A 135,415-nucleotide genomic window follows, 5' to 3' on the forward strand; every position below is an offset into this window, starting at 1 on the left:
TTTTCTGCTATAGTAGATAGAAATTTTCTGCACTTGTAATCTACTGCCGGTGGTGCAGCTACTGGCGGTAGATAATGTTTTAAGTATTTGCATCACTGAGCACATTTTACAGACATTTTGAGCTATCCTACCATGCATTTGAAGGAAACATTGTGTCTCTTTTGACCACAAATTGAATTTACTTGCAGGTCTCCATTTTATAAAATATAAAAGGATGTTCGGTTTCTGCTAAATTCAGTTTTGTGTTTTAAAGTCTCTCTTCTTAAGATAAGCTGAAAGGCATTTTGAATCAGGAAAATTCTTCTTGCTTTTCTGTCAAAAAAAGAGGTGAAATATGGGAGATTAATATTTGGGGGGGACAAGGAGGACACAACAGGGAAGGAGCTGGAGAAGTTTTTAAGTAAAAACCATGATACGCTGTAAAAACTAAGAAATCAACTTAGTTTATGCAAGCATCTGAAAACAATAATTTATAGTGCAATGGAATGTCCACCTCTGCATACATACAGAAGGTCATATGTGTATCAAATTCCCTGCATGTATTGGTGTAGCCAGGTCTTTAGTCTACTGGGATCAACATTCTTGTTGATTCTAGTTTCTAAATTTGCCAGCAGTGATTAGCAAGATTTTCAGAAACTAGAAGCTTATTGGACTGCTGAGCAATAAATTCATGTTCATAATTTTGATCTATACGGAGTTTAACAAGATTCAAATCTTTAAACTGTTCTGTAATCTTCCTAAGATTTCACTCATCTAGTTTACCCTTCAATAGTTGTGTTCCATTTCTGTACAGTTAATTCTGAAATGTGTAGTGAATGAATCTTTCAGTTTCACCAGCAGTAGTCTGTGTTCACAAATAGGTGGAATTCAAACCTAGAAGTTGGTGGGAATCAAATATTGCTTCTGTTTTGCAAGATAATTTTGTCTCCCCCCCCCCCCTTTTTTTTTTTTTCCTAATTAAATTATTCAAACTAACTCTTTTCTACTGTCCCATTAGCTGCTATGTCATGAATAGTGAAGTTCTGGCTGGTCCAGTGCTGAGTGCCATTCACCACCTTCTCCCATTAAAACCAACAAGGAACAAATATACTGAGAAGGAGGAGTTTAAGGATATGTAGAAGTGATGCAGCTCATGATGTGCTTCAGCAGAGTAAGTTAATTCTGGTTTATTTTCAGAGGCTATCACTAATAACTTCTTTTTTTACAGAGACTTTTTAAACTGTGTGCAAGCAGCACTTGTTCAGGTCTAAGAAACAGAAAAAAGGGAATGTTAGCTTGGAGAGGAGGAATTGGGCACATTGGAATTCTATGAATTCCTGGAATATGTTAAAATTTAGGCAGTGATTTTTGTCTTGTATTAGAATGCTGCAGAATGCTTTGGTTTTTTAACTATCCTTGTCAGACAAATCTGTATGCAAAATGGTGCTTTTTGTTCATGATGATTTATTCTTTGAAAAAAAACAATACATTGTTTTCAGCATTGATTTGTTTTTCACTGTAAAAAAGGCCTAGCTGCCCTTTCAGTAAGTCAGCAGACAGAACATGTTTCCTGTGGGTACTGATATGTATGTAAAATCTTAAAAAGGTTGGCTGTATATTCATGCAAATAAAACAGAGGGAAAAGGCACTTACCCTGGAGGAGGTCAAGTATATAAGCAGTCAGAAAATTTCATGAAGAAACTGTTCTCCTTTTTAATATTGAGTTCATTTAAATACATTGAGTGAATAGATCTTGTGAACCTATTTACTGTGGGTAAGCATCCTTCTTTCAGGAGACAGAATTTAGATATAACAAGGATGAAACACTGGTGTCAGTATAGCTTTGTTCTATTTGATGCACTAGAATAACTAACTAGAAAGTTAAAGGCATACCAGGACAATACAAATTGTAAGGACTTTTCAACATTTAATTATATTAATTTCTTTCCTTGTTAGTTCAATTATTTTGTAGATGATGTCATATGAAAACATTTCAGATGATAGGTTATTGTTTAATTCAGTAATTTAACTAAATGTTTTCTTGCTATAAATTACTAAATTTGCTGACACTCCCAAAAGGGTTATCTGTTCCTTAAAGAGAAGTAGCATTTTTTGATTCACAAAATCATGAACATAAAAATTCAGAATAAGAATGTATCAGAAAATTTTATTTTTGCAGATGTCCCCACAGCAAACTAAAATTTAAATATTTTTTAAAAGCACTCAAATTTATGCCCACAAAATTCTGAAAATGCATCTTAAACAGTGGCCAAATAACATAAAGATTTTATAAATATCAGAAGTACTGTAAAGTTATATTTGATGATAATATAGACATTATATGTTACAGAAAGTGCATTGTTTGTGTTGAAGTCGGGGAGAAGATAATTAGATTTGAAATCTCTGTAGAACTTCCGTACTAACTAAATTCAAATTTTTTTAAGGCCACAGAGTATCAACATAGATTTTGAGTTGTGTATTGATTTTAACTTTTTTTTCCTCATCTTCCAATGAAGTAATTTAACCTAACTGGAAAATAAGGGATTTTTTTTTCTCCTGTGTGATTTAGGAATATTGGGAGGAACTATGAAAACTTTCTTCACAGCTTAATTAACTTCGTTTTTGTCTTTATAATTCAGAGATGCAATAATAGTAAGAAACATAGCTTTTTAAAGTCTTGTTGATTCAGAATTTTTTTTCATAATATTAAGGTATTCTATAATAGCAAGTCAGTCAGATTCCTCACATATTTTCCCTGTAGTGCTAAACCATGGATGATTAGAGGGAGAAATCCTTCAAATTTTCTTTGTAGTTCTCCATTTCAGGAGAGAATATTATTTATTCCAGCTCCTTCCTGGTAGCAAAGGAGAATATACTTCTAATAAGCTTATGATATGATTACAGCTCACTTAGTTAGGGACTTTTACTCAGATCTTGCAAAACTTTAGTCTTTTTGTAGATTTTTTCCACCATATTTACAACAGTCTGCATCTAACTCAACTCAGGTTCAGATATATCAGTGCGACTCAAGGACATACCTTGCCAAACATGTTGCATCATGTGTGTATCTAAAGTGGTTTTCAAGGGAAACTTACAAAAAATACTCTCTTAAGCTGAATGAAAATCAATAAATGATAAGACCAAAAGCCCTGGACAGACAAATGAGTCTTCCTTTCAAGACTTCTCTCTTTTGGGAGCCATAGGTAATTTTTAGCTATATCCTCCATCTGTTTGTTTAGTTGATACCTTTTCAGAACTGTTCTATAAATCATTAAAAATAAATATATATCAAATGTTTTACAGCTCTGATGCTGGTGTTATATATATTGTGCAGTCGGTTTTGTTGTCATTTTTTAATCCCTTTACCAGTGTGCTTTGGCTAACACTGATTTCTATGTTTATAAATCTGAGGCATCCTTCCTGTTTTGAATAATTACTGTCCTACAGACTTTGAAAAGAAATGCTTAATCACTTTCCCTTTTAAATGTTCCCTATCTATTTAGTGATTTCTACCTTATTGTCCAGGACACTGGGTGAAAGAGAGGCAAATTTTCAGCATCACTCTTATTATCACTGAAAACATGCTGATAAGAATTATTTCCATTCTCTGTTATGATTATCTGAAGAAATTTTTTTCTTGTCTCTTAGAAATTTCACAAGCTAGTAGGTTATTTAAATTGTTAATAATGATAGGAGAAGGGTATTTGAAATGGGTGATATTTGAATTGTTTCTATTGCAACTTCAGGTTCTTGAATTAGGAAAAAAAAAGTCTGTTTAAAGTATCGTTTAAAGGCACAAGATACGTTTGATCAATGTTGATACCATAAAGAATTATTTGTATAGTCTAATTTCTTATTTATATGCTAAAAAAAAAATACTGGATATTTGGACTCCAGAGAAAGAATATTTTGTTTCTGCTTCTTCGGGTATTTTTCTTCTTTATCAGGTTCATTACAGGTACTAGTCAAATCTAAAATATGGGTATTAGAATCAGTTCCGATGTACTTTGAAATTATTCAGCAAAAATGTTATAGTAGTAAGCACCCTGGAAGCTGGGGAATGTGACCAAATAGTTATTAAGCCTTAGAGGTACTTAATGTTTATTTCTACATGTAAATTTTCCAGCTTGACATTTTTAAAGAAGCACATCACATCAACATTAAAAAAAAGTGCAAGCTGTTTCTGAGAGAAGCAACAGCAAAAAAGCAGTGGACAGAGCTCAAAGATAAAAGTATAGCTGGTGGTGGTTGAGGGCAAAGAAGGGACAATTCAGAGCTAAATATCCTATCAGCTTTTACCTTTATGACGTGTCCTGATAATTTAGAAATAATACAATCATGATGCAAAACTTAGGGTTTTTTCTTGAATATTAAAACACAATCACAGTTTAGTGAGTTTTAGTAAACAGCGACTAAACAAATGGCTTTCCATGTTTTTGTGTGCCACATAATGTAGTCTAGTGGCATCAGAAGTTTATGGGTCCATGTCTTAGAGTGGTTAGTGATTGCTTTCCCCGCTTCGTAGAATACTAGTGGTCTATTTTTATCCTGCTAACCCTGTATCTAAGCCTGTCCTCCTTCTCTGCATATCGTGTAGGACTTGTAAGGTTCCATTCCTAGGAAGATTTATTTGTGTAATGCTACATAAAAGTAAGTTTTTTTCATGTGTTGTACAGTTGAGCAAGCTCAAGATTAACTTGCTTAAAATTTATGCAGCTGCCAAGCATCAGAAACATTTATAACATATCCTTTTTTATAGCTAGATAGAACTTTTGGATCTGACTCTTGCAATCCTGAAGTTACTTAAGTCAGTTGTTTTCTTTAAAAAGGTGCATTTCCTTTTGGAAATTCTGAGTTTAAAATTCTTTAGGTTATAGAATTTAACTGCTTGTCACTGAAGTTCAAAAAGAGGTCTGATTTAATTTTTTTTTATGGAGCAAGATATGTTCACCTCCTCATAAGTGTTTTTTTCAATACCTTAAGAAATCTTTACAAAATCTTTGGCTTTCCTTGATAAATAGCATCTGTATGTGAAATTAATATGTATCATGTGACTTGTGATGCCTTTTTTCTCAGGACCTTCTAATTTTTTGTCAAACTGAGTTTTGCAGTGTAGATTTTTAATACACGTGCTTAACTTCTATACTCTGAAAATGAAACTAGTAGTAAAGTTAACTCCATGCGGTGTCTCCAGACTGTAGCAGAAAGTGAGTGTTCACCTGCTAAAGTACCCAGCTCTAATGTAAGGAGAATAGGGAGAAAATAAAAGGATCATGTCAACAATCTGTCAGCTAACCCAGTAAACAGAGATGGAAATGTCAGCAGCTTATTTGCCAGGAGGGATGAATCACTTGTCTCCCTGTCTGGGGAGAATCAGGATGGAGCAAACTGGCTTGCCAGACCATCTGCCCAGAGGTGCTGTCCTCGAAGGGAAACAGTCTGCTGGCTAATAGGTTCCAGGATGCTAACCTGTAATATTTTCTCAGATGGTACTGTAATAAATGAATTACATAAGAGAATGAGGGAACAGTAGAAAGAAGAAATCCAAACATAAGTCACATTAAGGCAGAATTCTTCAATAACAAGATGTATGTGATTTAAAGAAATATCTTTTAAGATACAAAGCTGTACTAATGGTGAAAAGGATATTGGAATTGGGCAATTTGAATTCCAATGTGTGTAGTTTCAGGTGGTGATAATACAGTGAATCTGAGGGTAAGTTTGTATTAATCTTTTTTTAAACTTCTAATTCTTGTTAGTTCCTGTTCCTTGAAGGGTTTTTGATTCTAGTATTTTATCTAGCATTCTAGTAATAATTCTAATAACTCCTCCTCATGAGATTAAAAGATGTTATATATATATCATACTTAAAGCAAAGAGGAGATTTTATAGAGCTGTAGCTCAAACTTTTTGTATGCAAGTATTCTACAAGAATTTCTAGATTCTATATTAGGCTTTACATCTATTGCTAGATTGTGATATTGAAGAGAATAGTATGCAAACTGTATTATAACACTTCACGTCTTAAAAATGTAAAAGGCATCTCTTTTGCATGTAAGAATATGGAGATGATGATCCCATTGCTTCAGTATTCAGTTTGATAAAGTAATTAGTACGTGAAGTACAGTTTTCACTCTTCATTATTTAAGATCTAAAATTGTTCCTTGGCTCTTTTTTTTTTTCTGATAACTTTCAGTTTGTCAACTTTTTTTCTTTTCTTCTCAAGTAACTATGCCAGAATGTGATGCAAGACCATGTTCCAGTCTATGATAAAGATGCCTATGTTACTGTTGGCCAAAACCAGCCACATAGGATCTGAATGGGAATGCTCCCTTGTATTAGTAGCATCTCACTTACATTTACCTTTGGATACCTGTGATTTATGTAGATATAATCGATTTCAGACCCTATACAGATTTTTTTTTTTATAGTAATGTGTTTTTTTTTTTTGTCTGAGAATGTCATATAAGCCTATTAAAAGGCTTCTCTGCAAGGCATTTGAAGTCAACACAGTTACTTTGATCAAATAAACCTGTATTCAGAAAAAAGTGGTGTTTGGCAAGACTTAGTTCTCCTAAAGCTGTTCTGATGCTCATCAGTTATTCTAGCATCTCTCATTCTAAAATGATTGCAGTCTTTACCTTCCATTCTGTGATTTTACCCAGGATCAGTGTCAAAGTAATTAGCGTATATGTACATTTACTCTTCCAGCCTTTGAGAATACTTTATATTAGTAAGAGAAAAAGGTCAAAGAAGGTTGTAATTAAAAATAAAGTAATCAGGGCAATTTGAAGAGTGAATTCAAGAGAAATAAAATGATCAGAAAGTACATAAATGTACAGTGATGAAATACTATTACTGACATTTCCGCACTAGTGGCAACCCCAGCCTCTATTCTTATATGTTCTTTTAATGCACCTGAGATCAGATATTTATATAGTCAGATAATTTATTTGTATATTGAATAATCTTTGAGCTTTTAAATGTAAGTTCGCAAAGAATGGCAACATATACTTTATTTTAGAGGAGATTTAATTTCCTGTGACCAGTCTATTTCTCATCCTTCATCTTTAATTTATCAGTTATTTCTTTTATGAATGCCATAGTCTATGGAAGCAGAAGTTTTAAGCATTCATAGTATCATGCGCATGTCTTTAGGATGCCAGATTTTGTCATCAAAATAGTTTGTATGCCTTACATAAAGTAGTTTTATGGGAAAAGTCTAAAACACTTCTTTATGTGGATGTTACAGTGCATTTTTGTAAGTGGTGACATTTGCACTCTTACTGCAGAATGAAGTAAAGAAAATATGTACCAGTCTTGGCCAAAAGTGTGAAGTTCTGCAGAAGAGCTGGTAACAGAATACAGTCCTTTTGACTTCAGCGTTTGGGCTTGTCATGGTTTAAGCCCAGCTGGCAACTAAGCACCACACAGCCACTTGCTCACTCCCCCCCTGCCCCAGTGGGATAGAGGAGAGAACCGGAAAAGTAAAAGTGAGAAAACTCGTGGGTTGAGAAAAGAACAGTTTAATAAATGAAATGAAATAAAATAATAATAATAATTATAATAATAACAAAAATTGTAATGAAAATAACAATAACAACCAGAACAACAACAACAAACAATAAAGGCAAGTGATGCAAATGAAAACAATTGCTCACCACCCTCCGACTGATGCCCAGCCCAAGCAGCGGTCTCCCAGCCAGCTTTTCCCCTAGTTTATATGCTGAGCATGACGTCATATGGTATGGAATATCCCTTTGGTCAGTTGGGGTCAGCTGTCCCAGCTGTGTCCCCTCCCAACTTCTTGGGCACCCCCAGCCTACTTGCTGGGGTGGTGTGAGAAACAGAAAAGGCCTTGACTCTGTGTAAGCACTGCTCAACAGTAACTAAAACATCCCTCTGTTATCAACACTGTTTTCAGCACAAATCCAAAACATAGCCCCATACTAGCTACTATGAAGAAAATTAACTCTATCCCAGCCAAAACCAGCACAGTGCTTTAACCAAAAAGCCATCCTTTGGAGCAGTGACAGGGATGGAGCTGAATTTACTCAGAATAGTTTGTTAGTATAACATACAATAAGTTCTGGTACCTGTGTCTTCCAGAACATTTTTCAGGTCACTGAGAGGTATAAATTACTTGGGTTCTTTAGCTTCTGTGAAAAATGGATGCTGTAATGTCCCTTGGTCCTTTGACAGATTTTCCTGTTTCCATGTGTTTGCCTGGTTTACAAGTTCTTTGGAACAGAAATTGTTTTGGTTTGTGTATCACTTTTCAGCTTGTAATAAATAACACGTTCAATAAATAACAGTAAATCCATCCTGAAATGCGTAGTTAAATAATAACAGGTGCAAATGCAATGAAAAAAATTATGAATATAAGAAAACAGGAATAAGTTTGCCTATGTAAATACTTATTGATGTTTAAAAGTCACCTTTCACATGAAGTGTTTCTCTGTTGCAAGTTGAGTGCCTGGATTTTTAATGAATTCCATACAAAAGTATACAGGTCATTTTGTTCATCAGCTCAGAGCTTATTTCTTACTTGAAGAATGTTCTGTGGAATTACACTTCCTTTACATGGTTTATGATTTGAAAGGAATTACCCACCCAAGCCTCCCAAAATGTTTACCTCTACTGTTCTTGTATATTTCTGCATACATTTTGGTATCTGTCTGTGATTTGTTTTATTCTCAGAGAATATGACTGTTAATTATCCTCTGTTATCTTGAATTCTGATGTGACTTCGTATTGAGTATTAGTTAATGCATAACTGTTATTTTCCTTGAATTTCTGTGAAAAAAGAGTTTGTTCTTTCACACTTGTTTAAATTTTAATTGCCTTTTCAAGTAACAAACAAGCTTCAAGCTAAGACTTGCAGATGTTGAAAACTAGGTCATCTTGTTTATGCACAAACTCTGCTTGCTGTACTGCAATGTGATAGTCTTTAAAAACAAATTAGAAGGGTTTGCCTAGGAATAGGCAAGTCAACAAGAATGTTAGAGTATCCTTATTGCATCCTGCCATGAACTACCCATTATTTTTTACTAGTTATTCACCTATTATAATTGTATTTTTTACTTACTTTGGTTTACTTTAACTATCAGACTCTGGATAAGTAATTTTTAAGGAGATTCTTCACTGAAAATGTAACCCATGCAGTCCAAATAAGACTGGGATTTAACCAGGATTGATCCAGTGCTTTCCATAATTTGGTCTCCTTTGTAGGGTAACTTTTCACAGGATGGGTCACCATGAAGAGAACAGGATTGTGTCTGATTACATAATCATACCATCTTTTTAACCATGAGATTAATCTGAAATGTGGTGACATAAAGCTGTTTCCTTCCTTCACCTCATGTTTGTCATACCATATCTCCAGTAAGCCATTCAGTTTGCTAAAGCGAAGATAAACAGGCTAGTAGTTCTTGTCTTCGCTGCAAAACCATATTATTTAACCATTAGTCAGAAGTATGAGGGTAAGTGGTAAAGTGTTGACATCACAACTGGTTATATGGAGACTAAACATGAAAATTATGTTTAGTGTCATGGCAGAAGTTTATACTTAGCCGGTACTGTTTTTTAGATTGGAGCTGTCTCATGTGTTGAGAGAAAGTAAAAAATTTCAGGATCACATGTGATAAACTAGGGTAAACACTCAAAAGGCATGGTGAGATTTTTTGAAAATTTTGCTCCCCCCTATCTATGCTGCCTGTTCACAGCCAGTATCATCAGTGAATTAATTCTAGGGAGTTAAAATGCAACCTGGTTTCCTAATGAAGACCTGCTTGCAATTCAGGTTTTTTTTCATTTTCTGAATCTCTTGCCTCTTTATGGCAGTAATAAGAAAGATATTAAGAAAATTTTATCAGATTTCAGTGCTTTTTATGTCAGCTTGGTAAATAGCACAAGAATAGTGCTTCATTTACCCCTGCTATTTTCCAGTCTTGTTCAGAACAAAAATGCAAAGCTTCATGGGAACTGGATGAGAGAAAATTGCTCATGTTTTATTTGTCTTAAGTTTTCCATACTATTTATCTCAAACTCTGTAAATGAGTGGAGTGCTCATGCTAAAATCCGTATTAATGCCAACCTAAGAGACTGAGCATTTGTCTCTGTGACATACCTTTCTTTTGCATTTGTCACCGGTTTATTACTCAGAAATAGTATAGGAATAGATATGCTAGAATTTTACTGCAGTGCTTGGTAGGTTGAGTGTATTGTCCACAGGAAAGGCTTATTATCTCTTTCTGTTTCCCTGCCTCCTCCAGTTCTGCCTGCTAACTTCCCATTTGCTTCTATTTTAGAAACACATGAATATATGTAAATAGATGATCTTGTACAATTTGTGATTTATTTAGTGATTCCTTCACTTTCTGATAGCGTGTGGGGTTTACTCAAAACATTAGCACTTTAAACTCAGTGGGGTGATAGAACAGAAATGAAAGAAGTTGGCTTTGTTATTTAGAACATTGCTTCACTTGGAACATTTATTTTATTATTTAAGATTAAATTTGCAAAAATGACTAGACTAGGTTGATAGTGTTTTGGTTTTCACTGGATGACTGGGTTTTTAACAAAACCTTTTCTTTATGGCAAATGGCTAGCTCCTTTAAAACTAAATAACTAAAAACAGAAAAAAGTCCTGTTATCATCTGAAATGTTCAATGTTTCAATGTGAGTAATACTGTAGTAAGTAAATAATTAGCATTTTTGATGCCACTGCTTTCACTTTTCTTTGTACACTGGGTTCTTTGACTTCACTACATAGTCTGCTGTGCATACTGAATCTTACTCTCCCTTCTTTCCCCCACTTCACCATGAGGGAAGAAATAACATTTCCTAGTTATTTTATTCATCACTCCTTTAAAGATCAAGACATATTACAAAGAAAAGCTTAAGGCTTGAGGCAAAGAGCACACTCAATAGCAGCCATGTGTTCAGCTGTCCAAGGATTAAAACAGAATTTAACCCTTGCTAGCATTTTATCAAAGTTTTAACCTGTGATATCTTTTATTCATTTATGCACAAATCTCAGTTGCATCACTTGAGTAACTATGCAATGCAGTCTGTACAAATGCCATAAAGTAATTGGATAGGATGTCTAAAGTGGGGCAATAATCTCTTCATCTCATTGTCCTATTCTAAATTACTAAAACAACTACACAGAAGTTGTTGATAATACTGACTGTGTATGTCTTTCCTACAAGATGCTAGATTGGAATTGTAGGTACAGGTGATATCTTTTCTTGGTACAATTAGTACAGTTGGCAAAGTGGCATTTGGTCACAGAAGCCCCTTTTTTGGATCTGAAATACAAACAATAAAATTCAAAATTAAATACCATTGAGAATAATTGGTCTCAGATTATATGAGAAAGGAGATAGCTGGTTCCTATGGAGTAAAGCAGGGAGGGATGACATAAGCAGGGAAGAGAGGTGCCAAGGTGATCATTTACTTGGGGAGAGTGATAGGTAAATTATAGCCTGTGGGACAAGAACATGTTTCAATCAGAGTCAGTAGAGAAGCCAGAAATAACAGCTTGACCTTCAAATTCTGTTTCTGGAATTTGAATTTGGAAGGGAAGGGAAACAAACAGAACAACACAACTTAGCGAATGATTTACTTAAGTTTACTTGATTTGAAATCTGAGTAAATATACCTGAGAAGCACTGAAGCAACAATACTATTTTAGTGCAATTTTAAAGACATTTTCTTCAGGGGAGGTTTGGAGTTGTTCAAGTTGATCTGAAACATCTTTTCATATATTGTGTGTTAATTTTTTGCAAATAAAATATAAGACTTGAATAGGCTGGGCTTTTTTGTTTGTTTCTTTGTTTTTTGCTGTTCTGGCAGAAATATTCTTGATGGCATTTGTCCTCTTATAATACAGTTGACTTGCTTTAGAGACTATGTATCTTGAGTATGTGTATCACACACAGACCCCCTGAAGTCCTTTGAAATCAAAGTAGTTAATAGTTAATGACAGTGTATTACACTTTGTACTGTAATTCTTACTGCTGATTCTATTTGCAGGGTATCTGGGTTTTGGGCTAAAACTAGCTAACTGCATGAACCATCTTGGTTTTTCCTTTCCAGCTGTAGTGGTATTATTTATTCATTTTCTCCGATATTCATGATGTGTTGTAAATGGCATTAAATTAGAAAAGTCATTTACGCTGTTCTGTTTTGATACTGCTGTTCAGATTTTATTAGTGTTGTTATACTTGCTTGTTCATGGCTGATTTTGTTTCAAATTTTTTTCGGCATCAGTTTTATGCCTTTTCTCCTTTTTTTAAAAAAAAAAGAATTATTTTTTTCTAAATAGTTTGCCAATTCTGTGTGCCAGATATTGTCAAGTACATTGTCTCTAGTATATGTCTACAATATTTAAGAAAAGTGTTTGGGAGAAGGTTCTGGTATTTTTGTAGCTCATCAGTATTAGAACTTACTGAAACTGCAGTATCTTTTGATCAAAATGCATCTATGAGGTATACCGTATGACTCCATGATTTGTATAGCACTAGCTCAATAGTATTTGCAGAAGAAAAAAACCACATAGTGTATTGAAGATAGTGCCTAGCTATTTTGGAGGTTATTTCTCTTCTTTTGATTCATACAAAACTGAACTCACTACCTGCTTGCCGTGGCAACTATCTCTTGACAAACCTGTTGCCTTATCTAGATGAGTCACTCTTGACAGGTGTGATCTGACTTGTCCTAAACAGTGTAGAAACATCGTTATGCCCTCTGATGGGTAGCCATGAGGCATGCTCACATGTAGGTGGCAAGGAGAACAGAATCCCTACACTCAGGTTACAGATTCAGATTTAATGTCTGTTTTGACTATGGGAAGATATCCATATAATCTCTAGTACCTGTAAATAAGACCTTGTTGTCACCTTTGTCTGTGTAACACTGCTGAATATGAATATGAAATTTTCTGAACTGCATTTTGTGAATGTGTGTGTAATACATGTCCATAATAAGGAAAGACAAAGTTATAGATAACTGAAGAAATTAATTTCATTTGCTATTCAGTGTCATTTTGTGAAACATTTTTAGAATATATTTATGTTTAGATATCACACCAAAATCAGTGTAGGATGCCATGACTGGTACAGAGATATGGTAAGAATTCAAAATCACATCCCATACCTAGAATTTGGTTTTAATTTTAAAGTGAACTGAAACAAAGTCTTGGCAATAATTCCCCTGAAAGATTAGTAGCTCAAAATCCATGTCTTAGTTTTGTGGCAGACTTCCATTTCTGATGAAATTTAACTGAAATTAAACAATGCTCCATGATGCAACTGACACAACACTCATAAAGTGTAGCAGGAAACAATCCAGGTGGATTGTACAAATAAACTACAGAATTATACATTTTTTGCTGTATCTGTGTCTTATCTGAATTTGTATATCTCTTACAGTACTTTCTTTTTAAAAGTGGAAAAAGACATTGTCGTCTTTGGCCTGATGGGTATAATAATTTTTTGCGTGGGTAAGACAGGCTACCAAGCTAGTCTGCCATGAAAATATTTAACGTCATCATTAAATCCAGCATAATATTATATTGGCCTATCCCACCCCCTCCTCCAAATCAGCTACACTGGAGGTGAGAGCTGACCCAATAGAGGTCTTCTGCTGACCTTGTTTTCCCTGTGGCAGTTTTTATACCCAGCCGGATTCATTCAAGGACTCAAAACCAGCAGCATATCTGCAATGTGTTCTTGTCTATCTACTGCTAGGATTGTTATCTTTGTCTGGGTAAACAGCGAAAAGCTCTGTAGACTTTTTTTCTCAGTCTGAAAATACATTTCAAATGTTCATTACAATTTTTTTTCTTTTTTTTTTTTTTCCTTTTTTGAATAGCATTTTTTTGTTTGGAGGGACGTAATACACTATCAAGCCATAATTTCTATTGCTGTTTCTTCAGCCTTTTTCTCACTTTCTTGAGTGAAGCTGGTTATTTTGCTTTAGCTAGCCCATAAAGATTCCAGGTTTCTAACCCAAGAATGAAGGTAATTCCTCAATCCTGCTTAAGAAAAAGGTGAATCTCTTCCACAATACTTATACAAGTGACACACATCCTGGCTCCAACAATGATGGTTTAAAACGCTATTTGCCCATACTTTGAGTTCATTTCATTGTTTTTATTAAAGCAGCCTAACTACTTTTTGCTAAGACGTAACCATAGTTTTGACTTCTAATTGTCCAAAAAGTGAAATGTATTAGACACGTGACATCTCCATACTAGAGCATTACTCCTATCTATTAGAAATAGTCCTAGGAAAGCACCACAGAAGACATAGCTTTGCAAATAGTCATTATGATCAGAGATGAGGAAAAGTGTCTTAATGAAGGATTATATTGAAATAAATTATCTGTATATAAAGTAGAATCAATGTTTTACTGTTAATTTTATAAAGAGTTTCCACAAGTCATGACTCGAGAGAGATTTTTCATTAGAATGAAAACAAATAATAAAGCACGTGAAGTGCGATAGCAGTTTGGGAGTTCCTGCCAGGGACCAAGATTTCATGACACTGTTGAAATTAGTCACCAATTTCATGACATTGTTTTGTAGTAATGTAACAATATTCTACACAGGAAGGAAAGAAGGGCTGTTTGCATTTTACAGCAGTATTTAAACACATTTGAGAATTCATTTTTTTTCTTTGATGGTCATAATTTGCTGACAGTTATATATATGGGCAAACCCTTTTGATGTTTATACTGTTGTGGATGCCATTTGGACTTTACCTTTGCATTGATGCTTGCTCTATGCCGCATCCAATTTAACTGGCAGCCAAAGCAGTGACGAAATTGTTACGTATGAAAGTGTAACAGTAGTTGCAGTAGTAGTTCCATGTGGATTTAATTTATTAATAGGTAAGTTTATTAGCCAAAAATAAAACCCGAGTCTTGTTGTACAGCTAGATAAAATTCACTGTTAGGTTTTGGTTCCATTTCACATTGAAGAGATGACAAGTTTCCTTGACTGATCTTTCTTCCTGTCTTTGGAAGAAAGAGTCTGACTCGTTTTTTTCTTTTTTTGAATTACACTAATTTATGTTGTTGTTAAATCATTGTTTATAACTATATTGTTAATCTTTCAGAGTGACCAAGAGTCTAGCCTAGAGTGTCTGCCTAACTAGAATTACTACTATATCTTGGGCAATATTGCTCTGTGGTTACTTCTTTAGGACGTACAATACTCGTGTATGTCTTACCTACCAGATGGTAGATTGTATTTGTATCTCCTATTTTTTATTCAGAAATCTTTTACTGTCTACTCTTAGGCAGTTGATGTACAAATACAAGATACTAATTTGTCTGTAATAAATTGTATAGTAGATATTAAAAAACAGTGTATTGTGATATATACCCACAAGATGGCAGATTAACTTTAGCCTATGTGATGTTCAACATTTGCTGAATTTTGTTCTTAGACATGAAGCCTTAATGTTTTATTGATGCCGGAAAGCTTCTGCCTGCCTGTTAAATGGGTATATGTTGGAAAGAGAGTGACTGTAGGCAGAATGCATAAGCACCTCTCCTTTGTGCGGTGGTAAGGATTAGTCAAAATTGAACCAATAACATACCTGAGAGCACTGAACCATTCTTTTCATTCTTCCTAACTTCATCAAAACTCTGTCTTCTCTGCTAATCATTTGAAAGATAAAATGTTTACTGTTTAAAAATGGTGTAGTAAAGGATGGAAGAACACCTAACCTGATCTCCTTCTATGACAAGGTGACCCGCTTAGTGGATGAGGGAGAGCCTGTGGATGTTGTCTACCTAGACTTTACTAAAGCCTTTGACGTGTTTCCCACAGCATTCCTCTGGAGAAACTGGCTGCTCGTGGCCTGGATGGGTGTATGCTTCGCTGGGTAAAAAAATGGCTGGACGGCTGGGCCCAAAGAGTTGTGGTGAATGGGGTTAAAACCAGTTGGTGACCGGTCACAAGTGGTGTTCCCCAGGGCTCAGTATTGGGGCCAGTTCTGTTTAATATCTTTATCAATGATCTGGATGAGGGGATCGAATGCACCCTCAGTAAGTTTGTAGACGACACCAAGTTGGGCAGGTGTGTTGATCTGCTTGAGGGTAGGAAGGCTCTGCAGAGGGATCTGGACAGGCTGGATCGATGGGCTGAGGCCAATTGTATGAGTTTTAACAAGGCCAAGTGCCGGATCCTGCGCTTGGGTCACAGCAACCCCATGCAACGCTACAGGCTTGGGGAAGAGTGGCTGGAAAGCTGCCTGGTGGAAAAGGACCTGGGGGTGTTGGTCGACAGCCGGCTGAAGATGAGCCAGCAGTGTGCCCAGGTGGCCAAGAAGGCCAACAGTGTCCTGGCCTGTATCAGAAATAGTGTGGCCAGCAGGACTAGGGAAGCGATTGTCCCTCTGTACTCGTCGCTGGTGAGGCTGCGCCTCAAATACTGCGGTCAGTTTTGGGCCTCTCACTACAAGAAAAACATTGAGATGCTGGCGCATGTCCAAAGATCAATGAAGCTGGTGAAGGGTCTGGAGCACAAGTCTTATGAGGAGCGGTTGAGAGAGATGGGGTTGTTTAGCCTGGAAAAGAGGAGGCTGAGGGGAGACTTTATGGCTCTCTACAACTACCTGAAAGGGGGTTGTAGCGAGGTGGGTGTTGGCCTCTTCTCCCAAGTGACAAGTGATAGGGCCAGAGGAAATGACCTCAAGTTGCACCAAGGGAGGTTTGGATTGGATATTATGAAAAATTTCTTCACTGAAAGGGTTGTCACACATTGGAACAGGCTGCCCAGGGAAGTGGTTGAGTCACTGTCCCTGAAAGTATTTAAGAGAGGTGTGGATGAGGTGCTTAGGGACATGGTTTAGTAGTGGACTTATCAGTGTTAGGTTAACGGTTGGACTTGATGATCTGAAAGGTCTTTTCCAACCTAAATGATTCTATGATCTTTCACAGTCTTCCACGCTGAAAGAAGTCATCCGCAGTATTGGGAAAGCCAGGGCATGTGAATGGATCCATAGGAGCTCTAGGTTTCCAGTACCTCCTGCCCATTTAGGGAAATAGAAGTCCATCCCAATTCAGCAGCGCAACTTCTGAAAAATCTATTTATGGTCTCTGATGGTAAATCTAAACCATAAGACGGAGAATTCTGCAGCTTGCCTTTTAGTCCTTGCCCTCCAGTCACCCATTTCAGGGAACATGTTGAACACTGATAATCCCTACCAGCCTGCATTTCTTTCCTGGGGAAACCCAGCGTGCTGGGAAGAGAAGAGAAAGGAGGTACTCGCTGTGTCTTGCCCAGTGTAAGGTCAAGCTAAGGTAGGGACATGCACCCACATCTGAGAGGTGTGAGGTGCTGCCTAATTCCATCGATGTATGCATAACCTGAGGGATAGACTAGATATATGTGATAAGAAGGAGGAGTTCCTCTGCTCTTGTTCTGTTTAGGCTGTCTCCTGTCTGTGCCAGGATGCATTTCGCCTGCTTATTTCATTATTTATACTGTTTACTTCTTCCCTTCACTGACTGGTACCATGATAGTAGTTTAGCCAGTTTCTCTGTGATTTTTGGTCAGCTGATATTTAGAGTCTCATAAACTGGCAAAATGCTGCAAGTTGGACACTGTTAACTGCAGGCAAACAATACATAATAATCTGTGTGCATTTCCCCTAGAAAAAAAGCAATGTGTAGTAACAATCGCAGCCCATTATAAAATGCCTGCATTTTAGACTTTTGGACATAAAGCATCCCTTTTATGATTTTATGCTCAAAATTGCATTTTGAAGAATGTGAAATATGTCAATTCATGTAAATTTTCAAACCACTGTTTGTTTTATTGATTCATTTTCATAACCCTTTATTAATAAATCTGGAATTTTCTTCAGATTTTATATTTTGGAAACTGTTTTCATTTTCTTTGGTTTCCTTTGGGATCAGGTTATTTGGAAATGTGCTGTAAGCATTCAGCATCAGCAAAACAAAGCTTTGTATTCTGGCTCATCCGCCTCCTTTGCAGGGGCAGACAGGTGGTGGTGTCCTGTCACCATGACTACATACAGCCCTTAGGGAGGGCTCCTGTAAGATGATAGTAATTCCTGAATGGGGGGAAGGGCATCAAGTTATACTCCTAGCTGTGGGTTCTTTTTACGGGTTGGACTTGATTATATGTCTACCCTGTCGCATGTGATGTGCTCCCTGAAATGCAGGACTTGGAAAGAATACATCACTGCAGACAGTGGGACAGGGGCTGCTCCCAATTACCGTTTAAAGTCTTTACATGGATTAGGAAGGCAAAAGGATGATTACAGTCAGACTGCCTGAGTTTTTGCATTGTGTTGACCATAGCTTTTCCCAGAGTTAGGCACTTCAGAAGGAAAGGTATACCTGTGCTGTGGTGAAAGCAGGTTAATGTGGCAATGGCTTACGGCATTGGTCTGAATGGGAAGGGAGGGCTCTGTGGCTGTGACCACATCTAGTGACAGAAAGTAGACATGCCATGGTGGGAAATGTTAATGAGAGTAAATGGAAAAAGTCCTTCAGCTCTGTCTTCCTTCAGTATGTCCCAGCAATTTAGGTAAGTAAAATTAAGAAGCTGGACTGTGCCTAGCAGACACAGACCACCAGCTTTTGCTTGTGAAAGAGATCTAATAGCATTGGAGTAATGAAATGTGGTTTGACTTTGTTGATGTCATAGCTGAAAAATGGGATTGCATCATCTTTGTCTTTGGATTTGAGTGGCTCAAAAAGTGTCACCTAGTGAATTGCCAGTATTTTCCCTCTACATGCTTTCCTGTGGCCTGACCTGGCACCGCCTTGTTTAAAATTCTGAGATCTGCCAAGACCGCAGCTGGAGTTGGCGTTGCTGTAGAATACTTGTTTCAATTCCATTCCTCCTTTGTAGCAGCACAGGTAAATGTCTCTGCTACTGGAGGAAGTAATGTGTCTGAGTAAGGAGAGAGGAACTTGAGAGGGATGTAAGAGAGTTAAATAACATAAACTGAAAAATGGTAAAGGACTGTCAGACTTGAAGGGACAGAACAAGCTAAATGAAAGCTGGCCTTGTGGTTCAGAAGGGATTTTTTTGTTGTTTACGTGACTGAAATTTTACTTTAAGGACTATCCAGCTATCACTCCGTATGTCTACATGTAATACCTGGTGAAGATGAGTTGTGGAAGAGTTTATAATCTGTGATATTACTAATATTATTCAGTGTTGGAATTTTCAGTCTGAAGTTCAGCCAGGTATCCTGTACACAGACAACAGGAAGGTCTCCCTGATTCAAATTTAATGTGGGCTGACAGAAAGAAGAGTATAGTACATGAGGAGAGTAAAGATGGGAAGAAACCCTGCCTTTTTAATGGGGAATTGATTATAGAGAATTGGCTAAATGGAAGAAAAGACTCCAGCTAGTACTTCCTTGAAGTGTGTAAGTCCCTGTGGTGAGTGAATGAGAGTTACCACCTGGATCTCAGTGTCCCAAGGAAAGACACTCTCTGTATGTTTTCAGTGCTGTGGAGGAATGCGGGAGCAGTGGTGAGCTGCGGAGAAAGATTGGTTTCCTTTGTACTCCATCTTCAGATGCAGCAGTTCCTTCAGTCTGATGTTTGCTCCTAATGATTTGGGAACAGAAAGAAGCAGTGACCTAGAAAATACAGAAATATCATTTTACTGTAAAATATTTACAATCTCTAGCTTCAGCCAGACAAATTCTGCAGAATGATGAATTGGGAGCAGCCATGCTAGTAAACTGCATTGTCTTCCAAAATTGTCAGTTACATATTTTAATCTGAAGTACAAGGAGCATTCTTGTATATACATACAATCTGTAAAATAGAAGTAGAATAGTTAGAACAAGAAATACAGGCTTGCAAAATCACTTTGAAAATTTACTAGCCCAGCCATCAAATTGCCTTGCCTGCTCCATTGACAAGTAAATAGCATAAATCACCTAGCTAAAAAACATCACTTGTTCTGGGCAAGTATTCTGAGACTAATAAAACAATGGGGTCTTTGAATTTTAGTTATCTGCTAAGTTTTAGGACTTGTTCTTGCATGTCAATCATGAAGACATACAAGTTGTCAACATCAGAGTTCTGATGAACTCAGATCACGGTATGCAAAAAGGCTATAATCATGCTGGGTCTGGGAACTGAGAATTCCCCTATAGGGCTGCCCACTGGAGGCCAAGTACCCCTTAAGGCTCTTTGCACTCAGTATATATTTCCATCTATATGGCCAGCAAGTGGGATGTTGCTTCCTGTCCCCATTTGGAACTCTTGAAATTTTTCTGCTGTGTATCAGAAACCCAGAGGCCATGGGCAGAGGATGCAAGTAATTCAAATACCACTGCTGCCTTTCCACATTTCCTGTTGCACAACTTGGATGAACCAGATAATTTGTTCTCATTCTTTGGAAGAAAAGAAAAAAAAAAAGTGTGCTAAACGGAGCAGTTACAGGTTTTTATGTTTAAAACATATAATTGAAAATACACATGCAAATTAAGCATTTAAAAATATAGACTCTGTGTTAAAATGCTGCATTGTGAAAAGAAGGTAACAGTAAAATAAAAATCATTGCTTGTCCTCATTTCTGCACAAACTCTGCAACACATGAATTAAGGATGTGCTTGGTGCAGATGGGAGATGTTAGTAACATCCTTTCTACAAAGCACACATTCATGGAAGTAGCATATGCTCTGCCAGTTCTGTCCCTTGTCACTTTCAGAGTTTGAAAAGAATGTACTGTTCCTTGGTGCCTAGAGTTGCAGTAGCAAAATCCCACCCAAAGAATAAATGATACCTATGATATGTGTCCCACATGTTAGGGTCTGACTATGCCAGTTAATCTTTTTGTGTTTATGTATTTCATTTAATGTTTCTTAGCTGAGAGAGAGAATTTATACAGCTTTCCCATTGCATACTTTCACATGCTTCTCAGATCTTTCTCTGCTTATTTGCATGAAGAGGTAGGATAAGGCCTTTGGTATTCAGCAGAGACAAAAAGCTGCTATTTTTTCTGGGTCAATCAATTTTCTTCCTTAGATCAGAGCTGGGATCTCTGAAGTGTACAGCAGAACTGAGCTTCCTGCAAAGACGTAAAATTAGACCCATCACTGTCATCCCCCATGTAATAGCTACAAGAGAAAAAACGTGAAGAAGTGTAAACTTTCGTGGCTGTTGAACTCGGTCAATCAGTTCCAGTTCCCTGGGAAAGAAACTCATAACACAACCAGTTACAGTGTTTGTATGACATAATTAAAAAACCTGTGCAAGTTATCTTTGAATACAGCTGCTGTTATATGGCACGTTGTTAAATGCTTCTTTTGGTTTGCTGGATTAGATATCACTGCATTAGACTGAGGGAAAAAATGGCATGACCCACTTTGATTTAGGATGGCCGATTTCACTCATTAAGGCTGTACTTCACTTGTACTTTGCTGTGAGCACATACCTGGGGCTATGCCTTCCAAAATCAAACCCAACATTTCTACATTAAGCGACTGGTGGGGCAGAGTGTTTGTGATCCATGTACACACTATAAGGGTTTTAGAATAAAGACTAAATAACCCTCTGATACTGAAATTCTCATAAGACACTTACAGTTTTATAAAAAAACCAGGAATGCCATGTAAGGTCTGGTAAATACTTTTTGTATTTTTTACATGTATTTCCTGTAAGAATGAAGAATTGTTTAGGGCTGATACCATTTTTCCCCTTGCCCCTCAATGTAGGTTATGAGAAAAAACATTAAATGGCTTTTATTATACAGGAAATGTATTTGAAGTGTAGAATGCTTGGGAACGGATGCCTGCTTTACTGCTATAAATTGTTCATGATATGTCTTTTCTTATATGCATCAAACATAGCACTTGCTGCAGAGATGCATGTGATTTGTCTTCTCTCCTGGGAGATGGTAATAGGCTTCAGTTTACTTAGGCTACTGCAGTACAATTTATTTTCTTAGCTTAGCTGAGGTTCATGTTGCAGCATGTTTTCTTCTATGAGGTTGAAGTATTTAATTTGTAAAGTGGTGGAGACTATGCGTTGCATCACAAAGGCAAAGCACATCCCTGCTCTGTGGCGTTCAGTGGAAACAGATCACAGCACTCCACCATCCCCCTTTACCTCATCCTGTCTTGTTATTAAATTGTACATGAACTAATCATGATCTTTTAGAAAACATCCATTGTAACTACCTCAGTAATTTGAACACATGACTAATGAACTGTGGTTACTATTTGCTTTGTCTATTTATAATGAATTATTTCTGTGGTTTTCAGCCTCAGTCACATGGTTTTATTTCTTTTTTCTGAGTCTCATCTTTGTCTGGATAACCAAATATTCTTCAAACAGACAAGAAATAGAAAATAATGAAAACTTATTTTAAGTATAAGGGTTTTTTGTTAGTTCAGTGTTCTTTTTTCCTGCTCAGATTTCTTTATGGTTTTTCAAATTTATCTATGTAAATGAAGAACTAAAGAGATAAACATGACAATCACAACAAATGGCACTTCAAGAGAGTTAAGCTCTTCAGTGTAAAAATACTCACACTATTGTATCAATTTATGTAGCAATAATAATCATGTTACATGTAAGTCATATACTGGAGATGAACCCTCTGAGTGAGGGCTTTCTTGATTTTATTAATTCCCATCATAATCTTACCTTCTAAATTATTGACTTTTTTCCAAATAAGTACAGTATACAATTCATAATGGACTAAGAAATGCTGAGTACTCACAATTTCCTTTAACAGATTAATGACTTTCACAGAAAATACATTTGACTACTGCGGATCCTAACTTGCCATAACGGCAGTCCCGCTTATCGTTACTGTGGCCAGTTTGCTCCTTCTTGGAGGAAATGGGGGGTTTTTTTGCCATCACACACTGAGCTTTACTCCTTTGTTAATATTACTTCAGTGCTGACTTAGCTTCAGTTAATTCTGCAAGTTCATTACTCTTTTATGACTGTGCAGATGCTAATACTGCTGCATTAGCTCATGTGAGGCACTAGGACTTCTGGGAACACTTGCTTGGGAACAGCATTAAGCTGTGCTGCCCTATGAATTAATTTGCAGTGTACTGAACAGGAATATACTCCTTTCTGGGCATCCATGTGGAAATTTTTTAATTTAAAAACTCATTAAATAAAAGCAACAAGTAATGAACTTATACTATGAGAGTGACCTAGCTCTACTGTCAGCATTACTAATACTCTCATTTTGGCAATACGTGACAGACAAGAGATTTAATACATAGTGGAAGTCATTTTGTCTGTGGTTGGACATGTTGAAAATTCACCTGTTCATGGACATGGATCAGTATAGTCATACAATGAGGATTTTAGTAGCCCATAAGGGATCCTCCTTTACTGATTGAAAACTGTGGAGAGGGACTATAAGCACAATGTGGTAGGAATATAAAACCATACTTGACTGGGGTAACCATCACTCGCTCTTTCAAGTGGCATTTCTATTCAAATGCTCTGGAAGCATAGGAGTGTGTAACATGAGATTTAAATTATATAAATTCGATTGATTTCTGTGGAAAAAGGAATAGGTAGAAGGGAAGAGGAAGTTCACAGAAGCAGCAAAGGGTAATTAGGAGGACATACGTGCCCTCAAAGCAGTGAGCCTATTTCCAGTCCAGGTTAAACCAAGACCCTCAGCCATTCCTGCTGGTCCAGGCTGAAAGCATTGTCAATATTTTCCCACATACAGTGCTTGGTAATGAAGCTGGGTACAGTAATCTTACTTTTACAGAGTACCGTAAGAGACTCCAGGTTTTCGTGAAAATGAATGATGAACTGTCATTCCTCATCAGAACACTTGCCAATGTGTTCACAGAGCAGAGGTTCAGCACATTTTAGGTGCTGTTTTGAATGGGTAATATGAATAGGTATGAGTAAAATGCAATTGTTAGATGTGAAGTCAGGGACCAAAGAAGCAGAAGAGCTCTAAAAGTCTCAGGAAGTAAATTGAATAATTTATGAGGTTAGATAAGGTAGTCAGAGGAGTGGTGGAATAAATAATGTACATAACTTTGACTTCAAGGATTTACATATTGACATTAACACAACATTGTTAGAGGATTCTCTAATTTGGGCCTGGAGACCAGGTACTTGTAAGGATGCGCAGGCAACTGTGGAAGGCCATGTCTTGAGCTGTTCTAAGAGGGCCAGGGACCAGCTCCAGGAACTAATGGTATGAGCAGGCTAGACAATTCTGTGTGTTCTTGGTAAGGCATTTTTTCTGATGTAGGTAAAGCCATTCCTGTAAGCAAATGTTACTTCCCTATTGCATGGTATACCAGCTCAGAGACTCTGCTGCAGAGATTGCTGATGCTCATCATATTAGAGATCTTAATAGATCTCTAATGTTGAAATATTCCATCAGTTATTTCATGACTATCCAAGCAATTTAATATTTGGCCAAAATATGGCTAATATGGCATAATATCCACAGATGAAGAAAACACTGAAAACATGCCAGTAAGCAAACTCCAGGAATATTTCACTTAATGCTAATTTTGAAATATAATATTTTAAATTCAGTAAGATAATATTGTGTTTCAACATACTATATCTTTCTGCCCTTGAACAGCATGAAGTCATCCATTATAAGTCAAAAACTACTGTGTAACATCTGGATATTATGACTAGGAACACAACACAGCTGAGTTTCAGTGCGGTCCCTTTCTTGTGAGATCAAGTGAAGTGGTATTTATTACTTTTGAGAATTACTGGAATAAAAAGAATCACTGTACAATTAACTTCTATCTGTTTGCGATGAACCCTTTGGCTGAATGCTATACAGGACCAAACAGAGGAACTTTGTTGGAGAGCTTGTTTGCATATTTAAGACTCAGGAAGTGTGGGCAGCTTTGCTAGCAGCAATGTGGCAAACTAAAACAATACCTTAGATGCTGAGCAGTGCTTTTATGGTTTGGAAGGGCTCTTGAGGGTTGACAGAAAGGCTGTTGGGGCAGAATTTGTAGGTGTCTTGTATTATCCCCAGACAGTATGCTGGTGACAAAGAAACAGAAATCAATGGGGTGTCGTCAAAGTTCTCAGATTTTTTAAAAAATTGTTTTACATAAAAAAGTTAAAATGTGAAGAATAAGGTATTTAGCTCTAGTGGTAAAGAAAGCATTCTTTATTTATACCAAAGCCAGTTTTTATCTTGCTTTAACCAACAGGACAGAGACAAAGAAAAATAAATACAATAAAAAATGAAATCTTTATTTTTTTGGCTCGTTTGTAATATTGTTTACATTTTTTATGATAATAACAATTTCCTGCATGCATTTCACCAACACATTACAAGTCAAAAGCATTTGAAAAAAAAGATTCTACATGTAATGTTAGCTTGTGTATGAAACACAAAATGTCTTGATGTCCTTAATTATACAAATGTGCCATTTTGTTCTTGGGAAATATTGTGGATCCTATTTGTACAAGTCTAGTGCAGTGTGATTCAAAAAGAATAAGAATAGGCTATGTAAACAGACATTGCAAGATAGCAAGGATTTCATGAACAATGAGACTATCTTGGAACTTCTGATGCAAACAGCGCTAGAAATTCGCACATTCCCCTAATACTTTCCTTGCTATGTCCTGTTACCAGATATAACTATTTTGAAACAAGCTGGGTTCCAGATTTACACAATTTACTTCACATTGAAATATATGCAAATATAATATTAAAACAAGATAGTCTACAAATACTCACTTTTTTCCTCTTAGTGTGATGATGCCAGTTTGAAATTACTGTGGTTAGAAAGTAAGCCAAGTGAATGAGGAAAGAAATATAAGAAACAGTGATCTAAACTTGAAAACACTTTTCTTATATACAAAACTGTTGCCAGATGATATTTCTTTACATTATTTATATGCTAACCACATTTCCAACAGGTTAAACAGTTTGCAATACGGCCTGTACAGTCTGATTCTACACCATATAGTAGCCACTGCAAATTTAAAATGCAGAACTGAAGAAGCTCATAAATAGCTGCAAACTATTGCTTAATGATTTAAAAGAATGAGGTCTGGTTGGACAATTTGATTCACTTCACCACTGACACATGGCTTCCTAGAGTGGAGACTGTGGACAGTGGAAGGAGCAAGATACAGCAGCAAAAGCATTGACATGCATCAGTGATGCTCTCCAAACTATAATGACAGAGAATACAACATCTCCTGTTGAGCTCTTGCAAATTATCCATACTGTGGTACATATCTGATGCAATTCCATGTGGCAAAGCCGTTTAATTCTATGCTCAAATATGCATGATAGTATGCCATTAATATTTACATGGAAAAGGGTATTTTATTGATTCACTGGATGTTGGCCGTAATGAGAGAAGAGAGTAACTAAAGAACAATCTATGAAAAATGTTGAGCTGTTTAAAAAAAACCAAAACAAAAGAACTCTCAAGTATATTTTGGTGAAGCTATTTTTCCAGTGCAGAAACCACACAATATTTTTTAAGCTGTGAATATTGTGAACTTGATCATGCTTAATGATTTACATAAAAATAAGTCATTGCAGATTCTTGTAAATCAGAGGACACTTTCCAGGCACATTAATCTGGATGCACATAATCTGGATGCAGCCAGACAAGTAGTTAGAACACCTCAAATTTAAGAGCAACCCTGAAACATGGAAGTTCTTAAAATCTTTAGCTTTGTGCAATGTCATATTTTTATTTATGCATGATTGACAAGTGCAGCATGCCTATGCAAATCACTTCTATCTGTACATTATAGAGAATCTGAGAGTAGAACACCTGGTCCTCATACCTCTTTCCCCAACATAAAACCTGTTACAAAAATAGTCACGTGTAATAGTAAACAACTTGTGAATTAAAAAAAAGATAAATAAACTAATACTGATTTTGTAAAAATATGACAAATGTAGCAGTTGCATTACAAACAGTGAAGAGAATTACTGTTCTAAGTGTTTTGCAGTATGTGAAACACAAAAAAGTGTCGCTTTGCACTCATTTCATGCTCCGTGTTCTCTGTGGAGCCACTTTTTCCCTCATTCTTCGCAGTGTCAGCTGTAGTGAAAACAGTAACTTCTTGTCAAGTTTGTTACCCTGATTCACAGAGTCACAGTTTGATGATGAAAGTTCACTGTTTTGTTATAGGCACTGACCTTAAGTATATATATAATGTATATATACACACACACGCGCGCGCGCACACACACACACATATATATATGTGTAAAAACTGTCAGTTTGGCATAAACCTCCTGCAGGAGTCCAGTTGATGCTTCATTCTGAAAGACTGTAAACAAGTTGTCCCACAAGCAGAATTCTTAGATCTTTATTTTTTATTTCCCCTGACATCTTTACCTTTGTAATTCTTTTCTGCTTTATCTTTTTCATATTTTTCTTTGTCTGGCTTTGTTACGCTGTCATAAGAAGGTGGGGAAGTTGTGGAGGAACTCTCATCTGTTTTTTCTGGAGTGGAGTTCCCATTTAGTTTATCAATAATTATCTCTTTTATAACTGGTCCATCTCCTTTGTTTTTATTTCTGTTGTATATACTAGACACCTTTTTAACTTTTTGCCTTAAAAGGTAATGCCTGTAAGCACGCTGAATAATGACAGCAGATACTTCCTCCTGTTTCCGTTTTAATGTGGTTGTAATTGGTTCATAGGAGACTTTAGAAGGATTAGCTGCCATAAACCGATCTTCCATCTGTATTCTGAGGGCGTCCATCTCCCCACTTTCCCCCAAAACACGCTTTGTGAAAGCAAACAAAATGTCAAGGCAGTGAATTCTGTCGCCGCTTACCATGGGCAGATCCATTGCAATAAGCTGGACTTTGTTTGGTTTTGCTATAAGAAGAGGAGGATCTAACGAAGCTGCAAAATCTGATAGTTTACTGTATTCTATGAATTGTGTTGCATCGGGATCAAACTTCTCCCAAACTTCATAGAACATCTCAAAATCGTCCTCACTCAAGGGTTCAGCGCTTTCTTCAGTAGCAACGCTGAAGTTCTCCAAAATCACAGCAATGTACATGTTCACCACTACCAGAAATGATATGATAATGTAGCTGACAAAGAAGAAAATCCCAACGGAAGGGTTGCCGCAGTCGCCTTTCACAGAGCTCCCCGGATGATCTTTATGGGGGTCACAGTCTGGCTCCCCACTGTTAAGAATTGGGGCTAGCAAGCCATCCCAGCCAGCAGATGTGGTAATTTGAAATAGGCAGATCATGCTGTTGCCAAATGTTTCAAAGTTGAACATGTCATCAATCCCAACTTCCCGCTTAACATAGGCAAAGTTGGACATGCCAAATATCGCATAGATAAACATGACCAGGAACAGCAGCAGACCAATGTTGAACAAAGCAGGAAGAGACATCATCAAAGCAAAAAGCAGAGTGCGGATTCCCTTAGCGCCTTTAATGAGACGCAGGATTCGACCGATTCTGGCAAGTCGGATGACTCTGAATAGTGTCGGGGACACAAAGTATTTCTCAATCATCTCAGCTAAGAACATACCTGTTGAAACACAAGTTAAATTAGTAAAGAATATTATTACATTTAAAAACCACTGCTAAAGATTTATCCTACAAACATTGTAGAACTTTAAGAAGAAGAAGATATTTGAACAGATTTTAAAAATTAGCCATTCTGTTTTTTTTACAAAACCTTTACATTTTGCTATGCTTTGGAAACCCATAAATCCCAACAGAAATTCTGAATTTGCAGGATAATGAAAAACTGTGTCAATGCTCTAAGTATTAATTGTATGACTATGTATGCAAACATATACACAAATATACAACATCAATCTTTTTTAGAACAAACTGGTAACTAGTGTATGTAGACTAGCAAATGCTGAGACCAGAAGAATAGCTTTCTATTTAACTGTAACAAAAATAATCTCAGTTAATCTGAAGAAGGATCATATTTATAGTAGTATTAAAATGCCATGTAATCAAGTTACGGTATTCAATCATCTCAGCTAAGAACATACCTAGAAAAAAAGTGACTATTTAAAATATAATTTACATTTATTCATTCATTACCTATAGAAAGATTTATTTATTGCTCTCTCCAAAACAATCCGTATAGGAAGTCTATGTTATAACAAAACATCATACGAGTTACTACATTTTATGGGAAGTTGTTGTTAAGGTGAAAGCACCTTTCTTATGTTGAAATGCTATCTAGGAGAAGGGAAATAAGTAAAAGAAAGAAGACTGCTTGTGGCAAGGTAGCTAGTATCTGTCTAAGCTTTCAGTTATTCCTAAAGCAGCCTGGAAAGAGAAGTTTCTGTCTTAGATGTAATTAGTTCTTGAAGCTAAGCCTATTACCACTGTCTTTTATGAAGGACTATATTGGCTTAATTTCTGCAAATTAATGATTTTTTTAACCTGAGGATCTACACTGTATCACTCTTTAAGACTTAAGTTTTGTCACACAACTAATTTGCACCTTGGAGGGTCATTAGCTTTTAAGTTGACCGAAATCTAAATATTCACCAAGACCTTAGTTAACAAAAACAATTAAAAATCTCACCCCCTTCACATACTTATCAGTTTTAGTACTGAAAGCAAATTTGTGGTTAGCTTGCATATACCACTAAACATTCCTTTTTATATTTTGTACATGTTAATCTAATGTGCCAAATAGTTCTTTTATATCTTTTGATGTGGAAGATGACAGTAAATCTAATGGGAGAGTAAAAATCTTATATGCAATGTTTCATATATTGTATGCTATAAAGTATGAAGTTCTGAATCAACATGTAAGTCATATAGGAAACAGAAAATTTCATATTCAGTATCATAACATTCTTGAAACAAATGTTCCCTTTTACTTCCACTAGTTCTTTCTTGAAAGGGAACTGCTCTTACCTACTATGGAGAGAATCACAACCACAAAATCAAAAATATTCCAGCCTATAGTGAAGTAGTAATGGCGAAGTGAAATCAATTTCAGGACACATTCTCCAGTGAAAAGGATAATGAACACAAGGTTAATCCGGGATAAAATTGTTTCCATTTCTTTACTCTGGTCATCTGTTTCTACCATCATTGTGACCATGTTAAGGCAGATGAGTATCATGATGCTGATGTCAAATACTTGTTTGGTTACAAAATCAAAGACCATGCCTTGGAATTTGTTCTGCAAAAACAAAGATGGAATACAGTTTATACTCTGAAAATATTTGCCTTTACAAATGCCAAATGGGAAAGCAAGTCCCTACAAGATTTCGGAGTTTAGAGCAACACTCATAATACTTCTGCTAACATATACCAAACCCATGCTGGTTTGTGTCTCATCCTGTTAGAGCAGATCAAGAATTGTACCACTGTTGGCTGAAGAGATGGGAAGGGCAACAATGCAATAATAATAGTAATAACATTGACAATTTATATTATTGGTATAAAAAAGGTGGTATAACTTGATAACCAGCAAGAGTACCAAACAAATAGAAACTAATGTTCTTATCTTTATTTTTAGCTGGTTTTAGAATACTAACCCCCAGAGATGTCTCTCTCTTCCTTAAACTAATTGTGCTTGGTGAGATTGTTGTGGCTGCTGAAGTTGTACATCTCAAACACACCATGACTGCAATATACTAGTTTCCTTTAGTACTTAGCTAAATGCCATATGTCGCTCCTTAAAAAGACTATTTTTAACCACTCAGTGCATAAGTTGCAAGAAGTATTTTATTTTTTCCAAACAATGTAGGAGTTCAGTAAATAACAGAGTCGTTTCTTATCTTAGAGACAAATTTATCCTAGTTTATGCTTTAGTCCCTAGGCCATTCTTTATTCTGTAAGATTATCTGCTTCTGTCTTTCTCTTTCACATTAGGTGACCACTGCCCCCTTCTGTCTTCAGCAGCAAGGGCCAGTGCATCCCCATTTCCTACGAATTCTCTGGGAGGAGAAAAAACAGAAAATGAAGTTTATCCGTGGGTAACACGAACCAATAAATGATCCAATCAACTGTACTTTTCTAGGACTTAGGCAGGGAATTATGAAATTTATCACATTAACCTTATTCAATCCTACAGTTCATACTTCAGAGTGTATGTTTTTAAATGAAACGTGAATGATCTAGTCTGATGAATTTAAAAAGGGGGACAAATTCTACCTTTACAAGAAAGTAAATGGAAAAAATATTTTCTTTCCAAACATGTAACTTTCTCTTGTTGGTGAAAATTTTATTCCGAAATAAGTATTTAATATTAGGGATATTAAAATCCAATCACTCTTACCACTGGCCTCGGTATAGGTTTCTGTGGCTTTTTGGATCCCAGTTTTTTCATTGCATTGTAATATTTCTTCTGTTCTTCCGTCATAAATATATCCTGACCTCCAAAGTAAAGAAATAATACCAAAACTATTTACTATCATGTCCACACATACAACACAACTACAGTATGTCTCTCTGTAATATAATATTACATTTATATGTGATTTATATAACAAAAGTGGTTTTTTCAGGTATTTATAGTGTGGATGCTCATATGCATTCCTAACACACAAAAAAACCCCTTACTGGTGCCTTGTCAGGCTGACGGTTAAGTTTTTCCAGTGTCTTCATGCTCACTTTTGCTGATATGGTGAAAATGGTTCTTAATATTCTGATGGATTAGGATATGTTCAGTGCATAGGAGCTTGACTGGTGCCTTACATGTCCTAAATTCTAGATAGACTTTTAGGATTACAGCTAGCCTGGTCTAAAAGTGGGGTAACTTTGAGGGACAAGTTGTGTCAGGGCAGAGTATTTGGGTCTAATCTGAGGGTTTTAATGACAGAAAAAAAATCACCTTTGACATAAACTTAAGAAAAGTAATCCAAATCATGCCATAGCAAATTATTAATTAAAACACCACTGGAACCTTGACTAACTCAAATTAGCCTTTGTTTGCAGATGCAAATGCTGCCAGTCAGATGTGCAAATGACTGAATGAATTTCAGTATAAAGTAAATTGTGCTTATTGATGAGTCTGAGCTAAGTCAGATGGAAACACAATTTCAAAGTCACTGTCTGCTAAACAGGATATCGAAGCCCAAAGCATGGCATAATTGATAGAAACTGAGGAAGTAGCCCCAGATGTGTTTATAGCTCTTTTAAAAAGCTAAAGAATATTTTCACAAGGAAACATTTCTATAGTTCACAATTGACTTTTACCATAGATTCTCTTTGGTACTGCTGCTTTATATTTGATGATCAGATAAAACCAAATCATATGAAACTGCTTTTTCACAGCATACAAATATTTAGATTTAGATGATCCTGAGGTTCTAGTTCTTTTTGGCAGTTGAAGGCTAAGAATCGTGAGGCTTCAAAATATTTTGCATGTGATTATTTGTATTTTTAAAGTTATTTTAAATAAAACTATATGCATTATCAACATAATTATTTTAAACATACTTGTGTGTCAAATGTATACAGAAAAAAAATCCTTCTTTTTATACCTTTTCTTTATTATTACTAATAAATTATAGATTGTATTTGTGTCTAAGCAGTTAATCTCATTTCTCACAGAAGCGTTAGAAAAATAGAGCTCTTTTATACATATTTTTACTTGTATCTTTAAGCCTATTTGTGTGAGGTCTGTTGGACTTACTCTTAACCCACTGTTTAATCAGTTTGCAGAACTATTATCTACTGTATGAACACAGCGCCATATATTATCTCCATTAAGTGTCAACAGTTTATAAGATTAATTAAAATTAATTTATCTTAATTCTTTAAAGTTAATTAAAAAAGAAACTCTTCCATGGCAGATAATATTACATCTAATCAAAAGAATAATGCACATTCCCTTTTTGTGTCTTCATTTTAGCTCTTACACTATTTGCAAATTATTATGAACCGACTCATGATTTGTTCCTCTTCACTTGTCAAAATGCTGAAATGCAAAGGTCATATCACATCCACAGATTTAACAGAGATTATGTTAAAAAAAGAGAAATTTTTGTTCAAGGACTTGAAATAACTTAATTTTTATTAGCTTTACATAAATAAGTTATTAATTCATTACAGCTAATAATTATAGCACTATGGAAACATTTTAAATACTTATCTTCTTTTTTTGTTGGTTGAAGTTGTCTATAATGACACCAATGAAAAGGTTCAAGGTAAAGAATGATCCAAATATGATAAAGATGACAAAATAAAGATACATATACAAGTTGTCCTCATACTTAGGTTGATCTTCTACCTACAAAATATTTAAAATTTTATTATACATGAGAATATTAGATGTAAAAAACAATGTATATAATTTATGAATAGGTATATGCTATCTCAGCTAGAAAAGCTATAAACTGCACTCAGTTATTAAAAAGACCCAACATGTCCATTCCAATCAATATTTGGAGAACTGGAAGTTGGCAGAATGATTACTCATATGGACTTTTAAAGTAAATGTGCACACAGATATGTTTATGTGTGTACATATACACAAAGTTCCTCATATAGGAGGAAGATGCAATGTGGGACTGAAAGCAGTCATTAGTACTTAAAATTTTAACAGCACAAATCTAAATATTTTATATTGTGTTCAGTATATTTTCATGCAACAGAATCAATCAATTTTACTATCGCCTAAATCTCCCTGGAACTCTTTGGTTTTTACTTGAGTGTTCTTACATCCAGCTAAGAACAGATGCTTTCAATAAATTTCTAGTGAGTATATGTTTTGTGAAATCCATTAAATTGAGGCAAATTTCTAAGGAGGATTTTCTTATTGTCGCAATTCTTCCGGATTCCACATCTCAACGCCTGCACCTCTACTGCACAATGTGCTAAAATGTAGAAATGCTTAAGTTAATGAAACAGGATATATTACTCTGGGAGACAAATAACACTGTCTGATGACAGAGTCACTATAACCTAAGTTGTACAAGAACTAGTTCAGGCATCTGTGTTGCAATTTTTTGTACAAGGTAAACATAGTTTTAGTTTTGTAGCCAATATAAAATTCTAATCCCTAGAAAACAGATGACCTTCAACCTCAAAATCTAATTGCACTTAAATAGCTAGATAACATAAGTGCTCAACCTAAAGAAACAATGAAATGCACAGTTACAAATTATAAAAAAGAATGATATATTCAATATGTAATAATTACATTATATAATCTTAAATTAATTCATAATCATGATTACCAAAGGAAGTGGTTAAAAAATATCCTTTTTTTTTTCATTAACATTAGCTTTTCCAAAAAAAAATCCAGTTAACTTATTTGTCTAAACAGAAGGAAGTGGGATTAATTCTTTCCACTACAAATTCTAAGGTTCATGAAGTTACATAAAAGTTCCTTTCTAGACTAAATATATCTGGAAAAAATATGTATTGGTGCTGATTATAATTCTTAATGTTATTATATGTGTAGCTGTTTAAATTCTATACTCTGTAAGTATATCAGAATATAACTAACGGATGATCTTTGAAAGTCTTACACTTACATCTCGTGAATCAACGGCAGCATACATAATATCCATCCATCCTTTGAAAGTAGCCTAGAAATAAAAGAGTTGTTTATCTTCCCTATAAAAATTCATAATGTGGAAAATAACTAGGTCACAGCTTTTGAACCTTAACTTTTAATAAAATAATATATAAATTTATAAACCACGTTTAATAACACAGGCATAATAAAATATTTTTCATAGTAATACTAGTTTTTTTGAGAAATTATTTTTTAGGCATTCCAAAAATATGAAAAATCAGGCTCTGAAGGTCTCAGCAAGGGCACAGTGTGTTTGGAGCTGCAGATGCTTACTTTGCAGGTGAAGAATGGTAGACTCAGATAGACATTAATGCTGGTGATACTCAGGTAGAATCTACTAGAATCTCTCATGGTGACAGCCATTTTATCAAGTTTACAGCATGAATTGATGGAGTCAGCAATAAAATTTATGGACAGATACCAACATACATACGAATGTTTTTGCTGCCATGGTATTTTTAGAAATGTTTTAATCCCGCATAACTAAAAGGAATAGACTCTGTTCATAAACAAAATATACATTGGTGCTTGGGGGATAAGATTTACAGAAAACCAAGAATTGAACCGTGAAAGAGCTGTGATTAAGTTTTACAAAACTTCGGGCTGAGTTCCTACAGAGACTTTGTTTAGGCAGAATAAAATGAGTAAAAAATGTCTGCCATCATTGCTCTAAGGAGGTGATTTTCATGGACATGGAATGTCAGCTTTCTGAGGAACACCAAAGGGTTGGTGTGACATGCTAATTGAAGGTGTGAGTGCCTGCTCATTCGTCATATTTTCCAAGCTTATTCACAATAAAGAAAAAAAAAGAGCTAAAAAGCCTGTGAAATGAACAAGTAAAGTCCATCTCGCCTGAGGAGATTCAGGAGAGGAACCATCCCAAGGAGTGTATTTGCATCTGTGCTTGCCAGAAGTGAGCTCTGGTGCTTTGGTACAGCTGTTTGAGTTTTCACGGCAGAAAACTTGCACTCCGGGAGTGTTCATATCCTCTTGAATCTTGCAGTGCAATACAAATTTACTAAGAAGCTATGCTTGGAGCCAGGCTTCATAGCTCTTTCTGGCTCAGCTGACAACTGGCAGCGATTTGTTGCACTTTGCATAGCACCATTAGAAGAGGAGCAGAGTTTGATAAAAGCAATAAATACAGAAGAGTGGAGGCAGAATGTTAATGTAGACAATCAGCTGAAGAGGTGACATGATACATACTCAAGGATCCTTTAATCTCTGCAGGAAAAGTAAAGGGCAGAAGGGAATATTTGAAAAGGAAAATAATCAAAAATCAGAACAAAAAGAAATGAAGAGAAGAAGAACAAAAGGTCCACAGTAGTGATATAGTAATTAAAGACCAACACTGTCTGGATGGGTAACATGGATGACATTCATACACAGCTTCAAGAGACTAGAAGTTTTCCTTATACATCTTTAAAGGCAAATATAATTAATAAGATGGTTCACTTTAATCTCTAGTTCAAGGATAGCAATAAGATGTGAAGTCAGAGAATTAGAATCATCATTCAGTACTACTACTCAGCACATGAGAGTCACATTGCCTTTAGAGGCAAAACATTTTAAGCCAGGTAGTTAATTTGGGAATCAAGGTCAGCTAGGGATACTGACCTGCTCCAGGGTAGAAGGGACAAGCATATCTTTCTTAGATAACTTGGTGATACCAGAACAGTAACAATCCCATGACATTTCTGACATCTTTTCATACGATGAAGCTGTATGTCAGGTTATAGACAAGTGATTCTACAGAGCTCAATCATCTAAGCATAATTGTTTGCTTTCTTGCTTGTGTTTTGGGTCAGATATCAGCTATCAGAGCTCCATTCAAAGCCAAGGAGCCTGTAAAGAGCTAAGGTCTTTATTCCTTTGGCATAAATAAAAGGTATGCTCAGTACCTAGAACAAAGATATTTCTGTATCACAGTGCATAGGAAAAGGACTTGAAGGGGAAATGCAATTTACAGACTTTGTAAAAGTAGCAGTGATTAATAGAATTAATACGTCATGCAATACAATAACATCTATTACTTCACAAGTATAATACTGTAAGTAACATAATATTTATTTAGTATATTATAATGACTCTTTAACAAGCATTAATGGAATATAATAGTTATAAATCATGAGTATTTTTTTGTGATAAAAGTATTTTACATTTTCCTATTTTACCCACAGTTTAATGTCTTTGTAGTTTCATGTACTTCTTAATGGAATATATTTATTTTAGTAGCAAGTGCTGTTTATCTGCAAACATCAAGAGAAACTGTTATATGACTAATCAGAACTAATACTCAATTAGGATCTGTCTGTCAGTAACTATCCATATTCTTCCCATCAGCAGCTCCTACTTCTCTCAGAGGATTTCAGACTTCTTACAGAAGTATTATGATAATAAAGGATTGGCCCCATGCTGCATGAAACATTGGGTGCCCCAGTCTCAGATCTTGCGCTATTTATGATTCCTTTCCCTAAACCCACTTCCATGTCTGGAAAATCAAGCTCTTATTAAACAAATATCTGCACTGGAGACACCAGGTTGAAATACTTTTATTATTTTTACCTTCTAACTTAAAAAACTGGTTCCTTAAATGAGTATAGACGTAAAGAAAAATCCACTCTACCTTGGCCAGACTGTTGACAAAAGAAAAATTATTTCACAGTGCCAAAAGTGCCTACGTTAATGAATTTTGACTGTGAAAGATGTTGCTGTGGATGTGTAATGATACTTAGGAACAGATTATGTGGAAAGCATTGGCGATAGTTGCTCACTTCAGACAGACAGTCAGTTAGGATGTCTGCCCTCTTTTAAGCTGCTGTCTGCCCTCCTGTCTTACAAGATAACTGAGCTTACAAAGGAGAGGAGAGATCTCTTTAATAATTAGAGGGACCTCTGAGCCTTGTCCACCATGGCAAGACTCATGAAATGCATTCCTGAAGTTTATATTGTGCACCACTAAAAAGATTCTTGTACCTTTTTCACTTACTATTTTCATATTATTATCATCCTGATGAGACTGTATTCCTTAGCTTTGGAATGGAAACTTATTCTGCTATCATTAATACAAAAATTACAGGTAACAATGCAATAGAGTTGTCTAAGCTGTACATCATTGCTGTGAAGAAATTATTCCACTACTTAACAGTCTTAACTTGCCCATTTTTCCTAGACTTCTTTAAAAAGAGCAAAAAGAAAATGTATAAATTTACTTACTACTTGAAGCAGAGCAAGATATCCAGCTCCTACATTATCAAAGTTTACTTTCACATTTTTCCATCGGGCACTTTGATTGTTTTGTATGAGTTCCTCACACTGAGTATAATTGTTGACATCACTGACATCAAACATCTCACCAGTTGTGGTGTTGACACAGTGATAGAATTTGCCAGCAAACAGATTTACTCCCATGATGCTGAAGATGAGCCAGAATATAAGACAAACCAGCAATACATTCATGATAGATGGAATTGCTCCTACAAGGGCATTTACAACGACCTAGTGTACAAATTAGACAAAAGAGACACTTAGTTTATGAATAGAAAAATAAAAATACTTTAAAAATGTTAAAACAGTATTAGTATGGAATGGACAGTTAAAATATTATATTAAAAATTTAAGGGGGAAACATTATTTAAGGTTCAATAAAAACACTGAGATTCAAAAAAGCAAGAAATAAAATTATATGGAAACCAAGACAATGCGAAAGACTGAAAAAAACTCCAAAAGCAAAAGAAAACCTGTTAGTAGCAAGATGGATTCTTAGAATTTGTGTGCTCTAGAGAAAAAGAGAGAAATAAATGTTAAATTCCAACAATACAAATCAAAATCTATAAATAGAAAATAAACCAGAAAACGATCAAAGAATGATGATGTGGAAGACTGAATAAAAATGTTTGCATGTAAAACTATTAATACTAATAATTTTATTCTCAGAATCTTTATCTATATATCGGCACCAGTGTATTTTACATCTATATACAACGTAACATAATTAAGTATATCTTATTTAGTTTTCATTAACAGCATCTGCTGTAAGTATTTAAATTGCCTGGCTCACTACAGTTGCTCTTACACTTATCTGTTAGGGTTTTTTTTTCAATTGGCTGCATTTAATACAAATGAACTATTCTATATAGGCAAGTGGCAGTAAAGGATCAGAATAAATTCCTTAAGAAAAAATTTCTTTTACTTACTTGTTGTGATTGAACTAAAAGAAAGCTGCAGATATTCAAACAATTTACTACAAAATCAGTAGGGACTGCAGTAGTTTTTTTGTGTACGGTTTTGAAAATAGTAGTATTTTTCAGTTCACTAATTTGACTGAAAGTAGTCTAAGATCAATAGAGGTTTTGCCCATTTATTAGATAGGGACTTACATGTTTGCAATGTAAATCATGTAAAACATAGTGTTGATGACAATGTGCCACAGGACACACTCCCCTACACTGGCTAGTGTGGCCGCCTCTAGAATATCAGCAGCCTCAACCCAGACAGGAACCACACTATTTGTTTGGAAACTTAAGACCTATGACCAAATTATAAACATGTATTGCAGCATCTGGGTATTTTGAGGTGAAAGATTAAAAGATTTCTCAATAACATTACATTGTTAATTTTTTATTTATCAGTTTTTCAAGGAAATAGCATAGTCTGTGTTTTCAGCAGACAGCTTGTAATAGTTGGGGTGTTTGGGGTTCTTTTTTGTCAGATTGGCAGAATATGAAAATAATAATTTCCTCAACAGAAAGGATTTAGCTGTGTAGGAGGAGAGGTAAGATGGCAGCAGATGCATTCACAGGAAGTAAAGGACACTAGCTGAGAAAATTATTTCCCATCTCTCCCCTTCTGTACTTCCAACCCCATCCTTACTTAAGGTATCTGTTCAGACAACTTTTCCCTAATACTACAGCATTTATTGTGGGATTTTTTTCCCCAGGCTGGTAGACAGGGAGCCACAGGGAGGCTTTAGTTTGTGGTGTGTCACTGTTGTCAGCTTCTTCACCTGTTTTTTTATTTTGTTTTGGTTTGTTTTCTGGCTAATCCTGTTCCATCCTGAACCACTGACAAACTAACAGAGAATAAAAGTTAGCTACAGAAATTTATAAAATAAAGTTCCCAGCTAAACTGGAGAAAAAACCCCCAACCCTCTGTTCTAAAATTTCTGATGTCCTTTTACTTTTCTATATAGGTCCACAAATAAATGGAAATTTTAACAGTCAAGGGCCTGGAATAACACAACTATGCAGCAGTGAGCAGAAAATTTAATGACCTCAATGTCTAATCTCCAAATGTAAGCTGTACACGACTTGCGTATAAGGACATGTTGGAAGGCCTTTTTTCCCCACATTTTTGCATGCGTTCCCATTCTGGAGTTCTTTGCAGAAGGATGAGTGTCACACTTCTACATTAATTTTTGTATGCATACATTCATTCAGACTCATTCATTTTATCTCACCCTCATTCCTTCAAATCGTGACAAGGCTCTTAAAGGTCTTAAAGCTCTTAATGTCCGAAGCGATTTAATGGCACCAAGTTCGGAATAGCCCAAAGCATTGGCTATCAAACTAACCAATGAGACCTATAAAAAGACAGAAAAAATATTATTATAAAAATTGTTCTACAGCCTTTATTTAAAAAGAGTACAGATTCAATCAACAGAAAGATCAACAGTGACAAATGGAAGAACACCATTCTTGCTTATAGTGTCATTGAAGGCCTGATCCCGCAATTATCATACTTGCTGGAAAGGCAAGAGGTCATATGAAGGGATGTTTGAAAAAGGAATATATGCTATTAAATGTCTATTATAGCTGGATAGGGTTTAACAGTCAGATGGAAGCACACTGTTGGTGAAGGATAAAATTTTCAGAAATATTTAAAGACAAAAATAGCAATACTTTCAGTAACTTCATTAAGGTTCAACCTTCCAAGCAATTTAAAATTCTGAATACATTAGGATAGTTTATTAACTACTTACAATATTATTAATATCTATAATCACTAATAATATGCTAAATAATGTCGTGCTTAATTAGCTTTTGTTATAAATATTACTTCTAAGTCAAACACTCAGTTTATAGCAGCAATAGGCAGGGTATCCATAAAATATATATTGACAGAGGTGGTACTTTGTTACTTGCCTGACAACTCTCTCAGTAATTTTTTTTTCTTCTAAGTACAGGAAAATATTATGGGATAGATATTAACAGATGCTAGCATTATAACAGTAAGTGCTTTATTATCTACAACAGTAGTGAGCTCCTGATTCACATTACCAGGATTTTATTATAAGCCAATCCACTTCAGGAAGGAGCAATTAATTAACTTCTCAAATGGAACTGAGTTTTAAACCATGGTAACGTGAAAAGAATTTAATTTACTTACTTTGAGCAGTTTTGGAGACAGTAGTGGGGAAATATCATACCTTACTCGTATATTATTCAGTTCTACCACCAAAAGCATAGAAGACACATAAATGAACATAGGCGTATTTCAGTTCTTGAAAAAAATCCCTCAAATGTTCATTTCTGTACCTCAGTGTAGAGAGTTCTTCAAATAATTAGCTGTACAGAAATAGGCATTCACTGGTAATAGTGGTAAGATTTTGCCCATTATATGAAAAGGTGGTTTCCTATGTTACTTGTATCCATAAGGAACAATTAGATAAATCACAAACACAGGAGTTACAACATCACGTCTCAAAAGGACAATCTGAGAGCAGATAGAAATCAATTATTCATTACTATGATGCTATGTAAATTAATCTAACAGAAAATAGTATTTTAGTGAATTCATATCACTGAACCTTTCAACCGGATTACATGTCAGGATGCAATACTTTTTTCAAAGGAAAGGCTTATTTTATTGCTGTAATGGATAATTTTGTACAGGAACTTGCTGTGATTTATAAGCATATTAAGAAGAAAATCTTATTGATTTTCTGTCATCTGTAACTGAAGCCTGTTCACTTACAAGAGACAACATTATTGTTTCTGCCATTATGTTAATTATTGTTATTAATACAATTTATTTGTCCTGTGATTCTACAGTGAAAGAGGGGTTTTTTTATCCTTAGCCACTCAATATATTACAGAGATAACAAGGCATGGAATTGTCTGTATTTTTAATAGAATATTAATTGATTCACTCACATCAACAAGATACCTAGACATGACAGTAAACTTTAGTGTAAAGACAGCACAATTTACAGATTAAAAATAAAGTATGAAATATATACTAAAAAAAAATGTCTCTCACTGAGAGAGCAAGACATCTCTTTTAAAATTGAACTCACATTAATGGCTCCTTCATTTTATACTTTTCTCCCCAAACTAGCACTGTGCCTTATCTATCTTTCGCAAACAAGACTCCATACAAGCTAGTTACATAGCTGTAGCTCCTGTAACTTCAGTGGCACTGTGAATATTGGCAGTTTTTAGGTTCTGATCATAAGTCATTCTCCAGCCTAGTTTGTGCTTTCCATTTCAATCTATTTGCAGCTTTCTTACCATGGTGCTAATGCTCTTACATCATAAACCTGAAGTTGTTTCACAGAGAAATACTGCATCTGTTGTAAACAACACATTTTCCTCTGAAGGACAGTTCAAATGACAGGCAAAGATTTGCTTGGAATTCTATGATATTAATTCTATTGTATATACAGCATAAGTATAGACAGCTATTCTGTACTGTTCTGGTTTTCTGTCTTCTTAACTTGGTCTTCTGTCATCTGTTGCACCTGTTTTGTTGCTAGCAGGTGAGAAAATAAATGTCTCTGTCTACTGATAAATAGATATAATTCTTTCTTTTGAGACAGGAATGCATGCAGATGCAGTAATTTTAAGAAACAAAAATGAACTCAAAATGGTGGAAAGAATTTTTACATTCATCTCCTAAAACTAGAGGGTTGTGTATCAGGCATGAGCAATTTCAGGCAAGTCAAAGATTTCGTTCAGCTTACAGATTCATTACTGCCCCACAATATTTGGCAAATGCATGATTTGTTTTAAATGTTACATATTTCCATTTCATTCAAGTACAAGTTATTAACACAATAATTTAGAAATAAAGTATCTATACCAAATTATAGGACTACCTTATAAAGTTTAAAAATATACAGCATAAACCAGTATCCACTTAAGATTATCTAAGATTACCTATCATAGCAGAAAACTATACAAACAAATTTAATAACTGACAAACTCATTGGGTGCTCCCAGATTCCCTATCTCCTTCCCTGATGTCCTATTTCCTAGTGTTGTATGTGGCAAAGAGAACTTAGAATCGTTACAGCTGTACATCAAACCCCATACATAATAAACTCAGGACAGATGGCTTCTGGAAAAAGGGTTAAGAGCAAAAACCAAGGTACAGGATGACATGCTCTATAGCATCTGGGTTAAGATATTACTCTCAAGCCTTTATTTGATACTTCTGCCAGAATTAGTCTCCCCAAAAAAAAGTTAATATGTCCCTGCTTTTCGGCTGCCTGCATCCAAAATTCAGTCTCTTAGCTTAAACCACTGATAAATGTGTTTGACCTAATTTACCAGATTGTGATTTTGAGTAGATAAGGCAGTCCACTCAAATATCTGCTCCTTGCTACAGATATTGTTGCATCCAGCAGAAGAGTGGGGCGGAGAGATGGCATGGTAAGGTCTTAAACTGAGGTAGCCAGATGTAGCAAGAGTCATCTGTCATGGCTGTAAACTGACAGAGCTGAAAATTGCCATTTCTTTGTGTAATTATTAAAATCTAATTTGGTCACAATCACTGAGAGCAACTATGGCTATTTCTCAGTGAGAGACTCAGGTATGTAAGATATTAAAGGTAAAAGCCCTAAGGGACTACCAGTGTTTACTGTTGAATAATTTTACTGGACGGAATTAAACAATTTGGTTAACTTTAGTCACATCTAATGAAGAAGAGCTCAGTGGTGTTCTCACTGGGAGAATGCCACTGAATCACACCTGTTTAAAGTGCCTGTTAAAGCAGTGTAGATTCTCTGATTTTCTATAGGAAGATAATTTCATATATTTCTTTCAAGTGCTGCCTGGTGGTGCTAAAGGAATTGCTGAATTAGCCTTAGGTAAAGCAAGACATTTTTTACCACTTTCTGGAACATAGAATATAATTCTTCAAAAGTAGAAGGTTCCAATCTCACTTAGTTGTGCTTTTGTTTATAAAATTAAAAATTATGGGTAAAAATTTGGCAAAATAAGCTGCTTTATTTATGATGATGTTCTTACAATTCTGAGAGCCTGCTCAGATAACAGCATCTCTGAGGCTAAACTATTATTAAGAAATAAGCCATGGAGTATGGCTTAGAATAATCTGTTTAGGTTATGTTACAAAAAGAATAATTAAAACATGAGTTGTAGTTTATCTAAAAGAAAATCCATTCTTAATATAAACCTGGAAGGGAGCATCTGTCTTCTGCATTAACATTCTCTTAAGAAAACCATTCACATAGCTCCATTCTAGTGTTGATTTTCAGGACAGAGCTAGAGATTAACAGTATAACAAAACTAACTTGGCCAGGTTAAAAAAAAGAGAAGGTCTTCCATTTTGAGTCAATCTAGCTAGGCCAATCTAGCTAGTTTTTTTTCCCCTCTTGGAGTCACAAATCCAATACATTTCTATTGTATATTCATAAGGAATAAGCATTTATGGGACCAGGATTTATGCAAACTTCTCAAGAAATATGGTAGCTTGGGTAGCAATTTGCCCTGAGATGCCATCTCTCAGTTCCACACTGAGGACATGTATAGCCAATGAACTGGGTCAGAGAATGTGTGAAGGCAAGAGACCAAAATACTCTGGGAGTAAAACCAGCTTTGATGCCTTCTGACAACATAAGTGAGGCCTTTGAACAGAAGTATATCACAGCTGGAAAGGCAGCCAAGAAACCTTGTATTCTCTTCTATCATAAACCCTGACAAGTCATAGCTGATTTAACTATTGCAGATTGTAAGCCCATTAAAACTAATTAAATAATTTTTAGATCAAATAGCCACTGTCTTTCTGTTTTACTAAAAATGATAACAGGATAGTTTTGAGGGACAAAGTTCTGAGAACTCAGATGAAATCTAGACCAAATGTATTGTTTCACGGGCAAAGCTGCAATGTTTGTAGAAGAAACTTGCACGGTGTAGTGTATTATTTGCTAAGGAATAAGGTAGTATGATGCATTAAAAGTGGCATGAGTCCGTTAAAAATAGCATGTTTCAAAATTGGATTTTTTTTTCCTCATAAAATCTCAAGTTTGATACATCCTGGCAACAAAATTATTAACCATGAAGAATGACCAAACTGATGGCCAGCCATCCTTTTCCTTCTGGCATATAAATATACTTTAAATAACACTTCCAGATCACTGCAGACTATAACTACTGCAGTATAACTATGTGAATTATTTTTGCATGTTTATAAGAAGATTACTTAGTATTAATGAGTTTTACAACATAATGGACTTTACTATAGGGAATTTTACAATATTAAAGACTATGTACTTACATCAACAATCAAGAAGTCCAGCCAACACCAGGCATTAGTAAAATATATTTGAAAACCATATGCTACCCATTTTAAAAGCATTTCCAAAATGAAAATATATGTAAAAACTTTGTCAGCATATTCCAGCATGGTCTTGATAGTTTTGCGCTGTTCAATATATATATCTTCAAAAGCCTATGAAAAAAAAATATTCAGGTATTACTAATGTTTCACAGAATATACATGATAAAAATAAGCAATAAATAATAAAAAACAAGTAGGTCAGAGCTAATCTTTCCCCTTGTTCTTCTGCATCCTCTTATTTTACATATTTCCCATCTTTAACCATACTACAAATTGGAGCAACTTTATATATTCTGCCCTGTCTGGGGTTGAATATATATATCCTATTTTCCTAACGAATGAAGACATAAACTCAAAGCATGGATCTTATAAAAGATCTGTTCCAGGTATGTATATTCCGTTCTAGAAAGCAGTTAGGGAGATTACATTTCTATGCTTCATCAATCAAACTTATGTCTAAAAATCAAATTAAAGAGAAATGTATTTGCTAGAATGTACACTATGCACATTGACACTGTAGCAAATGTTCAACTTGAATGAAGCTGGGAAGGTGGGTAATGTAATCTTTTTGGAAAGTGTTGTTAGGTTTTATTTGCTGTCACACTCTTCCCTATCTCCTGCATCCAAAAAAGGAACAGAACGAAGTAATTATTCCATGTTTTGTATGGCCTTTCATAAGCAGAATCCAGGAAGTGGCTGAGCCTAAAAGGAATTAAGGACTTAAAACCATACATTTAGCTATATATTCATGGTTAACAATGGTCCTTTGTGCTCAAATCTCTTGACAAACATGCTGAAAATTGGCAGACAATTTAAATCTTGAGTAGCTATGCTGGCTGAAATAAAATTGCGCCAGATTTACAGTGCTAAACCAAAAGTATCGCTAAAAAAGTGCATGTGAAATTTAACAAACTTTTTCAAATTTGGGCCAAGTTTCATTCCATCCTGAAATGATGGAATGCAGGTAGTTTTATATAGCTCCAAGCAAAACAGGTCTTTCTGAAGCAAATTTGAATTTTGCTGTTGCTTCTAAGGACATAACTAAATATTTCAGCATCTGCAATTTTTTTCTACTTACTAGTGCTCCACTGCTGAGGAGAATCATGAAGACAATGAAAGTCTCAAACCAGTTGTGCTCAACTATGCTGTAGCAGGTTTTTCTAAGATTCCACCAAATTTTTCCTTTGCCATCCTCTATACTTACTTGACAACATGGAAATTTCTGCACACAACCTGCATTAGATTAAAAGATATTAGGATCCAAAAGCAAATGATTTCAAAGTCAATATTTACTGTGGTATCAGCATTGTTAGAAGCGTTAACAAATTTTATAATAATTTTTTAAATTAAAGACTGGAATCCTCTTTTATAGGATGCTGAATATCTGAATTTAGATAAGTAATTTGGAGAGAAACCAGGCAATAATAGACATAACTATGAGTAAGCTCAATCAAAAAAAAGTTGATATTTTTGACTGTTGGCGTGTAATTGTTCCATTTGTTGATGGAGTCTCACAAAAATTAATTTGTTCCAAATTTCAAGGGCCCTTTCAAATAACTGAAAAGCATTTTAAGAACAGAAAAGTTAATGAAGTTTCTTAGTTACAAGATGTATGCAGTGGCCAGGTGGATAAAGTTACTAAAAGCCTAGGGTAACCGTGTTTTGGCATCTGATTTCCAGCATTCTAGTCTAAGAGCATTTTCTTTAGATTGTTGAGGTCATGAAGGTCCACCAGATTTTAAAGTCTCAGGAACTTAAATATGCCTAGTAATAATGCTATTTTATGAATACATCTCTTAAGTCAACACTTATTCTCCAACCTTCTGTAAAACAGGCTTCTGGTTCAAGAGCTTCTTCACTTTCAATTTCTGCTTGCTCGCCCTCTCCAGGAGGAGCAATATCAACTGTGCTGCCTTCTGATGAACTGGATGCATTTAGTTTCTGCAAGTAAAGTTCCACAGAACAATTTTTTCTCATTAGATACGTAGTTTGTAAAAAATGATACTGAATCAAAACATGCCAGTCTCTGACTTTTGAAGAACGCTAAATTTATGCTGATAAATATGCATCACCACAAGTAAAAACATAGTAATGACATGTACATTTTATAGTTCTGTTTTCCAGTTTATCTTCTCATAGGGAACAATTTAATATAATTTGGCTACTAACCTGATCCACATATAAGACTTCTGAAGTATTCTCAGTAGTAGAATAAAACTGGAGAGCTTTGCATGTACCTCACTCTCGAGTTACTTCATTTTCTTTACTATACTGGATTACACTGAAAATGTGTCTTAGTTTTCCCAGCGAAACGAACTAACAGAAAGCTCCACATATATCTTCATGTCCACTACAGATGGTGTTTTCACAAACATACACCAAATCTGGATTAAAAAGTTGTAAATGTAATGGTATTTAATGGCAAATTTCTGCACAATTTAATTTTTGCAGAAAGCACAAATTACCAGATCCAAAATATCTTCTTTGCATTCCAGTCCCCTGTGCATCTTGAGAGACCTCCTGAGGTCCTTTCCATCCTGAATTTTTCTATCATTCTACTACATTTGTGTACCGTAAAATACTATAGTCCTTACTATGGTAAAAACACTTCTAGATCTGAAAACTGCAAGAACTGGAAAGTGATATAAAGCAACTGAAATTAAGTAACTTTTTACCAAGTACATTGAAATTTGGATCAGGTCAAGCTGTTTATCAGTCATGCAAGACTGCCCATAATTTTGTCCTTTTAAGAAAGCATATTTTCAAAGGAAAAACCTGCTAAAGATGCACACAACTAATGCAATAATTGGACATAGAGTTTGTACTTGTTTTCTGTTGTCAATACTGTCTTTAATTGCTTTCATCCAAATTACATTGTCTCTTACTGTGAAATAAGACTTGTAATCAGAATGCAACATTAAGAAAAACATCACAGTGAAATACTTCTGGTTTATACCATGTAGCAGGAAAAGACTGGAATTTCGAGGGGGATCAGGAATGCACCTCTAACTTGAATACTTTAAATTGTACAGGCACTGATGTAACAAAAGGGCATTTGCTCACAGACTAGATTTGTGGTTTTGACTAAGCAGATCTGGTCATGCCCTTTGACCTATATGAAAGACCTTTCTATACAAAATTTTTGAGAGAATGTTTAATACCAATTACTTTTCACATTTAGTTTTCAAGATAGAGACATTTTTAGAATATAAAAAAAGACTGTTCAGATTATTTGAACGATTTTGCAACAAATAATAACCAATATCTTTTTAAAGAGACACTTCCGTGTACACTCTTCTTCAGAGACACTGCTGCAAATTAAAACTCTTCAGTCAAAACCCAGTCCCTTCAGGAAAATGCATTGGGAGCTAAGGGCTTTTTTCTGCCAGAAATGAAGTAAATGGCACATATATATTTATAAAATTTGGTAATCAATTATTTCCTCATATTCAACTCTTACATGAGATGAATGAAGTTTAAAAAAAAACCATGTTGGGTGATGGCTAGTTTCAGGGTTAAGTTTCAAGAAGCTGCCCTTCACAAACACGTGCAAATGTAGTCAATATAGGGTCACTCAGACCTCAGGTTGCATGGCTGTTACTGCATTGTCACCAAAAATAAACCATTTGTTGCATAATAGAAAAGATTTCTGACAAGCACACAGGTATGAGTTTGAAAACCATTCTTTCCCTATTTAAATATCATGATCTGTCATACATAGAAAATCACGCTCACAAATGTGAAAAGATTTGGATAAATACATTGAGATTTGGATGTTTCCAATGGTTAATTTTTGCTTAGTAAACATTTTAAAATATCATGTTTCCTTTTTCATACTGCACTTCCTCTATGATTTCCAAAATTTATATATGTAAAATAGTTACAGCCATATTGCCTCTAAATGGAATCATTTTATTACTGGTCATGTAGATCAGTAAATCTGAAATAAAATATTGTGTACCTCATATAGTGAGAATATTTTAAACTTTGCTTTCTGTATTACATTTACAGGCCAAACTGTAAACTATATTAAGCATTATTAGCACACCACCTTATTATGCACGCATAAAGCTCTCTTTTAAAAAGGAAGTAAGATTTCTGAAATAACTCTCTCATTATATATCTTTGTAATGCAAAGAAATAAGACGTCTGAAACCTGTCACTGAAATTATAGGCAGTTTCATCATTAAATAAACCCAAAATATTGTGAAAATAATAATCTGTCACATTCAAGTTAGGAAAATTAAAACTAATTCATGGCCTGATCCATCATCATTAAATCAATTACTGACTTAATAGTAGCAAGATAAAGGTTCATAGTAAGAGTCATTTATTAATCTATATGAGTGACAATTAAAAGGCAGTCAATTTTTTAACTGCATCTTCCCATGTAAACTCTCATCGTAGTTGCTAAAAACCGAGTGACAGAAGTGCAATTTATAATCAGTACAAACAAAACCTACTAAAATTCTCTTCATTATTTTGCACATAAAACATTCTCTTCTTTATTTTTCAAATAATCTCAAACAATTGCATTATAAAAAAACCTCATTAAGTTAATAAAACGCCTCTTCTTTGCTTCAAGGCCCTAAATTAGGAAAGAACCATTGCATTTTAAATAAGGTGACTTTAATGGTCTTTTTTTTCTAGCAATAAAACTGATAAAACTAATAGGAAATTCAAGATACATGATGGATTAACACAATCTTCTTTTCACCTCATAAATGTGATTATCAGCCTCTAGAACACTCCATGCCCTGTAAATACTTATTTGCATCTTCAGTGATATCACATTTTCCTTTACAAGGATACATTTGAAAGCAATTGCTTATGATGCAGCATTCTCAAGGCCTGAATCAGCAAAACAACATGCTTGACTAGAGCAGAAGCCTGAGCAATACTGTGGAAATCGCACACAAAAATAAAATAAAAAATCAGACTACCTCAATGGGATTACATTTTTCTGAAAATAGTATTATAAATATTATTGTATAGGATATAACATTAAAAAAATGCTTCATCGCCAACCCAAATACTTGTTTAATATGTGTATAATCAGCCTCCATACTGTCCTTTCAGAGCAGTGCATCTCTTTTCAACAGCTTAGATCATTAAAACAAGCTTTGACGAACAGCATGTTAATGTGCCCATTTACAAGAAAATGCATTCACTTAAGACCCAGTCTTGCTCTCATTTGATTTTATTCTAGATTTCAATAAGAGCAAGAGCAGGCTACTAAAATTTTAAGCTTTACAAACGGCTTCATGATTCAAGTGACAATAAAAGAAAGGGATTCAGCCATTACAAATTGCCTTTAGTAATTCAGCCATGAAGTTTCATCCTTTGAATCTTGAAAGCTGCACTGTAATTGACTGACAAAATATAAAATAATGGGGATCAATGATTCCAAAGTGATTCTAAACTGACTTTAAATCTCAGATCTTATGTATTTGACTTTTATATAATATTAAGAAAACCACTTTAAAAATCTCTTTCCTTAGAGTTTTATTTGATGTTTGAAGCATATCTTGGTTTAAAATCTAATCAGTAAAATCTGAGAATTTTCAGAATACACACCAATATGAGTTTCTTTTGGCATCTCTGGACAATTTATGCTATGATGTAATATAGGTAGATCATACTACACTGTAGTGAATGGTACAAAACAAACCATTTGGTTATCCTTCTGAAGCCAGTGAGACCCCGCTTGAAGGAAACAGCTTTGAATCCTGCTATAGGACTGAAATCTCAATCCCAACAAAATGTTGACACCTAATTTTACTAGGATAATTTGACATCCTTAGTTTCATGTAACTTTGGCTCCTGTGCAATATTTGCTGTCCCTATTCCTTAAGACTCTGCCAATTATGCATCAATGGAGATTACACTTGCCTATAATGAAAAAAAACCTAGGGTAAATATACATGGAATTTTATACAAATTATGCTGACTACTCCATAGTCTTTCTAATTTACACCAAGTAAAGTCCCCCAACTCAGTCACAGACTGCTATCATGGTACACATTCCAAAATACCACTATTTATGAAGGAATTTAAATTTTAAGAAAAGAGTATTTATAAAATGCTTTGCTTTGAGAGTTTTTAAAGGGTGGTTATTTGCTAAGTATAATTCTAGCAATTATGAAACTATTTGCTCTGCTTACAGTTTATAAAACTCAAGATATGCACAGCCCAAATGAATACAGAATGTAACATCTTGAAGATTTGCATTACAGTGCATTGTAGATTTAAAAGTATAACTGTAATTTTTATGCAAGTAGCTACTGCAATAGTTTAAATGATATTCATTAAGGAGCTGAAGTTGTGGCAGTATTCATTACATAGATCACTTAACACATTTCATTAAAGATAAGATTTACATTTATAAGGGCTGAATCAAAAAGGGTTGTTTTTATTTTTTAAAAACTATGCATGCTCCCTTTTTCTTTGGCCTCTTTAACGCATAACATTCCGGTACTTTTATGATCCATACTTCAAAACCTGTAGAGCATGCAGTTATTGCTAAAGACTGTACTAAAATATCCAGAAAAATCATGAGCAGAGTTAAAAAATGTATGTCGGAGTTGCCAATCCCACCTGACCATGCTGTGATGTGAGTCTCATGACTCAGCAGAGAGCAGTTGTGCATGTTTCTACTGTCTTGCAATGGATAGGGAAGGTACATAGCTGAATAGCATGCAGGCCAGTCAAAATCCATTAAAAAGTGATTATATATATATATACATATATATGTATAACTTGCTTAGGTAACCTGTGTGAAAATGGTGACACGTTGCTCTACCTGGTTAAAAAGCACCAGAGCTGCATTCTTGATTGCTCCAGCTTGGTTTTACCCCTGTGAGAAGTAAGAATGGTAGGTAGTGAAGTTCAAGACACAGGATCTCTAGTTTTCCTCTTTTTGGAATCTCTAGTTCAAACACGGCTTTAACACAATTAAAACATAATTATTAAATATTTTATGATCAGTTGGCAAAAAGGGAAATACATACCACCTGAAATGTTCAACAAACTTTTCTACAGAACTTGTTAGTTTGTTTTAAAGAAATAAGAAATGCAGCAGCTAGACCTAATAATCTGCACTCTAAAATCGTGATTCATAAATAAAAATAGAATTAGTTAAATTAATAAAGACATGGTTAGCAGATTTGGAAAGTCTTCCAGTATTTATATAGTGCTTAATACATATTAATGAAAATTTTAAGGGTTTTTGTGGTTTAATGTTCTAGTCTTCATTTAATTGACTGTGTGATTATCTCTTTTATTTGCAAAAAAGCAACATACAGTAAGAAAAATACTTTGAAGATTTATGTCTTCCCATTCCTCCTTCATCCTCTAATAATGGTGGTAGAACTTATAGATCTCAATGAAAATAAACCTCCTTAATTTCTGTTCAAATTAAATGGGATGAAGTATCATATTGGTATCATATTGTATAAGTTTCTAGTTCAGATCTAGTATGCTATATACTCCTGACTCTATAATCGCTCTCTTATTGTTTAAAAAGAGGACTGGATCAGTGTCCGGACAGTGGTCCATCAGTGTATCCAGACATATGGTTTCATTCATTAGTTACCCACAGCTAATCCATAACTTAAAGAATCTGTGACTCTTGAGGATACCATCCCAGATTTGGTCAGTTTTAGAAAAGGGGAATTTAGATTGTTAGATATTTTAAAAGAAATGTGATAAAAATCATCCAACAAATTGATCAAATCATTACTGGGTATGTTTTGGCTAAGAAATTTATTGAAGCCCAATGGCAATGCTTAACTTTTAGGAATGCAAGAACTGTGTTCCTGTCTTTTTACTTCACCTAGTCACAAAGGCACTAGTGAATCCAATCAGAAAACTGAACTTATTCCTCGTTTTGAAAATTCAGTGGATTAGATGATGAAGGATATTTTGAATGTTATTAAAACCATCTATTGTGATTTCAGAAGTTAATTAAGCAGCCTTACTTATCCAATCTGAATTTGTACTTACTGTACATATAGTGTAGATAGAAAGGCTTTGGGGATTCTGAATGATAGGGGCCTGTAGGTATATGTATTTCTTTAGTTGGGAAATAAGCTTTACATAACTGATGGATACCTTTTAAATTACTTTTCAATGTTGAAATCCAAAACTTTATTCATAAAGTTGTGATTCAGATATAACGAACAGTTGTTAAGTGGTACAGAAACATAATAGTTAGGAGTCTTATGTTTAGTAAGATTAACATAGCCCATTCATTTCACTGATTAGCAGGCATATTTTGTAATAGAAACAGCGTCCACAATGCTAACTTTAAAAACCACCAAATTATCCCCTTTCGTTACTTCTAATTTTCTTATTATCTTCAAAGTCAATTATCTCAAGTATCTTATTATCAGAGCAGAGATCTGTTATTTCTGATGGTTATGTCATTGGGTATTGCACCTCTATTTTCTGATAGTAGATATTAAAAAAAACCTTCTTCAAAGTATCAATGAAATGTTTGCTTCTTTCAGGTACTTTCAGCCAACTATTACTCTAAAGCAGTGGGTAACTTTTAAATCTAATAAATGGTTTTGTTCTGTTTCATCCAAACGGAGACACCCCCAAATTTCTAGTGATGTGTATTAGGAAGATCTTGCTTAGGTCTGGAACATGCAACCAGGTTCCAGAATAGATTCTGGCAGATTTGGGAAGTTATTAACTAGCAAATTAATTAGAAAGTGTTTTTGTGAAAGGGAAAAAAAATAAAAGGAACCAGCCTTCCAAAAGAAGGAGGTGGTGGCTAGAGCTATTTTGTACCATATATATCTGGTAGTAAAAATAGGAAAAATTACAATTTGTTCCTCACTCACACGGAGATACAGTTTCTATAGTAATTACCTGCTTTTGTCATATACCTCAGGGGCACACAGCCCCATTTCTAGCATGACCTGTTATTGCTGACAGACTTTAAATAGTCCTTCTGCTCTTAACATCAGTGACAGTCAGCAAGACACCAGAAAAAAATGGTTCCTTTTACAGTTCCTGTGCAGATCTAGCTTCCCACAGCTCTGTTGTTAAATAAATTAAAGTTATAAAAGGGGATACCTCCTAAGGGTATTTCAAGTGCTAAGTACTGCCACAGTTAAGGCAGGGAAAGTTCTGCCCCATCTCTTACCCCTCCTTTTGCAGACCAGGCCTTCTCCTAGCAGGAATGTTGTCTCAGTGGTATCCCTTGAGAGGCAAAATAAAGCAAATGATGGTGTAATGTTCTAGAGAGGTAACTTAAACACTGCGCCAATATACTCTTTATCTTTCTCAAAAGACAATCAGAAGGCAGCAAAAGATTCAACAGTACTATTGACTTGGTAGAGAAGATTGGGAATCTTCACAAATTCCTGTCACACGTCAGAACATCTGTTCATGTATTACCAAAGCAGGTCGATTTTTATACATACAATAAAAAAAGCACTTTATCCTTTCCCAAAAAAATCACCCAGAAGGAATGGAATAAGGAATCCAGAACAGCAATTGCAATTAATATAGAATTCACAATTTTCGGGGCACTGGTAAGAAATTCCTGTCTTATTAGATACCGTTCACAATATGCACACTTGCACTGTACCAATATATGTCAAACAGTTAAATGCTAAACAGTTGTGTGTGAGCAGAACTTAAGGGAAGCACTATTGCTCCAGATTCGCTATGGCAGTGATTATTACATTCTATGGAAATCTTAAGGCTCCGCAGAAGTCCTAAACTTATCCTATCCCCATTGATAATTTCTCCACAAGTTCTCAATATAAACAACATATATCATTTACTGGCGGATTTCCCACAGTCACCTGAAATTTTCCCATTCAAATTGCTTATACAGACTTTGGGATTTGGTTTCTCTTCCTGAAGACATATGAATATATCTAAAGTCCATAAAAAAAGGCAAAATCCCTTTTGATTTATTGCGGTCCTGAAACTTCAGGATGACCTTAGAAGAAAAAAGCATGATGAACCAAGCAAAGATGGGAATGAACAGAGCAATTGACTTGTGAAAGTCACCTTGGAATTGGTATAATTCAGAACTTCTCAGCACAACAAAGGCTTTTACTCCATTTTCTTGGGGTGTACATACATCGTATAGTCACTTGGAAAGCAGAGGAGTTTCTGTTTTTGCATTGCATTTGGTTTTGTCCTCAGCTGTTCTGATAGAATATATGGCAGTACACCGTAAACTGAACGATTCAATCTATCTTAAAGAAGAAATAAACAAATAATACCTATGGGATGATGTTATTTAACTTGCATCACTCCAGTGACATGCCTTATAGTACAGACCCACAAGCACTGTAGCAGAGAAAGTGGTAAAGACTGCCAGGGGATCAGGGGCCAGGTGTGGATGGGAACTTCCCAAGCCAGCTCTGAGGCTGAGGCTAACATGTCTTGTAACCACACATTTAGCATCTGCACAGCTTATAAGCCTCCCAACTTCCTAATGTGTGTTACAAACTTATTTAAAAGTAATGTATTCAGGAAACTTTTAGGCATGTCATTTCATAAGATGGAGTCACTAGGAAGGCACTCATCACTGTATTTGTCAAAACTAACCACAAGGAAAGCAGAAAATGTATAGTGAAATGGCATTTTAAAGAACATCAGAATATATTAAAATACGTAGAAGACTTTGCTAAAGGTTCATCAGAAAAAACAGTTAACTTTTAGTAGATCAGCTTATGTGAAAAATACTTAACTCTCTGACCCAGAGTCACTCTGAAAGCTTTTTTTTTGATGCTAGTCAACCTCATAAATTATATTACTTTACACTTCCTGTATCTCTTATATTCTTAAATTGTCGTGAATAAGCACTACTGCTATGCTGTCTTATACGTCTGCATTGAAAATGTTTGTCTCATAACTGAGCAACTCAGTCAGATGATAACTTGCTCTTAATCTTACAATCGTTATGCAGAGTAACCTTCTTTGCAGTTGCAAATAAACAGACACTCTTTATGTTCCTTTGTGTTCTTTAGCAGAAAGAACATGCTATGATTAACTGGTTCATGGCTATCCATTAATGTTATGTGGTATAGTTTGGTATTGCTGAGGAATACAGCATTATTCGCAAATATGGCAGCTATACAGCTATGATACAGTCATGAATGCAGGGCTTCCTTGAAGAAGAGCTTGCTTTATTTAAACAAACCCTTTTGTATTAATGAGTTATCACCCAACATCATAGCTTCTAATCTAGTTGAAAACATATACATCCATGATGCCTGATCCCTTAAAACTCGCAGTTCCTACATTTCTAATGGCATTGAATATAATTATATTCTGCTAATGCATTTATTAGCTTGTCATTTATCATTACTCCAACATACACCATTTTCCTTGCATACCATTATCACCTGTTCATAATCACTTCTGGTATTTGAGCCACTTATATTTTGAGGCACATGACTTCTGGTTTTTAGACCAACTTCTGTCTCTTTGCACAATAACAACAGGATAAGGCTTTCAAGTAAACTGTTTCCACATGCTTCTATATTACAAGATTATTCTGCTCTCCAGGATAACTTGAGATACTGCTTCACCACGACATTGATTGGTGTCTGGACTACTTCAGTTCAGCCAGCCATAGTCTCCGAACCCAAAATCTGTATGGATATTACTCACAAAAATTTTTAGATAATCCAGAATACATCACTGATTTATGATGTCTCAGGGTTCATTTTTAGAACTACCCTAAATAAAGAAAAAAATATTTTTTCTCCACTTATATTTGATTGGGTATGCAAAGCTGTATACTCTTGATTGTTCCTTAGCCTTCTACAATACCCTTAATCCATAAATCCTGATTGCATTATAGGTACTACAGAAAGAATGCTTTATGAAATTTGTGCTAGTCCTAAAACCTCATAAAATTGCGAAAGAAATAATCATATTTAAAATGATACATCTTCCAAATGCTAATAAACAGAGTATTAACAATGTAAACTCTAAGGACCTCCTAGTATAACATCACATAGGGTAATTTTTTTCTTGAATTATAATTACATAAAATAATAAAATATGAAATATATTTACATGGGATAAGACAGTTTTTAAAAAATTCTAAATATGTAATTAAGAAATATGTAAATGCATGACTACAATTTAATTGTTAAGATACAGAAAATCCTACCTGTTTGCTTTCTTCCATATCAGATTCGCTGCTGAATTCTTCTGTATTTAAATTTTCAAAATCTGATTCTCCAACTGCAATTGGCACTGTCACAGTGAGGCCTGGGTTGTTTATGAATGACATGTAATCGTTTTCATCAATTACATATTTTTCCACACTGCTGCCTGTGCCTACACCGCTGGTGGTCCCATTCCCGTCTTTAAGATAATTCAGATCTTTGCTTATTTCAACAGCAGTATGATTGGAAATGCAGCTGTCTTTCTTGTTGTTTAGCTCTTCAAGTGCTTTGATTTCCTCTAAAGCTTTCTGCTTTCTAACGAAAGCTTTTTGGATGAACTCCTGTATCTTTTTTTTAACATAATCTATTCCCTTCTGAATCCTTGCCACAGCAATCTGGAGATTGTTCATTTCATTATCATCATCAGTAGCAGCAAGGTTGTCTGAACTAAATGAGCTCAGTAGCAAGGCCAGAAATAGGTTCAATACCTAAAAGAGGAGAGAATACAGCTGTATAGTAAATACATACATGTAAGAAGTGGGTATTTTTACAGGATACTGTCAAATAGCACACATTGTTTTGAAAAATAACATTCACTAATTTTAGACAACCATATAGCACCTTAAATTACAAAAGATCTCCTTACTTGTTTTGATCAGTATTCACCCAGAAGATAAAAAAAGATAAGCTAATACCTAAATATTTTAAACTTTTGATCTTTGTTTAAAGCAGCATGGTTGCTTAGACTCTAAAATAAAAAAAAGTTTCAAAAATTCTAGCTATACACATTCATCAGAGGTTTGAAAGGCTTCTGTCTAAAACTATTAAAATCACTTGGAATTTAAGTAGAATTAAATAAACATGATTCATAAAATTAATGGGTTTCTATGACACAGATATTTTAGAAACTTATGTCAGTTAATGCTATAATAACCTACTTATACTTTCTAACTATTATTTGTAGGATTATACCATGAGACTGATTTTCTGTTAATTCTGGGCTTGTCTCTTAAATTCTATAAAGCTTGTCATAAAAGGATAAAGGGAATATTTTAAAATGAATTTTACACTTTAATCTCTATTATTTATAATAATACTATATTATTTGTAACTGGATTTTTTTCCTTTTTCATGTGGCAAAAAATGAAAATTTTATAGGAATTTAAAAATAGAATGGATTTCTTTAATCAGCAGGTAACAAACGTAACACCAGTATTGCCTGAGAACTGTGGTTTATTGCCTCAGAATTCAAACATCATTACTCTTGTTTTAACATAATCTCCTATAAACTGCAGCTATTTCACTAAAGCTTATAAGCAATTAATCATTTCATACTTTCAGTCTGATATACCACCAGGCATCAAAAGTTGTCATGATATGGCAAAATGACCTAAATAAACTTCCCCATTGTTAAATGTGTTAGGTCTCTCATTTGTACTCTATGAAATTTAATTCTGCAGACTTTCACAATTCCAGAAAAGAGCCGTGAAGGTAAAAAGACACTTGGAAGAAAGAAGGCAATATGAATCTGAAACAGTATTTTTATGCTGAAGCTAATGCTAAAAAAATAGTAGAGCAGGTTACTGATCATAAATAACTTTCTTGGGCTCTGCACACTTCTGCTGATATAATGTCAAGATTGCAAGGTCATATAAATGACCAGGATATGAATATTTTGAATTCTATTTTATAAAAATTTAAATCATGTTAAAATATGTCACTAAAGGAAGAGAATTTTTACAGGTAATGAAATACAGTTTTAGGCATATCAGAATGAACTGCAAATTTTAATAGTAAGAGAAACTTAAAGTAAAAGTATAAATGGTGCTTTCCAATTATAATTCTGATTTCTAAGTTCTCACCAATTCAATATTTATCAATTGAACCTTCAGCATTTTAACTTGACAGTTTGACTTAAAATTTTTTTATAAAGATTTCTTCTATAATTTTGAGTTAGAAGCTTTCAAACACATTTTTAGGATGGATGTCCAATCACTCTGTATTTAATTTTTGGTTTATACACCTAAACAGACCAAAAAGTTCAGTACTTAAATTCAAGATATTCTATATAAGAACAGCTACATTATACTTTGTTTTTATTAAGTCAGAAGTATTAATGATTCAATTAGCTGTAATGGGTGTAAGAAAGTCCATTAGATTTTTTTTCTCCATAGAAGCAGCTGCCCAGGAGCTGGTGCAGCATAAGCTTTATTATTTCAAGAACAGTTAGGAAGACATTTGGATTTAAACAGCACCTCTAAATTAGCTGCAGCACTCCCAATGATTTGACATTTTGGTGTATTCCTAAATTCCTGGACCCATAGTAAGTGTAATTCAGTGTATGGAAATGAGTGAAAAGGGGGAGAGGTAATCTTCATATGTTTTTACCCAAAATCTAGCACATTCAGATTTATTTTTTAATTCTAAACAGGAGTATGACAAACATTCTTATTGCATAGCTGTAAGTTATGTACATTTTGCATCAGAGTTAATGTTCAAAAATGTTCATCACATACCACTAGGTTTCCAATCACCATGACCAGCATGAAAACAATAAGGCACATGGTTTGGCCTGCAACCTCCATGCAGTCCCACATCGTTTCTATCCATTCTCCACACAGTACTCGAAATACAATCAAGAAAGAGTGGAAAAAGTCATGCATGTGCCAGCGTGGAAGCACACAGTCACTGGAGATCTTGCAGACACATTCCTTGTAGCTTTTCCCAAACAGCTGCATCCCAACCACAGCAAAAATGAACACAATGATGGCCAGCACCAGGGTCAGATTACCCAAAGCCCCCACTGAGTTGCCAATAATCTTAATCAGCATATTTAGAGTTGGCCAAGATTTTGCTAACTTAAAAACTCGAAGCTGAAAAACAAAAACGCAAAGGAATCATTAGTGATAGTTATGAAATAGAAGCTAGTTTAGCAGAGCATATCAGTTTCTGTAGATTAATTTGTTCTTCAGTAGGAACATATTATTGTTTTAATGGAAAGCAGGGAGCATGGAGTATTTGCCTAAACTGCAGTGTTCAGGATTTCATCTTAGTGATGCACATAGAAAGAAAAAAAAAACACCATAATATGTGTTTGTACCACATTTGATTTTAATGTTTTTAAATATCCACTTACAGATGATTTCTGGACAATTCTTAAAGACATTTTAGAAGTTTGGACTCTTTTTATCACCTTCACTACACCCTCTTTGCTGGCCTGATTCCACATTTTCCTCAGCACCACATTAGGTTTTCCAGGCTTAGTTAGAGGACAATTTTTGAAGCAACAATTCGATGCTGATAGTGTGATATCCATTCAAATCCTAAACACTAACTTAAAAATAATGAACAGTAACCAAACTATGGTATGTGAAGTTGGGTACCATTGCAATTGGTGCTAATAAATTAAGTCACTAATTCCTGCTCTCTATATTAGGAAATAACCTAGGTTTTCAAGTAATGTGGTAAGTATTAGTAATTCAGACTTTTAAATCATTAATCTTCTGCCTCCAGTAAACATACCTGTAAATTAGTTGGCATACAATACTAATTGCTATAAAAAAGACATTTCTAGCAGAAGGTCAATAATATTTCAATTTAAGTGTTATCCTAAAGTCAGATTGTTATGACTCTTTGTTATATGTAATGGATTTACTAAATGTTTATTCTTGGTGCCCATTAAAATAAATGTGATGAGAGGATCTACTTAGGGGCTTTATGAGTAACACAAAGTAATGTTCACAATATAAAGACTAAAAATGTTACGATTCTTTACGCTGGTGGCAATATGTATGTTTTCACAGATACTCAGCTTTGATGAATCTTAATGAAATCAGTATAATGAAAATTTACAAAATTCTCAAAAGGTAGCAGTTAGTCTTATGCTGGCAAAATATATCAGTAGGATAGGATATCAATAGCATAATCTGATACCAAAAGATATCAAACGGTATCAATTGACAAACACCTTAAACTTGTACTTACCAACTATGGCTTGTAAATTAGGCATATATGAAAAATAGTGTGAGCCATTTAAGTATATAATATATCTTTACAATACTGGTAATTATTACAGACATCAGCACATCTTGTTTTGAGTGAGACAATTCCATGCAAATATTTAATTATCAGGGTATTTACCAGTCTGAATGATCGAAGAACAGATAATCCTTCAACATTTGCAAGACCAAGCTCCATTAAACTAAGGCTAACAATAATACCATCAAAAATATTCCAGCCTTCTTGGAAATAATAATAAGGGTCCATGGCAATTATCTTTAGTACCATTTCTGCTGTGAATATCCCAGTGAATACCTAAAATAGAATGTAATTAATTAGTTGAGTTGTTATGAGAAATATATATACCTGAGTAACCCAGCTTGAGTTCTTATACCTGTTACTTGTACTTGTTACTATAAAAAACAGCTGACTGCTATCTCCAGTTGACATCTAAGTATTTCTAAACACTGCAAACTGATAATTAAAAACAAATTACTAAATCAGGACACATACAGGAGGGCAGAGGACTGATAAACCTGTGAAAAGCTATTCACCAGTTAGCAGCTTAGCTCTGGTTTATATTTGGCTGATATGTGCTGGACTATCCATCCAGCAGATGATGTGATATGATCTAGTGTTTTCAGTCATGTTTCTAGAGGATAGTCCCAGGAAAGCAAAAGAAGACTTGGCAGCAATTTTCTTCCTTGCTCACAGTCTAAGCAGAAGTGTTAGAAGAAACTCTCTAAGATTAGACTCTCTAAGGACAGAGTCTCCAAAGTTTGTCTTTTAGGTCAGAGTTGAAGAGTATGTGTGGAATAGACAGGGGAGGTTGGAGTTTCTTGCACTGGGCTTTTTGTAAGGCTATAGAGGTTTCACGCACAGCTACTATGCTGTGTGATAGCTATTTCCTTTTGGGAAAAAGAACTTCATGGTGATAATGTTCTTTGAAATATCTGGAAGTGCCAAACGTAAAATTATCAACACTCCTTAGCATTTTAAAGTCCAGAATTTAATCCAACACTTTCTTGCAGTAAGTAGTGATCAGTGGTTTGTGCAGCATAAGAAGTTTGGAGCATAATGCAAAACGACTAAAAACGTGTGAGTATTCTGCACAACACTCAAAGGATATCCTAGATGATCCAAAAGTCTACTAAAGTACACCAATGTACTCTGCCATTGCCTCGTGATAGTTATTTACCCAGCTTGTTCTCAGTCTTCCTACAGCAAGTTTAATGGAACAGAGATTTTAATTGAAACCAGCAGGAATAGTATTCACTGCATATATATATATATAGTCCTAATTAAGGATACTGGATTGTTCAAAAGGTAGTAAAAAATATGACTGTTGCTAGCTTAGAGTAAAAAAAATAAAAATATGAGATGGGAAAAGGCAGAAGACCTTGTAAGTATAAATAGTTGGAAAGAAATAATTATAAAAATATGACAGACCAACATTTTAAAATACAATATTCTGTAATCTGTGATGAATATAAGAATATGCCAGCAGTTAGACCATTGTCCAGCAGAAAGGAAACTGTAATGCACACAAGAACACGTAGGTAGTAAGTTCAATAGTAGTTCTATTTTTTAAAAAAGTCATAGAAGGATTAGCAGTACGTATAAGGAAAATGTTTAGACTTTAAAACATACTCTGACTGAAAAATCTATTACTGCTTCTTTTAAATATTAGCAGACTTTTCAAAATTAATCTTTTTGAGTGATTAGTTCATAAGACTTGGTTGATGTTGATTTTCAGAACTGCATGCTGTGTGAGTCAATCCAGACCTCTCCTGTGCAAACTATTGGTAGTTATGTGAGCTGGCAAAAAATTAAAAATGTATGAATCTTCTTCTGAGACAAACACTTGCAAGGTTCAGTCCTCTGCTTCCTGAGCATTAGAAGCAAATGGAGAGAAACAGACAAGAACATTTAAGTGTTATGCCACATTTAGGTATCTGCTCAGAAAAGGAATTACATGTAACCCTAAATCTCTGGATCAGGTTAAAATCGGGAAAGGCATCACTAACAAACTTACAGATACAAGGTGCTTTTTGTTAAGAGAATAAATAATAATCTTCTAGTTTATTAACTATTTTTTAGTTACCTAAAGTGTCGAGGACTTATTGCTAACAAGAAATATGCCTTTCTGGGAAATGCACTTTCAATGTAGTGTAACTGAAAAAAATTCAAAGAGAAATTCTGACATCTGAATATCCCATCAATTTCTTACAAAAAAAAAATATTTTCTGTGATGAAATATCAGTACCGTGGTAAAAATTAGATAACCTACCTTGACATTTTAAAGAAAAAACCCAAAGTAGACCTCAAGAAATCTGACAATCCAGTGAAGACTGCACTTCCACACATATTCAGTTATTTCATTATAGTAGTTACAAAACAGATTCATGAAAGTTAAAGGCTCCAGCAAAAAACACTTTATCTATGAAAATCATATATACAGTTTCTAAACTGATTATAAAACCCAACCTGTAATAAATATAAAACCAATGCAATGCATTTATGCGTTTCTTCTTTTAGAAAAGGGTATTTTTATACCAAGTAGTGCATGACAAACCACTTACCAGGTTCCCCACAGAAAGGACACTGCTAAACTGTTCTGTCATTGGGTAATGTTCCATGGCCATAAACAAGGTGTTTAAAACAATGCAAATAGTTATAGCAAGATCAACAAATGGATCCATCACAACTAAATTGACGACGTGTTTTACTTTTAACCATGGACTCCAGCAATCCCAGATCAAGAAAGTATTTGCAAATCTGTACCAGCATGGTGGGCATTTCTGTCTGGATTCTTCAAGCTCTGAAAAAAAATAGAAAAAAATTAACAAATAATGAATATTCCAATTATATCCTCTGGAAGTTCTTGTTTAAAGTATGTAAAAAGATTAAATCATTAAAATAAACAGCTCGCACTAACATGGGATTTCCCTCACCTATGTTTAGGTCTTAAAGTTAAGCATCTAATTTATTTAAGCTCCTCTACAACCAGTGGACAGTGAGGGTAGCTCTAAAGAGTGAATCATCTCAGACATCTGTCTAAAGAGAAAAATGTGTTTGTGTCTTTCCCATGGCAGTAGGGAGAGTCTAGACATTTAGTTTAGGTTAGTTGACTTGCTGTGCTGGTTTTGGCTGGGACAGAGGTAATTTTCTTCCTAGTAGCTAGTATGGGGCTATGTTTTGGATTTGTGCTGAAAACAGTGTTGATAACACAGGGATGGTTTAGTTACTGCTGAGCAGTGCTTACACAGAGTCAGGGCCTTTTCTGCTTCTCACCCCACCCCACCAGCAAGTAGGCTGGGGGTGCCCAAGAAGTTGGGAGGGGACACAGCCGGGACAGCTGACCCCAACTGACCAAAGGGATATTCCATACCATATGACGTCATGCTCAGCATATAAACTAGGGGGAAGAAGGAAAGGGGAGACGTTTGGAGTGATGGTGTTTGTCTTACCAAGTAACCGTTACGCATGCTTTCCTGGAGATGGCTGAACACCTGCCTGCCAATGGGAAGTAGTGAATTAATTCCTTGTTTTGCTTTGCTTGCGTGCATGGCTTTTGCTTTACTTATTAAACTGTCTTTTTCTCAACCCACAAGTTTTCTCACTTTTTACTTTTCTGATTCTGTCCCCCATCCCACCAGGGGGGAGTGAGCGAGCAGCTGTGTGGTGCTTAGTTGCCAGCTAGGGTTAAACCATGACACTTGCTATAGCACATGTCTTAATTTTGGATATTAAAAGTTAACATAACTCCATCGTCAGTGAGCTGATGTATGTAATTTGTATAAGCTTCATAAAATACAAAATTTTTGTGTTAATTGTGTAACAAGACATATTTTGATTTGAGCTACTAGAAGTGCTACTGCACTGAACCACTACAATATCATAACAGATAAATGACTCGGTGTGCATACCTATCATTGCTTATTTGAATTTTTAATATACAGAATGCCAGTTTTCTTATTTTAAAAATTATCATTTGACTTCGTTTGAAAATGTCTCGTACAATTGCAGTGTCTATCAATTGAGAAACAGAACAACAACATTAGTGTTAACAGAATAACTCTGCTCTCAATTAGAATCTTTACAAACCATTTTTCTTTCATTTCACTGTCAATATTGTCAAAGTTACAGAAGAATAGTAACTTCTACTGAGTTAATAATAGCAAGGATGTATGTCTAATCTGATGGGATGTTTGAGGAAAGCCCAGAAGGAAGATTGATATTTGCTTAAGTGGGAAATACTTACACTACAAAATACGTAAGAAATTTCCACAACAGTTTTGATAAAATTTCCTCATAGTGGCATCAACCCAAAACTGAAATTTGCCAGTTTTCAGACATCCCTTAAAGCACAGGGAGATCTCCATCATCATGACACTTACAGTGATTTTGCTAAAATAGCAAACATGCTGTTTTACAGTATTTGCTGATAAGGATTTTGTGCTAAACTCTACACTTTGAGGACCAGTGGATTGATTTTTGCCTCTAATATTGTCATATATGGGTGAGATTATGGGAATTTAAAAGGTCAGTTGCCACAGCTCTCAAATTCGTTGATACTAACAAGCTCTCCCATTACATCAGATTGTAGCTTCCAGGCAGAAAAGGGTATCGTAAGTAGCAAAAGTCTTCTATAATCTTTATAAACCATAACAAAGACAGTGCTTCTGGAGGAATATATGGATTGGGTGGAATAATCAAATTTCTGAACATGTAACTCAGAATGCTGAGAAGTAGGATGGGGCTGGCCTTGAACAAAAGTGGCCACTCACACTGGATGCTGAGTTGGCACAGAAGACTCCATTGCTTGCACTTAGCAACTTCTGAAATAATGGAAACCAGAGATGGGCAGGAGGTGACTATCAAGACAATATGGTTTACATGGACATGTTTTTTCTGGCCAGAAGAATGGAAGGACAAACTATTCAGCTGGAGGAAGAGCAGCACCCTCTAAGGAGATATCCTCTCTACCTGGAAGGAGAACTAAGAATTGCAGACCAAGAATCAAGAGGTACCAACAGTTCATGCTTGCACTAAAGTAGGAGGATATACTCAGAAAGACACGTTTGTGAGAATGGTTTGTGAATACTTTTAGAAGAAAATAGGTGATATAACTCTTATTTTTTTCTGACTACAATTACTTTGGGATCTATTTGTTTATCTGAGAGCAAAGGGCTTCAGAACTCACTTTAAAAAGTATATTTCAATTCTGACTTAAAATACTCTTTAAAACACTGTAAATTTTCTTGGTAACTTCTTGTCCTTTTAGAATATGTATTGTAGGACATCTGCAGGGTTTGTCTGACTATAACAGCTGTCACACCATGCCAGTATCTAGTAGATAGATCCTTTAAGCTTATAAAAATATTTTAATGACAAATGTGTGAAGTGTGAGTGTACTCAGTTTCCATTAAATAAACAAACCAATTCCAGCAATGTATGCTTTTTCATATAGTAAATATAATAGTTTTTTATCTCTGATATACTTAACTAAGAAAGTTTAAGAAATGCAGTATGGTGTGGGTTGATTACAGTTGGTTGTTTTCTTTAAAACTATCTTTTTCATTACAATTTCCTATTGTCTATCCTTGGATTTTAAGCCTAAGGGAAATGACTGCTCTAGCACATCACTGCCTTTATCTTAGAAATTCCTGTGCATCTTAGTTAATTTTCCCAGTTGATGTCTTATAGGAAGAAAATCCCTGTGTTGTCTGTTTGGTGCTCTGGCAATCCCCTAGCTATGATTATTTTGTCTCTATTAGTCCACTCAGTAGAGTAATATTTTGGAAGGTGTCAGAAAAATTAATTACTAAGCATTTAGAAAGTGTAAATGATAATAGAAATGCTCAAAAGTCTTTTGTATCTGATATTCAGAGATTTCACATGTCCAGTTTTACTTTTACAAAGGAAATTATGTAAATAATTGCTCTGTGCATGTAGTTAGCAGAAATTTACTGAACTGCCTGTCAGATAAAATGCATCAAATACCTTCCATTGTATTTGTAAGTATGCTGGCTATACTCATTGCTCTTTGTCTTGCAGCAGAATCTTCCAGCATTTCCATGGAAATTTGATAAGAACTCAATCTTCTTTTTCTTATTTCTGTTTCTGTAGTGGTGCCCTGTAAATGAAATACTGAGGAATTAAACCATCCTTTTCAACAGCCAATTAGCAATATTTACTGTATAAATATTGTAGAGATAATCAAAATCATCTTTGTGCAGCATACTAGACTGTTCTTACACACTGAAGGTTTCTGTTCCTGTAGGAATTTCTTTCTTCTTTATTGAGGAACTCAGTGGGAATTTTGTACAGTGCTACAAATAATCAACTGGAGGACACAATACCAAGGCAATGTGGGGCCAAAGGGGGTTCTCACTTAAATGATTGAGTGAACAAAATTTTTGCTAGGTATCTTTTTGCTAGAGATTATTTTTATTCTTTCAAGAAAAAATTATCAAAGTTGAAACCTGTCACTTTAATTTCCAGTAGCTAGTCATGTTAAATAATTAAAGTGTGAGTACAGAAAGAAGTGAATTATTATCTAAGAAAGTAATTTTGATACAGAAACATGAGTATAATTCTAGGAATTAATTATCTCTCTAATACTATCTACTGCATTCCTAACCTGATTAGTGTAGTTGGAAAATTTTATATGAGAAAAAAAATCACATCTTATTTATTATTTCTTCTACCTAATTCTCACCCACCACAATGCTCACACAGAATTTGTGATATATTCTTGCAATGAATATGCAAGTCCTCTCTGTTTTGTATGGCTTCTAATTTTCTTTTCAAAGCAATAATACCCAGCTCTGATTTAAATCTGCCTAATGTGTCATTACTCTGTAGCATGTAAGTGGCCTTACAGTTGCTTTTCTTTTCTTCTGGAGTGTGGCCTAGGGATCTAAACACAGGAGTTCTATTAAAAAGTTCCTAAATCTTGGTTCCTGCTCTACCACTGATTCTGTGATTCATGGAAACCACTCACTCTTGTTCTGATTATTCTGTCCCTATGCAGAAAACAATAAAAAATCCTGCAGAACTCATAAGGGGTTTCAAGGTTATCTTAGTGTGAAGACGAAAAACCATTTTCGAACATTCACTAGTATTCTCTCTTTAGAGAAGATTCTTGAGTTAAATGGCTAAATGTTTTTTCAAGTGAATGTGTTTCTGAAATAGAACTATATACACATAACCTCTGAGGTAATCTGATTGAATTTCTGGTATGAAGGTCTATATGAAGATAGGAGAGAAACAAAAATAAAAAGAAATGTGTAATAGTAGTAATAAAATCTCAGTACTTATTTATAATGAAAATATTTTTCAGGTTAAATACAGTGCTATTATAGCTGCCAAAATACTATACTGAATCCATATGACAGTACTATGTATGAAAAAGCTTGCTTTTTTGAAAGTTTGAAAGAATGTCATAGCTTACAGAAGTCTGAAACTGAGACTGAAATGTAATGTAATTGCAAATGTACATAGGAATTGTATGTATTTTTCTCATTAAAGTTATGAGAAAAATTTCTTCAAGATAAATTCAGTAAAGGGTATTTCTATCAATATCACGGGAGTAGTAACTGCATTCTGCCTAATTTCGCAGGTGTTTAACTATACATATTTCCAAGTTATATCCTTAGTTATGTATCAAATATCTACCTTTGCTGATGAGGTGAAACTATACACAAATTGTCAAATTCTATTTATGTTTTTTTCTTTCTATGTGCAGATCTCTTGCTGAAGGCAAGGAGAATATAATACTTTACTGAGGCTCAGATATAGGATGTTGAGGACTTTTTTCCACTTATGTTCTGTTACTTAGAAACTATTGCAAGTTATTTCTCATAGCTCTAAGAAATGATAAGGCATGCAGAGGTGAGCAGTGAGAAAAAATTCTGTGCCTGAACCAAATTGTAATAATTACTGGTTTAGTTATAATTACCTCTGGTATAAGTTGACCAGTAGGTGAAGTTAGAGTTGAAGGTCCTCCAACCAAGGAAACTACTCCATTGCAATCCACAGTGCTGTGCATCTTCCCATTTACTGGAAGGGCTGGTACCATTCTAGATGACACACTTGCCTGACTAATATTACTGTTGCGCCGTTCTCCGTGTCGATTTGGAACAAAAAGAGAATCTCTTCTGCTCTCATTGTCTTCAAGAGTGCTGTGCTCATCATCAGCAAAGTCATTTTCAGATCCTATATCCTTTGCACGACCTCTAAAACTGAAAATGCTTGTTTTGCTGTTGCGCCTTGGTGAGAACAGGGAACCACGAATGCTTAGCAAAGACTGTAAAAGATGTAAACCAAACCAAAACAAAACAGCATTAGAACTGAAGTTCTAAGTTCTTGGCTTTTCAAAGAATAGTTACAGTGCTGGAGGAAGGATAGTCACTTTTTTCTTCAATAGTATCAGTGTGTCCATTAGGGGAACGTGCTCATTAGGGGACCTGAAGTAGAGGGGAACAAATCTTTTTAAGGTAATGTAGCAGGACTGAGGAAAAGTTGTGCAGAAGACATAAGTAAGGTTGGAGAGTTTTGAACAAAGAAGGCATGTTGAATTGGTATGGACCCATGACTCTGCTGGAGACAGTTCTCAACATCACTATCAAGGTTTTGCATGTATTTTTCTTTTATTCCTCCATCTATTAGAGGACAGAGCTAAAAATCTTTTACTTTTCTTCCCTTCTTCATCCCCTGGATTCATAGAGATAACAACTGATAATGCTCATTGATCATTGCTTTCTATTCTATTTGTTAGAGGCAGAAGTGGTTTTAAGTTTGGTATTAAATTCAGTCTAAGTTGATGTAAAGACCTTGTCTGCCCTCTTCACAATAGGCTCAATAGTGTGAGAATAACATACGCAATACTCTAAAACTAGAAGACAGAGGCAAGAGCCTGGGGAAGCTCTGGAGGTACAGTGTGAACATGACTAGTAGCACTCTTGGGCATAACACTCAGGGGGCTATATCATGCTGCACACCTACCAGAAGATACAACTTGGCCATCAGGCAGCTCAAAGCAAGCGTTCACCAGGGACACAGTTACCTAAAGATATCCTCTTACAAATGAGAAAAATAAATCAGTGGTTGTTGGTAATTCATCTTTTAATTACAGTAGAAGCTAGTTAATGGAATGTTCTTCTCCCTTGCTACATATTTTATTAACAGCATTCATGAATAAATAAAATGAGTACTAATTGTGGAAAAAAGAAACCTTGTATTAAGCTTTCTTCAGTTCTGCATTTGTACAAATCTTCGTGTCTTGGCACGTCAAAAACCTGGTTTGAGATGATTCTCAATTTTTCACTAGTTTTGCAGGTGGAAAGTGCTCATATGTAATAGCAGTGGTTTTTATCCCAGGATAATTAAAGTGAAAGTGAAAACTGCACTATGATTATATAAGCCTATATTAATACTGTGAAAACCAAACACTGAATATATACATATATCAATCCATATGTATCTCTGTATGTGCATACTCAGATTTATACATGCACACACATAATGTGTGTGCTAACTGGTAGTACTGCCTGTTATAAAGGCTGGCAGGTGTTTATCATTATGAGATGTATTTTTTCTGCTCTTACAGCTATACCAAATTTTAATAATTTGGGCTGAAATTTTCTATGCTGGCTGTCAGCCTCAGGCTGAGTTACTTGAAGAATATCAGCCAAATGGTTTTGCTAACCCATTTATGTAAACTTGGCTGGAGAAAAAGTGCTGTTTTGCTTATGCTGAAAGATAATTTTGTCTAAAAAAAAGCTCTAGCTGCTAAGGAGCATGACACTGAATTCTGACAAAGTGGTAAGCTAATTACTGCACCCTTTGTAAATTTCTTTGTAAATGTATTTGGCCAACCTACAGTCCTTCAAAAAATCATGCACTCACTAGGTTTGGTCTGACTACCACTGCTACCCTTGGTTTTTTAGAGAATGTTTCCATGGCTGCTATGGGTTTTTTTGTAGTCCAATCTTTCCAATATGTGTTATCATGCTCTGAGCACAGCTAAATGGATCAGGCCCCTCAGGGACCTGGGGGGAGTAAAGCCTGCTCTGCAAGTCCCTGCTGGATTGAGACAAAAGAGATAAGCCAAAATGGCTGCAATTCTAACACATGTAGAGGCAGAAATATATGTGTCTACATGCTCCTGGAAAGTAAGGTCTGAAAGGAAAGCTTGGCTTTTCTTGCAGGCTGCATCATTCATTTGCACATGGAATATTGTGTCAAAGGACAAAACCTCTACAGGGGGCTGACTGGGCATATTATCTCCCCATTACCGCGTTGTTTCATGCTCTGCCACCCTGTTTCACCAGGGAGCTAACTGCATGGCTGACAAGACAAATCCGCTTTTCCTTTACCAGTTCTACTGCCCATAATCCTCCCACTCTTGTGGCAGGTCAGTTTTGTTTCAGTTATATGCAGGCAACATTTGCCCCAAAGCATTTTTAACAACTGCAAAAACAATTACCAAGGCAGTCTTTAATTAATAAATTATCCTCAATTAGATTGTTTGCTTGATACAAGTGTCTTTGTATTTTAAAATTTTAAATTAATTTAAAAAAAAATTATCTCAGATGGTCACTTATTTCCTTCCTGCTGTGTAATTCATGATGTCTCAAGACAAGCTGTTTCCTGTTTATTGCACCATTCCCTTCTTTTCTTTCAAATCTAAGACATAGAGAATATTTGTTTTCACTTGATTTTAATGAATTTTAATTATTTATTCTGCAACATTTTGCATTTAATTTTAATGTTACCAAAAGTCATTTGACATGCCTTGTTTTCCTAAGCTGCTTAAGTTTCTGTGGAAGTTTCACAGTTCTTCATGACAATTGACAGGATGAAAGCTTTCTGAGAGTTTCAGAGTATGAACAAATACATGCAATAATGTTTTACTGTATGTTAATAAAGCTACAGAAAGTTTATTATCTATGGAATCTCTTTGTCTTAGATTCTCCCCCCTCTTAGTATATATATATTCTGTATATATGTATAGTTCTGTATCAAGTATTTTTTCTGTGCACTAAAAAATGTATTTAATATAAACATAATAGATTCCTTAATCAGTCACTTCACCAGAATTAAATGAAAGAGCATCAGGGAATTTACACTAGACAATGGAGAGGCCTATTATCAAGTAGCTAAAGCACAGGACTAGCAGTCAGAAATTCCTTTCTGCTCAGACTTTGGCAGTGACTCTTTTTTAGCATGGTCAAGTCACTCACCATCCTCATCTATGAGGTACGGACACTTGTATACATATCTAAGTGAGGCAGGGCTGGGGAGTCTAAGATGAGATCTTTGGCTGCAGCTCCTTTGTATCAGCCTGACTCAAAGCCCAGTCCAATTAATGAAAGATTTTTTTGGAGCAGCTCTGGCCTAAAACTAATAGTACATTTTATTAGATTAGAAATACACTTTTACAATATTACTCAGAGATGAGATAGATTTAATAATTTGTTTTTCTTAGATTTTATTTATTTCTTATCCAGAGAACAACTTGGTCATTCTTCTTAATTATAATAAACATTACTTCACTTCCTTAGAAATGCAAATGTATCTTTTTCAGACCAGGCATCATCCCTTATACTTGACTAGTTACTGAGGCTTTGTCGCAAATTAAGCTTTTCTCACCTCAGTGCATGTATTTCAGTGTGAACTATTTCTGCCACTGAATCCCATATGAGCCTGTAAACTAACACACTTGATACGAACATTAAATAGGATAAGCATTGGTAGTTAAACATGGGTAGTATTGGTAGGTAAATGTCATCTGTTGGCTGAGACCAGACATGATCATTTTGAAAGGATGTGTTTTGAGTGATTTTTCTACAAATACCATAACTGTGTGTAGACTTGAAATAAGCAAAGGTATCCTTAAGTGATGGAGGAGATCCTTAAGGGAGTAGAGCTTTGAAGTTTGGACTAAATGTTTTCCAGAGGTCCTTCCTAAACTATTTTTTTCTATGATTGCAATGATTCTCCATCTTGTATAATGAATTTCTAATGAAAAAGAACAGTATGACTAAATTCTTATAAATGTAAGCCCAAGCGACCCCTATAGAGTTTGTCTTTATTGTGGAGCACTAGAGCTACTTTTCTCATTATCTACTATTTAAAGAAGCTAATTAAGGAAAATAATAGAAACTAGTGGTAGTGTGGAATTTCCTATGCAGGGTATTTTGATGATGTGGTCTGCTAAAAAACCTCACATATTTGTATAGTTTTGAAATGGATGCAGAACAGAGAACCTGTGGTTGATTAATGCAAATATATGAGTACTAATCAAGGAGTCTTTGATGCTTTCTCCAATCTACCAGAAATACATTTTCAGAAATGTTTTAATTAAGTTTACAATTATCCTTGGTATGTTCTTTTTATCCCTTTGTTAATAGAATGGATCAAACCATATCAAACTGTAACACTGTTAATGGTACTACCACTGTTTTTTTTCCTTCACTCACCTTTTACATAACTTCCAATATGTAAAGCTGCTGTAATGTCAGTCAAAACCGAATTAGAGTAGATGTACATGATTTAATAAAAAAGAGCACTGTACCTGGTGAGGAGATGTGAACCTTTTTTCATATGTCAGTTGACTTCCTTCTGTCGAGAAGCGGAAACTTTTCCTTCTTATACTGTCTTCTGACTCGGACTTGGGGAACTTATCGATATCTCCTTTGTCCTCTGTTTCAGACATTTCTTTCTGTTTTCTTTTCTTCCTTCTGTTTCTTCTTTCTTTAGCACTCTTTGAGCTCAACTTTGATGCTTCTGAAGAACTTTCCAAGAGTTCTCCTAATCCCCCTACACCACTGAAATCTCTTGATGCAACTGATGCTGCTGCTACTGCTGCTGTTGCCTGTCAGGTTACAAAGCAAGGTATTTTTAGTAGGCCAAAATGGAACAATTTTCTAGCCTTTTATCAACTGTTTTTGTTATCATTGTGGTAATACTGCTGGTTGTACATCCTTGAGTATGCAAATATACACAAACAAATTGAACTGAAGATAAACTACAGAGTTGTATAGCTCCTCATTGTTTAGTAGCATGAGCTACTTGAAGCGTCAACTTCAGCAGAATGACAGCATCACTATTCCTTAAAGACTTGCTGCACAAGACACTGGTCTAAAATTAAGGTCGTCAGAAAAGTATAAGCATGGTGCTTTTTCATGTCTTTCAGACCTCCTTCCCCATTTTCTCTCGAAAAAAGCCCCACATCATGCTCTAATTCAGTTGATCCCTTCTGAGTCCTTACAGAGAAAACTCATCCCTAACATCCACAATGTGAGTTAATGTATCATAATCCAACTAGCAGCCTGCAAGTAGTTGAATCCAGCCTTTCCTCACTGTCTTCACAGCAAGGACACTCCTCTCTCTTTCCTTCTACTTTCACTGGCAACAGGCATACCTTCTAGAGATGTCCTCAAGCCCTACCTCCCTCTTCATGTTTCCCCTCCCACATTTCCCACTGTAACAGCACTCTAGGTCTTTGTTATAGCTACACAAAGGTACATTTATTGCCTGTTGCTGCTGCAGCCAGAGAGAAGAAAAAGTTTAGGTTTCTTCTCTGATGGAAAGGGATGAGATGACTTACTGGAGCAAAGAGCCTTCCCAAAACTTGCGACCAGTATCTTCAACTCCAGTGGTCAGCCTACCTGATTTGGTTCATTAGGAAAACTGGTTCATTTAGTCATCAAATAAAGGAATAATTGAGAGTGTGTCCAGTACTCTTCCTAGAAAGAACTGTCTGGGAGATTGCTATGAAATTCTGCAGTGGAAAATAAGTTTTGGAAGATGATAGGCTGCTGTGGGCTTAAAAAAAAGGGTGGTGTGATAAGTGGCAAGAGACTACAGTTATATAACAAAGATGACTAGTAATTATCCAGCAAAACATATTATATTCAATTACAAGTATTTCAGGAATTATGAGATATCTCTCTACAGCAGGAAAGGTATTTTGAAAGCTCATAGTATGAATTAATGGCTTTCTGCACCACAATATACTACCCATGCTATACAAGTTGACTTGATACAGACTTTTTCTGCTAAATGGAATATTAAAAGGATTCTGAAGTGTTTATCAATTAAAAAAGTGATACTCAAAATTTTGTCATACAGGTTTCAGAATATCGTCCTTCAAATGCTCTAACAGAAACAAAGACAGCAGATGCTGAGTCATCACCTATCTACTCCGTAACACTAACACCAAAGGTCAAACAAGTGGAGCAATCCAAAGACCGCTGTGATGACTTAGGTTTGTGGATGAATAGATTCAGTGTCAAGAGAGTGAAGAGATGGGTCCCCCACTCATTTCTGTCTCAGCAACCAATTCAGCAGCTCAGTGATCCACCTTGTAATGCATACTTTCTGCTAATATTTTCACGTAAAAAAGGGATCTTGACTGTAATACTGCTTTTCGTATAATGAATTGAGTGGTCATTTATTTAAATACATAACGACTTTCCAGGGCCTTTATCCAACCTTCCTTGTAGTCTCTGTTTCATATGGTTCTATTCTTCTTCCTAATTCTGGATCAGCTTGATCTCTGTCTCGACTCTCAAACACACAAACATCTAGATGAGTCTCCTGATATCTTTTGATATAATATGATTTAGTGGATGAAAATATCAGATTTTTTAAAAACAGGTGCTCTTTGCCGATATTTAACTTTTTTAATTTGCATTTTGCGGAATTCTGCTTTTTCTTTAGTGATTTGGAAGTGCTAAGGTTTAATGAATAAAGCAGAGATATGTTGATTATATTTCACCGGTCATGCATAAAGCTTTCTTTTCAAGAAAATATGGGGAATTTCACTTTCTATTAGCACTTTATAGAATCATTCTAACTTAGTGAAAGTAGCTGTAAAATACTACAAACACTATAGTTTCCTAGAAGATTCTAATTTTCCAGCATTTTATAAACATTGTCATGTTGAAAATTACTATATGCCAGATGAAAAGCAATAGAAAATCAGTCCAGAAATTAGACAGACATCTGACTCACGGAGCTGAATTCCTGCATGTATTTTACTTTCAGATAAGAAAACCTCACACAAAAGTATTTATTAAAATTTCTTTTTCTCATAAAACTTTAAATAATTTTCTTCTCTTTTCAAAGAAAACAAAGATTACATTAAAAGAATTCTGAAGTAATACCTTTGTTATAAATATTGCTAGTATGTTCTAAGGGTATATAAACTTCTGATTTACTTCAGTGTGCTTAAATATGCTTAAATACCTTGCTGGATAGAAACCTAAAAGAACACTGATTACAATCCTTCTCTCTATTTTCTGAATTTTGGGGAAGAACTATTAAGTACAGCAAGCCTGGAAATTCTCACTCAGACTGTAAACCAGAAGTAACTGGACTTTTTTCATGCTGTTCATACGATCTGTAACGTAAAAGCATCATGAATTATGACGACTTAAAGTCAGGTTTCTAGGACACTCTTATCACAAATATTTTACTTTTACAGTCTTTTGATGAACTTAGTAGCATTCTTTTCTGTACCATTAGCTTGCTTTTTTGCTATTTGGTTAGTTCCTAATTTTCATTGGCTATTTCCACTTTTATAACTTGTGTGGTAAACAAGACTTTTTTCTTTGTGTAAGTCATTGCACGATTTATACATGTTCTAATTCATAAAAATTATTACCCTTGCCTCAAGAATAAGCTGTTCAGAAAGTACAATTTCCATCATTACCTGAGCTTCTTCTTGTTGCTTCTTCAGTTGTTCCAGCATCTGTTGAAATTCTGCCTCTTTCTGCTCTGCTTCTTCCATGGTTGCTTGATTCTGTTCTTCGTAGGCCATGGCGACCACAGCCAGGATCAAGTTGATCAGATAGAAAGAGCCCAGAAAAATCACCAGAACAAAAAATATCATGTATGTCTTCCCAGCAGCACGTAGTGTCTAGGGAGTAGAAAGCATATCTATATATTATTCCACCACTTATCTTTGTTACTGCAACAGCATTATGGTTTCAGCTTATGTACAAATAAGCCTATTTATGTAATTTTGTATGTTGCCTACAGTTTACTTTTTATATCACAAAAACTTCTTACCAGCTGATACAGGTTTTCCCAGAAGTCCTGAGTCATTAGCCGAAATAGTGACAAGAAAGCCCAGCTGAAGGTGTCAAAACTTGTGTAACCATAGTTGGGGTTTCTACCAGCTTTCACACATATATATCCCTCTGGACACTGCCTGTGTGAAAACCAAACAGGAGGTTCTTAGTCATAACTTTTATTTCCTTCTAGAACATATTTATTATCTTTTGGAACAATATGGATTATTTTTCCACAGGAAATCCATGAATTACAATTAAATTCATTCAGAAAAAAAAGTCCTAAGAAATGAACTAAAAGGAGAGTAAATGAAAGATACCTTTTCCATCCGTTCACTGGTTGAAATGACCTAAATATTTAAATTCTCTTCAGTCACATTTTGCAAATAGAATCTTTATTAAAAATTAATAATTTCCTGGCAGAAATAATTGCTAAAATGTTGTTAAAGTTACAGACAGATTAAACAATATTATTAGCTAAATCCAGTTGTACTGTTATGGATCTCCCACATAATGCTGAGATATTTTTTTTACGTTTCTTCACTGTTGCCAGTTAGGTATTGGAGTTCAACTAACAATTCTAGGCTCATAAATGGGCACATGTGTATGGCAGAATTTGCCAGTATTGAAAAAGAGTTAGGCTTGAAAAAAAGGATTCTGTCTTGAACTATGAAGTCACTACTGTGCTTTCTTAATATTTTACGTACTCTCTTTCTCAGTTCTAATCTTTGCTTTCATCTTGTTTTCTTCAATCAATACATCTCCAAAATAGACTCTATAAGAGTTCAGATTTTATCATGAACACCAACACCATTTTCAACTCAAGCAGGAAGAAAGGCTGTTAAGGAGTATTTTGTTTAGCCAAAGACTAAAATATTTTACTTAAGTAAGAAACCATTGTTTAGCCACAAAACTCTACAAGTTCTGTAACTGCAAAATACGGAGTTGCAACTGCTACAGATAGGTTTCATGTTACTGCTTTTCTACAGAACATAAGAGAGGATTTTTGAAAGGGTCTTACCCTGCATCAGAGCTATTACCACAAAGTAGAGCATCTCTTTGTCCTTCCAAAATGTAAAAATGAGCTGTGTAGAAAGCATTATAAATATATGTGAGTAAATAAAATGAACCTGAAAGTACTGCGAAGTAAAATAAAAATAAATTGTAATAAAATCAAAGTGGCTAGCTGCTGATCTGTAGTTTGTTTAGGAACCCTTCTGGTTATTGTACTTGTTCATTGTATGTATTTGATCTCTGCCAGACAGTGACTGTAAGCAGTTCTACATAAGGCAGAAATATAAACTGTTCAATATTCTTTGCTTGATCACAAATAGTTACATACTATAGCCACAAATATATTAAAAATAATTGTATCAGTCATTCTTACTTTCATCCTCAATGTAATCCTTCCAGTTAAATGTGCTCACTGTCATATTAACAAATGTACCATTTTCATCCATTGTGCTATTGAAGTAGGAAATAACACTTGTTTCAAAAGTAGAATTGTCTGGAGGCCACTGCAGGCATTTATTCCTCAAGTTGCCCATGAACAGCTGCAGCCCTATTAGTGCAAATACACTCAGACAAAACACAGTCAGGATCATTACGTCCGAGAGCTTCTTCACAGACTGAATTAGGGCTCCTACAATAGTCTTTAGGCCTGCAAAGAGAAAATATCCATAGATTTATCAAAGAGTATCTTTGCCCTTCCCATATAATTAAGATGTCATGCAGATGCTTAAAAGAAATTATTTTTTATTTCTCAAAAAGTAAAGTTTCATGAGCAGCATCAGAGCTTGTGAAGATGAATGAAAGAAAAAGATTCTTTTTCATGAATATGCAATGTACATATATTCCAATAAACTGAATATATAATGTTATTCTCAAGCAGGAAATTTTATCAATCATGCTTTCCTGTTATAGATTTGATTTTATTTCTTAATTTTTCCCAGCATTTAATATTCTGCCAATAATTCAGTTTCCAGTTCATATTAAATATGACTTCACAATAGTATGAAGATAGAATGGCAAGTAATTTTGAGGAAAAAAATTAATATTAAATATGACTTCATAACAGTATGAAGATAGTATGAGATAGAATTGCAAGTAATTTTGAGGAAAAAAAAATAATTTGTGTTTGATAAATTTTCCTGTGCAATATTTATCTCCTTTTTGGTAGCTTTTTTGTTGTTACTTGGTTGACTTTAAGACTGACAATTTTAAGTGGTAAAACAAAGGAAAAAATTCAAAATCAAGAAAGCCATAGCGCTAAAGCTTTTTTAATGTAAAAGAGACAATTTGTCATAATAAAATGCAGAAAAACAAAGCAAAATAACCCATAGGCCTCATATTTTGTTTCATGCAAGAATCTGTTAAACTCAAAGGCTGATTTTGCAAAATAAAAGAAGCTAATGCTGAAGAAGCAAAGAATCATAATCCAGGCTTATGATCCATGCCTTTTTTTTTTTTTTTTCCCCTGGCAACATGAGCAGCAAACAGCAAGACTTATGCTCAAAAGAAGTGAATTCGACTTCAATGGAACAAAAGTCAGCCTCGGTGTTTAACCTCGCTCTCACCTGGAATGACTGATATTGTTTTCAAAGCTCGGAGAACTCTGAATGTTCTCAACGCTGAGACATTGCCCAGGTCCACAAACTCTGTCACATATCTGTAATAGGGGAGTTCACACACAAACACAATGACAGCACACAAATAACAATTGGAGTTACGAGGGGCCTAACACCTTACACAGTTACTTCTTACCTGGGATTACAGAAATAGTTTTCAAAGCTCTCAATACTCTGAAAGTTCGAAGAGCTGAAACATTGCCTAGGTTTACAAATTCTGTTACATACCTGTAGAATTAAATCACAGTTATTCAGAATTGAGGCAGATCTTATACTAATTATGTGGGTCTTCAAAACCTCTGTGGCAATAGTAGCAATCATATTTCAAAATTTACCTGTGTCTTCAGAACACCTCGCTTTTATAATTATTTGTTTTCATAAATTTTGCTTAAATTTCATTGAAGTGAAACTCACTGATTTGTATTTGAACAGCTAATTAAACTAATTAGCTTATAATAGGACAGTGACATGAAGTCAAAGGGATGGCTTCCTTTCTGGTGAGCAGAAAAATGTAGGACATGAAATTAGTGTCCCTCAGCCATAATTACACTAGCAGCTGACAGTCTGTGCTGGCTCCTGCCGTATTTTACTTTGATTTAAGAGTACTAAAATGTGTGATATGGTGTCTAAGTTTCACAGGTTGCAGAAATTGAATACTTTTAAATCAATATATTTATTATAATAATATTTTCCACTAATTTCATGCCCTAAAAGCTTAAAAAGTTCTTGAACCACTTACGCCATTAAAATGACACTGAAGTCAAGCCAGTTCCATGGGTCTCGCAGAAAAGTAAAGCCTTCTAAGCAAAAGCCCCTTGCAAGAATTTTGATAAGTGATTCAAAGGTATAAATTCCAGTGAAGGTGTACCTGAAAAGCATCAAAGGAGGAATAATGGATTTTTGCATACTTATGCTTATAGACAATGCCATTCTTTATCAAAGGTGACTTACAAAAAAAGAAAAGAAAAAGTATTTAGAAGTGAAAGGAGAAAATCAATAACTTAACTTTCTCCAAACAATTAAGAATGTAATTGTTGTTCAATAGATTAAATTTGAACTTGACACATATATATTATTTATTTTCTAAAAGGTTGATTTAATCTCAGTTTTTGTGCTTGCAAATAATTTCAGACTCTACTACTTATAGATGCATTTCAGACTTCGATATTTATATGTACATTCTCTGGCACTCACAGGGCTGCCTCTTTGCTTTCATTCACAAATCAGGTAGATGTCTAAGTGTTACAAAAATATGAAGAATTTTTTTTTATGTCAAATTCAGAGAGTTTTGTGAAAATCAGTTCTGGATAATAACTATACTCATGCCTATAATACAGGTTTATTTCATAAATAATCATTAAACATAAGAAAACATGCCCAGATTGTTATTCTTGAGGATGTGGAGCATGATTACCAATTTACCTGGTGTGGGAACAACCATTCATTTAAAAACATAGAATAGTCAGTTATAACCGGTGTAATGCTGGGACTTCGTGAGACCTGCGTGGGTCTGTGTGGACCTCTAGAATAAAGGAAATCTACCTACAGACCCTACTGCTCTCCTTTCAGACTCTCAGCAACCGTTACAAGCTGTAGACACTGTTGAGCACACTGGGAATGGTTGAATACTAGTGCAGTTTCTAAATACATCATTCAGCATAAGATTCCTTAATGCAGTGAAATAAATAAATAGAAATCAATAATGGCTATTGGAGAATGAGAGGGAATGAAAGAAACCACAAGTGGTTAGAACTAGGTTTATCATGAGTAGTATTATTTCAAAGAACAACATAATATTTCAAAGGAAAATGTGTATCTGTATTTTGTTAGAGAACAAACATGCCTGTTTAACCATGAACAAGAAAGAGGAACAGAGATGCTTTGTCATTTCCTTACTTCTGTGAGTTCTTTGTTACTCCTTCATAGGTAAGGCCCTTTCCTCAGTTGTTTGAGCTTATTGTGGTTTGGGTGTTGTGTGTGCTTGCTGTAGCTGGCACTTGTGAATTCACATCAGTGAACCACGATGAATGTCCCACTGTGCTAAGATCATGGATACTCAAGCAGTGTATGGCTGGCCTCACCAATGACACGCAACAATTTTACATGCACATTTTAAGTTCTGGAGCTCCTTTTCCAATTTACAGCTCAGAGCACCCAAGGACAAGAGCTCGTGTTTGTACTTCACAGTAGACGTTCAGATATTTCTCAGACATACTTTCAAAGTACAAGGCATTAAACCATTTAAATTATTCAGGAGAAAACCAGAAATTCAGGAGAAAACCAGAAATATATTGATAATCTCATAAAATCTGATTCTTCATGACTCTGGAAAAGCCCATTCTGACATGCAACTTTCAAAAAATGCTTCTTGTTTGGAGCCACACGAAAACAAAGTAGTAAAAATGAAGTAAGAATGTTTAACTTACTCTACATTCTTTGTCCAGTCTGGAGGGTTACTCATGGTCATAAATACACAGTTGGTCAAAATAGTGCACATGATAAGCATGCTGAATAATGTAGATTATAGTCAAGGGATGTAACTCAAAAAACCATGACAGTTTTATAACACCAAAATAATTAAAAATATTAAGTGTATAAAAATATGTACAGATAATGTGACTTTCTAAATAAAATCTGAAAATAAAGCTTTGCATATAATTTTATTTTACATGGTATGCCATCTGGCATGTTATGGTGCACTTACTGTAAAACAATGCATTTTGTAATTATGGCAGGTTTAGGATTTAAATGAAACATAAACACATCCTTAAGTCTGAAAAAATATGAAATTAGTACCCAAACGTAATTACTGATTGAAGCCAGGGGGATCATTCTAAAAGATCTTTAGGCAGCAGTTGGTTGTTTACACCCAAGTTGTTCTTTGGACATGATTGAAATATATTTGAAAATATTCTCCTTTATTCTGACCTGGATCTTTTATAGGACACCTACCTCAATGCTGAAAACACAATGCTGAAAAAGTATGCCTGAAAAAGCAGCTCTTCACTCATGCTCTTTTGTCCTTGCTAAGTGAGTCTAGTTCAAGAACAGTACTACTGGTCTTGGTAAAAGTGTGACCTTAGATATGTTCAAGTGCAATGGTTTGTTACTAATTTGGCCTTAGCTGGAGGGCTTAGTATGGGATCAGGTCTCCTTTTGTATATAAAGCCTGGTATGTAAATTCTGACAGCTTTAGGTCGTTCAGTAGAGAATTCTCTTGGTAGGAATGAAGATCATACTGCAATTCACATGTGATATTGCTGCTTTTTAAGTGTGATCAGCATATGTTTAGTTAGCATAGTACACCCATATGGACATAATTTGTATATCCATATGAAAAGTATTATTTCAGTAATTAAATAGTTTTAAATGGCAACCCTTAAATCAACATGAAGAAAAAAGGATATGAATGCACCAAAATCTTGATAGCAATTTTTCTGACGGGATTGAAAGGAGTTAAAATATACAAGGCAGATGTGGCACTGAATCGGAAAATTGCCTTTCCCTTATTCAATACTATGAAAGTCTGCAAAAAAGAAATACAAAATTAAAATACAGTGTTGACTACATAAATGTTTTTACCTCCTTCTAAAAGATTCCATTCTCTGCCTGGGAGGTTCAAGTTCCATTCTACTGTCTACCTGTGGTAGGAAAATAACTGATTTCTATGAATACAGTGGATTAAGCCTTTCACAGCCAATTCTCCAATTTGCTAAATTTTCCAGCATGTGGACTGAATTCTGATATTATTAAAATTGGTGGGATTTATCAGCACTGATGTCAGTTTATCAATAATAGCAAAATGCAGCATTTCATCACTAAAATATTTTCAAATTTATTTTTAACGAAGACTTTGATTAAAGTCAGAATTTCAAATTAATCAAATACATTCTACCTTGTGAGCAAACACTAAAAAAACCAAACAGCAAAAGGGCAATTCTAAACACCAGTTTGTATTTGGAACAAATACTTGACAGATTTATATACACATATATATTGTGACAAGGACAAACGCCTGTCACTAAACAATTTTAAAATTTAAAAAAATTAAAAAACTAAACCATCATTTTAAAATAACTTTGTTTCATTTTAGATTTCTAAATACTACCAATACAAATTACATGTATCTTCTAAAAATGTATCTGTGAAAAAATAAAAGGGATGAACAAATTGCCAGCTGACATAATTCTGAGCAGTCTGAGAAAAACGTACACGAGAATTTGCCATCCTATAACAACAAATCTTTTCTTCAAAAAAATGCTGTTTGCATTTTTAACAATATGCTCTTATTTTCCCTATATGTGAGCACTGAATTTAGGCAGTTATTATCTTTTAAAATTTGACCTGATAAACCTATGGTTCATGTTCACTATCATTCTGTTCCTGTTGGCGGTCATCGCCTAAGTGTTTTCATTTTTACTCCAAGTGTATTTGTGTGTGAAGTTTACTTGCATCTTTGGTACTGTTTGAAATTGCTTCAGGACATGACTATTCTTCATTCCTTTTGCTCTTTGTCGATGGTAATGGCTCTGCTTTGTGTTACCATAAAAGAGTCTTTGTTACAGAGCAGAGCAGAGCTATATAGTATCACTGTTTTCCATGTTGATTTCCATTCTCTGTAAAAACTTGGCTGTGATCAGAAAAATGCTGCCCTCTTTGTGGCCTTTACTGCCTGTCTGGTCTGCCGTCTCTGGGAGAGAAAGCAAACCTCTCTACAGTGGGAAGGAAGACAGGTATAGGGAGTGTTGACGGTGCCTGTTCACAGAATAACATCAAGTGTAACATTGAGGATGACAGAGAACGGACTCACACTCATTGGCCTTCCTCTCTGCCGTACAGTCCTTCACTGAGCTAGAAATGGTAGAAAGATGTTACCTGTCCCAAGGTCACTGCTGCAGCAGAGCCTGAAGACAGACTCCAGTTCACATATGATTTTCTCTGCATTGACAAGTTGATTGTTAAGAATAGTTTCTGCTATAAACTGGAGGAGGGATAACTAATTCTAGTTCATCATTTAAGATGTCCATTTGTTTTCTGTTGAGCACATTAGGCTGGTACGTAACATAAATACAGATTCATCTGTGACAAAAGATTCTGCAGTTTATTCATTACTCTCATAGACTAACAAGTCCATCAGTAGCCTGAGTTTTCACACTTTTGTTCCAAAAAATCTGACTACTTTTTCTGATCATTGGAGGTTAGAAAGTATACTTCAGTACTTCTCAGGCCTTCTGATACTTCATTTGTAGAATACTTGTTTCGAAAACTGTAGTCCTGAACTTATTTATGCACCTGTATTCCTGAATTGTTTTGCAGCTAGTCAAGAAAATGGCTTAGTGTGCATGATTATATTGTAAGAGTCTGCTTAGAACTGTTGATATAACCAAAACCATATAAATGAAAATAACCCTTGGCAACACCCCCTCTCTGACCTTTCATTTCTTTAAATTTCCTTAATAATGTTAATATTTGTATTACATACAGCACTGTTTATTTAACTTTGGCAACTGTTAGGTTATGCAATTACATATAGATTCTGCTTTATTTTCCATTCCTCTTACTGAAGCCATAATTTTTAAAACAGTTATGCGAACAAAATGCAACCACAAATTTAGCCACAAAATTGAAAGCACAATTGCCATGATTTTTTCCTAACAAACAAAATAACTTTTGTTACACTTTAAAATACTTTATGCCTTCATTTTTTATAGTTGCTCAACATCAAGTTTCTTATCTGGATGGCAGCCGGGAATGCCTCAAGCCATCATCAGAGCAACTGTGTCCATTCCCTTCTCTGTTTCAGAGAGATGAGGAAAGATAATCCCAAGCACTTGTCTATAAAACACCTTCTGCATTTTTGAATTTATGGTTATTATCCACAGCTTCATCTTCCTTCACTCTCCTTAACCACAACACTTTGCAGATCTATGAGGAACTGGGAGAACATCTTGATGCTGCTAAAGGAGCTTGCAGAAATAAGCAGAGAGTACAGAGGAGAACTTGCTCTTAGTGTCAGCTGTACCTTAATCTGTGCAGGACATAAGGTATTTTTAACTATTCCCAGGCTGGACTATTTCAGATCCTGGAGGAATTTAACACAGTCTACAACTAATCCCAGCTACAGAGATATACTTGTTTGTTCCTTGTCTTTCTCTTAAATCACATAATGGTAGTCTGTTTCCAGATTGTATGTATCATTGCTGCGAGACCAAAACCCATATACTCTATTACAGATCCTGACTTTTAAAAAGGTCAAGGGGCAAACTTTTTACTTGAATGGATCTGTTTGAACTAGCCTTTCTATCTCCAAGTCCCTGGCTTGCGGATCATGTGAAAATGAGGACTTAGTATGACTGTGCAAATCAGAAGGGGAAGTACACCTATTTTAGGAATTTAAATTCTTCATGGAGCACAACTATGCTATTAATGGTCCAGTTGTGTTATAGCTTTGCACATGAACTCGGGCACATTACTTTTCTCTTACAACATGTAACTCTTCGCTCTGCTCTTTCTGCATGAAAACTCTCAATTAGTCTTCAGAACAACAAAACTGTCTTTTTTCAATTCCTTCCTCAAAACTTAGCTTTTCTGTGGTGTCTGCCACAGACTTCTAATTGACAGCTGTGCAGCAGAGAACTATCATAGCAATCCCAAGCACCTCAGTTTTCATTGTGGTAGTTTTATACGACCCAAGATTTACACAGAGCCTCTATATGCTACAATATACATATATTTTATAGATACATCTCTATATATATGCTTACATATGTTATATAGCTATAACAGAAGCAAAGAATATGGTTACAGTCCTTTATTTCACTAACTTGGATGGATGCTAACGGATTATGTACAACCATCTCCACTGCAAAATCATGCTTGGAACACCTCGTTTGTCATATCCAGTCTTACTGCTACATTGAAATCAGGAAAATTCAGTTGTGTTCTCAAATTCAGGCAGGCTCAAGGAAGCTATATATTCCTACACTGAGGTAAATAACAAGTAAATAAACGGAAGTTGAAGGGTTCATAATATAGAAGAGCATAAATCAGTTCTGTTAGATGAAAGGATGTTTCTGTATATTTAGTGCCTTGATGGCTCTAACCATCATATTTTGTGATTAAATTTTTCTAATGTAGAAAATTATATTCTACTTTGCGCAAAACATTATTCACTCACTTTTTTATTGATATAATATGGGTCCAGGTCTTCTAAAGGTTCAGATACCATTCCTGGAGGTATGTCACCATAAATAAATGGCAGTGTCTTTCCTGCCTCCAAGTCACTGTTTGGTTTGGGACCATTTTCATCATCATCATCTGTATGTTCTTGCTTGGGCTTTTTAGCTTTTTCTTCTGCAGAACGCTTTTCAATAGCTGCGAGAGAATCTCTAGTAAAATAGCGGAAGCTTTCAGGTCCTGGTGGTACCAGCAGTGCCTGTGCCATGTTTTCATCCTGCAAATTTAATTACTTTTAGCCTCTTGCATAAGAATAACCTATAAAAGAAAATTAGACAATTTAGAAAAACTAAATTGTACCAACAGAAAAAAACTCCAATATTTGCTCAGAAACACTTTCCAGGCCTGAAATAGAGCAGCATATTTCAAAGCTGAATAGAAGTTAAAAGCAACTGCTCAGAATTTCTTTAGATGTTTTATAAATTATTTTTCAGCTTTTTCCTGCTGGTCTAGAAAAAGACACTACTTCTGCCCTCAAGCACTGCTTTGCCTATGTCCTTAAACTCTCCCAGTTAGAGCAAAATACTGATACAAGTGTTTTAACAGTATATTTTTTTTTAAGAGCAAGTATAAATGCATATTCTATGAGGTAATCTTGAAAATTGTACACCTATATTTTACTAGTTAATACATTTTATCTTCCTGTATTTTTTCAAGTATCAGTAATCCTAGTTTATAAAAGCAAATACTTTCCTTAAATGAAAAAGAAGTTTTTGTACGATTAATGCTGTTTAAGTGACAGCAACTCAGTTATGGGAGGAACAAGCATAATTCTTTCTTACTGACAGTTTACTGTGCTGAAGGTTAATGTTAGATACCAAAGAGGGTTAGATTGCATTTATTGACTGTCTGTGAGCTGTGAATCAAAACCACAAGCCTTTTAAGTAAAAGGAAACAGGATGTACAAGCAAGACCATGTGGGAAAAGAATGCTGCTTCTCATTTTTTGCAAGGCAAGTGTCATAATATCATTTCAGACTAAAACTGGTTTGACATTTAAGACTCTGGTTTCCTATGAATGTCTTTGGTGCCCGTGCTGGCTGATGTAGTAGTCCCTGCTGCTTTTTCCCGCTCTCTGCAACAAACTCTCCCCTGTACAAAACATCTCTTTATGAAGCCCTGCAGTGCATCGGCTGAAAGTAATGTTCTTTTCTTTCTTCCAAGTCCTTCTGCAGCAGGACCAGTTGCTTAAACTAGTGCACGGTACAGCACAGTGGAGAGGTTTGAATGGCTGGAGGGAGGGAATGGCAGAAGGCAGGCAGATCTGGTTAAGGAGCAGTGCCACCAAGTAAGAAATTACAGCCTTATTTGATGTCTACTTTGCAAAAGTTTGTGGCATAGTGTAGTAATAATTTTAATTATGAAAAACGATTTTTAAGAGTGAGTTTCAGTGCCTGAAATGAGTTCTAATTGTTTTTTCTGTACATGAAGTCATGTAGCCTTCCCTACTTTACCTCGTGAATGTGCAACACCTGTATTCTGGAGTTGCCATGTCTAGATTTGAGACACAATATTGTATTCATCTGCATTAATTCAATAGCCTTTTTCCTAAAGCTTCTTGCTTGTCTGGAGTAGTTTGTAGAAATCTCACACACACACACACACAAAGTGCCACAATAATGATCTTATAAAATAATGGATTCCTTTTCAAATGACCCCCAAAAAATCAAATCCTGTACAAACGTAGAGGGGGATGTTAGAAAGCGCTTGAAGAATCTACAATAGAAAACTGGAGGAAAGAAATGAGACTGTGTATTCCTAAATCTGAATTACCAATCCAATGACATGGTGGGTAAACCCGCTCCTGTGCCACCTCAAGTCTTTATCTCTGGAGTGGGTTCACAGCACAGCATCAATGTGTATGATATGCACTGAGATCACTGAAATAATTTAGTTGGTAGATTATAGCACCAAGCATCTAAAAGTAACACAAGACCAGAACTGAGGTACCTGACCATAAATTCATAAATAAAATATACTGTAATGTAGACATGGAGAAAGCTTTTCTCAAGGAAGAGCCTGGAGAACCATGAATTAACGTGATGTGTAGAATCACAGAGATCCTGGAGGGGCTGGAGTTACTGATGCAGTATAAATTGAAAAGTAAATTGTTAAGCCAGCTAGAGTCTCCAGCAGGCAACCTTATCACACGTTGCTATACTGAAACTTCTGCTACTAATTTTTAGTTTGTACAAGATGGAAGCCTTTGCTGATACTTGTTTTTTATTAATGTAACTCCCAATTATAAGGATCCTAAACTCAAAGTTGTCCTTTATTTGAGAATTAAAAGCACACACATTCTCTGGATACAGTCCACACTCCTTTGATGATTGCTTTTGCCCATCCAGGATTAATAAACTAAGAAGACGTTTGAGGTTTCCCTTCGGTCTTTCTGAGTAATTGATTCCATTATTACATATTTTACAGGTCTGTGATTCAAGCTGTTGACCTAGGTGCCTTTTCTATGAAACTAGGCTTAAAAAGTGCACCGTCCTAGAGTCATCAGTGGGTCCATCTTCTCTTTATAGTTCAGTGCATTTGGTTAGGCTGCTTTTCATCCATTAACACTTACAGTTATGAAGGCTGTAACAAAATACATTGTCCTCACTAGAAATACATGTATTTCTATTGCTAGAAGTCCACAAAGGGGCCAATGAATTTCTGGGAAAAGTAATATTAGCAGACTTGGGGTTTCACTGTATTTCTCAGACAGTCATAAAACATGCTTTAAAAAAGTTTTCTTGACAAGTTGGAAACATCACTTGAGTCCTGCCTCCACTAATGTCTAGTGCAGTTATATCTTTCCTGGCTGCTGCTATTACACAAGAAGCTTTTTCCTATACTAAATATACCCCAAGTGTTTTCATTCAGATTACAGAGCTTAATAGAACAACACACAAATATGTGTTTGATTACTGTTGCTATACGTGCGGTAGTTTAATAGAACAATGAAACAAAAGTAATTCTGTTCCCTGCACTGAGGCCTGAACAAGTTCTTAGCAACCCTTGAACTATGAAACACTTGGTTTTTAGTGATAGCTTCGCCCTTCTTCCTTCACTGGTTTTAAAATTGGTTGTTATCCTGTGACTAAACTCACAGGACATGAATGATAGTGGGCAGAATTCAGACAAAGAATTCTGTCTACCTAATTATTTCAGAATAGCTTTCATTAAAAACTATCTTTAAAGGAATAGTCTCAAAAATACATGTAAGCTATGAGTGGTCCAGGCCCCTCAGTACCTGATACTGCTCAGCAAAAAAGAATTTCAAGTATTTGAAATACAATTTGGACCTAGATACCATATGTATATTCATCTACAATTCAATAAATTTCATTAGAAAAAATAAGCTCCAATTTATTATAGAAATGCTTTTGCTAAATAAATCCATTTAGTTGTATTTGAGCATTGCATTCCATAAATTCTTATCCAGTTTTCCTTCAGTCCCTTCCTTTAAATAATAAGACTGAACAATAAACACTATCCATATGTTCTTAATTTTATGCATATTTCAGTTAATTATATTATGTCTATGGGTAACTTGCTATATTTTTTAATGTAATTATCTTCTCATCATTTTCACAGAAGATGACTCAGGAAGTGCTAATGATGTCAAATTTATTTTTGTGTGTCTCTGAAAAAGCCAGAAGAAGTGGCCTGAAGTATCTATTTTTATGATATCTTAGATCAGGCAAAAGGTAAAAGTGAAAGTATCAGTGTAAGAACCAGGTGGATACTATGGTTGTTTATTAAAATCATCAAGTTATCTAACAGGTTATTTGCAATCTGCATGAAACAATCCACATATACCCTTCAAAATTTTCAAGGTGGAGAAATAACAAACCTTGCAGTGTTTCTTATGGGCTGTTTTTTTGTTTTTACAACACTGGCATCAGAATTATTTTCCTGCCAAAACCTTAAAAAGCTGACTACTGAGATTTTTGTTCCATTAAAACTGAAACACTGGCACACAAACATGTATTTGATTCGTGTTGGAATAAGCACGAGGCTAGCAAATGGAATCTGTAAATTGACCAAATATCATAATTTTCTTATGGTAATCTTTTATTTGAGAGGCTGTAATTTGGGAATAATATCTTCCTCTGTGCTAAGCACAGGAATAGCCTCTCAGATGCTAAAATCTGGATTAAAAACTCTGCTCTAAATCACTAGTGTTAATAGGACTAGCTGTCTCACTTTAGGCCAGTAAAGATATTTGTCCAAATCAAAAAGGTGGGGCCCCAATGGTAGGAGAGACAGAAACAACAGGGCTAGTGGCACCAATTCTGCATCAGCTAGAGATTATTTTCTGCAGCTTTAGAAGTAAAAAGTGTAGCTGTTTTGTGCTGATATTGTCAGAAAATTACCCCAACTCAAACTACCACTGTCCTGAGGAGGAAAGGAGTACAGAGGGAGTGTATGCAGGAAGAGTCTAAAGAAATGAGTTATCTTAACTCCTTCTCTTGGTATTTAGGAAGTTGTTTTGCAAAATTCAGGTATTAATTTTCTGGAAGTGAAAATAAATTATGTTTAAATTACTATGCTCTGAACAAATTCCAAATTGGGTAATTCTGCATTCAATTTATCCTAAAAATAAAAGGATGGATAAATACGAGTTTGTTGTGAAGACAATCTAAAATGAAACATTTTTATTGAAATTTCTCATGGCATTTGTGCACAGAGGCTGATTTCACAAAGAAAAAAACTATCCTCTTATCTGCTGAAATGCTTTGAAGTATTTTTTTACAGTTATAGATTATTATCTTTCATAACTGACATTTACTTTGTTTTTCCTGGCATCTTTACACTACTTTTTACTGCTTTAAAAATATTTGTGTAAGAAACAGAACTCCAAAAAGAAAAAAAGGGCCCCAAAATGTCATTGCTGTAATTCAAAGTGGTAAATGCAATGTAATGCTGAGTTAATTGAGATATATAAAGATAAAAAAAACCCCCTATCCATGGGTCCTAAGCCAAGGAATCCATGAATGTTGGTTCCACAAAAGTAGGTATTTTCAAGGAAAGGAGTTACTTCCTCAAAGCTAAAAACAACCTCCAGCATTTAGCACCTGCTCAGAACCTGCCTCTTCTTTAAACTGTAATCTACTAATTTAAACTATGATAATTTGTGTTTACAGGTCCTAACTGACTAATATGGAGGATTTGTTTTCCTCTTTTCCATTCCTTCCAACATTTATCATTCATCTATTGTGTCATTTTCCTTAGACTATAATTTATCTGTAGCAATGACTATAATTTTTGTCTGGATTTGTACAGTCAGCCTCAGTAGCCAGTAGACATTAGTGTTACATAACTATTCAAAATAAAAATAATGAACTCACCACCAGGCATTTATTAATAAAATTAATAAATCACAGAAGACAAAAATACTTATTTGTTATGAGAATACAGAATCAACTAATAAGGGTATGTAACAGAAATAATACTTCCTTAATAAAACTTTACTTTAAAAAGATTTAGAATGGGGTAGTGGTAAGTGGCTGAATATGAATTGGTAGTTCACATTGGCTGAAATTTGACCAAAGAACAGTAAATACAGGAAATACTAATAAATTAATACTAACGTGGTGCTTCAGGTATGTTACATGAAATCTTATTTAATGTCCTCAGTAATGACTTGCAATAAGGTGTGAAAGCACATTAACTAAATCTTAAGAACCCCAACCTCAACAAAAGAAAGTACTGTAAGAGTTTGGAAATCTGGGCAGAATATAATGCATGAGGTTCAATCTGACTGGTGAAAGACTAGGCAGATGGGTAAACACCCAAAACACCTTAGATTAGAGACTGGAAAGCAATCTCAGACCTATCTAAAAGATCCAGAAGCTGCTTCTTGGGCTATCTTTGGACACTGCTTTCTCTCACCAAGATGTTGCTATGGATAGTCTTTCCCCCAGCTTATTTGCCTGTTTGTGCCCACTGCCATTCCACACTCATCTCTTCTTCCCTCTCTACCTCACTGCAACATTTGCTTTTGAATTAATTTGTTCCTGTTTCTTCTCTCCTCCTACCTAGGAGTGGAAATAGTGGCTTATGATTCTTACAACAAGGTTAACGTATGCTGTACCTAGTAAACTGGAGTAATCAAAAATAGATAGGTTGTGTAAAGAAACAAACATGGATTGCTCAGATATGTACCTGCAAGTTGTAGAACCCCCAAAATAAATAGTTTTATCTGTTTATTTGTAAAAATTGACCAAAACCTCTAGGAATTCTTTAAATGCAGGCCTGCCTTTTATTTTCTTTAACACTGTAAGTTGCCTCTGAGAAGGTGTGCAAAGACATCAAGTGTGAATACTTGACGTATTGGAGAAACCTGAAGAAAGCCAAATGAAACCGTATGTAATTTAAGAAGAAGAGAAAGGGTCTCTTTCTTAGCCCATCAACCTAGCTGGAACACAGTACTTAATTAGTATTTTGCAAATACCTTCCAGTGTTAAAGATCCTTACATTCTAATGGAAAATAGCTACAATACATGCAACAAAAATTTCTACAGCTAGACCTCATTAAAGATGTTAGTTTCATTTTCCACTGATATTTTAGTGAAGATATATAGCACTATATCAAATGGCCATCTTATGAAGTGAAACATTATTTCTGGCTGAGAAGAAAAGATGGTCTTACCTTTATTTTTCTAAGAAATGTCAAATCTCAGAATTTAGCCACTGGATCTTTTGCTATCATAAAAACAAAAAGGCTGCATTTCTAGAGAAAATTGAATTGGTAAGAAAACTTTCTCCTTGGGACCTGAAGCTTCTTCAAGACTGAATTTTCTTCAAGACTCTTTCATTCTTCTTTCCTGTGTCCAAAGCTTCTCAAAATTAATTGCGGTAGACAAAGATAAGTGCATATTCACATAGACACATTTTTCCAACCTATGATGTAGGAAAAGTAGGATGGAACATGGTTTAGTCCACATTACCTAATACAGACCAGAAGTAGGTTTAAGATTATCCTTTAGGTGATATGAGTTTAAAAAATTCCATTTATTATTTTACCTGCATGCTTTAACTAAAGGGGAAGAATGACTCTTGTTGAGATTACTGCATGACTAGTGCAGTCTTTAGTAGACACAGGGTAACCGTGCCCAGGCTAACAGGAGTGTTATCTGTCACTTCAGGGACTGTATAGTGTATCATTACTCCCCACTGGATTTACTGTCTTTAACCAGGAATAGAAGTTAATTCAGTCTATATTTGCATGAAAATATAGATACTTCTGCATGTTATTTGTCTTAGAGAATGTTGATATAAGTGTTTTTCTTTGTGAGACAAATTTTTTCTTCCATCTCAAGCAATATAATAACAGAAAAAGATAATTTCTTCTCCAGGTTCTTCAATTTAAAGATTGCATCATTACAAGAGCTTACCAAAGGTTGGCTATGGCTTCCTCAGTCTTTAAAGCTTTAATAATCTGAGTATCTAGTTCATCAAATTTAAATATTCTACTTACAGCTTGCAAAATTTAGTCTTCAGCCATTGAGATTGAGATGAGATGTCTTTCAGACATTTATTCTCATTTGAACAAGATATATTTCTGGCTCTTTTTGTAATTTTTTACGTTGTTGTTATTTTGTTTTTATCCCTAGAGAAGAAAAGAAAAAGAAGACATCCCTCCCTTTTAGGTCTCTGCTCCTGCCAAAGCAACCCTTAATAATACTTTTCTCCAAATGTAGTAAGAATGAGCAGCCACTGTAGAAACTCTGTAGATAAAATAAAGAAAACCTGTGTAGATACAGATCGGGTCAAAGAGAACACAGAAGGTGGGAAAACAGAAAGTGAACGCTTTCTACTAGGCCACTGCTTCTCTTATTTATAAAGCTAGATGATCTCCAAGTACTCCTACAGAAAATATATTTAAAATACTAACCTAGAATTTACCTAATACTAGTTACTATTAATCTAGAATTACTTTTTTGCAAAGATACAATAAGTGATACCACAATTAGAGCTTGTGTTTGTTTAATAATGTAAAATAAAGTCATTCTGATGATTGCTAACAGCAAATTCTTTCAACGTCCAGGTCATTTTGAGTAAGGGACTGATACAGCACATATTACTGTGGTGAGTCACTACTGTAGAGGCTCCACTGAAGACATCTGAAAGCTGTGTCTCCAGTACTACCCTCAGGGGATCATGACTCTCATACTGCCACCAATGATACTTATCCACCAATACATATTTTCCACTCAATGCAGCTTTCCCTGCAGGTACATAGGGGATTTCCCCATCCCTCTGCCTATTGGGTGCATCTGGAGTTTGCCTCTGAAGTAGCATTGTGGCTGAAATCTGATGTCATGGTCAGATACAGTGCAAATAAGCAAAATGTGTAAGTGCTGTTGCTTGCAGGCTTTAAAATAATGTGAAAGGGATACTATAAGTTCCAAATAAAAGGCTAATTGCTAATGCTAAGTATTCATATGACATTTATTTTCAAAACAGGGGGTGTAACTTCTACCCAGTTGTTAAAATATTTGTCAGTTTGCAAAATGTTGAGGAAATTATCTTTAATGTGTGTTGAGAAATTAATCTTTAATGTGAAAATTGTTAATAACACTAGCAGTGCAGGTAATTTCAATAAATCTGTATTTTGAAGTAGAGCACAACGCAGTCACAGAGAACCTTTTTTCACATGTAACCCTATCACCTAGTCTTCATCTCCCTATTTATTATATCCTACATATGTTTGTACTGGCTGTATCTCCAATGGATAAGGGATGCAGCTTTGTATCCACTAATGCTATACATCATCGTAGTATAGTAGTTTCAATCGCAGTCACAGCAAAAATTGAAGGAAGGATCTTGGCAGGATTGTAAGCCCTTTGTCCTGAATTTATAATAGGCCTAGGCCATGTCAGAGTAATTTCATTACAGAATTTCCAATTGATAACGCATCTCATATAGTTTTAAGCATCTTTTTTTCTGTATAATGGAGATATTTGCAATACATTAAAAGAAGTTTTACTTTTTTTTTACTCTAGTGTCTTTGGTTCTCACCCCAAGACTAGATAGAGATTTTCATAGGCAGGTCCAGATTATGCAGTTTTACTGTAGCTGAAGGTGACAATAGAGAATTATTTTAGCTGATATCATGTTGATATCATTATTTCACTTGGGGTAGATTATCCTGATTCAGCTTCCAAGACTGAATCATAAGTAAAATCTCAGGCCTAGTCAGAGGTGATTCCTGATAGACAGACTATATATATTCTTTCCTGTGGGACTCTCCTGAACTCTGTTGCCTATATGGCATCAGCATTTTTTTTAAGACCGGTTGACATATACTTCAAATTCTGAGACATGATATTGCTTCAAAAAAAGTTTCAAACTATATCCTCATGCACTTGAGTTCCCTTTCAATGTAATGATGAGCTGGAAAAGATAGTTGCATATTTTTGTCACATTGTCCCATGGAAAAATGTGTTGATTTAATCTGAAATGTGAATTAGAAAAGAAATAGAGCTATTCAAAATTAGATACTCTTATAAAGGCCATTATAGGATGATACACCAGTGATGGCTTCAACTAAGTGAAATCTCATGTTAAAGACAAATACCAGACAATGAATGGAAATCTTGGGCAACTGTAGGGATATTTGAAGTGTTAAGTGACTATAAAAATCTTAACCTGATTTTAGATTAACAAGAAACAGCATTATCCACAAAACTACTTGTCCAGATTCAGAATTAGCTGTTGCATGTTCCCCATACTCTAGATTCAACTAATTTCTAATCCTTTTTGTACTCAAAATTTAAGTGTGCTGACAAATTAAACACTGGAATGTACACCAGTATGCATTGTGGAGGTGTTAAAGAAGTCATAATAGAATATCAGTTAGCAATGTCTAAATACATCACAGTATCGATTTTGCTTTGTTAAAAAAATTGAAAGCTCTGTTTGTAAAGTAATACTCTTTTCTAAATTTTTCCATGGAAACTTACGAAAATGCATTTACAACACAAAATATTGCATATGAACCTAGAAAGAAATAACAAACTAAACTCAGAAAATTAACTGAATCATTAAGAACCATGCAGCTGGAACACTTACTTTCCTAGTCTTACTAAGCCCCAGGAACTAATCAATACAAAATATAGAAGAATAAACTTTGTATAGCACAAGATTAATGGATTATATTTAGACTTTGACAGTTGTCTAGGAAACTGAAAGGGAAAAAATTGGAACTTATGGCTGAAAGGCTTACACACAATTCTCAGCTAAATGTGATCGTCACTACACAAGGAGGAAAATGCACAGAAAGTCAACATGAAAACAGAGCGCTTTATACCTGTAGTTTAACACAGCCTACAAAAAATCTACATGGGTTTTTTCAAGGCATTCATTCAGGCATCATGGAAGTGCCTAATAAAATTTAACCAAGCCCTAAGTTTGGAATGTTTTCTGAATGGATTATGGAAGTAAGATTTTGATCTAGTCACTACATGTGTGTAATAAATCCAAAGGAGCACAGCCTATGAGGTACAAGTTCTACAACCTCTTTAAAAGGTGTTTCTTGCAATGTTGAAATTTAAGTATATTAACTAAATATTGTATTAATTAGAGGCCTATAGCTTTAAGTAATATACACTACAGAATGCTAGCTAGTGTTACAGCAGCTACTAGAATTCTAGCATTCCTCCTATTATAACACAAACTAAAGCAACTTGACCTGTAGGAAATACATGGCAAGTAAATTAAACTGGTGTTAGTAAAAACCTTTCAGGAAGATTCTAATACTCAGTTACAGCTTCACTCAGTAGGAAGAAATTCCTTCCTAACACAGGTTGAATTTTTTTTATATTGCTTTTGGTCTGAACTTCTGTCTCAGGTCAGACTTTTTCATATGAACATTTTGGCCTTAAATATTAGTGACAGGCTTTTCTTCAGACATTTCGTCTGAACAAAAGTAAACATGAGGATTGCCCTCTCTGTTCTTTCAGTTCAATCTGACCTTGGACTTTTGGGCCCCTTTGAGATTAACTACTTATTTCTGTCATCAAGTTTATTTCATTTAGACCTAATATAACATTATAAATAGATTGTCTTTCTTACTGTAAACCCTAGCACTTTTGCTTTCATCTGTCCTACACAAATTTACAGATGATTGGGCTTTAAGTTAAAATAAAGTGAAACAGAATTTTTAAAAAATGATTCAAAGCTGCTTCTGATGACTGGAATTTGCTTTGCTCCTTGATAGGGTACAAGAGTGCAAGTTAGGCATACACCTTCACTCATCATTTAAAAGTGCTCTCTCTCTTTCTGTGTAACATAGAAGTTATCACCTGAAACTTGAATTTATGGGCACAGTTTAGATTTAGGGAATTCTTTTCATCTAAAGAGTGCTTTTCAATGGCAAACACACTCAAATATCTGTTCAAATAAGAACAATTTATCTGTGGTTAAAAATACTTCTCTGACTGTGAAGTTAGGTTAACTTTTATAAAACATATAGGGCTTCCTCATTCCTATGACTTAATGCCCTAATTTTGTAGTCTACCAGCTTGACCCTTATTACTTAACCACTGCATGATCACATGTCCATTCAAAAGTAAATGCTCTTAACACTAGTAACTATAGGGGAATCTCAATGCTCAAGGAAATCAAGCTGGTATCATCTTAACTGCATTGGAGAAAAAAATAATCCTGTGATTTTAGGTGGGACAGAGGCAAATTCACCTTCAGATTTCCAAGATCACCACACATATATTTCAAATATGAATAAAAAGGGAAAAAAATATTCTTGTATCAAAGTCTTAGTACAGTTACACAGTTGTACTTTGTGACTGGCTTTTGAGAAGACAGTCAGAGGTTTTTGCTAAGAAAGTGCATTCATTTTAATATCTGAAACTTCTTATTTGGACATATCTAAAATTAGACCAAGAGTTTTGGTTTTCTGAGAGTATATTTTTAACCAACATAAGTTTGGAATTCCTCAGTGTGTCCAAATATTAAAAGATAGTACAATAACGTAGAACAAAGGGCAGACTTTTCAGAATACTTGAACAAATGTAGGCAAGAATTTGGGACATGTGGGCCCAAATTCAGGCTATATGGGCTCAGGAAAACTCTACTTTTATGCCAGAACTACCAGACAGTCAAAGGACATGATTTATGAGAAATGATGGCAGTTTTTTTCTCAATGAATACAGAAGCCAGGCCACATAATGCTATGTTGCCCTATATTAAAGGAGTTATTTTTCCTGTGAACAATTAATTCCCTTTTATTCCTTGTTAATTTTAATTCTTCATCTGCATTTCTGTAGTGATTTTGAATACAAACTTGTAACTTCTTAGAAACCTATATATAATCATACATAATAATATTTTGTGGTTAAGCAGAGCATGCAACCATTTCTGCCAGCCCCAAATTTCACACACACATAAAAAAGGAAGTTTCTCACTTCACATTGTTCTTAAAATAAATTATGCTAAAAGACCAGAAACATTTCTCCCCTCACATATTAAAAAGGAGGGCCTAATATTAAATAAGCAATGTCTAATTGTGGGTGTTGGTCTCTTCTCCCAAGTGACTAGTGACAGGACTAGAGGAAATGGCCTCAAGTTGCGCCAGGGGAGGTTCAGGCTGGATATTAGGAAAAAGTTCTTTACTGAGAGAGTAGTGAAACACTGGAACAGGCTGCCCAGGGAGGTGGTAGAGTCACCCTCCCTGGAAGTATTCAAGGAGCGTGTGGATGTGGCATTGTGGTATGTGGCTTGATAGGCATGGTGCTGTGTGGTGTGGGTGGGTTGTTTTGGTGTGGGTTGTGGTGTGTTTTGTGGTTTGTGGGTGGTTTTGGTTTTTTTTGTGGGTGTGTGTGTGGTGGTGGTTGTTGTTTGGTTTTTTTTGTTTGGGTTTTTTTTTTTTGGTTGGACTTGATGATCTTACAGGTCTTTTCCAACCTTAGTGATTCTGTGATTCCTTGATTCTGTAATTTAAGCATAAATAATTTATAAATGGAAATTGCCTGCTATATATCTCTATCCAAAGATCTTCCTGTTAAGTGGTTATACTCGGGTATAGTAAAGGGGATCACAGAGTCAATAGTACTGTGACACTCTTCCAAGCCATTTACCATATTGGCATCTGTGGTATCCTTTCAGATTTACTAGTGTCCCCGATACTTTCATTCAGGAAATCCTGCAAAGAAATATGAGGATGTGCCTGATGCAGTGCAGGTATAGGGATTCAGCTGTATGTGCTGTTCAGCTGATCTCTACATATGTAGTAACTTCAACACATGTGAAACATGTCAGCTTTGCTGAGCAGGTAGCTCAACAGTACAGCATGTATGCGATTGATATATCTGGGATGTGCCAGACTCACTGCATATGGACTACACAGTCAATATATACATATTCAAAATGTGATCATTTGATAAGGATATATGACATCCAGCAAGTTGGCGGATCAAGTCAGGAATCCAGAGAAGTAGCAGGAAAAACAATTCCAGGTTGAAAAAGGGACCTGTGCAGATGGTAGCTCTATGATTACACTTGCCTAACTAAAACTACCCAGTAAGAAGAGATCAATAACAATAAAGAATGAATGACTAGACAAATAATTAATCTGAGTATAAATAACCTTTTCCTTAAGGTTATCACATGTGAAAGAGCTTCATAAAAGCTTAAGCTCTTTAATTAAATTTTAATTTTTTAGTTGCATTTTTTACTGTAAAACGCATTCTATGATCTTAGTTGGTAGAGTAAGTGAACAGCAATTGTTTGTAGGAGGACCTTGCCAAGGCTTCTGACCACTTTAAAGTTCAGCAACAATTTGATATGACAGTTTTGGGGTGGGTTGGCCGATGCTTTTTGTTTGGGGTTTTTTTTGTAATGGAAAGAAATCATTTTGGGATGCATAATGCACAAATGAGAGACCAGATACTTTTGTGACCTAGAATTTAACTTCCTTACTCCTGCTTAGGATTATAGTGATAGTATGTACACGTTATGGTTACTCAAGAGCATATGGTGCTCCTACTCTATATTTATATTTTGAAGTAATACAGTCGCTGCCTGAGCTGCTCTTATCCCTAGTCCTTCTGCTTTACCTCGTCATGAAACAAGGAAAATCAAGCAATAAGACTATCACAATAATATACTAGGGATTCCAGTTGTCCATAAAGAAAATTTTCATGAAAGCAGATGAACTGGTTGTAAGACAACAGCTCTAATATCAAGGTCCTGTGGGAGGGCAGTCAATACCAAACCTAGAGCAAGATGCCATTGGCAATGTGTTTCAGAGCTTTTAATCAGGAGTGGTAGCTGTAATGAGTAACAGCAGCTTTCCACTGAGGAGGATGCAGTTTCCAATAGATGGATTTTATGGTGGTTGACACTTGATTTGATGGGCTCACTGAAGCCACAGCTCAGAGTGTGTACATTTGTTCCGTAAGCAGTCTGAACTAGTGAGCATCAATTTTATTACGATATTTTAAACCTTTTAGTTATTCAAGTGAGGATGAAAAAACAATATTCCCTACAAATGGCAACAGTATATATTACTGATTAACAGCTATAAGGTAAAAAATTATAGAAGAGTTACACTGAGTGGCAAATAAGCTAATTAGACTTTTGAAAGTTAAGTTTCTAACTTCTAACTAGAATTTTCTGATAAAGAACAGAGTAACTGTAACTTCCTGAAACTTACTTTCAATAGTAATTTTCAAAGTTCAACAAATAGATCATCTTAACAAATAAAGTACCAAATATCAGAAACTTGCATTTATTTTCCCTTAGGTTTAACTCAAGCAGAGTTCAAGCAATTTTTTCATTTGTCACCTTATGGCAAGAACAGCATATGGGTAAAAAGGGCCAGGATTTGCACTTTAGAGAGCAAGGTCACAAATTTCTTGCCTTGTACAAATAACTCTTTTAGTATCTGCTGTTCTCTGATCCATCAAAAGTTGTGGGACTCCAGAAATGTAATTAATACATAGCATATACATAGCAAATTATACACGGCTGAGAATGTGAGCAGCAGAAGAAAATGGATACCATCAGTCAGAAAGTTCCATCTTACGTCCCACCATCCTTTTTGCTTCTAAAATCTTCTAAAGTCTTCTAAAGTCTTCTGAGGGCAAATAAATTTATCTCCATGGCTAATCTTCATAAGGTACAAGTTAACTCACCTAATGCTATCTGATGAAGAAAAAGAGGTGAAAACACAAAGTGTGTCGTCAGCATATTGATTAAAACCCCCATACTTTCTATACTTTCACCTTTCCTTTGATCCCTCTCCACTCCAAGTTACCTGATAATAAAGGGAAATGAACAAATTCCCACTCTGACAGAATCTGAGAGGGCATAGGGGAATTGTCTCTTGTTCTCCAATGAAATAGTGAAAGTCTCTACCTCTGCTAGCATCTAGTATTATCTAAACAGAACTTTACAATACCGAGCTTAATTGGCACAGCTAAGAAAATCAGTCTGGGCTCTTAACTTGCGCTCATTAGAGGGAAAAATCATAAGCTAACAACACAAGGATGATTTCTATAAATATCAAGGCCTAATAAACAACATATCTGTTTAACAGGTGCTATGAAGCTTCAAATTACTGCAGCAGCTCACATTCTAGTCTTTAACAATCTTTCCTCCCAAAATGGAGATGTGTAAGAGAGCAAAAATTAAATATTAAACTGTTAAGAGTTAAAAAGTCTTCTTCTGAAACTGTTTTCTTGACAAATCAATTATGAAACCACAAACATGATATGATCTTAAAACAAACATCACCATTATTATTATTTATTTATTTTGAAGCTACACAGGGATGCCACAGGCACATTGATCTGGCACCATGAAAAATACAATTTAAAAACTTCATTCTTTCATATCACTACTTCAGGTACAGGCCTCATTTGCTACTCTGAGTACCACCTGAGACCCAATTCTGCTTTCTTTTTCTTATATGGATTGAGATGGTAATTTGTAAACAGTGGGCTCCTTATTCTGTTGTACATTTTTTTGGCATTTTTTTATTTCTACTGCTTTCTCTTGAAAATAATTTCCAAATTAATACTGTGATAACATATTTAGTTTTAATGTGAACATATGTCTGTAGAACCACTACTGAAAAAAGAATTCACATATCATAGTAATCTTCAATAGATATTTCCCTTTTACATTTAATAACTGACTGTTTTAGTTATTACTGATAACAATGAATGAGACAATTGATAAATGGACAATAACATGAAATATAATAATTCTTGTGCTGATTTCTTCAAACAGTCCTATTAAGAAGCATATATTAAGCTAGACAGTAATGTTACATAGAAAATGTGAACTGTATCGTCGGTGTGGACACCTGGTTAATTAACAGCTGGTGAGCCCATTCTCTCATACACATAGACACACAACGATGCAAAAAAGGGCACAGAATGAAAATATTTCCTTACATATCTTTTACAAAATCTAGCTAATAAGGGAATTTCTTCAAATACCATATATATATATATATATAAAATATCAGTAGCAAACCACACATATTTTATTCCTGGATCATCAGAATCTGAGATGCTCAGAATCTTAAGAGACCTGGTGTTCCTGAGCCTGAATATCATCAGATTTTTATTCTTGGGAAACAGGGTCACTTGTATAAAATGCTAGGAATTAATTTAGTATACCTTGATTATAAAATGATCTGATTTTGCAAGTAAGACTACTGCATCACAACATCACATTAAGAGTAAGAGGCCAGATGTCATATTTAATGAGGTTAAAATGAAAAAATCACACCATCATCACAATCAGTCAGTACAAAATGGCTTTGAATTCCCCATTCCATCTTTGATGCTACCTTAACAGCAAACCAGAGGGTACAAGCCAATTCCAAAATGTGGAAAAGATCAGATTGCTAAGATTTATTATGGGTACAATTAAATTTTTTGCCAGCTTACCTGATTGAAAGAGAACGATAATCACTGCAAAGCCCAGCATCCAAAAATAATATGATAATATAGGTCTCCTCCTGAAATAGTCCAGGTTTCCATCCACAAAGCTTTAGTAATTTAATTATAATTTCTGTATTCTCAGTGGAAAAGAAAACACAGAGACCTTTCCAGAATCCTCTCTGATTCTGCCTCCGCTTCCTGTTCTCAGTCTCACTCTATGGTACCCAACATATATCAGAAAACAGCTTATTAGGAGAAGGGGGGTGAAGGGTGGGGGAATGGAGGGGGAGAAGTGAAAAAAATGCAGCACCTAACGTGGCAGCTCCACCTACTGGTAAAGATAATGAATACGTACAAAGTATCAGTTTATGAGACATCTTTATCCCAGTTTACTCTGACCTACACTTCAAAAAGCTCCTGTGTGTAAGTTCCTCCAGGCAAGAAGCAGAACAGACCAACAAAACCACTCTGATTACTGAATAACCCTTTTAACGATTTTTTCTTAAAATTATTAAATTTAAAAACAGTTGTCTATATACATTCAGCAAAGCATTATTTTTAAATGTGCTGTTTCCTTTAAAAATCCATGGGAAGTGAGGAATGTGTAAATAAGGGAGCATAGGCACTGACTGCACCCCTAAGTGTATGCTGAACTTGCTGATTATCTTGATACCATCTTATTCATTAAATACTACCACGCATTTTTGGCACCATGTTAATTTTTTATGTGCGTAAAATGTACTATGTTTATGTAAAAACCATAGCTCAAAGTCTTTCCCTTAGACAGGATTCCTGGGCATGTGCAGATTTACATCTGGTTACCTCGGATTCCTCCGGCCATCCTGGGAAGAATTATTAGAGCAGTGGCTCCAACATCTCCCAGTCCATGGGCAACAATATTGAGTGAATAATGTGCTTCAGGCAACATATTATTTTGTCATGCATGTCTTGGAAAGCAAGATGTAGAAATGCTGAGCAATGTCAGCAAGTGTGTGCAATATATTGACTCATAGCCTTGGGTTACAGACCACTACAGTTCCCAATTAATTTAAAATCAAGCTACCAGCTTTGTTCAGTCATGAGGGATTTAATGAACAAACTTTACTCCACAAAACAAGAAAAAAGAGTATAAGAGACAATTAATATTTTGCTATATGGTAGCTCCTGTATTTTCTTTAAGTACCTCTTCAGTAGTGGCTAGAGATAGCCCCATTCTCTGTCCCACTGGTCACATACTTTGTTCTAGAAGGAAGGACTCTAGGGCAACCAGCACATCTCCAGCCTGACGGCCGCTAACAACTACACAAAGCAGCAGTAGTGGTGACAACTGCCTACAACAGATGTCCCTTATCTGTCATATCATACAGATATCCCTATTGAAATTAGCATACTTAAACTACAATCCTTAAGCATTTGTGTCAATTTTTGAGTAGTCCTGCTGATTTCAGTTAAGCTTGCTGTGTGCTTTACAGATATAAATACGAAATTCCTGAATTTGGCTAATAACAGCAGACAGAAATACATTTTCAGAGGATGTATATATTCTCTATGTCCATTCTCTATATCTCTGTATATTAAGTGAAAGAGATGTTCCCCCAGCCTATAAATGCAGCTGCATTAGTTTCCTTGTTTGTTTTTGTAAAACAGGGGACACTCCTGATCACACTGTTCAAGCAAATCACCCCTTTCATTTCAAAGAGACTTTGAGGGTGTGAACATATACCACAGTTTTATAAGAAAAAAAAGATTTGTTCTCCCTTTGATTTTAATATTCCCATTTTCAAACTTTCAGAAGTTAAGAAGGAATGTATTTTTAATAAAAATATTCATTGTCTCTAAAGCATTGGTTTTGCTTTCACAGGATTATGTTAATTTAGCAAACCCATGAATGAACAGAAGCTGGTGTCTTGATTTTAAACTGCTTAGGAACACTGTTTTGCAACTGTATTGTGTTTTGAAAATCAAACCAGTCCTTGGATAAGACTTTCATTTGCTTACATGCTGCATTTCTTTTATTTATTTTTTTTAATCTTAGAATTTTTACTTAGTGGTCTTTGGAAGTTTTCTTTAGAAAGTCTTTATGTCATAGTCCAAATTCAGTCATCATCTAGTAACGTCCTAGTTAAGGTGGGTGATACATGTTGAATCTGTTTCTCCTGGAAAAATAAAGAAATTCTAACCTACATAACAAACTATTTCAACCTCATTAAAAAATAGGAAACATAGTCCTTAATATCAGCAGTGTAACTCCAACAGAAAACGGTGTATAAAAAGCAGTTTTGAACCTCAGCTGGTTTAAAGATTTGATTCTCTGATAAGTTTTATAACAGCATATTCTTAGAATAACTAATTTTTGTGTGCTGATGTTCCAAAAGATGGTTAGATTAATGTCATATCACTAGAGAACCCCCAGTCCTGCTTTTTTGTGGTAGTGCCCTTATATTGATTGCAGTCTTCCATGATGTACCAGTTGGCACAATGACTATACATAATGTATTCATCTATACCAAAACAGCCTTGTCATAGGTGTAGGTCTGATATTAGAGAAATGTTGTGTCATTGATTTAAAAATTATCAACCCTCACACTAAAAAGAAAAATCCAGAAAAGAAAAGTTTTGTTTGTAGAAATGGTCATGCCACACAAAGTCAAGGTAACTATTCATTTATGAATATGGCTTACATATGGCTCATATTCGTCTTTAATCGATGTACAGGATTGCCTGTATAGTGATTCAAATCCACTGAAACCAGTCAGAGTCTTTGATTTACTGAAACTGAGTTTGAATCATGTTTTTAAGAATTCCTTAGAACTTTTTTAATCTATCAGTGGAACAACAGGGCAGAAACAAGTAACTATGCAATATGCATAAATATACATTTATACTACAAATACATCAAAACATCTATATGGAACAAACCCGCCTGCACATACCTGAATTTTTAAACATGAAAATTTCATTTAAAAAAATTTTTTTCACCAAAAATCTATACAAAAAGTATATAAGCGATACATACTATGTATATCAAATGTATACATACTATATATACAAAATCTCTCTCCCTCCTTTCCTCTGCCTCACTAGATCCGACTGAGCAGTTGACTGCCAGATCTGAAAATCAGAAGTAGTTATTTAAAAGACAACAACAAATAGACTGCTTTGACAAAAGTAATTTATAACAATGCCAACCTGGCACTTGTTCCAATTTAAATTATTAGTACAACTTTTAATGAATCATCACTGAAAGTTCATTTCAGAAATTACATTTAAAAATATAACTTGAAAAGCCCTGACATTTCTAAATAATCTGTTTGTCTGGGAATCCTGCCCCAGGTGCAGTTATGCTCTCAGTAATGAGTGAATAAATGCAAAGCTATTCAGTAACTAAATGGCTGAAACAGAAATGTTGAAGTATCTTAGTTGCAAAGACAAAAATAATTTTGAAGTGTTAAACATGAATGAATACAGCCCCTGTATAAGGTCTCATATAAGGGCAAGCCCTGTACATAGCTCACATGTAACTTCTCAGCAATGCAGTAATCAGCTTGTTTTAATAGCAAATATTTTGTTTGATTAATACTATTATTTTTGGACAATAATTCTCTTTAGTAATTCTCAGGCACTTTTGTGAACACTATACATTATACTACTCATAATTTGTCAAATTAATAAGTACTTAAAAGCACCAAAATATGACATGCTTTCATATCTATTCCTTTGACTACTTACCTCTATTAGCCTTTGAAAGTGACCTAAATTGCAGTATTTAGCAAAGTGTGATGGATCTGACTTTAATTCAAGTCCAAGACTGGCTGATATGAGTGCATAAACATATTTTTCCATCTTTGTTTCTTTCTTTTTTTCTCCTTTTTGTCTCTACAGTGCAGAATCAAAAAACCTGCTTCTAATAAATTTTGTACCAGAGTTACTAAGGCATATTGACAAGCCATGGACCTGCCATAGTGGCTTTCCAGCTAATAATCTGCACTTTTACTTGAGAATCTATTTTTATTTGACTCTTGCTTAGGGTGATAAGCAAAAGTTAGGGAAGGCAATACACTCAACTGCAGTGGAAGAATCTGGTCCAACATTTAAGGAAGATCAGTGGCAGGCTTGCAAAGGAGTTTCTTCTTATTCAAAAATTTGTAGGTTGCACATGTGGAATTTCAAAACTGGGAAAGAAAATACATAATGTGGCAAGTAGTCAAATGCTATAGAACAGAACCACAGAACTTCCTGCGGTAAAGAGGAGCCTGAGGATATGCCTCAACTCCACATCCTTGCTGTATCATCAGTAATAACATAATATTCTGTTTGTATAGGATCACTTAAGAGTATAAGGACTTCATAGTAACTTAAGACTTTGACTGCTAAAATATTTTAACAGGCCATAGAGCATACTATCTGAAAAATTATCTGCTTTAAGGTATTCATAATAATATCACAATAAAGATATGTGATCAGCAATCTGTACTTTAATCGTTCATAGAATCATAGAACCGTTTAGGTTGGAAAAGACCTTTCAGATCATCAAGTCCAACCGTTAACCAAACACTGATAAGTCCACTACTAAACCATGTCCCTAAGCACCTCATCCACACCTCTCTTAAATACTTTCAGGGATGGTGACTCAACCACCTTCCTTGGCAGCCTGTTCCAATGTCTGACAACCCTTTCAGTGAAGAAATTTTTCATAATATCCAACCTAAACTTCCCCTGATGCAACTTGTGGCCATTTCCTCTCATCCTATCACTTGTCACTTGGGAGAAGAGACAAGGACCTACCTCGCTACAACCCCCTTTCAGGTAGTTGTAGAGAGCAATAAGGTCTCCCCTCAGCCTCCTCTTCTCCAGGCTAAACAACCCCATCTCTCTCAACCGCTCCTCATAAGGCTTGTGCTCCAGACCCCTCACCAGCTTCGTCGCCCTTCTCTGGACACGCTCCAGCACCTCAATGTCTTTCCTGTAGTGAGAGGCCCAAAACTGACCGCAGTATTTGAGGCGCAGCCTCACCACTGCCGAGTACAGCTGGACAATCACTTCCATAGTCCTGCTGGCCACACTGTTTTTGATACAAGCCAGGATGCCATTGGCCTTCTTGGCCAACTTGGCCTTCTTGGTTGTAGCTTTCAATAATAATACAAAATTATTTTGCCATTAATATTACTGAATAATAGTTAGAACCCTCCTATTCTTGTAGAAAAACAATACAAAGGCCATACCCAAATGGCCTCAGAAAATGAGGTCCCAATAATTCCACCGTTTTAGTAAAAATGAATTAAAAATAAGTCTCAAAGCATAAACCACCCTGACCACCTTCCATACGTGCCTAAGTGCTTCCAAAATATTGACCTCTAGTTACAACTTTCCTATCATTCAGATGAACTACAATCACAATTATAAAATTATTGAGTTGAACAAAATGTACACAACAATCACAGCTTAGAGATGTCTTAAAGTATTCACATTATATATACAGAGTATATATATACACACAGACACTTTGTATATATATATAGAAAGAGTAAGGATCTTATGTATCTACATTTTGAATAAATAAGATCATCATTTGAGACTGATTGGACTGTTTAGTCCAGTGGTCTAACAGTGGCCAGTACCACAGGCTTCTAAGTTCAAGATAATTAGCAGCCAGCAATAGTAAAATAATTGGTCAATAACAAGATTTTTTCTTATGCCAGTGATCCTCAAGCTAGAGGTGGGTCTAGCTGGCACACTGCTTGGTTGCAGGAGCTTCACAGCCAACTCGGCATTGTTAATTACTTAGTGAGAGAGTTGGTGAAAAGTTCCATAGGTTAACTGGAAAGATGTAGCTTTCTCACCATATATGTGCTAGATGTTTCTATCCTCTAGCATGTAGCAGGCACTGCATCTGCTGCCAATACAGAAGTAGTTTAGGAGTTTCTGGGTGCTAGGAGTAATATTCCTTCTAATTTTGCATGATAAGACTTATTTTATGTCTCTTTTGGCACAAGACAGTAGAGTCATACAAGGCAACTAATTCATAAGGAAATACTTTTTTGCATGACATATAATATACTTTAAGAACTTACAGGTATACAGGCCAACCGCTTAGGAGGATTCTGAAAAACACTAGATATTTGTGTGAGCAATAAGAGTTAGAACAGGGAGCAGGTGCTGACTCAAATAATAAGGACTCAATATCTAAGGCTTGCAAGCTTCTTGTGTAACTTCCAGAACATAACGTATGTTTGTATCTCAGTTCCTCATCTATGGACTGGGGATAATAATTCCTGACTTCAGAAGAGGCTATAGGATAAATTAATTTTGTTAGCCAACCGTGCTGTAGAGAACAAGACTGAAGAAGTACTTTAATATTCCCTGTAATGTCCAAAGAGGCCAGCCAGGCCTTGGAAGCAATTATTTTAGGCACTATATATTCACAGGACACAGACCATGTTCAAAGGAATCTACTGTATGTGTATGACAAGACAAATAAACAAAGATGAAATGCAAGCAAGCAGTTTCAGAGTGAACAAATACAGTTTCAGATAGACAGGTTTTAAGAGGTGGACAAATGAATTAAATGATACCTCAGCAACAAGTGCAGTAGTGCTCTCAGAGCTAGTAACAAAATGTAATAATGTTCTCCCAGGACACCTATAAACACATAGATTGCATTCATATGTTTTCATTCCATTTATTGCTACTGAGTCATGTGGTTTAATTGGTCAGATGAAAGGTAATCATCACTTGGAGAGAGGGGAGGTTTTGTTAAGCAAAACCTCAAGTTATGATTTATTTATTTCCTAGTCTTCAAAGCTGGAATGCCTAGAAGAATTGCTCTGTTTAATAACATATGCTTGCCAAGTTGATTTTGCATTAGAAAGTTTCTCTGCATCTCACAGTATGCCTAGCAGTCATCTGCACTGAAAATAGTACCTTTATAATTAAACTGTGAAAATATACTACACTGAGAGAGATGATACAAAACATCAAACAAGTGACTCTAATATGTTAAAGAAAAATAACTTTACCTTGGTCTGCTTTTGGCCAAGAATGATAAAAGATATGGAACATGTAAACCGTTTGGTGCACTGAATCGTGAAGTAAGCATAAATTAATGCCTTAATGGTTCTGACTATAGGCATACTAATGTCGCAGAAAGCAAAGATGGAAGTGATATGTACTTTCAAAAACTGTTGTACACATTCCATTCCAAATCTGTCTTTGCTGTTGGTCATTAAAAGTGACTTCAGTGCTAGCCCCAGCCAGGCAAGAAATGACTGGCTTTACATTTTGAAAATATTATGAATGTGATTTAAAATATTCCCTTTTTCAAATGTAATTATCAAGACCAAATAGTTTTCATTACATAGAAAAATGTTCAGAAATCTTTTTAATTCCAAAGCTATCTTTCTTCTTAGGTGGAAGTAAAAAAACTGGCAGCCTGCACTAATACAGCTCAGATGCAAAGATTTTAGATTTGAAAGAAATGTAACAAAATTAGAAGATTGCTGATGTTTAGTAGTCACCAGTAATTTCTGTTAAAGTAACTCTGGAACAGGGAAAAAAAATATGCTTCATATTTAGAATAATCTTAAAGTTCAGTTTCACTTCAATGGGTAATTTGCAAAGGTGCCTTTCAGACTTTAAAGGCAAGAATGATAGGCTTTATGATTTCAGCCGAACTAAATAACAAAGGCTGATAACTTTTGATTGAGATTAATTTATGTCTTTTAATAAGATGACACATCAAGGGACCATGAACCTGTTCACTTTGAAGACCTGTCTTTTGCCTTAGCAATTTGCAGATTCAGGTCTAGAGTTTGAGATTTGAGAGATTTACAGATAAAAAAGACAAAAAGGAAAAGTAAGGGTTGTAAATATGTGGAATAGCTATTTCTTTGAGGCATGTAAAGGACAGGCGTAGATAAGTGTCTGTTGGCCAGAATAGCTACTGGCATTGCTCCTTAGGCTTAACATTCCATGTGCTGTGGAAACTGGAGTTTGACCTTTTGCTCCATCTCTTCTGGGTAAATGTTTTTGCATGATTTAATAGAACGGATATTTTTTATCCAGATGACTGTTAGCCATGCTCTGAGATGCAAAGAGAAATTTCTGGTAGAAATGAGCTCTATCAGCATGGTTGAATAAGCAGAAAGATTCTTTTAGCTATCCTAGTTTTAAGACACTTAAATAAAAAATAAATCAGAAAATGAGATTTGTTCCATGGATATTTGTTTTCATTCCTATATGATTACTATTAATATGATTAATAAAACCATGAATAAAACATGTTTGTAGGTGTTGTTGGAGAGCTTTAGTAGATTTAGAATCATCTCTGAGAGATTTACTGGAATTTGTTTTTTCTCACAGTGCTTTTCTGAATTTTTCATAGAAAAACTCTTTTATTTTCTCACAAACTTGGGCAAGTTTTTGCCACTGACAAATGCAGTTTTAACAAGAAAAAGTAAACTTAGAAAATTCCTGTGAATTTCAGCAGTTAATTTTTTATTAGTCTTTGACTAATTGTGGCATTTTTTTGTGGTATATGTGAGATATTATCATAACCCATTTCTGTTGTACTCTTCAGAGAGGATACAGAAAAGCAAAGCTATCTTTGCCAATGAGCTTTACCATTAAGATGTAATTGTCAGAATAAATAGAATAAAGATGTGAGAGAGTGATAAGCTGTAGAAGGATTAAGATTACAGAATAAAAAAAAAAAAAAAAGAAAAATTTCTCTAAGTTTGGGAGAGAGGAAATAGTGTTTATAATGGAGCTGAAATGCATGTTTCTTTCCAGTAGTCCTTTAACTAAATCATTACACTACAGCTAAGATTTATATATTAGCATTATTATAAGTAAAAGAGATTCATACAATCTCCAAATCTCTTGTAATAGTTTTATCTCACTTTTAATATTTCAGATTTTACTAATTTAAATGATATTGGTTTTTTAGATAGCATAGAAATTCTTATTGGGTTTATGAAGTAGGTTAAATTAATACTCGAAATTTTAATGAAATGATTGTTTTGTGAAAAGTACATTCAATAAGTGACTTGAAGTGGGCTTTAGAATATCAGCTTCACCAATTTTGGCCTATAGCAGGCTTATATCCATTCATGGTGCACTTCCATATTTATACAAAGTTGTCAAAGTACACTAAAAAGTATTTAATGTTACATGCACTTTGGACTCTGGGCATTTTGAAGTGCAAGGTCTTCGTGGAACGCCAAGATGCTTTTCAGCACCACGGACAGCGCCAATCCCCGCTCCGTTTAAGCGCAGCTGTGAAAGTCAGTAAAATTTGTCTATACTTTTCAGTGAAATCCTTTTTCAAGGTATAAATATTATTTTTTATGTAAAATAGTATTTTAGGACAAAATTTACTTAAAACAAGGCCAAATAAGTGTGTGTTTTTTCGTGACAATAGGATTTCTAAAACGCTCAGTCCATGCTCACACAATAGGTATTCTGACTTATTATCATTACTTGAACTATTTTAGAACTTTGGAGTTCCATCATGGCCCAGGATCCCATTGTAGAGATTGAACAAGCATAGAAATTTACCTTTTTCCTGAAGCACTGACATTCAAAGGGTTTGTGATAACGTTGCTGAAGGGTTTAAGCTGATAGAAATATGAGTTGCTACTGAAAGGGACAGTCTCTCCAGCAACTTCCCTGTGTTGACATTAGTGATTTTTGTGATGCGTTAGATCATGAATTCTAATTAAAAATTCCATGGTTTTCATCTAGATCCATTCTGAGTTAACTCTTGCACTTTTTCCTCGCCCAAACCCCATGTTTTGGTGCAAAGAAATTTTCCTCCACAGCTGAGAATTGTGGAGCCAGCCCTGCATGCAGGCAGCTGCTAGCTGTTTGATGTGACAGAGCAGGTGTAAGTGATAGAAAAGTTTTAAGGAAATAGAAAGATAAAAGTAGACACACTCAGCTATACAGCATTCCAGTATAAGGCATCCTTTAGTAACAGTAAATCCAACATTGCTATCGTGGGGATCATGGCTAGAGACAACTGGGGTGAGGCAGTCAACTTGCATATTAGTCTTTTATAACTAATAGTATCCAGAGCACCAAAGAGCAGTTTCAAAATGCTATAAAATACAGAAGAGAGCCTTGGACAGGATAAGTAAAACAGATCACCATAAAAACTCTTTATTGCTCAATAATGTAGTAGTCCTGGCTAAATCCAAGCACCCATTCCTTTTGTGTTACATGCCAGGTTTTTTTTCTCTGGCTTTCAATAAAGATATAAATGTAATTTATATTTTGCAGAATCAATAATCAAAGGAAAAAAAGCAGGCACTCTTATTTTCTACTATTTTGCAGTGGTGGGTTCTGAATAAAGAATGACTTCTTTATTTCTGCATTAGTACATAGTAAAATAAAGATATCTGGCAGGACCTTGAGCTTTCTGCAATTATTTGTATACAGATGTATCCAAATACTTACTTCATTAACAAAAAAAAGTGTTGAGCAGTTTAAAAGTCAAACCAATTTTTAAAAATATGTAAGCATTCATTAGTCCTAACCTACTTACTTTATTTGAAAGCTGTATAATCAAGGGCTAATATGCTATTTAAAACTAAAATACAGTTGTTTTGATAAGAATCCAGCTGAGCTCACGTCCTTGCCAGTAGGTGGAGCTAGCACGTAATATGCTGCCTCCTTGTTTCCTCCCCCTCATCTCTTCCCCCCCCCCCCTTCTTTTCCCTACAACCAATTTTCTGATCGATGCTGGGATTCAAAGAGTGAATCTCAGAACAGGAAGCAGGCGAAGAGACTACAGAATACTGCAGAGGTTCCTTTGTTGCTTTGATGGGGAGGTTCTTTCTTCATTTCTTTCCTTTTTCATTTCAGTGAAATTAAGAGTTTACAAGCTTCTTTGGCAAGGAACCTGAACCTGCAGTAGAAGGATCCTCATCATCTACAAGTGTATGGATATTTCTTATGCCATGATTTGTAATTCTCTTTTAATCAGGTAAGACAACATGATATTTAATTAAAATGCTTAGGCAACAAATCCCAGTTGTTTTGTACCAAGATTCTTCTCTTGTGGTGCCACACCTAGTTTTCAATTAATATTAATAGAGCAAGAGGAGAAGAAATAATAGCCATCTTTGCCACCGCACGGATTTTTCATAGTATTTAATTAGGTCTTAGCACAATAATAAAAAATGTTCTTTTGAGTTCTCTGGTCCTATGGGTTTTTTTAAGATTGTATGTTTATAATTAGAATTACTTTTGAGTTTGTATTTTTCATCCTAATTGTGGTAATTTGTTGCTGTTGTTTTGAAGTGGTCATCCACAAGTGTTTTCTTTTTCTACCGGAGGTTATATTGGTGTTGTATCCAGAATACAAATTGGAGTGTATTTTAAAGCATATGAATACATCCCTGGGATTGCCCAGTTTTAATGCAGAAATGTGCTGTTGCTTCTTTATACCATCTTCAGTCAGAGGCTTTCTTTACTTCCGAAATTAATGATTTTTTTCCTGTGAGGTATAGGAGATTTACAGGATTCTCCCCTCCCTCATCTCCCAAAACAGCCTCTCCTTGATAGAAGACAGAATGGAGGACTTGTCTGTGACTAAACATGGGTTTGCACTGCTGCAAATATCATATGAAACACATGTGTTTTGTGAATTGTTTTATATAAATATTATAAGAGAACGAATTTTTATTGCAAAAACCTCATTCCATATTGCACGAGAGAAAAATATTCTTTTCATTATTTTTTTAGATGCATGATACACACTGGGAGAGACAGCAGAATGACTCAGGAGGTGGGAAGCTCATGCAGCACCCCCTGACTCTTCTTTCAAATCTTCTGGGTTTTTTTTCTTACCTTCTCTTAATTAAAGCAATAATTTATTTAGTTGGGAAAAACAACATAGATATGCATTGACTTACACAGTCACAGATCAGATAAAGGGCTCAGTAGCCAGTATGTGAGAAAAAAGAATGTGTGATTAATTTAAATGCATTTTGCTTTCTGTTGTAAGATGGTTAAGTAGGAAAGCACTGAATCAAAATTTTCACACACCTGTGTAAAGGTAAACTTTTTTTTTAGTGGTGATAAGTGAAGCAACAGAAAATTGCCTGTTGGGATTTGAGTGCTAGATGCTGCCTTGGATTTAGATGATTCCTTAGATATATGTGAAACATCAAGAATGCGGGTGAACCTTCTTACAATCTATGCATGTTGCCTGCTTAGTTGTATTTTTCTGATCAATGTTTACAATATGTATATATGGGTATGGCTCAGCTATTGTAGTGTCTGAAGATATCTTAACTAGATGGTAAAGAATTATCCATTCTTGAATGGATCTGGGGAAAAGATGAACAATTGTGTCCAAATGATCTGCAGTTTCCTCCAGTGGCAAATGCATTAAATAAATGATGCTCTCCTATGTCTATAGGCCCCAGTTCAACAACAAGCAAGCATGCCAACGGGATGACTCACATTCTTAATATTAGGCAAGTGGATAAGTAACTGGCTCTGTTCTCTTGATTTTTAAACTGCAGCAATGTTCAGGGAGAGAATAACTTTTTTTAATCACAGAGATTTTTGCAGTGTTCATAAAAGGCAGTTAGTAGGCCAAACTAGCATACAGCTTCAAAGACAAGCTACAGATTTACTCTTACATTTAAAAAGAAAATCCACTGAGTTGTTACAAGCCTTAAAGGAAAACATTGAAGCTGAATTCTTACAGATTTTGAGTACGTTAATTGTGAACATTAGTCTTTGGGAACTACAAACACATAAATGGCCATATCATATCAAAGCATGATCCAGTTACCTTTCAGTAGCAATGGCTCAAGTCAGATGTTTCTGGAGGAGTTCAAGAGAAATTTGACCCTAAAAGAAAGCTAGCCCTCCCTACTTTTGTGAAACTTGATTTTAGGGGATATTTAAGCCTTCTTGCTATTTTTGTTCATCTGAATTACTCTAATTGAAGTGTACTCTGGACACATATAAGCATCAGATCCCTGCAGCAGAGACCAGCAGGCCCACTCTGCAGCCAGAGCAAGAGCCCAGCAGCAGTTATGCTGCCAGTGTTTCTTGCTTGATTTCTTCATCCCAGACCTTGATGAATGGATTTGCTGGGTCACTACCTGCAACCCTGCCCTACCCCCGAGTAGTAAACTCTCCCCCTAAGGGGTCAGAGAGGACACTGAAATCTAATATAGCCTATCTGCTTGAATCGTACAAGGCACCAACGAATGCAACTGTAATCCCTCTTTATGCATGCAGCGGGATCACGTAAATCGCAAACAAGCTTGTTACTGTGTTGCTTCCATTGTTTCAGGAGCACACACACACTCACACCAACTTCTCTAGAGGACAGTGTGGATCCTTTTCAGCGGCAGACCCTGATCCTGTACTTCCCCAGAGTCGGGGCAGCCTCTCATCCATCAGAGCCCCCCTGTTCCTCTCTTTGCCCTCGGCCCCAGCTTGCTGAAGAGGCATCCAGGAGCCCAGAGGCCTCCTTTCTAGAGGCTTCCTGAAGCCACTCGAAAGAATTCATTTCTTTTCCATCTTCTCTTCTCACCGACACCTACCAGTCTGAGAAATACTGGGTTAAAAGACATTTGTGCCAATGGTGACCTGAATCTGCTGTTCTACTCTTATTGTCTTTGAAAGACAAGCAATGTCCCCGATTTCAAAGAGGTGTTAATGAGGGGAGGCAGATGATGTTGTGAATTACTAAATACCGTAAGGATAAGAATCATTAAAAAAGCTAAGGAGGAAATTCATGATTCTGTAATCACTGCATGTTTGGGAAGATGTGCAGTAAAGAAGGTTTGGGACCAAAATACTGAAAGAGGACAATTTAAAGAAACATTGAACTTGCAGCTTTACCTCTTTTATTTCTGCTTCTGAACCTGCTATTGTTCCTTTTTCTACCCTTATCTCCAAATTAAGTTAGGCTGCTTCCTCTTTCTGCCTCTTACTGGTTTGGGACCAGCAGAAGGGCTTTGCTTCTGCTCCTAGTTTCAGCATTTGATGCCTCAGCAGCTATCATTATCAATTGCGCTGAAGGGGCTGCTAATGCTAGGCAGAAACACAGTCAACACGTGGCAGCTCTGTAAGTATTTCTTGCAAGCCACTAAGAAGCTTTTTCTGAGCATGTTTAGAAATTATTTTAGAGAAGTGCTGAATGGCCAGATTTCAATAAATTTAAACAGAAGCAACAAAATGCAAACTCTTATGTTGCCTGAGCAGCCTACTTGACAAAATTCAGAGTAAAGAGATTGTAGCAAAAGTACTCAAAAAAAAAAAAGGGTGGAAATATATTTTAATGCTGCACTATTATCAACTTACTCATTAAATAACTACAAAAGTAGTTTTTAATCTTCCTATTAAAAAAAAATAGATTCATTGTTCTTTCCTTTTGTTTTTTAAACTTGTAGATTAATGAAATACTACTTTCAAACTTTTCCCAATAAGCAGACTACAAATGTACTTTTTCTATTAAATGGTGAAGTTTTTGGTTTTATAAGCATTCAAGCTGAAAGAAATAAGTATTGTGAGGACACATGGATCCTCATTGTTAAGTTAAGCTTTTCTTTCTAACTTCATTGAAAGAAGTATCTCACCATTTATAGTGTCATTAAAGAAAGAAATCGGGATGAGGCCAACAGCATAAACAAATTCAGTCTCAATAATTAAGGTTTGGCAAAGCTGAAGGCATTGGAAAGAGATTCTCATGATGGAAACTATTAAGCAAACAAAATAGTCAGCTCTGCTCATACTTCAGAGAAAAAAGTTCAAAAAATATTAAAAAATCAGCAATAACTTATTTTTGTAGGTCTCTCTATCTGAAGTTCCATGATTGTTTCTATATGAAGTTTTCTTAGTTTTTGTGTAATTGTGATTGCAGTTGCTTCTTGATTCTTATCTCAGCTTACCTTAAATGTGGGCAGAATCTGATTTTGGCCAGATTAATTCTTGTTTTGACCTGCTAATGCTAGCCAGTTATCACTCATCTTCTTTCCAGAGATCCTCACAAGTACCTCCCATTATGTGGTGAATATGCAGACTTCCCCCATCAAGAAAGAGAATCATGTTCGATAATATGATGATTGCTTCATGCAGTGTATAGTTACCCTACTTGGATAAACTGATAACATATAACATCAGCAGACATGCATTTTAGGATGATGGATGTCCATGTTTTGAGCATACAGCAAGTGATCTTGTGGTCTAACATGGACCTGTCATATGACAGGAGATGCCTGATTTTTATGCCGTATGGTGCTGCTTGTCTGGTCTTAAATACAGCTGTAACATACAGCTTTTGAGTACATTTAGAAGCTGTCAAATGACCCATTCCAGCCACAAAAATTGGGTACCATTCAACCCTGCAGTAAAAAGCATGCCTGCAAGTAGGTTTAGCCAGCTCTCAGCTTAGTCTTTGGTTTCAAAGGCAGTGAGTGTATGTATGTGCTTTATGGAACTGTACAAACCCACCTGATTATTTTGGCTACTCATTCGGCCTGCTAGCCTATCACTCCATAGCTTTCCTGTCACTGGTACTGAGCTAACTAAATTAAAACTACAATATTTCCTCATCTACTGCTGTCATTCCTCTGACAATAGTGAGAATTTTGCTTTAATTAAATTATTACCAGCAGGCTTTCAGAGTGGGGCAGAAACAGTCTTCCTGTTTGAATGGGTGTTATTGATACTTTTTTTTATACCATCCTCACCATGTCTCACCCTCCTCAGCGTAACTGCAAAACCCTCAGCAGAATTTGACCCCAATGTAGTTTTGTTTCATGATAAATGTAAATGACTCGCTCTGAAATTAAGAGTCTGACTCAAGTTCTCTAAAGTAATACATCACCGTGTTCTAGACTCACCCATTTGTCTCGGTAGGATCACAGATATATTGGAAGCCAGATTCCACATATGTATACAAAATGGAGTCAGGTGCATGCAGAAAAATTTGACAGTCTGTGATCTCGAGAAGAATAGTGGCCAGAGTTTAATGCATCGTAAACTGCATACAGATAGAGCAAGGTTAGAAAGAAGTGTCCTTTCCCTAGACACCATGGTCTGACTTTGCTGTTTAAAAATGAGTTCCATAAACAGGTGCCAACAAAAAGAAGGTTGAAGTAGCACCCAAGTATCTGAACAGACCATGTGCTTATAAGGAAGCGTATGGAAAATTTCTATACAACCATAACTATGGTGAAACATGAACCCTGCCCAGGATATTTGAAATTTGACAGCCTATCTTTAAGTATACTAATTGTATTTTGTTTATTAGTAAATATTCATATCAAATACAAACCAGTGGAAAATCCTACCCCTTGGACCCCAAAGCAAGCTTTGTTAGATCTGTTTTCCCCACTGGAAGTCTCTGGAGAGGTTATTCTAACTGGGACTGGCACGCAAGGTCATATCACAAGAGTATAACAGGTGTATTTGCAGAGTATGTAAGCTCCATATGTTTCCTCTTTGCTCAGAGTCAATTATGAAACCATGGAAACTAAATGATAAGTACTGATACCAGGCAGAATGAAAAAAATTTTCAATCTGTAGTTGCGTTAACCTGAAAGCAGACATGGGGCAAATGCTGCACGATTGTTTCCAGATTGAGACTTCAGTGATGGCTGCACAAACATCCTGATGGCAAATGCATTCGCACAGGTTAGATTTTTGCAGTGCAGGGGCAGGTTTCCATTTTGTAGAATGGGAAGTACCACAAAAGTGCTGACAGTAGACAGCATCCTAGGTACCACGGTAATACTACTGAAAAATTCTCCTAGTGGAGCAATGAGAATGTGCTTTGAAAATACTGGGGTGCGGGGTGAGCTAATGTTTTATTTTAATTTGGCTTCTGGAAAATACTAATAGACGAAGTGGAAAGTGCCCAATTTTACTGTCAGTAGCAATGGTAAGTTGCAAGTCTTAAAGTTATTAAGGAAATCAATTTGATTAGCAAGCAATAGACTGTAAGTGTTACTGGGCCATATTTATGAGAGTCACTTTTCAATAGAATAACATTTTACATTTTGCAAAGAGTTTGCTTTTGTAGTTTTGTTGGCTAAACATACGCAACAGTCAGAATATTTTCAAGAGTTATTTTGTCAAATGATATTTTCAGTTACAGTTAACATTTAAAGTGCTCCACAGCCTTTACAACATTTGTGACTGTAAAAAGATATTTGTGCTTTTGCCAGCTGTAGTTTTTAGGAATTATATCATTTTTGATCTGAAGCAAAGCTTCGGCCCTCTAAGCCAAGCTGAAGGCAGGTTAGCCTTCACACAGACAGAAATCTGTTACTCTACTCCACCAGTATCCTTCAGGAAAAAAAATTATTAAATTTGAATGTAAGCCTGAGGGTATGAAGATGATGACCTTTAATATTATATAGGACACTTGGGTGCTATTACTTACACTGATATCTTGCTCTGTGGAACGGTGGAGGCTGGGAACCCAGAAGCATTCTCCATTGCTGGGAAAGGGATTATACTGCTTTTCTCAGTATTGACCTCACTTCCGAATTAGTTTAAGGATTTGCACATTCTCAAAATAATCTGTACTTAGTGAGAAAGATGATGGATATGATGCAGAAATTGAGTGAGCTGGTATAAATATTGTGAAGATGGGCAAACAGCTCTGAAATTGTCATAAGGAAAGGAAATATCCCCTGGGATTCTAGAGAAGAGAGGTTGATGGCGGGGAAAGCAATCAAATGTAGGGGGAAAAAGAGGAATTTTAGGAGGGTACACAAATTCAGTTCACACGAGAAAAAAGCAGAATCCATTGTAAAGCAAGTATTAAAACGAGTATCCATGTTCCTGTATGGAGGTGAGCAGTGTGGCGTGCATGGCTCCAGTGGGACAATCTCTTCGCAGTGGTACAGCTCCAGGTTGCAGGTGATATTGTGAGCAAGGAACGCTTGCGAGAACTCTTTGGGGCACTCTTGTATTCCTTCTAATCAGAACCCGTTTTGCTGGCTCAAACACAGTGGGAAAGGAAAAACCCTCCTGAGGAGGTTTTCAACATCTGCTCCCTTGCTTTATTCACATGTACCAACAAATGCAAATGGAATATACTCAAAGAAAATTTATGGTTAGGAAATTATTCCAAACTGGAGTAAAATATCAAACTCCACTGAACAAATCTCAGTTTCAAATCACCCAGCTATAATGGGCTGCAGTTGTATTTTAGCCTAGACTTTTGTAGGTAATCCTGAGTAATCCTTCTTTTCCCCATATTTATAAAATAATACTATAATAAACAAGCCTCCCCTCCTTTTTTTTTTTTAAGTTACCTTGAAACTGAATCTGCTTTCTCAAAGATGGTGACTGAACTTTACAGCTGTTGGTTCTCTGTGGTTTGTTTCATGAGGTTTTTCCCCTCTTATGAAAAAATTCAGGAGCTAAAATAGATTAGTTTTGGGCAGATATATGATGTAACTGTTCAGCTTTCCATTTCTGGCACATTCCCATACTGAAAAGGAGAAGTGGCACAGAAGTTTTCTTAATTTCACCACCCAGGAAAGTGATGTCTAAGTACAAAATAAGGCACCCATTTTATTGCAATAATAATTTGCCATCCCGTAACTTACTAAGGGATTCTCATGAATTCAGCATTCTAAAAAGCTTTGTTCCAGCTGAGGCTCATGTTAAATCAGGGGACTGTTATAAGCCATACTGTGCAGAATGTCAGAGAAAACACTCATAATGATCTCCTCTGATCCTGCATTTATGAATCTGTGTTGCTCCCTCAGGCCTTTCAAGTTTCTTGATGGAATAGTGATATTACCTCTCTGCTCTTACTTAACTGCATACGTCTGCCATACACACTTTGTCCCTCAGGATAACTTGATCCATAAAGATGTTTTTATACTGTTCAGAATACTCTCAATTAATGTCTTGATATGACAGTTAGCTTATCAGGACACTATCAGGACACACACTATCAGGACACAGAAAGTGGGCCTGGCAAGCTGTTTCAGGGGTTTTTTTTAATGGCATTTCTATTTAATTGTGGGCCAATTAACTACTCAGTTTCCTTTCAGATAAAAAAATCTTCTAAATTTAACAGAGAGTTGTTTAATGCTTCCTAATGTTGTATATCTGACTGAGCTTTTCATTACCCAGAGAAAAAAACATGCTGGTCAGGCCACCAGGGAGTAGTGGTGATGTTTGCTGTCCTTCTTTGCACGGGAGGTGGAGGGGATGAAGTTGTAGCTCTTAAGTTTTCTAATGATTCCTGTATGATGGTCTGGGAATAGCTATGTAACCACTTGGCTGTGTTCTGCACAAGTCACCAACCATATTATTCATCATGGGATCTAATTTCATGCTGTTTGGTTTAATTTTTCCTTTTTGGTTGCCAAATTTTGAATATACATCTAGCCTTATGTTCTTCAAACTGGTGACATCTTCATTTAAAAGATACACTTACTCAACTGTAGAGGTGCCTGTAGTGTGACGTTTTGGACAGCTGGCAGAACTGTAATAAATAATTATTAAAATTGCATTAATTAATATATATGCTAAGTACTATGACAAGAATATTCAGTTCTCACCCTGCCTCTGTTAATATGTATCAGTATGCAAACCACGTATATTTTCATACATCATTCTGTTTCCAAAACCACATGTGGTTCTGTTTCTCAAAATGTAAAGTGGGAATAATGTTGATAGGTGCAAAAGAAGTGGCTGATATTTAATAAAGTGGTGTGGAAGTACAAGGTTCCACTAAATATTTCACATTTTTAAAAATCGCATTAAAAGTATGTTTGTAAGTGGCAGAGTCGAGCAGTCTCCCTTTATAGTCAGTGGAGAGAAACAGGCACTTCTAGGGCACAACTTGTCTCATCTTTAAGGTAGGTATCTAAAACAGGTCAGAAGAATTGCCTTTTAAAGGACCCATTTTTTTCCAGTGAATATGAAAGGAGTTCAGATTGGCTTAGATGTGGATGCCTACAGATACAGACATCTGATGCCAGGGAAGGTGAATCCTGCTCCTGACACAAGCAAAGGTAGCATCCAGTTCTCCAAGTTAGCATACAGACCTTACACAAAGGACAGTACTTTTTGCCTACATAGTTATTATCCTTTTTCCCTCTCCCTCGAGTCACTTCTCCCAATCCACGTGTGGCACCAATGAATCAAGGAAGTCTCCTGCAAAACAAATCTCACTGTTTTTAAGAGCTTGTTCATATTGTGTACTACAGAAGACAGCTGATGTTGCATTATAGTATCTACTGACAAATGGTCCAAAAGGAAGGCAGATCTCAATTGTAGTATATGCTGTCACTTGAGTCCTCCTTCCTGCAATAATAGGTGGTTTTTACTGGAGTGTTTGTAGATTATTTTAGGGAAACCATATTGATACCTATATGAATGATTAGGAGTTATTGAATGTATGTTTACACATAGTTCACAGACCTCTGAGCTTGTCATCTTTATAGTTCTCTATAAACTCATTTTCAGGTTTTATTGTCCATCCTTCCAATTAATTCCAGTCCAGTTATCTCAGCTTTTTATTCCCTCTCTTGTCCATTCAGTCTGAGCTTTTTTTACTTTGTCCTATCACAGCTTGCCCCATTATACTGGCTCCCCCTTACTCCCCTTCCCTTTTCCTCCACTTTTTCCCAGCCTGGTCTTCCATAAGGTCAAACTAATCAACGTGATGATTTTCTTGGTCATAATAATCTACAAGTCTTTGAGCTTTTCTTGTCTCTCCAACCAGCCTCCAGGACTACTATAACTAATTTTGAGAAAATCCCATTATCCAGGCAGACAGTTCTCCCACATATCATTTCCCTGGAGGTTTTTTCTGATGCCAGTCTTCAATCCTAGATATGTCTCCCTTTCTTCCTACCTTCCCCTCTTTTCCTTCTGTATTTTCTTCTGCATTTTTTTTTAATAACCAATGTATAGGATCATTATGAACATGAAGATGAAAGCATTCCCACTCCTAGGTCAACATAGTCCAGAGACACAGATTTCAGCTGCAGGAAAATCCCCTCAGCTAGACACTGAAACATTAACAGAAAAGGCATTATCTCTGGAATTCTCACCTTTAAACATCCAGGGTGTTCTTCCAAATATATGCAAACCAATTTTGCAAAATTTTTCAAGTCTGGGCAAATATTATAGATATCACTCCAACAGAAAAGTCCAAAATTCAGAATGCTGCTCTGCAAAAAGTTCTGCAAGACTTCATATTCATGCTTTGAAAACTGGCAGCTATAAATTTTTAAAGAGAAATGTATATGCGTAGCTCTTTCTTGGAAACAGTTGCATCATTTGAGTTGAAGCTTCCCTCTAAAAATCAGCCTGAGGCAAAAATGGAAAATTTTTGCCCCAGCGCTTGAAGTTTGGCATAATCAAGCAAGGGAAAGGAGGAAAAAAAATAAATAAAAGGAAAACAGGACAGGTCAGGCATCTCAGTAATAAAGAGTATCGCCAGCCCCATCTGTAATTATCATGAAACATGACAACCTGTAACTAGTAGCTGGCTTGGATCCATCTGCACTCTATCCCTAAGGATATGGTAACAGATCTAGTAACAACTGCTAACCCATAAACCATTATAAGAATAAAAGAATATTTAAAAGTAAATATGGGACCTCATCTATGGCTTAATTTCCAGAATCACTGAAACCACTTTGCTTCTGGCTTATTTGAAGTGGCACTTCCCTGAAACAAAGCCAGCTCTTCCATTCCAGTGGCAAAGGCAATCTAGTGGAGACAAAGCATGGGGAAGGGGGTCGTGCTTTTTGCTGTTTCTATCTGCTTCGGAGATCTGGGTGTGTTTCCAGGTGCAGCTACATAATAGGACATACAGGTAGGGGCATGAGTGGTGCTGAGGAAACACAGTCTGTGGCACCCTGCCCTTGGAGGCTGATGGATATCCAGGGAGTTAATGCTTCTTTCAAGCTGCATTAACTCCTGCAGGATCCCCTTGGCAGCTGGTGCTGTGCAGCTGCAGGGGGCCTGTCAGCGGCAGCACAGTTCCTGGGGGAAAATCCTCCTATGTTATTCATGGAGATGTTTGTTTCCCCCACATGGGATGGTCCTCACGATGTCCATGTCTATTGTGCTTTGGTTTTAGAAATAAGTTCCTCAAGAGGCAGTTGTGTTGGTACTAATAAACTGCCTTTGCAATTGCAGACCTATTTAGAGAATACTCCATTTAGATTCAGAAATTCTTTGTTTATTTTGCAAAGTTACCAATTATATATGTACCTCCTGATGCTCTCTCATGTATACCAAACCTAAACTCAGGGTTATTTGACATGTGGTGGAGGAGGATATTTTTTCTTAAAAATGTACCAACAGCTTGAAATAAGGACAACATCTTTTGAAAGTGGAGATGATGTAAAAAGTGTCCCAGCGCCCCACTCCCCATGTCCGTTTCTATGGTTCTGCAGTCACCATTTCTTATTTTAAAAAAACCCAAGCACCCCCACATGAAGGGGAATTGGCTGACTGCAGACAGTAAGCAGCAGTTTTTGCTCTCTTTGATGTCAGCATGGCTGACTACTGTATCCAATACAGACGGTCAACAAACTTAACAGGAGGGATGATGATCCCCCGGTTCATTCCCACCTTGGTGGCAAAGCCTGGATTTGACACCATCCCTGCTCATCTCGTGGGACAGAGGCGACCTCGCTCGCCAGAGCTCCAGCCTCTGCCCGGGCTGGGGCTAGCCCAGGGCCTCACTGTTCCTCGCTCTTGACTCTGAAAGGCGGATTCACCTCATTCCCGCGGAGTGAGGCCTCCCTTCTCCACAGCAAACCCCCCTTCCACTTCTGCCTCTCTGTAACCCTGCCGTTATCCACCCTACGCTAAATGCCTGCTCTTTTCCGCCCCTCCTGCTTCTCCCGTTTGATTAGGTCCTGCTGAAGCAGACGGGGAGCTTTCCTTCTGGAAAAAGTAATCTGCCTGGAGCCGGTTTTCATAGGGAGTCTCCGCGGGCGGCGGCGGCGCTCCCCCTGCGCTGCGCTGTCTGTCAGGCCGCTGCGCGGGTGCCGCAGCCGCCGAGCCGGTTGCTAGGCAACCTCCCCTCGGCGCCGCTCCGTGCCAGCGGACCCCGCCGCCATTGCAGAGCCGCGTCCCTTCACAACCTAATAGCTCCCCGTTCGTCTCCCCAGACGGCTTTTCACTCGGTGTTGTCGTTTCGAGCGACATCGGGCTGCCCGTCTTCCCTTGTTGTAGTCCGGTGCGGCAACGGAACGTGACGAGGCCCAGGGCGGAGGTTCGGCTGCCGCACCTGAGGCGTCCGGCAGCGGGCGGGGAGGTGACACCCCGGGTCGCCTCAGCACTGCGGCCTGCGCTCCGCCTTGCCTTCCCCCTCGCCTTTCCGCAATGCCCATGTTACCTGCTTGTTGGCTCTGCAAGGCTAAAAGGAGCGGGTGGAAGTGGTTTGGGGTTGAAGTGGAAGCTGATTGCAGCAGTTTACTGAGGTGGAGGGGTCCTTGGCCCTTCGTCCTTGGCTTGAGGGGAGTTTGGCCCAGCTTCACTGTCAGAGCCTGGCCTGAGCTTACCTAAGCAATAACTGAAAAGCACGGTTTTGTTCCTAAGTTGTGTTTGAACAGAAGTCAGTAAGAGGCTATAAAAGTGGAAACGCACCGTATTTTCCACGGTTGCTTGCCATTAGGTTCAGGATCATGATTTATGTTGTTCATCCAAAATTGCTAGGTAGTTGCTAGGGGGATATTAAAATCTCCTATCTACCTGGTGTCTTTTATCCAAAAGGTTATAAATTATATATGATTGAATTTTCTGTAGCCATGCTGTAGTTAAAATTAATGGAGATTTCAGTCCAAACATCTTTACATAATGCCCATACTGAGAATGTTAAACTTAGGGTTCTGGTTTGTCAGGAAAAAAATCACAGCATGTTTTATTAACAGCATAAGTAGTCAGCACATTCTCCTATTCAGGCATCTGGAAATATCTAGCTCATCCCATACATATGGCACTTCTGTTATCATTACATCTTTGAATTGTATAGTCACTCTCCCCACACAAACACACTAAAAATGGATATATCTCTAGCCTGACACTTACTTATACAGGAATGTTCTTGTGGGGATACATTTCTCACAACGGTTATCAGGGCAAAGAGCGATTTGATGAAAAGCCCACCTCAGCTAGATGGCTGAAAGGCCTTAATCCCTTAACCAACTTCATTAGGGATTTGGTGAGTGCTCTTCTCACATTACTTTGTCTCCCACATTGCTGTTTGCTTTGGAGACAGTCAGTATATTTCTCTTTTTGTAAAGGGAAACTTGAAGTATTGTTTTGAATCTTTCTCAGGTGTGAGTTGCCTTTTGTTTGTTCCTCTGGTCATGGAGCACCAGAAGAGCTCATCTGAATCAAGCAGAAAGCTTACTTCACTGTGTAAAAAAAAAAAAAAAAAAAAAGGTATTTTCATCAAGTGAAAAAATCAAATGGTCTAATGCTAGAAAGAAGGACTTAAGGGCCTCTTATCTGGAAAAACAAATAGGTTTTTTGTTCATTCACTGACATTTGACTGAAAATCAGCAATTGTTCAGAGACTGTTTCTGATAAAAGAGGAAAATGGAGTATGTAACTATAACCAAATGCAAGTCATTGCCAGTTATTGGCTAACAGTAAGAAAAGATAATGATCAACTGATTTTTACCAATGTATTTTTCATACTTCCTTGATGTACATCTTGCCATAGCCCTATGGGCAGTACCCTGAAACAAGTTTTAAAGAGGATGAGAAAATTGATTTGAAGGAACCCCCAAACTTTCCCAATAGAGGTCTTTGTATACCTGTCTTCACGTTAGATGATCCTTGCCACACACTTTGCATAAAATGCTGTCCCTGATGTCATGATGTCCATGATGAAAGGGACTTCCTGATCTTGGAAGAGCAGACCTGCAGCTGCTGTAATGAAATGCTCGTCCAATTTGATCCCTAGAATTGCTAGTGTTTGGGCATTTTAATAAACCTTCTTGCCTTTTTATCCTATCTATACCGGGTTCTACACTAGGTACAGGATCTGTGCTAATATTTGTTGACTGTACAATTGTTAGAGCTCTGTTGAGCTCCAGCATTCAAGCAGTGAAGATCCATTTATTCATACTCCGGTGCCTTAAGCCCTATTGAGCTTTGCAGTTAGGAGAAGCACTAAAATTTGGAAGACACTGGAGACAGTCAGCTAGTGCTTTGCACTCTGAAAGTGAGGGACATATTAAGCCTCTTAACTTCTTTTCTGTAGTGTGATGGATCAGCTCTTTGATCTGGCTGAAATCTGGCCACTTATTTGTAGTTTTCAGCCAGGCCAGTGAGCTGATCTGGCTAAAATGCAGAGATGCAGAAGTGCTCAAGCCAGCACAGTGGGAAATGACCAGGATGAGAGTGGGTGGAAAATGGAGCTGTCCCTTCTGACAGCACCATCTCATATTGGCTTAAGGTTTTCAGAAACTGCATTTTCAGAGGTGACTTGCTAGTTATACATCCATTTAAAATGTTGGACAATGTGTAGGAAGCTGTATTTTTATATAGCTCTTCTAAGAACCATTTGGAAAAATTTGTTGTATAGAAACACCTATCCTTCAAATCTCACAATTCAGCACATAGATACTGTATGAAGTGACCTCTGTCAGAACTCTGACTACTGAACATACAATGCAGCATAGTATGAAACACACAAACCTCAAGCACAGGAAAATTGATTTCTATTTGCTGTCTTCTAACTTCAGCAGTGGAGCGATGAGACCATAAATCTTAGCAAAGATACTACACCAGCTGTAAACCTTCCACCTTTAGACAGGGTAATCACGTGTTATACAATTTTTCATGCAGTGCCATGGGGTGCTGACACATCCAGAAGGGCTATAGCCCTTTGAGACAGAACAGGGTTTTTTTGAGCATTTATTTTGCCCATGTGCAGGAATAGCAGTGATGCAAGGTGCAAGTAAGAGAATGGACTATTAAATGGCTCTTTTAAACTTGATTGTTTTAATTTCTTTTTGTCAGGCTAGGGGAAAAGGGAAATAATGGAAGGAGAGAGAGGTGAGTAAAGGGAAACTGGGAGCAGATCTCTCCTATTCCACACCAATGCTTTCTTAGGCACTCTTGTCTCTTTCTCTGTAAAGAAGTCCTTGGGACTCCCCTGCATGTGATGTCACTTTTTTCTATCCTGCACCCCACTGACTCTTCAAGAACTTTCTCAGCCAACAGTGACTGAAATCAAAACCCCTTTCTTTTCTGCTTCTCTGTGTATAAACAATAAGCTCTTGCTCCCTTGAGGCCTGGGGAGAAACACAACAGATAGAACAGCACAAAACAATGAGAAATCTACACTTAATAAGACCCTAAAACAGTGAAGGCCTGTTACAAGTTTTTTGATTCTCATCCTGATCAGTTTCGCTACAAATCTCACATTCATCACTGATCTTTCTTTTTACAAGGCCTTGAATGATTGTGGTGTGTCTACTCCGTTCATTCTCTATTTTCACTGGTAAAAGGTTTTCCTAACAAATCCCTCTTGCTGCAGGTTAACCCCACAACCTCTTTGCCTATATGCCAGATAAAAAGAAAACAAATTCCTCCTCTTCCTTGGAGGAGCTTTCTAGACATATAAAGTCTGTCATCGTGTCTTCCATAAATCTTTTCAACGTAAAATTAAGACAGAAAGAACTCAAATAAATCCCATAATTCCTTGGATGTTTTCTCGTATGTAATTTTTTTGTTGCTGTAGTTTGAATTCTTTCCAGGTACCCCCCATATTTTTTGAAACGTAGTACCCAAGTTGCACATACTGCTCCAAATAGAAAAGCAGAAGATCATTTCACAAGTTTATAAATCCCTAGTACTTGCTTTTGGTTTTTTGTTGTGTTTTTTTTTTTTGTAAGACTGACAGTTTTCACTCATGCTTGGTTTGTGATGCAGTAAGTACTCTAGATCTTTACCTGCAGAGCTATTAGTGGGGTTTTGTTCCTCATCCTGTAATTTTTCAGTTATTTATTCTTGCCTAAATATAAAACTTAGGACTTGTATCTCTTGAATTGCATTATTTTTTGAGACCATTTTGTTATTTGTCAGGGCATTTTAAATTCTAATACTGTTCTCCTGTAGCCCTTCCAGTTTCATGTCATCTGCAAAGCTAGCAAACATGTTTTTTCAGTCATCTAGATCACTATGAATAATTTAGTATAGTACATGTTCTGAGTAGCATGGGGGGAAGAGGTGACAGGAATTTCTTTCAGTTCAGTGTATTTGATTAAATGTATACTATTTACAAGAAGAGAAAGCTCCCTTTTCCCTCTTCTACCCCCTTTGTTCTTTAAATGCAAAAATACTATTTCATTTTAGAGCATAAACTTCAGATTTTTTTTAAGATTAAATTTCTTAGAGTAGTGTTAAAATATTTTGCAAACTACAGCAAATACCACAATAACATACACTTTAGTCAAAGTTACTCGTCACCATTATAATTTTATTTATTTAATTTAATTAATTGTTTCAGCAGAGAAAATGGAAATATGCCAATGTAATTTGCTCCTATCACAAAGTTGGGAGGCATTGTCAAAGAAGGAGCAAGCTATTATACAGAAAGGAGTAGATGAGCTTGATGACTGGTGTTATTGGAATGAGATGAAATTCAGAGCTATAAATGAAAAGTCTTGCACTTAGCGACAATTCTAATACAGTACAGGAACACACAGCTGGAGAGTAAAAGAATCACAGAACCACAGAATGACAGCAACTTGCCACTTGTGTGTTTTAATGCTCCACTTTAACATTGAATGAAGACAGTTAATTTTTACAGATTTCTGAGGAGAAGCTGGTAATCTGTTTTCTTTCTGATTTTATTAATCAGGATGCTCCGCAGATGAAGGGCTCCTGGACAGCCAGGGAAAGACTGAGAAGTTTCTCTCAGCTCTGTCCATCAAAAATCATTCACTTTCATGTGGAGTTTCTTTACATATGACACTGAACACTTCTTCAACTCTACCCTTTATATGGGTCATGAGTGTTTTGCCAAATGATTAAAAGATAAAAGTCCACTTCAGGCTTTCAGATGTGCCACAGTAGTGGGAAGGTGGATAGCACTGGTGATAAAATATTTCATAAAATGTACCCATGGCTGCAGGTAGGAAGCTAGACAGCAGTCAGAATTTACCTATTACCAGAATTCTTCTTATGCTATGTTTATATTTTAGGTAAATTTTGACCATGTTTGAATGGTCAAATGTAGGTTATGTTGAATTGGTTTTTGATTGATATTCACTATTTGATTGATCATTTTCCCTTCCTATCTCTACTAATTTTACCTGTTACATTTGCTATAGCTATGTAGTACCTAATTATTTTAATATATTTTAAGGATTGTTATTAGCTTTTCTAGTTGTACTACTGTGGTCTCCTGTTTAGAAGCATATATATTTCTCTTTTAGACTGCAAAAATCATATTGCATTTCCTGTCTATTCTGACTCTCTAAAATACTTGTTCTTTTCATCTTACAGCTTAATAAGACTGTAGACCTAAGCATCTAAGGCAATGGCATACAATGTCCCCACTGGCTATTTCCTTTTTGTCTTTACTTTTCACTGTCCTTCCTAACACTATGCATGTAGATTATATAGCACTGGTAGAAATCAAATTGAGATCTTAGGTAATTTCAGTCCCATATGATAAGAAACAAATAGTCAGACACTTTAACTTACTATACCATTAACAGCAGAATGAAGCTCCTTTTCCATATTGTGTGATTAGCCCAGCTTTTCAGGTACTTGGTTTACTGTAACTTTCATAAGCAGCTGCATAAACACATATGTACATATCCACACATATAAATAATCAAAATACTTTTGTAGTTAGAAGCTCCTTTACCCCTTCCGTGAATCTGTGCTGTCTCATAATCCTCTTATTTTGAGACTGCAGAGCAGCTCCAAGTAAACCACAGTTCTAATTAAAGCCAGCCAGAAGTTTTAATACAAAGATTTTTAATAAAAAAAAAATTGGTTACATGGAATTGTTTGCAAAATTTCTATTAATTTAATTGAATCATTTGTGAAATTAGAAAACCCTATAAAATAGAAGACTTTTCCAAAAAGGCTTTTAACATTTTTTAAAAATATTGTGTAATGTTTAAATGATTCAAAACTAAATCAATACTTCTAATGTGGTTAAATTATAGTTCTCATTCAACACATTTTTTCTTAGTTGCTGAAAATTTCAAAACCACTATTTTGATCCAGTCAAACTGTTCATTCTCTCACCATGATTACCAAAGAATCAAATTATCAATATTTGCCCCTCTCTTCATTGTCCTTTTTTCAAGCCACAATGGCATTTCTTCAGCTACTATATTCTTTGCTTTTCCAACCTTTCTCACTTCAGAGTGACCCTTTGCTTTTTATTCCTTTCCACAGCTTCTTTAGTCCTCTTCGCAGCTGAAGGAAAGGAGATGGCAGAGGGACATAAGTAAATGACTGCCTGAAAGTTTGAATCTATAGATGCAGGAATGTGTTGCATGAAAAGTTTGAAAGAGATTTGAGTACATGTGAGAGTAGGAGGGAAGGGCAGAAGGTCAATGGTGGGGAAAGAGAGAGGCTAAAAAAGTGATATTAGTGCAGTGGGAGAAAAAGTATGAAAATCAGTAAGCATAGAAAATACGGAGAAAGCAGGAGAGTGAAAAGAAGTAAGACGGTATTTAGGTGGAGTGGTGCCCAAAGATGATCTCTTATGGATTTGTCACATGGGAGGGGCTTACAGTGCTCCTGATCATCTCGTCTTTTTCCCTGCTACAGTGGGTGATTTCTGTACAGGAATTCACCACTGCAGTGAACATTCAAAACTGCCATCCTTCCCTCTAATTTCTGGCTTTCCTGGGTGTAGAAAGAATACACATCAAAGATATTGTATAAATTTATTTTAGAAAACTGATACAAGCTATAGTTTAAAATAATCCAGACTGCCAATAATCCAGTCTCAGCAACTGCTTTGGTTGTACACTGTCTGTGCAACCTCCATTTTTCTTTCTCTTACTTTGCTACCCCTCCTACTTTCTTTCTGTGTCACCTTCACAGTTTTAACAGCTATGGTCTCATCAGCAGTAGCTGCTATATATTCAAAAGAATTTCTGAGAATTCTGAGACCTGGCTGGTTATATAAAATCGTGTGGTTTGGTCCCAGAGTCGCAGTTTAAGCAAGTGTTCGAGCATGCAAAAATTCTTTACCATTTCTGACAAGAATTTGTGGATGTATATCAGTACCATCTAGTGGCAATAAGAGTTATAGCACTTCGTAGGCTGGCACAGGAAATGCCAGATTTGACTTCAATAACCAGGATCCTTCAGCAGGAAGTTAGGTGTGGTCTGCAGAAAGAGAATTAAAAAAAAAAAAAGGGAAAAAAAAGAAAAAGGAAAAGACATGATGGACTTTTAGCTGCAGTCTTCCTTGGTGCCATTCCAAACCCACATAAGTGCAAGATTCTTCACTGGTAATGAATTTTTCTTTTTTTCCTGCAGTATTAAAACAGGATTATGCCTTTTCTTTTTCTGTAATTAACAATAAAATCTATCAGGATTCTGCAGCAGGACCACTTTCATTTTCCTAATTAACCCTTCTGCTGCTACTAGTCAGTGCAGCTTCCAGCAGCAGTTCGCTACAGACCGTCCATGACAGAATGCACCAGGTGCATTTGCCCGCAATGGAAGAGCATGCTCATAGGGAGACCTGCAGGAGTTAGGATGTGTGTGGATGTCTGTGTAGGTGTAGATGGCTATGTGCATATGGTTGAAAAGGAGGAGAAAGCATCGTGTTGCAGTTTATTTAGCAGACTTCAAAAATATTAATTTGTTGCAGCTGTGCTGGAGTACGTGTATTTAGTGAGACAGTAAAATAGGATCATGCTGATTGTATTCTAACTATTGTATCGTTTTAATTTGATAATTGTTTCTTGGGTATATTGTCTTACTCAGAAGTTGTTACATTTTATTGCATTTGCTATATTTTTAATGTGCTTACTCAGGAGAAGGACTCTTGAGAAAAATTCTTGAAGGCTACGCCAGAGATCCCATTTATTATTTCAGATCAAAGTATTTGCATTGGGAATATTTTCCACTTGTTCTTTTTAACGGAACTCTCTGGAGACATTAAGAAGAGATGGTTCTGCTCTTGTTAGTGAAAATTGTGAAAAATATATACAATTGATATGGTATCAGATGTAAAAGACCTAAGTGCAGTATGTAATGATTAAAGATAATTTTTGTTTAATTCAGCAGTTCTTCCAGGGCACAGTGTGTTGCCAGGCAGGGGATCTGAATACAGGTGCTTATGCCTGAATCTTGTTTCCTGAGC

The 135,415-nt window shown here is 35.7% G+C and overlaps 1 protein-coding gene across 18 annotated transcripts; it reads right to left on the minus strand.

Annotated features, from left to right (window-relative positions):
• Window positions 1–27,312: 27,312 nt before the first annotated feature.
• LOC104250494 (sodium channel protein type 2 subunit alpha) lies at window positions 27,313–87,378 on the minus strand. Of its 18 annotated transcripts, none has more exons than XM_059820747.1 (27): window positions 87,112–87,378; window positions 83,342–83,460; window positions 82,361–82,450; window positions 80,674–80,802; window positions 79,884–79,975; window positions 78,695–78,967; window positions 78,329–78,392; window positions 77,306–77,447; window positions 76,947–77,153; window positions 76,481–76,484; window positions 73,803–74,086; window positions 69,183–69,530; window positions 67,223–67,355; window positions 63,799–64,037; window positions 61,358–61,531; window positions 59,734–60,090; window positions 57,220–57,705; window positions 46,886–47,006; window positions 46,144–46,298; window positions 45,003–45,176; window positions 39,943–40,065; window positions 37,701–37,982; window positions 34,441–34,494; window positions 33,054–33,191; window positions 31,236–31,340; window positions 29,864–30,134; window positions 27,313–28,502 (listed from the first exon to the last, which is right to left on the minus strand). In XM_059820747.1, the coding sequence occupies exons 1-27, from the start codon at window positions 87,376–87,378 to the stop codon at window positions 27,313–27,315; spliced, it is 6,021 nt and encodes a 2,006-aa protein (XP_059676730.1). The 18 variants fall into 18 exon arrangements, with proteins under 18 accessions (XP_059676730.1, XP_059676731.1, XP_059676727.1 ...); XM_059820748.1 differs by having other exon boundaries at window positions 69,234–69,530; window positions 73,803–74,095; XM_059820744.1 differs by having other exon boundaries at window positions 73,803–74,095.
• Between the last annotated feature and the right edge of the window lie 48,037 nt (window positions 87,379–135,415).

The sequence above is a fragment of the Gavia stellata genome, chromosome 8, assembly GCF_030936135.1.
Source record: "Gavia stellata isolate bGavSte3 chromosome 8, bGavSte3.hap2, whole genome shotgun sequence".
In the NCBI taxonomy this organism is placed as follows: Eukaryota; Metazoa; Chordata; class Aves; order Gaviiformes; family Gaviidae; genus Gavia; species Gavia stellata.

Excerpts from the sequence above, each read along its gene's own strand:
- LOC104250494 (XM_059820738.1), bottom strand. The coding sequence starts at position 87,378 with ATGGCACAGGCACTGCTGGTACCACCAGGACCTGAAAGCTTCCGCTAT. Across the intron at positions 64,038-67,222 it reads ACTTACAAATACAATGGAAG|AGCTTGAAGAATCCAGACAG; the intron begins GTATTTGATGCA and ends ATTTTTTTTCAG. Across the intron at positions 33,192-34,440 it reads CTGCCGTTGATTCACGAGAT|GTAGAAGATCAACCTAAGTA; the intron begins GTAAGTGTAAGA and ends AATATTTTGTAG.